This window comes from Patagioenas fasciata, chromosome 35 (assembly GCF_037038585.1).
Source record: "Patagioenas fasciata isolate bPatFas1 chromosome 35, bPatFas1.hap1, whole genome shotgun sequence".
NCBI classification, from domain to species: Eukaryota; Metazoa; Chordata; class Aves; order Columbiformes; family Columbidae; genus Patagioenas; species Patagioenas fasciata.
The window spans coordinates 3,064,287-3,165,821 of NC_092554.1; the positions used below are offsets into that span (position 1 = coordinate 3,064,287).

Sequence of the window (101,535 nt, forward strand, 5' to 3'; positions counted from 1 at the left end):
GGGGTTCAAAGTTGGAAATTTGGGGTGATTTGTTCCCAAAAAGGGGTGGAAATGGCGCACGGGGCGGTGGAGGAGGCGCCGTCCGGGGGGGGTCGGACAGACGGGGTTCTTGGGGACGTTGTGGGGCTGGGGAGAAAAGGGGGTGCATAGGGGGATAAAGGGGGGGATAAATGGGGTTAAAGATGGGGATAAATAGGGGGATAAAGGGGGAATAAATAGGGGGAATAAAGGGGAATAAAGGGGAGGAATAGAGGGGGATAAAGGGGGGGAATAGAGGGGGATAAGGGGGGATAAATAGGGGGAATAAAGCGGAATAAAGGGGGGAATAAAGGGGGGGAATAGAGGGGAATAAAGGGAGGGAATAGAGGGGGATAAAGGGGGAATAAATAGGGGGAATAAAGGGGGGAATAGAGGGGGATAAAGGGGGAAGAAATAGGGGGAATAAAAGAGAAGAAATAGGGGGAATAAATAGGGGGAATAAAGGGGGGAATAAAGGGGAATAAAGGGGAATAAAGGGGGGGAATAGAGGGGGATAAGGGGGGAATAAATAGGGGGAATAAAGGGGAATAAATAGGGGGAATAGAGGGGAATAAATAGGGGGAATAAAGGGGAATAAAGGGGGAAATAGAGGGGGATAAAGGGGGAATAAAGGGGAATAGAGGGGGATAAAGGGGAAATAAATATGGGGAATAAAGGGGAGGGAATAAATAGGGGGAATAAAGGGGGGGAATAAAGGGGGGAATAGAGGGGGATAAAGGGGAATAAAGGGGAATAAAGGGGGGGAATAGAGCGGGATAAAGGGGGAATAAATAGCGGGAATAAAGGGGAATAAATAGGGGGAATAGAGGGGAATAAATAGGGGGAATAAAGGGGGGAATAGAGGGGGATAAAGGGGGAATAAAGGGGGGAATAGAGGGGGATAAAGGGGGAATAAATATGGGGAATAAATAGGGGGAATAAAGGGGGGAATAGAGGGGGATAAAGGGGGGAATAGAGCGGGATAAAGGGGGAATAAAGGGGAATAAAGGGGGGAATAAAGGGGATAAAGGGGGAATAAAGGGGGGAATAGAGGGGGATAAAGGGGGAATAAATAGGGGGAATAAAGGGGGATAAATAGGGGGAATAAAGGGGAATAAATAGAGGTAATAAAGGGGGGAATAGAGGGGGATAAATAGGGGGAATAAATAGGGGGAATAAAGGGGGGGAATAGAGGGGGATAAAGGGGGAATAAATAGGGGGAATAAAGGGGAATAAAGGGGGGAATAAAGGGATAAATAGGGGGAATAAAGGGGGGAATAAAAGGGGGAGAAAAAGGGGGAGTAAACGGGGGAATAGAGGGGAATAAAGGGGGGAATAAAAGGGGAATAAAGGGGGGAATAAATAGGGGGGATAAAGAGGGTAATAAGGGGGGAATAAATAGGGGGAATAATAAGGGGGAATAAAGTGGGGGAATAAACGGGGGGGAATAAATAGGGGGGGATAAAGGGGGGGAATAAATAGAGGGGATAAAGGGGGAAAAAAGGGGGAATCAATGGGGGGAATAAATGGGGGGAATAAATAGGGGGAATAATAAGGGGGAGTAAAGGGGGGATAAATGGGGAAATAAATAGGGGAATAAAGGGGGGAATAAAGGGGGAGTAAATGGGGGAATAAATGGGGGGGAATAAGGGGGAAATAAAGGGGGAATAATAAGGGGGAATAAATAGGGGGAATAAATAGGGGGAGATAAAGGGGGGTATGATTGGGGGGATAAAGGGGGGAATATATAGGGGAGAATAAAGGAGGGGAATAAAAGGGGAGTAAATAGGGGGGAATAAAGAGGGAGTAAATGGGGGAATAAATAGGGGGGGAATAAAGGGGGCAATAATTGGGGGCTTCTCCCCAACCCCCCCAATCTCAACAACCCCCTGCTCCCCGCCCACCTCCCCGCACCCCCAAACCCTCCAGACCCCCCATTTTTGGGGTCACAAAGTGGATTCCTCCCCCCCCCCCCCCCCCATCCTTTGCCCGGCTCCAAGATGGCGGCGGCGCGGACTTCATTTCCCAGCAGCCCCCGCGCGGCCGGGCGGCGGTTGCGCGCGGGGCGGCGGGGGGCGTGGCGCGGAGGGGGCGTGGCTCGGAGAGGGGCGTGGCTCGGCGCGCGGAGCGGCCCAGTCGTTGCGCGGCGGCGGCGGCGGCACCGGACCCGTTTCCTCCCGCCCCGGCCCGGCCCGGCCCGGCCAGGCCCGGCCCGGCCCGCCCCGTCTCCTCCCCGCGCCCTTTCCCGGCAGGTGAGCGGGCACCGGGGGGCGGTAGCGGCGGGGCCGGGCCGGGCCGGTGGCGGCGCCTGCGCGGGGCGGGGCCTGGAGGGGCTTTGAGGGGACGAGGGGCGGGGCCTGGGCGGGAGGGCGAGCGCGGGCCGGCGGGGGCGGGGCCGAAAGGGGCTGGAGGGCGGGGACTGCAGGGGAGAGCCCGCCCATCGGGGGCGGGGCTTGATCGCGGTGGGGGCGTGGCCTGATGGGGACACCAGTCAGGCCACGCCCCCGGCACCCAGGCCACGCCCCCTCAGCGTTGCCAAGGTACTGGGGCCAATTCTCCCATAGCCGGCGAGACCGAGCCCCCCTCACCCAGGCCACGCCCCCCACACCCAGGCCACGCCCCCTCAGCGCTACCAGAGCACCAGTTGTCCAATAGCTGGCAAGGACACACCCCTTCCAGCCAGGTCACGCCCCTCCCAGCCAGGCCACGCCCCCTTATCGCTGCCAAGGCGCTAATTCTGCACTAGCCAGCGAGGCCACGCCCCCGTCACCCAGGCCACGCCCCCTCCACCTTACCAAAGCACCAATCGTCTATTCACTAGACAACGAGGCCACGCCCCTGTCACCCAGGCCACGCCCCCTCCACCCTACCAAAGCACCAATCGTGTCTTCACTAGACAACGAGGCCACGCCCCCGTCACCCAGGCCACGCCCCTTCAGCACCCCCAAGGTGCCAACTGCCCAATACCTGGCGAGGCCACGCCCCCCGCGGAAGCCACGCCCCCACACCCTGAGCTATTCCACGTGGCCAAGCCCGTCCCTGCTGGCGGATCTGAGGGTGTCACACTCAACCCACCCCCCAATTCTGTCCCCCCCAGGACCGCGACCATGGCAGGAGCAACCGCGACGGCTCCGGTCGCGCCGCGCGCCGGCGCCGAGCAGCCCTACGCCTGCCGGGAGTGCGGCAAAGCCTTCCGCTGGTCGTCCCGCCTGGCCCACCACCAGCGCAGCCACACGGGCGAGCGGCCCTACAAGTGCCCCGAGTGCCCCAAAGCCTTCAAAGGCTCCTCCGCCCTCCTCTACCACCAGCGCGGCCACACCGGCGAGCGCCCCTACGCCTGCCCGCAGTGCGGCAAAGCCTTCAAGCGCTCCTCGCTGCTCCAGACCCACCAGCGCGTCCACACCGGGCTCCGCGCCTTCCAGTGCGCCCAGTGCGGCCTCACCTTCAAGTGGGCGTCCCACTACCAATACCACCTACGGCAACACACCGGCGAGCGGCCGTACCGCTGTTCCTCCTGCCCCAAAGCCTTCAAGAACTCCTCCAGCCTCCGGCGCCACCGCCACACGCACACGGGCGAGCGCCCGCACGCCTGCGGCGTCTGCGGCAAAGCCTTCGCTCAGGCCACCAACCTGCGGCAGCACCAGCGCGTCCACACCGGCGAGCGCCCCTACGCCTGCCCCCAGTGCGGCAAGAGCTTCACGCACTCCTCCAACCTCCTCCTCCACCGCCGCACGCACGCCGCGCCGCGCCCGCACCAGTGCCCCGCTTGCGCCAAAACCTTCGCCTCCCCGGCCTGCCTGCAGCGCCACCTCCAGAGCCACGGCCCCCGCGCCGCCCCGACGCCGCCGCCGCAACCGCTTTGGCGCTGCCCGGCTTGCCCGCTCAGCTTCGCCACCCAGGACGAGCTGCTTGGCCACCAAAGCGCCCACGCGGCGCCGGCGCCCGCCCCGCACCGCTGCCCCACGTGCGACAAGACCTTCAAGAGCAGCTCGGCGCTTGCGCGGCACCGGCACGGCCACGCCGCCGAGCGCCCCTTCCCCTGCGCGGCGCCGGCGCCGCATCCCCCCGCCGCCTCGCCGCCGCCGCCGGAGCGGCCCTATCAGTGCACCGAGTGCGGCAAAGCCTTCAAGGGCTCCTCGGGGTTGCGCTACCACATGCGGGACCACACCGGCGAGCGCCCCTACGCCTGCCCGCAGTGCGGCAAAGCCTTCAAGCGCTCCTCGCTGCTCCAGATCCACCAGCGCGTCCACACCGGGCTCCGCGCCTTCCAGTGCGCCCAGTGCGGCCTCACCTTCAAGTGGGCGTCCCATTACCAATACCACCTACGGCAACACACCGGCGAGCGGCCGTACCGCTGCCCCGATTGCCCCAAAGCCTTCAAGAACACGTCGTGCCTTCGCCGGCACCGGCAGCTCCACACGGGCGAGCGCCCGCACGCCTGCGGCGTCTGCGGCAAAGCCTTCGCTCAGCCGTCCAACCTGCGGCAGCACCAGCGCGTCCACACCGGCGAGCGCCCCTACGCCTGCCCCCAGTGCGGCAAGAGCTTCACGCACTCCTCCAACCTCCGGCTGCACCGCCGCACGCACTCGGCCGCCCGCCCCTTCCGCTGCGCCCTCTGCCCCAAGGCGTTCGTCATGGCCGCCTACCTGCAGCGCCACCTCCGCACCCACGGCCCCCGCGCCGCCGCGCGCCGCCCCGCGCCGCCCCCCGCGCCCCAAACCTTCCTGCTGCACCTCGTGTCCCCCGTGTCACCGCGGCGCCTCCTGCTGCTGCCCGCCCCCCCGGCCGAGCCGCGCGGCGTCACCGTCGTCCCCGCCGAGCGGGCGGCGGGAGCGGGAGCCAGCGTCCTGGTCACGGGGGGTGGCAGTGTCATCGTGTTGCAGGGGACGCGGGCGCCCGAGGTGACGTTGCAGACAGGAGAGGTGGCGAATATCCAGCTCCAGGCTCTGCCGCACGGGCTGGATGTCACCAACATCCAGCTGAGAGCGGTGTCACAACCCTCGGATGTCACCAATGTGCAGATACAAGCAGTGTCACAACCCTCGGATGTCACCAACATCCAGCTGAGAGCGGTGTCACAACCCTCAGATGTCACCAACGTGCAGATACAAGCGGTGTCACAACCCTCGGATGTCACCAACATCCAATTGAGAGCGGTGTCACAACCCTCGGATGTCACCAACATCCAATTGAGAACAGTGTCACAACCCTCAGATGTCACCAACGTGCAGATACGAGCGGTGTCACAACCCTCGGATGTCACCAACGTCCAGCTTCAAGCCGGTGAGGTGACAAATGTCCAACTCCAAGCTGTGGTGCAACCTTTGGACGTCACCAACGTGCAGATACGAGCGGTGTCACAGCCCTCGGATGTCACCAACATCCAGTTGCGAGCGGTGTCACAACCCTCAGATGTCACCGACATCCAACTCCAAACCGGCGAGGTGACAAACGTCCAACTCCAAGCCCTGCCACGACCCTCGGATGTCACCAGTGTGCAGATACGAGCGGTGTCACAACCCTCAGATGTCACCAACATCCAACTGAGAGCCGTGTCACAACCCTCGGATGTCACCAACGTCCAGCTCCAAGCCGGTGAGGTGACAAATGTCCAACTCCAAGCCCTGCCACAACCCTTGGATGTCACCAACGTGCAGATAGGAACATTGTCACAACCCTCGGATGTCACCAATATCCAGTTACGAGCGGTATCGCAACCCTTGGATGTCACCAACATCCAATTGAGAGCGGTGTCACAACCCTCAGATGTCACCAACATCCACCTCCAAGCCGATGAGGTGACAAACATCCAACTCCAAGCCCTGACACAACCCTCAGATGTCACCAACGTCCAGCTCCGAGCCGGTGAGGTGACAAACGTCCATCTCCAAGCTGTGACACAACCCTTGGATGTCACCAACGTCCACCTCCAAGCCACCGAGGTGACAAATGTCCATCTCCAGGCCACGGAGGTCCCCGATGTCCAACTGGAGACCACAGAGGTGACAAATGTCCATCTCCAAGCCACCAAGGTACCCGACATCCACCTCCAGGCCACTGATGTCCCCAGTGTCCATCTGGAGGCCACCGAGGTGACCGATGTCGGTCACCAAAGCGTGGAGGTGCCCGATGTCCATCTCCAGGACACAGAGGTGGCCGCTGTCCATGTCCAGGCCACCGAGGTGCCCGGTGTCCATCTCCAGGTCACGGAGATGCCCGGTGTCCATCTCCAGACCACAGACATGACCGGAGTCCATCTCCAGGCCACTGAGGTGCCCAGCGCTTGTCACCAAATGACGGAGGTACCCAACATGCAGCTCAAAACCGTGGAGCTTCCCAGTGTCCAACTCAAGACCATGGAGGTGCCCAACGTCCAACTGAAGACCATGGAGGTACCCAGTGTCCAACTCAAGGCCATGGAGGTGCGCCATGTCCAACTGAAGACCGTGGAGATTCCCAGTGTCCAACTGAAGACCATGGAGGTGCCCAATGTCCAACTGAAGACCGTGGAGCTTCCCAGTGTCCAACTGAAGACCATGGAGGTGCCCAATGTCCAATTGAAGACCCGAGAGGTGCTCAACGTCCAACTGAAGACCACGGAGGTGCCCGACATCCAACTGAAGACCACAGAGGTGCCCAATGTCCAACTGAAGACCATGGAGGTGCCCAGTGTCCAACTGCAGACCGTGGAGGTGCCCGACATCCAACTGAAGACCATGGACATGCCCAAAGTCCAACTGAAGGCCATAGAGATGCCCAATGTCCAACTCAAGACCATGGGCATGCCCAAAGTCCAATTCAAGACCATAGAGATGCCCAATGTCCAACTGAAGATCACGGAGGTGCCCAGTGTCCAACGGAAGACCATGGAGGTGCCTGACATCCAACTGAAGACCATGGAGGTGCCCAATGTCCAACTCAAGACCATGGACGTGCCCAACATCCAACTCAAGACCATAGAGGTGCCCAATGTCCACCTGAGGACCATAGAGGTGCCCAGCATCCAACTCAAGACCATGGACGCGCCCAATGTCCAACTCAAGACCATGGAGGTGCCCAACACCCAACTCAAGACCATGGAGATGCCCAATGTCCAATTGAAGACCATAGAGGTGCCCAATGTCCAACTGAAGACCACGGAGGTGCCCGACATCCAACTGAAGACCACAGAGGTGCCCAATGTCCAACTCAAGACCATGGACGTGCCCAACATCCAGCTCAAGACCGTAGAGGTGCCCAATGTCCACCTGAGGACCATAGAGGTGCCCAGCATCCAACTCAAGACCATAGAGGTGCCCAATGTCCAACTCAAGACCATGGAGGTGCCCAACACCCAACTCAAGACCATGGAGGTGCCCAATGTCCAATTGAAGACCATAGAGGTGCCCAATGTCCAACTGAAGACCACGGAGGTGCCCGACATCCAACTGAAGACCACAGAGGTGCCCAATGTCCAACTCAAGACCATGGACGTGCCCAACGTCCAATTCAAGACCATGGAGGTGCCCAACATCCAACTCAAGACCATGGACGCGCCCAATGTCCAGCTCAAGACCATAAAGGTGCCCAATGTCCAGCTCAAGACCATGGAGGTACCCAACACCCAACTCAAGACCATGGGCATGCCCAATGTCCAACTCAAGACCATGGAGGTGCCCAACATCCAGCTGAAGACCATGGAGGTGCCCAATGTCCAACTCAAGACCATGGAGGTGCCCAACACCCAACTCAAGACCATAGAGGTGCCCAACGTCCAACTCAAGACCATAGAGGTGCCCAATGTGCAACTCAAGACCATGGAGGTGCCCAACACCCAACTCAAGACCATAGAGGTGCCCAACACCCAACTCAAGACCATGGAGGTGCCCAATGTCCAATTGAAGACCATAGAGGTGCCCAATGTCAAACTCAAGACCATGGAGGTGCCCAACACCCAACTCAAGACCATGGAGGTGCCCAATGTCCAATTGAAGACCATAGAGGTGCCCAACGTCCAACTCAAGACCGTGGAGCTTCCCAGTGTCCAACTCAAGACCCTGGAGGTGCCCAACACCCAACTCAAGACCATGGAGGTGCCCAACGTCCAACTCAAGACCATGGAGGTGCCCAACATCCAACTCAAGACCATGGAGGTGCCCAACGTCCAACTCAAGACCATGGAGGTGCCCAACGCCCAACTCAAGACCATGGAGGTACCCAGTGTCCAATTGAAGACCATAGAGGTGCCCGATGTCAAACTCAACACCATGGAGGTGCCCAACATCCAACTCAAGACCATGGAGGTGCCCAATGTCCAATTGAAGACCATAGAGGTGCCCAACGTCCAACTCAAGACCGTGGAGCTTCCCAGTGTCCAACTCAAGACCCTGGAGGTGCCCAACACCCAACTCAAGACCATGGAGGTGCCCAACGTCCAACTCAAGACCATGGAGGTGCCCAACGTCCAACTCAAGACCATGGAGGTGCCCAATGTCCAACTCAAGACCATGGAGGTGCCCAAGATCCAGCTCAAGACCATGGAGGTGCCCAAAGTCCAACTCAAGACCCCAGATGTTCCCCAGGCCCCTGCCGAGCCCCCCGAGGTGCTGGTGGCCGGAGGGGACGTCCCCGTCCCCGTGTCCCCATCCCTGGCGCTGCTGCCCCCGGTGCTGCTGCTGCGGGGGGGGATGGGACCCGGGGGGGTCCTACAGGCGCTGCCCCCCGCCGCCCCCTCCCGTGTCCTCGTGCTGCAGCCCCAGCCCCTCCCGGGGGGCGCAGGGGGGGGGACGTTGTCCCCAAACCCTTCCCATGGGGACACTGGGGGTGACAGCGCTGGGGGGGACACGGGGACGGGACCCCCCACCACAGAGGTGCCCAGTGTCCCCATGGTTCGCACCTTCTGAGGGGGGGAATGCACAGGGACCCCCGCCGGGTCACCCAAGAGCCCCCAGGGCTCCCTTGGAACCCCCCTGGGACACCCCAGGACCCCCATGGAACCCCTGGGACCCCCCCTGGGTCCCCCCAGGGCTCCCCTGGGACCCCCCCTGGGACACCCTAGGACCTCCATGGACCCCCTGGGACACCCCCGGGACACCACAGGACCCCCTGGGACACCCCAGGGCTCCCTTGGAAGCCCCCTGGGACACCCCAGGACCCCCATGGACCCCCTGGGACCCCCCCGGGTCCCCCCAGGACACCCCAGGGCTCCCCTGGCACCCTCCGTGGGACACCCTAGGACCCCCATGGACCCCCTGGGACACCCCAGGGCTCCCTTGGGACCCCCCCCGGGTCCCACAGGGCTCCCTTGGGACCCCCATGGACCCCTTGGGACCACCCCCAGGACCCCCTGGGACACCCCAGGACCCCCATGGACTCCTTGGGACCCCCCCCAGGTCCCACATGGCTTCCTTGTGACCTACATGGGACACCCCTGGGACACCCCAGGACCCCCATGGACCCCTTGGGACCCCCCCCGGGTCCCCCAGGACACCCCAAGGCTCCCTTGGGACCCCTCCAGCGCCCCCTGTGGAGCTGGAGCTGGGGGGGGGGTTGAATCACAGCCCCGGGGGGATGGGGGTTCGGGCCCCCGGACGCCTGGGTCCACTGTGGGCGTGGTCAATAAAAACTGCCATCCTCCCCCCCCCCCCAGACCCCCCCATCCTCTGCGGCTTTTGATCCCCAGCGGGGGGGAGCACCGGGGGGGGCGGGTCCTGTCGCTAGGGGCGGGGCCTGTGGCTATGGGCTCGACTATCACGATTGGCGAGGCCGGTTGCCAGGGGCGGGGCCAATCTTTAAGGGGCGGGACCGGTTGCTAAGTGGCGGCGCCGTTGCTAAGTGGCGTAGCCGTCGCTAAGTGGTGGGACCGTTGCTAAGGGGCGGTGCCTGTCTCTAAGTGGCGCCGCCGGTCTCTAAGTGGTGGGACCGTTGCTAAGGGGCGGTGCCTGTCTCTGAGTGGCGTTGTCGTTGCTAAGGGGCGGGGCCGTCGCCAGGCGGTTCCGACCGCGGTGGCCACGACGATGGGGCGTGGCCACGGCGAGGGGGCGTGGCCACCGGCAGCGCCTGCGCGGTGACGCGGCGGGGCCGTGGGCGGGACCATGAGCGGGGCGGGGGGGGCGGGAGGGTACATATGGAGCAATGGCGGGGGGGGTGGGCACAGGAATACCCCAAAACACCCCCCCCCCCCTAGCACCTGGAACCCCCCCCCAGTACAGACCAGTATGGCCCCACTGACCCCCAGCACTGGCCCCAGTTTCCCTCCAGTATGTCCCCAGTAGCCCCCAGTATGGCCCCAGTCTCCCCGCTCCCCGTATCCCCACACTGTATCCCAGTATCCCCCAGTTTTTCCGCAGTATCCCCCCAGTATGTCCCCAGTTTCCCCCCAATATGTCCCCAGTGTCCCCCCAGTATCCCCCCCAAGTATGTCCCCAGTTCCCCCCCCCATTATGATCCCAGTATCTCCCCAGTAACCCCCCCAGTTTCCTCCCAGTATCCCTCCCCCAATCCCCCTCCCAGTACCCCCAGTTTATCCCAGTATCCCCAGGCTCACGTGTCCCCGCACGTGTGGCCCCCCCTTCCCGCCCCCTCCCGGGTCCCCCCGGACGGACGGATGGACGGACGGACACACTGACTCATCCGCCCCCGCAGCACCAGTTGGGTCATGGGGCTGGGACTGGGGCTGCTGGTCCTGGGTGAGCCGGGGGGCACTGGGAGAACTGGGAGGGACTGGGAGAGAACTGGGAGTCACTGGGAGGGACTGGGAGAGAATTGGGAGGGCACTGGGAGACACTGGGAGGCACTGGGGAGGCACTGGGAGGCAATGGGAGGGCACTGGGAGGCACTGGGGGGGCACTGGGAGGCAATGGGAGGGCACTGGGAGGCACTGGGGGGGCACTGGGAGGCAATGGGGGGGCACTGGGAGGCAATGGGAGGGCACTGGGAGGCACTGGGGGGGCACTGGGAGGCACTGGGGGGGCACTGGGAGGCAATGGGAGGGAACTGGGGGGCACTGGGAGGGAACTGGGAGAGAACTGTGAGGGAACTGGGAGAGAATTGGGAGGGAACTGGGAGACACTGGGGGGGCACTGGGAGGCAATGGGAGGGAACTGGGAGGCACTGAGAGGGAACTGGGAGGGACTGGGAGGCACTGGAAGTGCACTGGGAGGTACTGGGATGGAACTGGGAGGGCACTGGGAGGCACTGGGAACTGGTCATGGGGTACTGGGAGTCACAGGGAAGGCACTGGGAGGAACTGGGAAGACACTGGGAGGCATTGAGAGGCACTGGGAGGTACTGGGAGTCACTGGGACTGGTCATGGGGCGCTGGGGGGCACTGGGAGGTACTGGGAGGGAACTGGCAACTGGTCACAGGGAACTGGGAGGCACTGGGAAGACGCTGGGATGGAACTGGGAGGCACTGGGAAGACACTGGGGGGCATTGAGAGGCACTGGGGGGCACTGGGAGGGCACTGGGAACTGGTCACAGGGCACTGAGAGGGAACTGGGGGACACTGGGAGCTACTGGGAGGCACTGGGAACTGGTAATGGGGAACTGGGAGGCACTGGGGGGCACTGGGAGGGACTGGGAACTGTGGGATGTACTGGGAACTGGGGACTGTGGGATGAACTGGGGACTGTGGGATGTACTGGGGATTGGGAACCGGGAACTGGGAGGGCACTGGGAACTGGTCACAGGGCACTGGGAGGGACTGGTCAGCACTGGTCCCACTGCTGGGTGCCCCATGGGCCCCCCCGAGCCCCGGACGCCTGGGTCCCCCCTCACCCTCTCCGCCCGTCTCCAGTGGGGCTGCTGGGACCTCCCAGTGCAGGTACTGGGGAGGGGGGGGCATGGCCCAGTGGCTCCCAGTGGGTCCCAGTCAGGGGGTCCCAAGGGGTCCGGGTGGGTGAGAAGGAGCCCAGTGGCTCCCAGTAGGTCCCAGTGGCTCCCAGTAGGTCCCAGTGGGTGCAGAAGGTCCCAGTAGCTCCCAGTAGGTCCAAGTGGGGGCAGAAGGTCCCAGTAGGTCCCAGTCACTCCCAGTATGTCCCAGTGGGTGCAGACGGTCCCAGTCACTCCCAGTAGGTCCCAGTCACTCCCAGTAGGTCCCAGTGGGTGCAGAAGGTCCCAGTGTCTCCCAATAGGTACCAATGGGTCTCAGTGGGTCCCAATGGGTGCAGAAGGTCCCTGTAGGTCCCATTCACTCCCAGTATGTTCCAGTGGGTCCAGAAGGTCCCAGGGTCTCCCAATAGGTACCAATGGGTCTCAGTGGGTCCCAATGGGTGCAGAAGCTCCCAGTAGGTCCCAGTATGTCCCAATGAGTGCAGAAGGTCCCAGTGTCTCCCAGTAAGTCCCAATGGGTGCAGAAGATCCCTGTAGGTCCCAATCACTCCCAATAGGTCCCAATGGGTGCAGATGGTCCCTGTGGATCTCAGTCACTCCCAGTACATCCCAGTGGGTGCAGAAGGTCCCAGGGTCTCCCAATAGGTACCAATGGGTCTCAGTGGGTCCCAATGGGTGCAGAAGCTCCCAGTAGGTCCCAGTATGTCCCAACGGGTACAGAAGGTCCCAGTGTCTCCCAATAGGTACCAATGGGTCTCAGTGGGTCCCAATGGGTGCAGAAGCTCCCAGTAGGTCCCAATAGGTCCCAGTATGTCCCAATGAGTGCAGAAGTTCCCAGTAGGTCCCAGTATGTCCCAATGGGTGCAGAAGGTCCCAGTGTCTCCCAATAGGTACCAATGGGTCTCAGTGGGTCCCAATGAGTGCAGAAGTTCCCAGTAGGTCCCAGTATGTCCCAATGGGTGCAGAAGGTCCCAGTGTCTCCCAATAGGTACCAATGGGTCTCAGTGGGTCCAGAAGGTCCCTATGGGTCCCATTCACTCCCAGTATGTACCAGTGGGTCCCAGTGGGTGCAGAAGGTCCCAGTGTCTCCCAGTAAGTCCCAATGCGTGCAGAAGATCCCTGTAGGTCCTAATCACTCCCAATAGGTCCCAATGGGTGCAGATGGTCCCTGTGGATCTCAGTCACTCCCAGTACATCCCAGTGGGTGCAGAAGGTCCCAGTGTCTCCCAATAGGTACCAATGGGTCTCAGTGGGTCCCAATGGGTGCAGAAGGTCCCTGTAGGTCCCACTCACTCCCAGTATGTCCCAGTGGGTGCAGAAGGTCCCAGGGTCTCCCAATAGGTACCAATGGGTCTCAGTGGGTCCCAATGGGTGCAGAAGCTCCCAGTAGGTCCCAATAGGTCCCAGTATGTCCCAATGAGTGCAGAAGTTCCCAGTAGGTCCCAGTATGTCCCAACGGGTGCAGAAGATCCCAGTGTCTCCCAATAGGTACCAATGGGTCTCAGTGGGTCCAGAAGGTCCCTATGGGTCCCATTCACTCCCAGTATGTACCAGTGGGTCTCAGTGGGTCCCAGTGGGTGCAGAAGGTCCCAGTGTCTCCCAGTAAGTCCCAATGGGTGCAGAAGGTCCCAATAGGTCCCAATCACTCCCAATAGGTCCCAATGGGTGCAGATGGTCCCTGTGGATCTCAGTCACTCCCAGTACATCCCAGTGGGTGCAGAAGGTCCCAGTGTCTCCCAATAGGTACCAATGGGTCTCAGTGGGTCCCACTGGGTGCAGAAGGTCCCTGTAGGTCCCATTCACTCCCAGTATGTTCCAATGGGTGCAGAAGGTCCCAGGGTCTCCCAATAGGTACCAATGGGTCTCAGTGGGTCCCAATGGGTGCAGAAGCTCCCAGTAGGTCCCAATAGGTCCCAGTATGTCCCAATGAGTGCAGAAGTTCCCAGTAGGTCCCAGTATGTCCCAATGGGTGCAGAAGGTCCCAGTGTCTCCCAATAGGTACCAATGGGTCTCAGTGGGTCCAGAAGGTCCCTATGGGTCCCATTCACTCCCAGTATGTACCAGTGGGTCTCAGTGGGTCCCAGTGGGTGCAGAAGGTCCCAGTGTCTCCCAGTAAGTCCCAATGCGTGCAGAAGATCCCTGTAGGTCCTGATCACTCCCAATAGGTCCCAATGGGTGCAGATGGTCCCTGTGGGTCTCAGTCACTCCCAGTACATCCCAGTGGGTGCAGAAGGTCCCAGGGTCTCCCAATAGGTACCAATGGGTCTCAGTGGGTCCCAATGGGTGCAGAAGCTCCCAGTAGGTCCCAGTAGGTCCCAGTATGTCCCAATGAGTGCAGAAGTTCCCAGTAGGTCCCAGTATGTCCCAATGGGTGCAGAAGGTCCCAGTGTCTCCCAATAGGTACCAATGGGTCTCAGTGGGTCCAGAAGGTCCCTATGGGTCCCATTCACTCCCAGTATGTACCAGTGGGTCTCAGTGGGTCCCAGTGGGTGCAGAAGGTCCCAGTGTCTCCCAGTAAGTCCCAATGCGTGCAGAAGATCCCTGTAGGTCCTAATCACTCCCAATAGGTCCCAATGGGTGCAGATGGTCCCTGTGGGTCTCAGTCACTCCCAGTACATCCCAGTGGGTGCAGAAGGTCCCTGTAGGTCCCAGGGTGGCCCAGTGGGTGCAGAAGGTCCCTGTGGGCCCCAATACATCCCAGTACAGCCATTCCGTCCCCAGCCCCGTTCCCGGTGCGGCTGTCGGGCGGCCCCGGGCGCTGCGCGGGACGCGTGGAGCTGCTGCACGCGGGGACGTGGGGGACGGTGTGCGACGACGGGTGGGACGCGCGGGACGCGGCGGTGACGTGCCGGCAGCTGGGCTGCGGGGCCGCGCTGGCCGCCCCCGGGGGCGCCTGGTTCGGCGAGGGGACGGGGCCGGTGTGGCTGAGCGAGCTGCGGTGCCGCGGCCACGAGGAGCGGCTGGAGCGGTGCCGGCACCGCGGGTGGCGCCCGCACGTCTGCGCGCACCGGGAGGACGCGGGGGTCGTGTGCCAGGGTGGGTTGGGGGGCGGTGTGGGGGGTGGGATGGGGTGGGGTGGGGTGGGGTGGGATGGATGCGATTGGATGGGATGGATGGGGTGGGTTCATGGGGTCTGATGGATGGGATGGTTGGGATGGGATGGAGATGGGATGGGATGGATGGATGGATGGAGATGGGATGGATGGAGATGGGATGGATGGAGATGGGATGGATGGAGATGGAATGGATGGAGATGGGATGGGATGGATGGATGGAGATGGGATGGGATGGAGATGGGATGGGATGGATGGATGGATGGAGATGGGATGGGATGGATGGATGGAGATGGGATGGGATGGGTGGATGGAGATGGGATGGGATGGGTGGATGGAGATGGGATGGGTGGGATGGGATGGATGGAGATGGGATGGGATGGAGATGGGATGGGATGGAGATGGGATGGATGGAGATGGGATGGATGGAGATGGGATGGATGGAGATGGGAGGGATGGATGGAGATGGGAGGGATGGATGGAGATGGGATGGATGGAGATGGGATGGGATGAAGATGGGATGGATGGATGGAGATGGGATGGGATGGCATGGATGGAGATGGGGTGGGTGGGATGGGATGGATGGAGATGGGATGGATGGGACGGGTGGGATGGGATGGATGGGGTGGGATGGATGGATGGGGTGGGATGGATGGAGATGGGATGGATGGAGATGGGATGGGATGGATGGATGGAGATGGGATGGGATGGTGATGGGATGGATGGATGGATGGAGATGGGATGGATGGAGATGGGATGGGATGGATGGATGGATGGAGATGGGATGGGATGGATGGATGGAGATGGGATGGATGGATGGAGATGGGATGGGATGGGTGGATGGAGATGGGATGGGTGGGATGGGATGGATGGAGATGGGATGGGTGGGATGGGATGGAGATGGGATGGATGGAGATGGGATGGATGGAGATGGGAGGGATGGATGGAGATGGGATGGATGGAGATGGGATGGGATGAAGATGGGATGGATGGATGGAGATGGGATGGGTGGGATGGGATGGATGGAGATGGGATGGATGGGACGGGTGGGATGGGATGGATGGGGTGGGATGGATGGATGGGGTGGGATGGATGGATGGGGTGGGATGGATGGAGATGGGATGGATGGAGATGGGATGGGATGGAGATGGGATGGGTGGGATGGGTGGAGATGGGATGGATGGATGGATAGAGATGGGATGGATGGATGGAGATGGGATGGATGGAGATGGGTGGGATGGATGGAGATGGGTGGGATGGATGGAGATGGGATGGGTGGGATGGAGATGGGTGGAATGGAGATGGGTGGGATGGAGATGGGATGGATGGAGATGGGATGGATGGATGGAGATGGGATGGAGGGAGATGGGATGGATGGATGGATGGATGGAGATGGGATGGATGGGATGGGTGGGATGGGATGGGTGGGATGGATGGAGATGGGATGGATGGATGGGGTGATGGATGGATGGATGGATGGATGGATGGATGGATGGATGGATGGAGATGGGATGGGATGGATGGATGGGGTGGATGGGATGGATGGAGATGGGATGGGATGGGATGGATGGATGGGGTGGATGGGATGGATGGAGATGGGATGGATGGAGATGGGATGGGATGGATGGAGATGGGATGGATGGAGATGGGATGGGATGAATGGGATGGGTGGGATGGGATGGATGGAGATGGGATGGATGGAGATGGGATGGATGGAGATGGGATGGGATGGGATGAATGGGATGGATGGACGGGCTGAGCGGTGTCCCCACCAGGTCAGCATTTCCAGCCCATCGATGACATCGAGAGCCTCTGGACGCCCACGGTGCCAACCAGGGTCACCACGGAGCCCGGGCCGGGGGGTAAGGAGGCGATGGGGACAGGGACGGGGGCACCGGGACCGGGGGACAGGGGACAGGGTGCATGGTCACTATGTGCACGGTCACTTTGCACAAGCACAATGTGCACGGTCAATATGTGCATGGTCACTGCGCACGGTCACTTTGCACAATTACAATGTGCACAATCACTTTGCACAGCCATTCTGTGCACAATCACTGTGCACAAGCACAATGTGCACAATTACAATGTGCACAAGCACAATGTGCACAAGCACAATGTGCACAATCACTGTGCACAATTACAATGTGCACAAGCACAATGTGCACAGTCACCGTGCACAATTACAAGGCGCATGGGTACAACGTGCACAATCACTGTGCACGGTCACCCTGTGCACAATCACCCTGCACAATTACAAGGCGCATGGGTACAACGTGCACAATCACTGTGCAGGGTCACACTGTGCACAATCACTGTGCACAAGCACAATGTGCACAATCACTATGCACGGTCACCCTGTGCACAATCACTGTGCACAAGCACAATGTGCACAGTCACCGTGCACAATTACAAGGTGCATGGGTACAATGTGCACAATCACTGTGCACAATCACCCTGTGCACAGTCACTGTGTGTGCTCCCTGTGCACAAGCACAATGTGCACAATCACTGAGCACAAGCACAGTGTGCACAGTCACTATGCACGATCACCCTGTGCACAAGCACAATGTGCACAATCACTGTGCACAATCACCCTGTGCACAATCACTGTGCACAAGTGCAATGTGCACAATCACTATGCACAGTCACCCTGTGCACAATCACTGTGCACAATTACAAGGTGCATGGGTACAATGTGCACAATCACTGTGCACGGTCACCCTGTGCACAATCACTGTGCACAAGCACAACGTTCACAATCACCGTGCACAATTACAAGGTGCATGGGTACAATGTGCACAATCACTATGCACGGTCACCCTGTGCACAATCACTGTGCACAAGCACAATGTGCACAGTCACCGTGCACAATTACAAGGTGCATGGGTACAATGTGCACAATCACTATGCACAATCACTGTGCACAATCACTGTGCACAGTCCCCCTGTGCACACCCCCTGTGCACAACCCCTCTTGCCCCCCACCCCCCTGACCCCCATTTCCCCCCCAGGTTCCCCCCTATTGCGCCTGGTTGGGGGTCCCGGTCGCTGCGCCGGGCGCCTGGAGCTGCAGCACGGGGGGCTGTGGGGCACGGTGTGCGACGACCTGTGGGGTCTGGCGGCCGCCAGGGTGGTCTGCGCCCAATTAGGCTGCGGGGACCCCATCGCCGCCCCCCGCGGAGCCTTTTTCGGGGAGGGGACGGGGCCCGTGTGGTTGGACGACGTGCGGTGCCGCGGGGACGAGGGGTCGCTCGTGGAGTGCGCGGCGGCGCCATGGGGGGTCAGCGACTGCGGGCACGGGGAGGACGCGGCCGTGGTGTGCGCGGGTATGGGGGCGTGGGGACACGGGGGGCTGGGCGGTGCATGGGGACGTGGGGGTGTGTGGGGACATGGGGGCTGTGCGGTGTATGGGGACGTGGGGGTGTGTGGGGACATTGGGTCCATGCAGTGCATGGGGACATGGGGACTGTGCAGTGCATGGGGACATGGGGGTGTGTGGGGACATTGGGTTCATGCAGTGCATGGGGACATGGGGGCTGTGCAGTGCATGGGGACATGGGGGTGTGTGGGGACATTGGGTTCATGCAGTGCATGGGGACATGGGGACTGTGCAGTGCATGGGGACATGGGGGTGTGTGGGGACATTGGGTTCATGCAGTGCATGGGGACATGGGGGCTGTGCAGTGCATGGGGACATGGCGACACTGTGCAGTGCATGGGGACACTGCAGTGCATGGGGACACTGGGTCCATGCAGTGAATGGGGACATGGAGGCTGTGCAGTGCATGGGGACATGGGGACACCGTGCAGTGCATGGGGACATGGGGCCTGTGCAGTGCGTGGGGACATGGGGACACCGTGCAGTGCATGGGGACACCGTGCAGTGCACGTGCAGTGCACGGGGACCCCGCAGTGCTCACACTGCTCCCCTCCCCTTGCAGATGAGCTGCTCCCCATTGACCCCCACCCCATGGATCCCCCTCCCCTCCCGCTGTGGGTGTCACCCCCCAACTGGATGTCACCCCCCACCCGGGTGTCCCCACCCCACACAGGTATGGGGGGGGGGTGGGGTGTCCCCACAACCCCCACATGGGACCCCAGAGCAGGTTTGGGGACACCCCCCTGCACCCCCCAACCTGCTCGGGTCTGTCCCCCCAGATGTGTCCCCAACGTCCCCAGGGGCCACCAGACCCAAGGTGGGACAGGAACCAGGTGACACCAAGAAGTTCGATGTGGGACAAGGTACAGGTGGTGGCACCAGACTCAAGACGGGACGAGATCCAGGTGACACCAGATCTAAAGTGGGACGAGATCCAGGTGACACCAGGTCCAAGATGGGACCAGATCCAGTTGACACCAGGTCCAAGATGGGACAAGATCCTGGTGGCACCAGGTCCAAGGTGGGACAAGATACAGGTGACAGCAGCTCCAAGATGGGACGAGATCCAGGTGACAGCAGGTCCAACATGGGACAAGATCCTGGTGGCACCAGGTCCAAGATGGGACAAGGTCCAGGTGACACCAGGTCCAAGATGGGACAAGATCCTGGTGACACCAGGTCCAAGATGGGACAAGGTCCAGGTGACACCAGGTCCAAGATGGGACAAGATCCTGGTGACACCAGATCTAAAGTGGGACGAGATCCAGGTGACACCAGGTCAAAGATGGGACAAGATCCAGTTGACACCAGATCTAAAGTGGGACGAGATCCAGGTGACACCAGATCCAAGATGGGACAAGATACAGGTGACACCAGATCTAAAGTGGGACAAGGTCCAGGTGACACCAGGTCCAAGATGGGACAAGATACAGGTGACACCAGATCTAAAGTGGGACAAGGTCCAGGTGACACCAGATCCAAGATGGGACAAGATCCAGGTGACACCAGGTCCAACATGGGACAAGATCCTGGTGGCACCAGGTCCAAGATGGGACAAGATCCCCGTGTCACAAGGTACAACATGCGACAAGATCCAGTTGGCACCAGGTCCAAGATGGGACAAGATCCTGGTGACACCAGATCTAAAGTGGGACGAGATCCAGGTGACACTAGGGCTAAGATGGGACGAGATCCAAGTGACACCAGATCTAAAGTGGGACAAGATCCAGGTGGCACCAGGTCCAACATGGGACAAGATCCACGTGTCGCCAGGTACAAGGTGGGACAAGATCCAGGTGACACCAGATCCAAGATGAGACAAGACCCAGTTGACACCAGGTCCAAGATGGGACAAGGTCCTGGTGGCACCAGGTCCAAGGTGGGACAAGGTCCTGGTGACACCAGATCCAAGGTGGGACAAGATCCAGGTGGCACCAGGTCCAAGGTGGGACAAGGTCCTGGTGACACCAGGTCCAAGGTGGGACAAGGTCCTGGTGACACCAGATCCAAGATGGGACAAGGTCCAGGTGACCCCACCAGGTCCAAGCCGGGACGGGCTCCAGTTGTCACCCCCCGTGTCGCCCGTCCCATTGCAGGACGGGGTCCCATGAACCCATCACGGACCACCCAGCCCAAGGCCGAGCGGGTCCTGGCAGCTGCCACCCAGAGCTCCAGGAAACCAATGGGACGGGGGGCGGTTGGGACCTTGTTGGCCAAGGTCAAGGCCAGGAGTGGTCCGGCCGGTGTCACCCAACGGGGTCCCAGTGGAGCTGCTCAGGCTGGGGTGGGACAGGAGGTGGTTGGGACCACCACCATGGCCACCACCATGGGGGTCCCAGGAGGTGGCGCCATGTGGGGTAACCAGAAGCTGGGAGAACATGGTCCAGAAGATTCCATGAGGAGCACAAGTTCTCCATCAGAACCAGGTCCAGAAGGTTCCATGATGATCACACATCCCACCACAGAACCAGGTCCAGAAGGTTCCATGGTGACCACACATCCCACCACAGAACCAGGTCCAGAAGGTTCCGTGATGAGCACAAGTTCTCCATCAGAACCAGGTCCAGAAGATTCCATGATGAGCACAAGTTCTCCATCAGAACCAGGTCCAGAAGGTTCCATGGTGACCACACGTCCCACAGCAGAACCAGGTCCAGAAGGTTCCATGATGAGCACAAGCTCTCCATCAGAACCAGGTCCAGAAGGTTCCATGATGAGCACAAGTTCTCCATCAGAACCAGGTTCAGAAGGTTTGATGATGACCACAGCAGAACCAGGTCCAGAAGGTTCCATGATGAGCACAAGTTCTCCATCAGAACCAGGTCCAGAAGGTTCCATGGTGACCACACGTCCCACAGCAGAACCAGGTCCAGAAGGTTCCATGATGAGCACAAGTTCTCCATCAGAACCAGGTCCAGAAGGTTCCATGGTGACCACACGTCCCACAGCAGAACCAGGTCCAGAAGGTTCCATGATGAGCACAAGTTCTCCATCAGAACCAGGTCCAGAAGGTTTGATGATGACCACAGCAGAACCAGGTCCAGAAGGTTCCATGATGAGCACAAGTTCTCCAGCAGAACCAGGTCCAGAAGGTTCCATGGTGACCACACATCCTCCATCAGAACCAGGTCCAGATGGTGCCACATGGGGCACACGTCCCACAGCAGAACCAGGTGCAGAAGATTCAACGATGAGCACACATCCTGAAGAACCAGGTCTAGATGGTGCCACATGGAGGACACATCTTGGAGATGAACCTGATCCAGAAGGTTCCACAATGAGCACACGTCCCACAGCAGAACCAGGTCCAGAAGGTTCCATGGTGACCACACGTCCCATATCAGAACCAGGTCCAGAAGGTCCCATGATGAGCACAAGTTCTCCATCAGAACCAGGTCCAGAAGGTCCCATGATGAGCACAAGTTCTCCATCAGAACCAGGTCCAGAAGGTCCCATGATGAGCACAAGTTCTCCATCAGAACCAGGTCCACAAGGTCCCATGATGAGCACAAGTTCTCCATTCGAACCAGGTCCAGAAGGTGCCACATGGAGTACATATCCCATAGAAGAACCAGGTCCAGAAGGTGCCACATTGAGGACACGTCTTGGAGAGGAACCTGATCCAGAAGGTTCCATGATGAGCACAAGTCCAACATCAGAACCTGGTCCAGAAGGGTCCATGGTGAGCACAAGTTCTCCATCAGAACCAGGTCCAGAAGGTTCTGTGATGACCACACGTCCCACAGCAGAACCAGGTCCAGAAGGACCCATGATGAGCACAAGTTCTCCATCAGAACCAGGTCCAGAAGGTTCTGTGATGACCACACGTCCCACAGCAGAACCAGGTCCAGAAGGACCCATGATGAGCACAAGTTCTCCATCAGAACCAGGTCCAGAAGGTTTGATGATGACCACAGCAGAACCAGGTCCAGAAGGTTCCATGATGAGCACAAGTTCTCCAGCAGAAGCAGGTCCAGAAGGTTCCATGGTGACCACACATCCTCCATCAGAACCAGGTCCAGATGGTGCCACATGGGGCACACGTCCCACAGCAGAACCAGGTGCAGAAGATTCAATGATGAGCACACATCCTGAAGAACCAGGTCTAGATGGTGCCACATGGAGGACACGTCTTGGAGAGGAACCTGATCCAGAAGGTTCCATGATGAGCACAAGTCCAACATCAGAACCTGGTCCAGAAGGGTCCGTGGTGAGCACAAGTTCTCCATCAGAACCAGGTCCAGAAGGTTCTGTGATGATCACACGTCCCACAGCAGAACCAGGTCCAGAAGGACCCATGATGAGCACAAGTTCTCCATCAGAACCAGGTCCAGAAGGTTCTGTGATGACCACACGTCCCACAGCAGAACCAGGTCCAGAAGGACCCATGATGAGCACAAGTTCTCCATCAGAACCTGGTCAGGATGGTGCCACATTGAGGACGCGTCTTGGAGATGAACCTGGTCCAGAAGGTTCCATGGTGACCACACGTCCCACGGCAGAACCAGGTCCAGAAGGTCCCATGATGAGCACAAGTTCTCCAGCAGAACCAGGTCCAGAAGGTGCCACATGGAGTACACATCCCATAGAAGAACCGGGTCCAGAAGGTTCCATGAGGAGCACAAGTTCTCCATTAGAACCTGATCAGGATGGTGCCACATTGAGGACACGTCTTGGAGATAAACCTGATCCAGAAGTTTCCATGATGACCACACGTCCCACATCAGAACCAGGTCCAGAAGGTTCCATGATGACCACACGTCCCATATCAGAACCAGGTCTAGATGGTGCCACATGGATCACACGTCCCACAGTAGAACCAGGTCCAGAAGCTTCCATGGTGACCACACATCCCACAGCAGAACCAGGTCCAGAAGGTCCCATGATGAGCACAAGCTCTCCATCAGAACCAGGTCCAGAAGGTTCCGTGATGACCACACCTCCCACAGCAGAACCCATTCCAGAAGGTTCCATGGTGACCACAGCAGAAACAGGTTCAGGAAGTTCCATGATGAGCACAAGTTCTCCAGCAGAAACAGGTCCAGAAGGTTCCACGACGACCAGAGCAGAACCAGGTCCAGAAGGTTCCTTGATGACCAGAACAGAACCAAGTCCAGAAGGTTCCATGATGAGCACAAGTTCTCCATCAGAACCAGGTCTAGAAGGTCCCATGATGAGCACAAGTTCTCCATCAGAACCAGGTCTAGAAGGTCCCATGATGAGCACAAGTTCTCCATCAGAACCAGGTCTAGAAGGTCCCATGATGAGCACAAGTTCTCCATCAGAACCAGGTTCAGAAGGTTTGATGATGACCACAGCAGAACCAGGTCCAGAAGGTCCCATGATGAGCACAAGTTCTCCGTCAGAACCAGGTCCAGAAGGTTCCATGATGACCACACATCCCACAGCAGAACCCGTTCCAGAAGGTTCCATGTTGACCACAGCAGAACCAGGTCCAGGAAGTTCCATGATGAACACAAGTTCTCCATCAGAACCAGGTCCAGAAGGTTCCACGATGAGCACACATTCTCCATCAGAACCTGGTCAGGATGGTGCCACATTGAGGACACGTCCCACAGCAGAACAAGGTCCAGAAGGCTCCATGATGACCACACGTCCCACAGCAGAACCAGGTCCAGAAGGTCCCATGATGAGCACAGGTTCTTCATCAGAACCAGGTCCAGAAGGTTCCATGATGAGCACACGTCCCACAGCAGATCTGGACGGTACTGAACAAGGAAGCGTTGGGAAGAAATTTGGATGGACAGACGGATGGATGAATGATGGATGGATGGATGGATGGACAGACAGATGGATGGATGGACTGATTGATGATGGATGGACAGATGGATGGGTGGATGGATGGATGGATGGACTGATTGATGATGGATGGATGGATGGACGGACTGATTGATGATGGATGGATGGATAAATGATGGATGGATGGACGGACGGCTGGATGGATGGACTGATTGATGATGAATGGACAGATGGATGGGTGGATGGATGGATGGACTGATTGATGATGGATGGATGGATGGACAGACTGATTGATGATGGGTGGATGGACGGACAGACTGATTGATGATGGATGGATGGATAAATGATGGATGGATGGATAAATGATGGATGATGGATGGATGGACGGACAGATGGATGGATGGACTGATTGATGATGAATGGACAGATGGATGGGTGGATGGATGGATGGACTGATTGATGATGGATGGATGGATGGACAGACTGATTGATGATGGGTGGATGGACGGACAGACTGATTGATGATGGATGGATGGATAAATGATGGATGATGGATGGATGGACGGACAGATGGATGGATGGACTGATTGATGATGGATGGACAGATGGATGGGTGGATGGATGGATGGATTGATGATGGATGGATAAATGATGGATGGATGATGGATGGATGGACAGATGGATGGATGGACTGATTGATGATGGATGGACAGATGGATGGGTGGATGGATGGATGGATTGATGATGGATGGATGGATGGACAGACTGATGATGGATGGATGGATGGACGGACTGATTGATGATGGATGGATGGATAAATGATGGATGGATGATGGATGGATGGACGGACAGATGGATGGATGGACTGATTGATGATGAATGGACAGATGGATGGGTGGATGGATGGATGGACATGGGTGCTGGGGAGCTCCTGGGGGGGTATTGGGGGGATATTGGGGTGATATTGGGGAGATTTTGGGGGGATATTGGGGAGATATTGGGGGGGGTATTGGGGCGATATTGGGGAGATATTGGGGGGGTATTGAGGGGATATTGGGGCGATATTGGGGGGATATTGGGGGCTATTGGGATACTGGGGGAATATTGGGGATATTGGGGGAATAGTTGGGATACTGGGGGGATTTTGGGGGGCTGTTTATATTTTTACTTATATTTGATATTTATATTTATTTTTCTCTTTTCATTTTTTAATTTTATTTTTTATTTTTTCTCTTATTTCTATTTATTTATGTATTTGTTTTATTTCTCTTTTCCTTTACTTTTTAATTTCGATTTTTTTCTTTTTCATTTCTATTTTATTTTTAATTCAATTTTTATTTCTATTTTATTTTATTTTTATTTTATTATTTTCATCCTTCCCTTCCCTTCCCTTCCCTTCCCTTCCCTTCCCTTCCCTTCCCTTCCCTTCCCTTCCCTTCCCTTCCCTTCCCTTCCCTTCCCTTCCCTTCCCTTCCCTTCCCTTCCCTTCCCTTCCCTTCCCTTCCCTTCCCTTCCCTTCCCTTCCCTTCCCTTCCCTTCCCTTCCCTTCCCTTCCCTTCCCTTCCCTTCCCTTCCCTTCCCTTCCCTTCCCTTCCCCTCCCCTCCCCTCCCCTCCCCTCCCCTCCCCTCCCCTCCCCTCCCCTCCCCTCCCCTCCCCTCCCCTCCCCTCCCCTCCCTTTCCCCTCCCTTTCCCCTCCCTTTCCCCTCCCTTTCCCCTCCCCTTCCCCTCCCCTTCCCCTCCCCTCCCCTTTTCCTCCCCATACTCCCCCAGGAACGTCGGGTTCCATTTCCGGTTCCGGTTTCCGGTTCCCGCGCCCCCTGCTGGCGCTGCTGCGGGAGCTGCGGGGGCTGCGGGGGGAGGTGCGCGCGCTCACGGCCGAGCTGCGTCACTTCCGGGGCGGGGCCTGGCCGCACGTGACCCCGCCCCCCAGAATTGAGTCGGGGGGTGGTGGGAGGGGTCGTGACCCCTGTGACCTCTGTGACCCCTGTGACCCCCTGAGCGAATAAATGGGGCTGGACCCCCAGATGGAGAGAATTGGGGGGAGGGGGGGGGGATTTTGGGGGGGTCCCAAATTGACCCCCTACATTGATCCCCCCATTGACTCCCCTACTGTCCCCCCCATATTGACCTCCACATTGACCCCCTCAATGTCCCCCTCCATTGTCCCCCCCCCGATAGGGGTCCCCCCATTGTCCCCCCCCATTGTCCCCCCCCATTGTCCCCCCCATAGGGACCCCCCCATTGTCCCCCCCACATTGACCTCCCATTGTTTCCCCCCCTCATTAACCCCCCATTGACCCCCTCAATGTCCCCCCATTGTCCCCCCCCATTGTCCCCCCCATTGTCCCCCCCTCATTGTCCCCCCTCATTGTCCCCCCCACCATTGTCCCCCACATTGACCCCCCCCATTGTTTCCCCCCCATTGTCCCCCTATTGACCCCCTCAATGTCCTCCCATTGTCCCCCCCATTGTCCCCCCCCATTGTCCCCCCCATTGTCCCCCCCATTGTCCCCCCCCATTGTCCCCCCCATTGTCCCCCCCACATTGACCTCTCATTGTTTCCCCCCCCTTTGTCCCCTCAATGTCCCCCCATTGACCCCCTCAATGTCCCCCCATTGTCCCCCACTTGCCCCCCCCATTGTCCCCCCCATTGTCCCCCCCCATTGTCCCCCATATTGACCCCCCCATTGTTTCCACCCCATATTAACCCCCATTGTCCCCCCATTGTGCCCCCATTGACCCCAAATTGTCCCCCCCAAAAGACCCCCCCATTGTCCCCCCCAAATGGGACCCTCCCATTGTCCCCCCCATATCGACACCCCATTGTCTCCCCCCATTGACCCCCATTGTCCCCCCCAAATTACCCCCCCATTGACCCCCATTGACCCTCTGACATTAACCCCCCCATTGACCCCCATTTTCCCCCCCATATTGTCCCCCCCATTGTCTCCCCCCTTTGTCCCCCCCAAATTAACCCCCCCATTGACCCTGTGTCCCCCCCACTGACCCCCTGCCCCCCCCAATCCCCTCCCCGTCCCCCTGCCCCCCCCCCCCAGGTTATTTCGGTGCCCCCGCAGCTGTTTGTCCCCCCCCCCGGTGCCAAAGTGACAGTGACGGTGACACCGCACCCCCCACATTCCACCCCGGTCACAACCCCCCCTTGACGTTCATTTCTTCTCTTTGGGGGGGTCGCACCCCCCCCAAATCCCACCCCATTATGGGGGGGGGGGGGGTGGGGACACCCCCTGAACCCCCATTTTTTTTGGGGGGGGGGGGGGACAGGGGGTGACACGGGGACACAAATGTGACCCCCCCCCCCCCACCCATTGGTGTTAATGGCCCTGTGGATGGGGGGGGTCAGGACCCGGAGCAGATGGGATGGGGGGGGCGGACAGATGGACGGACGGGCCCGGGACAGATGGACGGAGAGCGGCCCAGCCCCCACCTGTCTGTCTGTCTGTCCCCCCCCCCGGCATTTCCGTCTGTCCCCCGTCCCCATCCCATCCATCTGTCCCCCCGACCTGTCCGTCTGTCCCCAGTCCCCATCCATCTGTCCCCCCGACCTGTCCGTCTGTCCCCCGTGCTGTGTCCTGTCTGTCCCTGCAGCCCTGTCCCGTCCGTCTGTCCATCCCCTGTCCCCATCTCCAACCTGTCCATCTGTCCACCTGTCCCCAACCTGTCCGTCTGTCCCCCCAGCCTGTCCATCTGTCCCCTGTCCCCATTCCCAACCTACCTGTCCATCTGTCCCCCTGTCCCCATCCCCAACCTGTCCATCTGTCCCCCTGTCCCCAACCTGTCCGTCTGTCCCCGTCCCGTCCATCTGTCCCCCCATCCCCATCCCGTCCGTCTGTCTCCCTGTTCTCAGCTCCATCCCGTCCGTCTGTCCCCTGTGCAATGTCCTGTCTGTCCCCTCATCCTTGTCCCCTCCCCGAACTCCTGGGTCCCTCCCCGAACTCCTGGGTCCCTTGAACTCCTGGGTCCCTCCCAGAACTCCTGGGTCCCTTGAACTCCTGGGTCCCTCCCTGAACTCCTGGGTCCCTCCCGAACTCCTGGGTCCCCCTGAACTCCTGGGTCCCTCCCTGAACTCCTGGGTCCCTCCCCGAACTCCTGGGTCCCTTGAACTCCTGGGTCCCCCTGAACTCCTGGGTCCCTTGAACTCCTGGGTCCCCCTGAACTCCTGGGTCCCCCGAACTCCTGGGTCCCCCCTGAACTCCTGGGTCCCCCGAACTCCTGGGTCCCCCAAACTCCTGGGTCCCCCCCGAACTCCTGGGTCCCTTGAACTCCTGGGTCCCTTGAACTCCTGGGTCCCCCAAACTCCTGTGTCCCCCTGAACTCCTGGGTCCCCCCGAACTCCTGGGTCCCCCCCGAACTCCTGGGTCCCTTGAACTCCTGGGTTCCCCAAACTCCTGTGTCCCCCCAAACTCCTGTGTCCCCCCAAACTCCTGGGTCCCCCCGAACTCCTGGGTCCCCCAACCCCCTGGGTCACGTGGTGATTTTTGGGGGTTCACAGGGATGCATTTTGGGGTCCCCATCCCCAGCCCGTCCGTCTGTCCCCCCCTCTCCGTCCCATCCGTCCTTGGCCCGGGGCCGGCGCCGGAGCTGCCACATGTCCCCGTGTCCACATGTCCCCGTGTCCGCCTGTCCCCGAGATTAACGCGGGGACGGGAAAGTCTGAGTCACGGCCGAGGGGACACAGGTGGGGACATGGGGGGGGACACGGGGCCGGGGGACACCGAGGGACATCGAGGGGACACAGGTGGGGACGATGAGGGACATGGGGGGGACTCACGTGGTTCCCGTGGGGTTGGGGACATGGGGGGGACATGGGGTGGGGGGACAGTGAGGGACAGAGCGGGGGACATGGGGCTGGGGATGGAGCTGAGATGGGATGGACTGGGCTGAACTGGGATGGACTGGACTGGGATGGACTGGGCTAAACTGGACTGAACTGGGATGGACTGGACTGAATTGGGCTGGATTGAGATGGACTGAACTGGGATGGACTGGACTGAACTGGGATGGACTGGACTGGGATGGACTGGGCTAAACTGGACTGAACTGGGATGGACTGGACTGAATTGGGCTGGATTGAGATGGACTGAACTGGGATGGACTGGACTGAACTGGGATGGACTGGACTGGGATGGACTGGGCTAAACTGGACTGAACTGGGATGGACTGGACTGAATTGGGCTGGACTGAGATGGACTGAACTGGGATGGACTGGACTGGGATGGACTGGGCTAAACTGGACTGAACTGGGATGGACTGGACTGAGCTGGGCTGGACTGAACTGGACTGAACTGGGATGGACTGGACTGAACTGGGATGGACTGGGCTGGACTGGGATGCTTCAGAGCAGCCTGGTCTGGGGTCCATGAGACTGGTCTGGGCTAAACTGGACTGGGATGGACTGGGCTGGGCTGAACTGGACTGAACTGGGATGGACAGGGCTGGGCTGGGCTGGGCTAAACTGGGCTGAACTGGACTGAGATGGAGTGAACTGGGATGGACTGGACTGAACTGGGCTGGACTGGACTGAGCTGGACTGGGATGCTTTGGAGCAGCCTGGTCTGGGGTCCATGAGACTGGTCTGGGCTAAACTGGACCGGGATGGACTGGGCTGGGCTGAACTGGACTGAACTGGGATGGACAGGGCTGGGCTGGGCTGGGCTGAACTGGACTGGACTGGGCTGGGCTGGAATGGACTGGGCTGGACTGGGCTGCATTGGTCTGGACTGGGATGCTTTGGAGCAGGCTGGTCTGGGGTCCATGAGACTGGGCTGGACTGGGCTAAACTGGACTGAACTGGGATGGACTGGACTGGGCTGGGCTAAACTGGTCTGGGCTGAACTGGACTGAACTGGTCTGGACTGGGATGCTTCAGAGAAGGTCAGTCTGGGCTCCATGAGGTTGAACTGGGCTAAACTGGGCTAGACTGGGCTGGACTGGGATGGAGTGGGATAGAGTGGGATGGACTGGGCTGAACTGGACTAGGCTGAGCTGGACTGAACTGGGCTGGACTGGGATGCTTTAGAACAGGCTGGTCTGAGCTAAACTGGGCTGAACTGGACTGGACTGGGATGCTTCAGAGCAGGTTGACCTGAGTTCCACAAGGCTGAACTGGGCTGAACTGGGCTGAACTGGGAGCCATGGGGGACATGGAGGAAGATGAGGATGATGCCAATGCGGCGCTGCTGGAGGAGGATGATGATGAAGACCATGATGGTGATGAAGACCATGATGGTGATGAAGACCATGATGGTGATGATGACTATGATGCCAACCCTGTGATGCTGGAAGGGGATGATGAGGATGATGAAGAAGATGATGACGATGATGACGACCCTGACGATGATGATGATGATGATGGTGATGATGATAATGCCGATGACCCCGATGCCAACGTGGCGCTGCTGAAGGAGGATGATGAGGATTATGAAGAAGATGATGATGATGACCCTGATGATGATGATGATGATGATGATGACGCCAATGCCAACATGGCACTGCTGGAGGAGGATGATGACGATGATGATGACCCTGGTGATGATGATGATGACGATGATGATGACCCTGGTGATGATGATAATGCTGATGACCCCGATGCCAACATGGTGCTGCTGAAGGAGGATGGTGAGGATGGCGAAGATGACGATGATGATGACCGTGATGATGTCGATGATGCCGATGCCACCGAAGCCAACGCGGTGCTGCTGGAGGAGGATGATGAAGATGATGATGATGATGACCATGATGACGATGATGAAGATGCCGATGCTGCCAAAGCCAACGTAGCACTGCTGGAGGAGGATGGTGACGATAATGATGAAGATGAGGGTGATGATGACCATGATGATGATGAAGATGAGGGTGGTGATGACCGTGATGATGATGATGATGATTATGATGATGACCATGATGAGGTTGATGATGCCAATGCTGCTAAAGCCAACGCGGTACTGCTGAAGGAGGATGATGATGATAATGATGATGATGATGATGACCATGATGATGATGACCATGATGATGACCATGATGAAGATGATGCCGATGAAGAAGATGATGCTGTTGATGCCAAAGCCAACGTGGCGCTGTTGGAGAAGGATGATGATGATAATGAAGAAGATGATGATGACCATGATGACGATGATGATGACCATGATGATGACGATGACCACGATGCTGATGATGCCGATGATGAAGATGACGCCGATGATGCCGAAGCCAACGCGGCGCTGCTGGAGCGGCGGATGGCGCGGACGGGCCGGGCGCTGCTGCGGCGGGAGCTGGAGGACCACTGGGACATACTGGGAGAACTGGGACGCGGCTCCTACGGCCACGTGGTGCTGGTGGAACCGCGGGGCGGAGGTGAGAGGGGTGGGGGGACCCTCTGTGGGGCTGGGGTCCCTCCTATGGGTCTGGGGATCCTCCTATGGGGCGGGGGACCCTCTATGGGGCTGGGGACTCTCCTATGGGTTGGGGGACCCTACTAGGGAGTGGGGGACTCTCTATGGGGTTGGGGACCCTCCCATGGGCTGGGGAACCTCCCATGGGTCTGGGGATCCTTCTATGGGGCTGGGGACCCTTCTATGGGGCTGGGGACCCTCCCATGGGGTTGAGGACCCTCCTATGGATTGGGGAACCCTCTATGGGGCTGTGGACCCTCTATGGGTCTGGGGTCCCTCCTATGGGACTGGGGACCCTCCTATGAGGCTGGGGATCCTCCTATGGGTCTGGGGACCCTCCCATGGGCTGGGGACCCTCCTATGGGGCTGGGGATCCTCCTATGGGTCTGGGGACCCTCCCATGGGCTGGGGACCCTCCTATGGGTCTGAGGACTCTCCTATGGGGCTGGGGACCCTCTATGGGGTGGGGAACCCTCCTGTGGATAAATCGATGATCCCCAACCCAATGGATAATTAATGATCCCAATAACCCCAACCCAATGCATAATTAACGATCCCATTGCCCCCAACCCAATGGATAATTAATGAACCCATTGCCCCCAACCCAATGGATAATTAACGATCCCGTTGACCCCAATCCAATGGATAATTAACAATTCCGTTGCCCCCAATCGAATGGATAATTAACAATCCCATTGCCCCCAATCCAATGAATAATTAATGATCCTATTGCCCCCAACCCAATAGATAATTAATGATCCCGTTGTCCCCAACCCAATGGATAATTAACAATCCCGTTGCCCCCAATCCAATGGATAATTAACAATCCCATTGCCCCCAATCCAATGGATAATTAATGATCCTGTTGACCCCAATCCAATGGATAACGAACAATCCCATTGCCCCCAATCCAATGGATAATTAACGATCCCATTCCCCCCAACCCAATAGATAATTAATGATCCCGTTGTCCCCAACCCAATGGATAATTAACGATCCTATTGCCCCCAACCCAATGGATAATTAATGAACCCATTGCCCCCAACCCAATGGATAACGAACAATCCCATTGCCCCCAATCCAATGGATAATTAACGATCCCATTGCCCCCAATCCAATGAATAATTAATGATCCTATTGCCCCCAACCCAATGAATAATTAATGATCCTGTTGACCCCAATCCAATGGATAACGAACAATCCCATTGCCCCCAATCCAATGGATAATTAACGATCCCATTCCCCCCAACCCAATGGATAATTAACAATCCTGTTGACCCCAACCCAATGGATAATTAACGACCCCATTGCCCCCAATCCAATGAATAATTAATGATCCTATTGCCCCCAACCCAATAGATAATTAATGATCCCGTTGTCCCCAACCCAATGGATAATTAATGATCCTATTGCCCCCAACCCAATGGATAATTAATGAACCCATTGCCCCCAACCCAATGGATAACGAACAATCCCATTGCCCCCAATCCAATGGATAATTAACGATCCCATTGCCCCCAATCCAATGAATAATTAATGATCCTATTGCCCCCAACCCAATGAATAATTAATGATCCTGTTGACCCCAATCCAATGGATAACGAACAATCCCATTGCCCCCAATCCAATGGATAATTAATGATCCCATTCCCCCCAACCCAATGGATAATTAATGATCCTGTTGACCCCAATCCAATGGATAATTAACGATCCCGTTGTCCCCAACGCAACGGATGATTAACGATCCCATTGCCCACAACCCAATGGATAATTAATGATCCCATTGTCCCTAACCCAACGATCCCCGCAGGCCCCGCGGCGGTGCTGAAGGTGCTGCCGAAGTCGCGGACGTCGCGGCGCTCGTTCCTGCGGGAGTTCGTCATCGCGCGGCGCGTGTCCGGCCACCCCTGCTGCCTGCGGGCGCTGCCCCCGCCCTTCGAGGGACCCGGCTTCTTCGCCTTCGCGCTGGAGCTGGCGCCCGCGGGCGACCTGTGCGGGATCCTCACCCCCGGGGTGCGCGGGGACACGGGGGGGACACGGAGGGGGTGGCACCGGGGGTGGTGGCACCGTGGGGTGGGATGTAGCCGTGGGGTGGTGTCACCAGGGTGTGGGATGTACCCAGGGTGTGATGTCAGTTAAGCTCAGCTCAGTTAATCTCAGCTCAGTTAAGCTAGGCCCAGTTAAGCTCGGCCCAGTTAAGCTCGGCCCAGTTAAGCTCGGCCCAGTTAAGCTCGGCCCAGTTAAGCTCAGCCCAGTTAAGCTCAACTCAGTTAATCTCAGCTCAGCTAAGCTCGGCTCAGTTAAGCTCAGCTCAGCTCAGTTAGGCTCAGCTCAGTTAAGCTCGGCCCAGTTAAACTCTCCTCAGTTAAGCTCAGCCTGGTTAAACTCGCTTCAGTTAAGCTCAGCTCAGTTAAGCTCAGTCCAGTTAAACTTGGTTCAGTTAAGCTCAGCCCAGTTAAGCTGGGCTCAGTTAAGTTTGGCCCAGTTAAACTCAGCCCAGTTAAGCTTGGCCCAGTTAAACTCTCCTCAGTCAAGCTCAGCCTAGTTAAACTCACCTCAGTTAAGCTCAGCCCAGTGAACTCGGCTCAGTTAAACTCAGCCCAGTTAAACTCGGCTCAGTTAAACTCAGCCCAGTTAAGCTCAGCCCAGTTAAACTTGGCTCAGTTAAGCTCAGCCCAGTTAAGCTCAGCCCAGTTAAACCTGACTCAGTTAAGCTCAGCCCAGTTAAGCTGAGCTCATTTAAGTTGGACTCAGTTAAGCTCAGCCCAGTTAAGCTCAGCTAAGTTGGGCTCAGTTAAGCTCAGCCCAGTTAATCTCAGCCCAGTTAAACCTGACTCAGTTAAGCTCAGCCCAATTAAGCTGGGCTCCGCTAAGCTAGGCCCAGTTAAACTCGGCCCAGTTAAACTCGGCCCAGTTAAGCTCAGCCCAGTTAAGCTCGGCCCAGTTAAGCTCGGCCCAGTTAAGCTCGGCCCAGTTAAACTCAGCCCAGTTAAACTCAGCCCAGTTAAACTTGGCTCAGTTAAGCTCGGCCCAGTTAAGCTCAGCCCGGTTAAGCTCAGCCCAGTTAAACTTGGCTCAGTTAAGCTCGGCCCCGTTAAGCTCAGCCCAGTTAAACTTGGCTCAGTTAAGCTCGGCCCCGTTAGGCTCAGCCCAGTTAAGCTCGGCTCAGTTAAGTTGGGCTCAGATAAGCTCAGTCCAGCTAAACTCGGCCCAGTTAAGCTGGGCTCCGCTAAGCTCGGCCCAGGTAAACTCGGCCCAGTTAAACTCGGCCCAGTTAAGCTCAGCTCAGTTAAGCCGGGCCCAGCTAAGCTGCGCTCAGCTAAGCTCCCGCGCAGGAGGGGCTGCCGGAGGAGCTGGTGAAGCGCGTGGCGGCGCAGCTGGCGGGCGCCCTGGACTTCGTGCACGGGCGCTGGCTGGTTCACCGGGACGTGAAGCTGGACAACGTGCTCCTGTGGGACCGCGAGTGCCGGCGCGTGAAGCTGGGCGACTTCGGGCTGGCGCGGGCGCGGGGCTGCCCCGTGGGGCCCGCCGAGGGGGGGGCGCTTCCCTACGTGCCCCCCGAGCTGCGGCGGCTGCGGGGGGAGCAGACGGTGCCGCTGGAGCCCAGCGTGGACCTCTGGGCCTTCGGGGTCCTCATCTTCTGCCTCGGCACAGGGTGCTTCCCGTGGGCCGCGGCCACCGGGGGGGACCCACAGTTCCGGGAGTTCCTGGCCTGGCAGGGGGAGGGGGGGACATGGGGGGACACGGGGGTGCGGGGGGATATGGGGACACAGGGGGACACGGGGGTGCGGGGGGACATGGGGACGTGGGGGGACGTGGAGGTGCAAAAGGACACAGGGACGTGGGGGAATACGGGGACACAGGGGGACATTGGGACACGGGAGGACGTGGAGGTGCCAAAGGACACAGGGACACAGGGGGACACGGGGACATGGGGGGACATGAGGACAAGGGGGGATATGGGGACACAGGGGGACAGGGGGGCGCAGGGGGACATGGGGACATGGGGGGAAATGGGGACACAGGGACACAGGGGGACACGGGGGGACGTGGGGACACAAGGAGCAGTGGGGACACGGGGGGACGTGGGGACACGGGGGGACACAGGGACACGGGGGGACATGCGGACACAGGGACAGAGGAGGACCCCCAGTGGGGATGTGGGGACACAGGGGGACATGGGGACACGGGGGGACGTGAGGACACAGGGACACATGGGGACACAGGGACACTGTGGGACCCCCAGTGGGGACAAGGGGAGACGAGGGGACATGGGGACACGAGGGGACATGGGGACACGGGGACATGGGCCCCTCCCCCAGGGTTGGTCGGGGTTCACCCCCCCGGGGCTGCGGTTGCTGCGGGGGCTCCTGCGCTTGGAACCCGAGCGGCGTCACCCGGCCCGGGACGTCACCGCCTTCCTGGGGCTGCCCTGGGTCACCGTGGGGGACACCGAGGGACCGGGGGGCGTGGGGACGTTAGGGGACACCAGGACACCGGGGGGCGTGGGGACGTTGGGGGATACGGGGACATTGGGGGACATGGGGGACACCGGGACATTGGGGGACACCGGGACACCTGGGGACATGGGGTCACTGGGAGGAAGTGGGGACACGCGGGACTTGGGGGACACGGGGGACACCAAGGACAGTGGGGACACCAAGGACACTGGGGACACCAAGGACACTGGGGACATGGGGACATTGAGGGACACGGGGGATAGTGGGGATATAGGGACACTGAGGGATAGTGGGGACACCAAGGACAGTGGGGACATGGGGACACTGAGGGACAGTGGGGACACCAAGGACAGTGGGGACATGGGGACACTGAGGGACAGTGGAGACACCAAGGACAGTGGGGACACCAAGGACAGTGGGGATATTGGGGACGTGGGGACACTGAGGGACAGTGGGGATAATGGGGACACCAGGGACAGTGGGGACATGGGGACACTGAGGGACAGTGGGAGTAATGGGGACACAGGGGACACCAGAGACAGTGGGGACAGCGAGGATAATGGGGACAAGGACATGGGGACATCGGGGGATACTGGGGACAGTGGGGATAATGGGGATATAGGGACACTGAGGGACAGCAGGGACATCAAGGACAATGGGGACATGGGGACGCTGAGGGACCCGGGGGACAGTGGGGATGATGGAGCTGGGGACATGGGGACATCAGGGGACAGTGGGGAAGAGGACACGGGGACACCGGGGGACAATGGGGACAATGGAGATATGGGGGACAGTGGGGACATGGGGGATATGGGGGACATGGGATACAATGGGGACACCGGGGACAATGGGGTTATGGGGGACAATGGGGATATGGGGGACAGTGGGGACATGGGGGACAGTGGGGACCATGGGGATATGGGGGACAATGGGGACATGTGGGATATGGGGGACATGGGGTACAATGGGGATATGGGGGACAATGGGGACACAGGGGACAATGGGGACATTGAGGACATTGGGGCCAATAGGGACACTGGGGACACGGTTCCCACCCCCCCCGCTTAACTGGCTTGGGTGAGCCCCCCAAATTCCCCCATTTTCACGCGTTTTACGGCAAACGAACCAATTAAATGTGCCAATTAGTGCTTTTGTAACAAAGCCCAGCGGGTTTTTAACCGAAATCGGGTTTTTTAACAGAAAAACGACTCGGTTTTTAACCCAAATCGGCCGCCGCCGCTCGCACTTCCGGGTCCCCGGCGGAAGTTTGGGGCGGTTTCCATGGTGACGAGGCCGCTCTGGCCGCTCGTCTCGTTGGTGCGATGGCGGCCGCGCTGGAGCCGCTCCCGGTCACCGAGATTTTCGGTTCCATGGAGGACGGACCCGGAGCCGGGGGGGCGGGGGCGGCGGCGGAGGTGAGGGGGGACCCAGGAGTTCGGGAGGGACCCGGGAGTTCGGGGGGGACCCGGGAGTTCGGGAGGGTCCCGGGAGTTCGGGGGGGACCCGGGAGTTCGGGGGGGACCCAGGAGTTCGGGAGGGGACCCAGGAGTTCGGGAGGGACCCGGGAGTTCGGGGGGGACCCAGGAGTTCGGGGGGGACCCGGGAGTTCGGGGGGGACCCAGGAGTCTGGGAGGGGACCCAGGCGTCCGGAGGGACCCAGGAGTTCGGGAGGGACCCGGGAGTTCGGGGGGGACCCAGGAGTCTGGGAGGGGACCCAGGCGTCCGGAGGGACCCAGGAGTTCGGGGAGGGACCCAGGAGTTCGGGAGGGACCCAGGAGTTCGGGAGGGACCCAGGAGTTCGGGGGGGGACCCAGGAGTTCGGGGGGGACCCAGGAGTTCGGGAGGGACCCAGGAGTTCGGGAGGGACCCAGGAGTTCGGGGGGGACCCAGCAGTCTGGGAGGGGACCCAGGAATTCGGGAGGGACCCAGGAGTTCGGGGGGGGACCCAGGAGTTTGGAGGGACCCAGGAGTTCGGGGAGGGACCCAGGAGTTTGGGAGGGGACCCAGGAGTTCGGGGCGGACCCAGGAGTTCGGGGGGGGACCCAGGAGTCTGGGAGGGGACCCAGGAGTTCGGGGAGGGACCCAGGAGTTCGGGGCGGACCCAGGAGTCTGGGAGGGGACCCAGGAGTTCGGGAGGGACCCAGGAGTTCGGGGCGGACCCAGGCGTCCGGAGGGACCCAGGAGTTCGGGGAGGGACCCAGGAGTTCGGGGCGGACCCAGGAGTCTGGGAGGGGACCCAGGAGTTCGGGAGGGACCCAGGAGTTCGGGGGGGGACCCAGGAGTTCGGGGGGGACCCAGGCGTCTGGAGGGACCCAGGCGTCCGGCCCCCCAGGCCTGGTTCTCCTCCCACGGCCGATCCCTCGGTCACTTTGTGGCCGGGACGTGGCTGAAGGCGCCGGGCCGGGAGCCGCTTGAGTGCCGGGAGGCGGCAACGGGTACGGGTCAGGGGTCATGGGAGGGGTCACGGGGGGGTCAGGGGTCATGGAAGGGCTCACAGGGGTCGTGGGTCACGGGGGTCAGGGATCATGGGTCACGGGAGGGGTCACGGGTCATGGGAGGGGTCACAGGGGTCAGGGGTCAGGGGAGGGGTCATGGGAGGGGTCATGGGGGTCAGGGGTCATGGGAGTGGTCACAGGGGTCAGGGGTCACAGGAGGGGTCAGGGGGGTCAGGGGTCATGGGAGGGGTCATGGGGGTCAGGGGTCATGGGAGGGGTCACAGGGGTCAGGGGTCGCGGGGATCAGGGGTCATGGGAGTGTCAGGGGTCACAGGGGTCATGGGAGGGGTCAGGTGTCATGGGAGGTGTCACAGGGATTGGGGTCATAGGAGGGGGTCAGTGTCACAGGGGTCAGGGGTCACAGGGGTCATGGGAGGGGGTCACATGGGGGTCAGGGGTCACGGGAGGTGTCACGGGGGTCAGAGGTCACAGGGGTTCAGAGGTCACGGGAGGGGCCACAGGGGGTCAGGGGTCACGGGGGGGTCATGGGCATCAAGGGTCATGGGGGGTCAGGGGTCACGGGGGTCATGGGCATCAAGGGTCATGGGGGGTCAGGGGTCACAGGTGGGTCACTGGGGGTCAGGGGTCACAGGGGGTCATGGGAGGGGTCACATGGGGGTCATGGGGGGTGTCACGGGGGTCGGGGGTCACAGGTGGGTCACTGGGGTCAGGGGTCACAGGGGGTCATGGGAGGGGTCACATGGGGGGTCATGGGGGGTGTCACGGGGGTCGGGGGTCACAGGAGGTGTCACGGGGTATGGAGTCATGGAAGGAGTCACGAGAGGGGTCACAGGGGTCACGGGGGGGTCAGAGGTCACACTCCCCCTCCCCTCCCCCCCCAGGGCGGCCGTTGGTGACGGTTCCGCGGGGGGAGGGGCCGGACGTGGCGGTTGCCGTGGAGACGGCGGCGACGGCGGCGGCAAAATGGGGGGGGCTGGGGGGACCCCGGCGGGGGCGGAGCCTGGACAGGTGAGTCCCGCTGACCTTTGACCTCTGACCCCACCCCCCCGAGCTTCACGTGTGACCCCATGTGACCCCCCTGTCCCCAGGAGAGGACCCAGGAGTCTGGGAGGGACCCAGGAATTTGGGAGGGGACCCAGGAGTTCGGGGGGGACCCAGGAGTTCAGGGAGGGACCCAGGAGTTCGGGGGGGACCCAGGAGTCCGGGAGGGACCCAGGAGTTCGGGAGGGACCCAGGAGTTCGGGAGGGGACCCAGGAGTTTCCAGCAACCCCATGGGGACCCTGTTGTCCCCCCACCCCCCATATCCCCCATGTCCCCATTGTCCTCTCATAGTCCCCATTGTCTCCCCATGTCCTCATTGTCCTTCTGTCCCCCTGTCCCCCCATTGTCCCCATTGTCCCCTCATTGTCCCCATGTCCCCTGTCCCCATTGTCCCCTCGTTGTCCCTCTGTCCCCTCATTGTCCCCCTGTCCCCATTGTCCCCTCATTGTCCCCATGTCCCCATTGACCCCATGTCCCCATTGTCCCCTCATTGTCCCCCATGTCCGCTCATTGTCCCCATGTCCCCCTGTCCCCATTGTCCCCTCATTGTCCCCATGTCCCCCTATCCCCATTGTCCCCTCATTGTCCCCCATGTCCCCCATTGTCCCCTCATTGTCCCCATGTCCCCATTGTCCCCTCATTGTCCCCCATGTCCCCCATTGTCCCCTCGTTGTCTCCATGTTCCTCTGTCTCCCTGTCCCCTCATTGTCCCCCATTGTTCCTCATTGTCCCCTCATTGTCCCCCTGTCCCCATTGTCCCCCATGTCCCCCTGTCCCCTCATTGTCCCCCTGTCCCCATTGTCTGTCCCCATTGTCCCCCTGTCCCCTCATTGTCCCCAATGTCCCCAGGCTGGCCCAGGCCCTGGCGGCCGCAGCCCCACAACTGGGGGCGCTTTCCACCCTGGGAGGGGGGCGCCCCTTGGCCTTGACCTTGGGCAGCGACCTTGACCTTGGGCTGCGGCGCCTGCGGGCGGCGGGGGGAGGGGCGGCCCTGGGCCCCCCCGGCCTGAGCGACTGGAGCCCCCTGGGTGAGTGACCCTGACCTTGACCCCCATGACCACCCCTGACCCCTGTGACCCCTCCTTGACCCCCATGACCCCCCCAGGGGTGGTGGCTCTTGTCATCGAGGGGCCCTGTGACCTGGCGACGCTGCTGGGGACACTGGGAGCGATCCTGGCCATGGGTGAGCGGGGGACATGGGGGGACATTGGGGGATATGGGGGGACATTGGGGGATATGGGGGGACATTGGGGCTATGGGGGGATATGGGAACATTGGGGTTTATGGGGGATGGGGGTGACATGGGGGATATGAGGACATGGGGGGGACATTGGGGGATATGGGGGGATATGGGGACATGGGGATATGGGGGGACATTGGGGCATATGGGGATATGGGGGGGATATTGGGGGATATGGGGGGATATGGGAACATTGGGGTTTATGGGGGATGGGGGGGACATGGGGATGGGGGTGGCTTGGGGGATATGGGGACATGGGGATATGGGGGGGGAACACAGGGGGGATATGGGGGCGACATGTTGGACATGGGGGGACATGGGGATCCCAGTTTGGAGGGGTGTGACCCCCCCCATGACCCCTCATGTCCCCCCCAACCAGGGAACGCAGCGCTGCTCCTGCCCGACCCCCAGGGGGCGCTGTTGTCGTTGCGCGTTGCCGAGCTGGCGGTGGGCGGGGCCTCAGCGGCAGTGGGCGTGGCCTCGCGGTCGTGGGCGGGGCCGCTGCCCCCAGGGCTGCTGAACGTGGTGAGCGTGGCCCCGCCCCTCGGGCACGCGCTGCGGGGTCACCCCGAGGTCACGGCGGTCACGGTGCTGGGGGGGGCGCAGGTAACATGGGGGGGGTCCCTTTGTCACCATTGTCACCTTCGTGGGGGGGGAATCATAGATATGGGGGGGTCATGAGGGGGTCCCTTTGTCACTATTGTCACCTTTGGAAAGGGGGTCATAGATATGGGGGGGGGGTCCCATTGTCCCCATTGCCACCTTGGGGGGGTGGTCACAGATATGGGGGGGGTCACAGGGGGGGCCCATTGTCCCCTTTGGGGGGGTCATGGATATGGGGGGGATCATGGGGGGTCCCATTGTCCCCATTGCCACCTTGGGGGGGGTGGTCACAGATATGGGGGGGTCACAGGGGGGCCCACTGTCCCCTTTGGGGGGGTCATGGATATGGGGGGGTCATGGGGGGGTTCCCATTGTCCCCATTGCCACCTTTGAGGGGGGGGTCATGGATATGGGGGAGTCATGGGGGGTTCCATTGTCACCTTCACAGGGGGGGTCCCAGATATGGGGGGGTCCCATTGTCACCTTTGCGGGGGGTCATGGATATGGGGGGGTCATGGGGGGGTTCCCATTGTCCCCATTGCCGCCTTGGGGGGGTGGTCACAGATATGGGGGGGGATCATGGGGGGGTTCCCATTGTCCCCATTGCCACCTTTGAGGGGGGGGTCATGCATATGGGGGAGTCATGGGGGGTCCCATTGTCACCTTTGGGGGGGTCCCAGATGGGGGGGGGGGGTCCCAGAGTGTGTCCCATCCCCATAACTGGGGTGTCCCCCCCCAGGCCGCGCTCTGGGGGTCCCCGCGGGGGGTTCCCCGGGGGGTGTCCCCATGGGGGGGTCCCCGGGGGGTGTCCCCAGGCGGGGCTCGTGTGGCCGTCCTGGTTCTGGACTCTGCGGATCTGGACTCGGTGGCCGCTGCCCTGGCGGGGGGGCTGGGGGGGGCACAGGTGGGTCTGGGGTCCCATTCACCCCCCAGTTATGTTCCTAGGGGTGGTTTGGGGGTCCAGGGGGGATCTGGGGTTCTGGGAAGTCTGGGGTCCCCATGACCCCCCCAATTCAATTCTTGGGGGGGTTTGGGGGTCTGGGGGGGTCTGGGGTCCCATTGACCCCCCCCCAATTCAGTCCTGGGGGGTTTGGGGCTTCAGGGGGGATTTGGGGTTCTGGGGGGGTCTGGGGTCCCCATTGACCTCCCCCAATTCAATTTTTGGGGGGGTTTGGGAGTTCGGGGGGGTTGGGGGGCCTTGGGGGGGTCTGGGGTCCCATTGACCTCCCCCAATTCAATTCTTGGGGGGGTTTGGGAGTTTGGGGGGGGTTGGGGGGTCTTGGGGGATCTGGGGTCCCATTGACCCCCAATTCAATTCTTTGGGGGGGTTTGGGGTTCTGGGGGCTCTGGGGTCCCATTGACCCCTAATTCAATTCTAGGGGGGGGTGGGGCTTCAGGTGGGGTTTGGGGGTCTTGGGGGATCTGGGGTCCCATTGACCCCCAATTCAGTTCTGGGGGGGGTTGGGGTTCTGGGGTTGGGGGGGGTCGGGGGGATTTGGGGGTTCAATGGGGGCACAGGTGGGTCTGGGGTCCCATTGACCCCCCCAGTCCAATTCCTGGGGGGGGGGGGGAGTTGGGGGTTTTGTGGGGGATTTGGGGGGTCGGAGGGGGTTCAGGGGTGATTTGGGGGTTTAGGGGAGTTTGGGAGTTCAGGGGGGGTCAGGAGGAATTTGGGGGTGATTAATTTGGGGGTTGAGGGGGTTTTGGGGGGTCGGGGGGGCTTGGGGGGTGTCTGGGGGGCTCAGGGGGAACTTGGGGGGTTCAGGGGGGGTTTGCGGGGTGTCTGGGGGTGATTTGGGGGTCTGGGCTGTTTTGGGGTGATTTAGGGGCTCAGGGGGATTTTGGGGGTGACTTATTGAGGGGTTCAGGGGGCACTGAGGGGTCAGGGGGGTCTGGGTTGTTTAGGGGTGGTCTGGGGGTTCAGGGGGTCTGGGGGTGTCATGGGGGGTTCAGTGGGGTCCAGAGGGGTTTTGGGGTGTCCCCTGACCCCCCCCTGTTGCAGCTGCTGGTTGTGGCCCTGGAGGGGGCGCTGGGGGCGCTGGGGCGGCTCCTGCGGGTCCGCCTGGGGGCGCTGCGGCTCGGGGACCCCCTGGACCCCAAAACGGGGCTGGGGCCGCTGCCCCAACCCCCCCCCGGGACCCCCCACCCACAGGAGCTGCTGAGGGCGGCGCTGGAGGAGGGGGCTGAGGTGAGGGGGGGGCTGGGGGGGGTCCCGGACGCCTGGGTCCCTTCTGAAGCTCACCCGGACGCCTGGGTCCCTCTTGGGGGGGGTGGGGAGGTTCCCGGACGCCTGGGTCCCTTCTGAAGCTCACCCGGACGCCTGGGTCCCTCCTGGTGGGGTTGGGAGATTCCCGGATGCCTGGGTCCCTCTTGGGGGAGTTGGGGTGTTCCCGGATGCCTGGGTCCCTCTGGGAGAGCTGGGGGGGCTCCCGGATGCCTGGGTCCCTTTGAGGGGTTGAGGGGGCCACCCGGACGCCTGGGTCCCTCTGAAACCCACCCGGACGCCTGGGTCCCTTTGAGGGGTTGAGGGGGCCACCCGGACGCCTGGGTCCCTTTGAGGGGGCCACCCGGACGCCTGGGTCCCTCTGGGGGAGTTTTGGGCTCCCGAACGCCTGGGTCCCTTTGTGGGGCTGAGAGGGTTCCCGGACGCCTGGGTCCCCTCTGGAGCCCACCCGGACGCCTGGGTCCCTTCCCCCAGGTGTTCCAGCCACCGCTGCCTGGGGGGGGTCAGTTCTTCCCCCCCACCCTGATCACGGGGGTCACCCCAACATCGCGGTTGCTGCGGGAACCGGTGGGTCCGGGGGGGTCCTAAGGTCATGGGGGGGGACTTGGGGGGCCAGGGGGGCATTTGGGGTCCCTGATGTCCCCCCTGGGGAGGGGCAATGAGGGCAGGTTTGGGGGGGTGGGGGGGGAAGTCCCATTTTGGGGTGTCAGGGATGGTTCGGGGGGGGGGGGGGGGGGTCCCATTTTGGGGTGTCCCAGTTTTGGGGTGTCAGGGATGGTTTGAGGGGGGGGTCCCATTTTGGGGTGTCAGTAATGGGTCTTGCGGGGGGTCCCAGTTTCAGGGTGTCCCCCACCAGGTGGGAGATAGTTCTGAGGGGGGGGTCCCATTTTGGGGTGTCCCCCCAGTTTTGGGGTGTCCCATTTTGGGGTGTCAGACATGGTTCAGGGGGGTGCCCCATTTCAGGGTGTCCCCCCAGTTTTGGGGTATCCCCCCCCAGGCAATGGGATGGTTCTGGGGGGTGTCCCCTTTTTGGGGTGTCCCATTTTGGGGTGTCAGGGATGGTTCGGGGGTGCCCCATTTCAGGGTGTCCCCCCAGTTTTGGGGTGTCAGGGATGGTTCAGGGGGGTGCCCCATTTTGGGGTGTCCCATCTGGGGGTGTCCCCGCAGTTTTGGGGTCCCCTGCTGCCCCTCGTCCCCGTTCGCTCCCCCCAAGACGCCATCAGCGTCACTTTGGGTCTCGGTGTCACCGCCGCCTCCGTGTGGGCCCAGGACGTCCCGGCCGCGCTGGACGTGGCCGACAGGTGAACTTGACCTGACCGTGACCCCTGACCGTGACCCCTGCCCACGCCCCTTTATGACCTCTGACCTTTGACCCCTCAGGCTGCCCCTGGGTCGTGTCTGGATCAACGCGCTGGAGGCTCCAGAGGCACCGGGGGAGGCGCTGGAGGTGGGGACCCGGGAGATCGGGGGGGGACCCGGGAGATCGGGGGGGACCCAGGAGTTCGAGAGGGACCCAGGAGATCAGGAGGGGACCCAGGAGTTCGGGAGGGACCCAGGAGTTTGGGAAAGGGGCCCCAGGAGATCAGGGGGACCCAGGAGTTCGGGAGGGACCCAGGAGTTCGGGGAGGGGACCCAGAAGTTTGGGGAGGGGACCCAGGAGTTTGGGAGGGACCCAGGAGTTCGGGAAAGGGGACCCAGGAGATCGGGGGGACCCAGGAGTTCGGGAGGGACCCAGGAGTTCAGGAGGGGACCCAGGAGTTCGGGGGGCACCCAGAAGTTTGGGGAGGGGACCCAGGAGTTCGGGAGGGACCCAGGAGTTCGGGGAGGGACCCAGGAGTTCGGGGAGGGACCCAGGAGTTCGGGAGGGACCCAGGAGTTCGGGAGGGACCCAGGAGTTTGAGGGGAACCCAGGAGTTCAGGGAGGACCCAGAAGCCTGGGGAGGGGACCCAGGAGTTCGGGAGGGACCCAGGAGATCGGGGGGGACCCAGGAGGGGGATGTGGCACACAGAGAGGACATGGGGGGGTTTTGGGTGGTCCTGGGTGGATTTGGGGGGGGGTGTGGGTGACCCCAGGATAGGGGGGTGGGGGAGGGGTGTGTCCCGGTGCAGATGGGACCCCCCCTTCCCCTCACTCGCCACTTCCCCCCCACTCAGGCGATGCGAGAATTCGGGCGCCCCCCCTGGGACCCCCCCCCAGCACCAGGGACCCTCCCGGAGCAGGAGAGCAGGTGAAGCCCCTCCCCCCGCCCCTCCCCCCGCCCCTCCCCCCACTCCTCCCCCTCACCTTCCCCACAGTCGAGCACCCCAATCTCTGACCCCCCGTGTCTGCCCCCCCAGCCCGGAACCTGAGACCCCCCCAAATGACGCCGACGTGGCCACCGCCCTGCAGGAGGCGCGACGGGCGGGGTGAGGGGCGGGGCCCGGACGCCTGGGTCCCTCCCGGACGCCTGGGTCCCCCCACCAAACTCCTAGGTCCCTCCAAACTCCCGGGTCCCTCCCGAACTCCTGGGTCCCCTCCCGAACTCCTGGGTCCCTCCCCGAACTCCTGGGTCCCCTCCCGGACACCTGGGTCCCCTCCCGAACTCCTGGGTCCCCCCTGAACTCCTGGGTCCCTCCCGAACTCCTGGGTCCCTTCTGAACTCGTGGGTCCCCTCCCGAACTCCTGGGTCCCTCCCGAACTCCTGGGTCCCTCCCGAATTCCTGGGTCCCCTCCCGAACTCCTGGGTCCCCCTCCCCAAACTCCTGGGTCCCCTCCCCGAACTCCTGGGTCCCTCCCTGAACTCCTGGGTCCCCTCCCGAACTCCTGGGTCCCTTCTGAACTCCTGGGTGCCCCCTCCCCGAACTCCTGGGTCCCCTCCCAAACTCCTGGGTCCCTTCTGAACTCCTGGGTGCCCCCTCCCCGAACTCCTGGGTCCCTCCCGAACTCCTGGGTCCCCTCCCGAACTCCTGGGTCCCCTCCCCGAACTCCTGGGTCCCTCCCTGAACTCCTGGGTCCCTCCCTGAACTCCTGGGTCCCCTCCCAAACTCCTGGGTGCCCCCTCCCCGAACTCCTGGGTCCCCTCCCGAACTCCTGGGTCCCTCCCCGAACTCCTGGGTCCCCTGAACTCCTGGCCCCCCTCCTGGATGCCTGTGTCCCTCTTGGGGTATCCCCGGATGCCTGGGTCCCTCCTGAACGTCTGTGTCCCTGTTGGGGGATCCCCGGACGCCTGGGTCCCTCCCGGACACCTGGGTCCCCACAGGTGGGGGCGTGTCCCGGGCCCCGCCCGTGCTCAGGTGCTGCGGGGGGCAGCAGCGGCGCTGGGGGGTGACAGTGATGGTGACGATGGTGACAACGGTGACAACGGTGACACCGGGCGCCTGCAGGCGGCGCTGCTGCGCTGGGCGGCACGCATGGAGCTGATGGGTGGGGCCGTGCAGGTGGGTGGAGCCTGGGGTGGGCGGGGTCTCAAGTGGGCGGGGCCGGAGGGTGGGTGGAGCCTCAGGGTGTGGGAGGTCCTGAAGGGGTGGAGCCTGAGGGTGGGTAGGGTCATGCAGGTGGGCCTGAAGGGGGTGGAGCCTCATGGTGGGTGGAGCCAGGGTGGGTGGGGCATGCATGTGGGCGGGGTCTAAAGGGGTGGAGCCTGAGGGTGGGTGGAGCCCACGTGGGGTGGGGCCTGAAGGGGGTGGAGCCGGGGGGCCGCGGGGCGGGGCCAGACAGAAAGGGGCGTGGTCCTATGACTCGGTGGAGGAGGGGGCGTGGCCTTAGGCTGAGTGGGCGTGGTTTCCCCCTCGCAGGAAGTGGCCGGTGGGCGTGTCCTGCTGACTCGGCGGCCACTGGGTGTGGTGGGCGTGGCCTGGGGTGGGCCCCGCCCCCTGGCGCGCGCCCTGGAGCTCCTCCCCCCTGCGCTCGCGCTCGGCAACGCGCTCGTGCTGCTGGCGCCCCCTGGCGGGATCGGGCCCGCACTGCGGCTGCGGCAGGTGGGGCACCCCCCGGGACCCCCATGGAACCCCGAGACCCCCATGGATCCCCATGGAACCCTGAGACCCCTATGGACCCCCATGGAACCCCGAGACCCCCATTGAACCCCGGGACCCCCATGGACCCCTATGGACCCTCATTGAACCCCGAGACCCCCATTGAACCCCGGGACCCCCGTGGACCCTCATGGACCCCTGAGACCCCTATGGACCCCCATTGAACCCCGAGACCCCCATTGAACCCTGGGACCCCCATTGAAGCTGGGACCCTCATGGACCCCTGAGACCCCTATGGACCCCCATTGAACCCTGAGACCCCCATTGAACCCTGAGACCCCCATTGAAGCTGGGACCCTCATGGACCCCTAAGACCCCTATGGACCCCCATTGAAACCCAAGACCCCCATTGAACCCTGGGAACCCCCGGGACCCCCATCGAACCCCAGGACCTCCATGGACCCCTGAGACCCCCATGGACCCCCATTGAACCCCGGGACCCCACATGGAACCCCATTGAACCCTGGGACCCCACATGGAACCCCATTGAACCCTGGGACCCACATGGACCTCATGGACCCCCCGGGTCCCCCTGAGACCCACGTGGAACCCTGGGACCCCCATGTCCCCCCGTGACCCACATGGACCCCTGGGACCCCCCACAACCCCCATGATCCCCCATTGACTCCCAATGGACCCCCAGGTCCCCCATGGACCCCATATAGACCGCTGGGACCCCTATGGACCCCTGGGATGCCCTGAGACCCCCATGGACCCCCTGGGACCCCCCCATGACCCACATGGACCCTGTGACCCACATGGATCCGTGTAATCCCCCATGGACCCCCATGTCCCTCCATGACCCCCATGGACCCCTGGGACCCCAGTGTCCTGAACTCCTGGGTCCTCCCGAACTCCTGGGTCCCACCGAACTCCTGGGTCCACCTGAACCCCCATGGACCTCCAGGACCCCCGGGTCCCTGTGACCCCCATGACCCCCCCTCTTTTGTGTCCCCCCCAGGCCCTGGTGGGCGCTGGGCTCCCCCAGGGGGCGCTGTCGGTGCTGCCGGGGGGGGCCGGGGCGGTGACGACGCTGTCGCGACATCGACCGGATGGGCTGTGGATCTGCGGGGGGGGGCCGGTGAGTGCGGGGGGGTCCCCACTTTGGGTGTGACTCCACTATGTGGGGGTCCTCACTATGGGGGGGGGCTCCATTATAGAGATGTCCCCATTATAGGGGGGATCCCCACTACAGGGAGGTCCCCATTATGGGGGTGTCCCCATTATGGGGGTGTCCCCACTATGGGGGCATCCACACTATGGGGGAGTCCCCACTATGGAGGGATCCCCATTATGGGAGGGGGTGGGGTGTCCCCACTATGGGGGGATCCCCACTATGGGGGGTGTCCCCATTATAGGGGTGTCCCCATTATACAGGTGTCCCCACTATGGGGGGTCCCCGCTATGGGGGGGTCTCCATTATGGGGGGGGGGTCCTCATTATAGGGGTGTCCCCACTATGAGGGGGTCCCCATTATAGGGGTGTCCCCATTATATGGGGGTGTCTCCATTATATGGGTGTCCTCACTATGGGGGGGTCCTCACTATGGGGGTGTCTCCACTATGGGGGGGTCCCCACTATGGGAGGGTCCCCATTATAGGGGGGTTCCCACCGTGGGGATGTCCCTGCTATGGGGGGGTCCCAGCTATGGGGGTGACCCCAGTATGCAGGAATCCCCACTAGGGGGGTCCCCCTTGTCCACCCCCCCCCGACACCCCCTTTTTCTGTCCCCACCCCCAAAGGAGCCGGATTGGTCCTCGCTCGGGGGCGTCACCCACGTGTGGGTCCCAGGGGGGGTCCTGGGGGGGGGGCCGGGGCAGGACCCCGCCCCCCCCGGCTGTGACCTGGAGTTGGAGCTGCGGAGCAGCCGCCCCCGGAGCCTCTGGTTGCCTGGGGGGGGGTCCCAGTGACCCCCCCCGACCTGCGGCTGTGACCCCAATAAACGTGACCCCCCCACACACCCACGTTTGTGTCTCTGACTTGGGGGGGGGGGGTGGTCCCGGCGTTTTAGCCCCGCCCCCCCACGTGCCCGGACGCCTGGGTCCCTTCTTTGGCCTCGAGGCAGCTGGGGGAGGGAGCGGCGCGGGGGCGGAACCCGGACGCCTGGGTCCCCTCCCGAACGCCTGGGTCCCTGGGGGAGGGAGGAAGGGAGGGAGGCAGGGGGAGCCGGGACGCCTGGGTCCCTTTACGGGGTGAGGCGGCTACCGGACGCCTGGGTCCCCTCCTCGGGCGCCTGGGTCCATCGAGAAGCAGGCGGGGGGGGGGGGATAGGGCGGAGCCCGGACACCTGGGTCCCTGCGGGGTTGGGCGGGGAGGAAGGCTCCCGAACTCCTGGGTCCCTCCCTGAACTCCTGGGTCCCTCCCGAACTCCTGGGTCCCCTCCCGAACGCCTGGGTCCCTGAGGGAGGGATAGGGGAGCCGGGACGCCTGGGTCGGTTTGCGGGGTGGGGCGGCTCCCGAACGCCTGGGTCCCATCCTCGAACGCCTGGGTCCCCTTCCGGACTCCTGGGTCCATCGGGAAGCGGGAGGGGGAAGGCTCCCGAACGCCTGGGTCCCTAGGGGAGGGAGGGGAACACTGCCCGGGGAGCCGGGACGCCTGGGTCCCTTTGCGGGGTGGGGCGACTCCCGGACGCCTGGGTCCATCGGGCGGGGGGGGGGGGGACGGGTGGAGATTCCCGCACAGGGGCGGGGGGGGGCGGAGCCCGGACACCTGAGTCCCTGGAAGCGAGGGGGGTGTGGGAAGGCTCCCGAACGCCTGGGTCCCCTCCCCGAACGCCTGGGTCCCCTCCCCGGACGCGACTCCGGCGCCGCTTTCGCTTTCGGCGGCGGTTCCGGGGGGGGGTCCCGGGGGGGTCCCCGCTCTCTCCTCCTCCCCCCCCCGGTCCCACCATGGACCCCGCCCCCCCCGCCTCCTCTCTGGTAAGTGGGGACCCCCCCGCCCGCCCTCCCAGTCCGGTGCCCCCCCCCCCCCCCCCAGTGTCCCCCCGTGCCCCCCCCAGCCCGGTGCCCCCCCCAGGTTTCGCTGCTGCTGGTGCTGAGCGCGCCCCCCCCCGCCGGTTGCTGCTCGTTCCAGTTCAGCCCCGTCAGCAGCACCTTCCGCGCACACGTGGACGCGCTGGTGAGACCCCCCCCCCCCCCCCCAAATATATGCCCCCCCCCCCCCCAAAAAAAAAGTGCGGGACCTCCCCCAAATTTTGCCCCCCCCCCCCCCCGACCCCCAGGTTCCGTGGCTGCTCCAGGATTACCCGGTGCAGATGCCCAGCAACCTGGAGCGGGTGAGGGACCCCCCCGGGACCCCCCCAGGATGGGACCTGTGGGGGCTGCGCCCCCTGACCCGTGTGTGCCCCTATGTCCCCCCCCCATTTTCCCCCTATACCCCCCCCATGTTCCCCAATGTCCCCCGTATTTCCCCATGTCTCCCCATGTCCCCGGTGTCCCCCCAACATGTGTCCCCACATATCGTGTGTCCCCCACCCAGGACATGTTGTGTGGGGACCTGGGGGGCTGCACCCCCTGACCTGTGTCCCCCTATGTCCCCCATATCCCCCCCATGTCCCCATATTCTCCATATCCCCACGTCTCCCCCATGTCTCCCCCCATATCCCCGTGTCCCCCCATGTCCCCCATATCCCCCCCATGTCCCCATATCCCCCATGTCCCCCCTGACCCATGTCCCCCCATCTCCCCATGTCCCCCCATCTCCCCATGTTCCCCATATCCCCCATGTCCCCCCATATCCCCCTATATCCCCATGTCCCACCTGACCCATATCCCCCCATATTTCCCCATATCCCCCCCATGTCCCCATATCACCATGTCCCCCCATATGCCCACATGTCCCATGTCCCCATATCCCCCCACGCCCCCCCATGTCCCCATATCCCTATGTCCATGTCCCCCCATGTCCCCCCATATCCCCCCCATATCCCCATGTCCCCATATCCCCCCCATGTCTCCCCATATCCCCATGTCCCCCCATATCACCCCCACATCCCCCCCACATCCCCATGTCCCCCCATATCCCCCATATCCCCATGTCCCCCCCATGTCCCTATATCCCCCACATGTCCCCCCATGTCCCCCTGTCCCCCCATATCCCCCTGTCCCCCCATGTCCCTATATCCCCCCCATGTCCCCCCATATCCCCATGTCCCTCCATGTCCCCATATCCCCCATATCCCCCCCATGTTCCCCCATATCCCCATGTCCCCCCCATGTCCCTATATGCCCCCCATGTCCCCTCATATCCCCCCCATGTCCCCTCATATCCCCCATATCCCCATGTCCCCCCCATGTCCCCCCATATTCCCCCCATGTCCCCCCATATCCCCCATATCCCCCCCATGTCCCCATATCCCCATCTCCCCCTATGTCCCCCCATATCCCCGCTATGTCCCTATATCCCCATGTCCCCCATGTCCCCCCATATCCCCATATATCCCCCCATGTCCCCCCTATCCCCCATGTCCCCCCTATCCCCCATGTCCCCCCACATCCCCCATGTCCCCCATGTCCCCCCATCCCCCATGTCCCCCCCCATCCCCCATGTCCCCCCATGTCCCCCCACATCCCCCATGTCCCCCATGTCCCCCCACATCCCCCATGTCCCCCCATCCCCCATGTCCCCCCCCATCCCCCATGTCCCCCCATATCCCCATGTCCCCCCATATCCCCATGTCCCCCATGTCCCCCCATATCCCCATGTCCCCCCATTGTCCCCACATGTCCCCGTGTCCCCCCCAGGACGTGTCGTGCGGGGACCTGTGGGGGCTGCACTTCGGGCTGCGGGCGCTGCAGCACATGGGGGAGGTGGCGGGGGGGTCCCTGGCCCCCCGGGTTCAGCGCTTGGTCGCCCAGCTCAGCTTCGTCACAGACTGTCACATACAGGTGGGGGGGGGCGGCTTTGGGGGGGCCTGGGGGGGGTCTTGGGGAGGTTTGGGAGGGTCCAAGGTCATTCTGGGGGGGTCTTGGGGGGGTTTGGGAGGGTCCAAGGTCATTCTGGGGGGGTCTTGGGGGGGTTTGGGAGGGTCCAAGGTCATTCTGGGGGGGTCTTGGGGAGGTTTGGGAGGGTCCAAGGTCATTCTGGGGGGGTCTTGGGGGGGTTTGGGAGGGTCCAAGGTCATTCTGGGGGGGTCTCGGGGGGGCTTGGGAGGGTCCAAGGTCATTCTAGGGGGTTGTCAGGGGGGTTTGGGAGGGTTCAAGGTCATTCTGGGGGGGTCTCAGGGGGATTTGGGGGGTCCAAGGTAATTCGGGGGGGGGGGGGGCAGGGGGGTCCAAGGTATTTGGAGGGGGGTTGGGGGGCTGGGGATCCAGGGTAATTCTGGGGGGTCAGGGGGGATTTGGGGGGGGTCTCAAAGGGTTTTAAGGGGCTCTAGGACGGTCCAAAGTAATTTGGGGGAGGGGGTTCTGGGGGGGTCCCTGGGGGTTTTGGGGGCCTCAGGGGTTTTGGGGTGGTCTTTGTGGGTTTGGGGGGGGGTTTGGGGATTCTGGGGGTTTTGGGGATCCCAGGTGGGGTTTGGGGGTTCAGGGGGGATTGGGGGTCCCAGAGGGGGTCCCTGTGGGTTTGGGGGGGGCCTGGGGGGTTTGGGGCTTCTGGGGGTGTCCCTGTGGGCTTGGGGGAGTTTTGGGGGTTCTGGGGGAGTCCCTGTGGGTTTGGGGGGCTTTTAGGGGTTTGGGGGTCCCTGTGGGCTTGGGGGAGTTTTGGGGGTTCTGGGGGGGTCCCTGTGGGTTTGGGGAGGCTTGGGGGGTCCCTGTGGGTTTGGGGGGGGTTTGAGGGTCCCTGTGGGGTTTGGGGGGGCCGTGGTGACCCCCCCGTACCCCAGGACCCCCAGGGCTGCGTGCGGCTGCGCCCGGTGAACGTGTCGCGGGTGCTGGAGACGCTGGTGCAGCAGCTGGGGGGGCTGCGCCACCGACCCCCCCACTTCCCCACCTGTGCCCGCCTGCGCTGCCACACAGGTGACCCCCCCAGAGACCCCCCCGGACCCCCACCAGACACCCTGAGACCCCCCAATGGAGGGGAGACCCCCCCCCTCCCCCCCTGACCCTTCTATCACTCCCTGGCCCCATGAGACCCCCCCCCCCCCCAACAAAGTGAGGGGAGACCCCCCTGAACCCCCCCCCATGACCCCTAACCCCCCTTGACCCCCGGTGACCCCCAGACACCCTGAGACCTCCCTGACCCCCCCAATGAGGGGACACCCCCTGGACCCCCCCTGAACCACCATGACCCCCCTGGACCCCCCCAATTGAGGGGAGACCCCCTGAGCCCCTCATGACCCTGCTGGACCCCCTTGACACCCCACCCATGACCCCCCTGATACCCAGAGACCCCCCTGGCTCCCCCAATTGAGGGGACACCCCCCAGACCCCCCCCATGACCCCCCCTGACCGCCCCCAAGTGAAGGGAGACCCCTACCTGATCCCCCCCAATTGAGGGGTGACCCCCCCAATTGAGGGGAGACCCCATAACTCCCCTGAGACCCCCCCAATTGAGGAGAGACCCCTCTGACCCCCAAACCCCCCTGACCCCCCCAAGTGAAGGGAGACCCCCGCGGACCCCCCCATGACTCCCCCTGAACCTCCCCCCCACAATTGAGGGGTCCCCCCTCTGATCCCCACAATTTAGGGGAGACCCCCCTGACTCCCCATAGACCCCCTGAGACAACCCCCCCCCCAACTGAGGGGACCCCCCTGACCCCCCCGTTTCCCCACAGCCCCCCCTGTGAGCGCCCCTCCCCCCCCGCAGCGTTTGGGGGCTCCTCCCCCCCCCCTCGCCCCCCCCCCACGGGCTGCTGCTGCTGGGGGGGATCGGGGGGGCCCTGGGGGTCCTGGCGGCCGTGTGGGGCCTGAGGAGGCGCCTGCGAGCGCAGGTGGGAACTGGGGGGACTGGGAGCACTGGGGGGTACTGGGAGCACTGGGAGCAATGGGGGGGAGCTGGGGGGGGGGAACTGGGAGCACTGGGGGGGAACTGGTAGCAATGGGGGGCACTGGGAGCACTGGGGGGACACTGGGAGCAATGGGGGGTACTGGGGGGGAACTGGGATGGGGAACTGGGAGCAATGGAGGGAACTGGGGGAGGGTACGGGGAGCACTGGGTGGGGAACTGGGAGCACTGGGGAGGACACTGGGAGGAATGGGGGGTACTGGGGGGACACTGGGAGCAATGGAGGAAGTGGGGGGACTGGGGTGAAACTGGGGGTACTGGGAGCACTGGGGGGAACTGGGTGGGGGGAACTGGGAGCACTGAGTGGGGCACTGGGGGGACACTGGAAGCAATGAGGGGAACTAGGGGGGGAACTGGGAGCATTGAGGGGGGAACTGGGAGATTACTGGGAGCAATGGGGGGAACTGGGGCGGGGAGGAACTGGGAGCGCTGAGGGAGAACTGGGAGCACTGGGGGAGGACACTGGGAGCAATGGGGGGCACTGGGGGAGGAACTGGGAGCACTGGGAGGACCCAGGGACAGACTCAGGTCCGGGGGGGATGGGGCCACCCGGATGCCTGGGTCCTCATCCCACCCCCACCCCACCAGGCTGGCTGAGCTGCCGCAGGATCGGAGCCGTAGGACCCAACTGGTTTTTACTGGTTCTTACTGGGGGCTGTACCTGGCATGAACTGGACCAGACTGGAGCTGTGTTACCCAACTGGTCTTTACTGGTTCTTACTGGGGGCTGTAACTGGGATGAACTAGGCCAGACCGGAGCTGTGTTACCCCACTGGTGTACTGGTTGTTACTGGGGGGGCTGTAACTGGGCCAAACTGGTCTGTACTGGTGGTTACTGGGGGTCTGTAACTGGGATGAACTGGTCTGTACTGGCGGGCTGTACTGGGGTGAACTGGTCTGTACTGGTTCTCGCTGGAGGGGTGGTAACTGGGCTGAACTGGGGAGGCGGTAACTGGGCTGAACTGGTCTGTACTGGTTTGTACTGGGGGGTCTGTAACTGGGCTGAACTGGTCTGTACTGGTGGTAATTGGGTGGGCTGTAACTGGTCTGTACTGGTTGTTACTGGGGGGGCTGTAACTGGTCTGTACTGGTGGTTACTGGTGGTTACTGGGGGGGGCTGTAACTGGTCTGTACTGGGGGGCCTGTAACTGGGCTGAGCTGGTCTGTACTGGTGGTTACTGGGGGGGGCTGTAACTGGTCTGTACTGGTGGTTACTGGGGGGGTGGTAACTGAGCTGAACTGGTCTGTACTGGTGGTTACTGGGGGGCTGTAACTGGTCTGTACTGGGGGGCCTGTAACTGGCCTGAACTGGTCTGTACTGGTGGTTACTGGGGGGCGCTGTAACTGGTCTGTACTGGTGGTTACTGGGGGGCTGTAACTGGTCCATATTGCTGGTTACTGGGGGCTGTAACTGGGCTGAACTAGTCTGTACTGGTGGTTACTGGGGGGGTGGTAACTGAGCTGAACTGGTCTGTACTAGTCGTTACTGGGGGGCTGTAACTGGTCTGTACTGGTAGTTACTGGGGGGCTGTAACTGGGCTGAACTGGTCTGTACTGGTGGTTACTGGGGGGGCGCCCTGCGGGGGCCGGGCCGGGGGGGCAGGAGGCAGAGCAGGGACAGGGACAGGAGCAGCAGCAGGGACAGCAGGGACAGCACTGGGGACACTGGGGACACTGGGGATGGGGACGGTGGCCCTGGGGGTGGTGGCAGTGCCAGCAGCGCCCTCGGGGACGGTGACAGCAGCCGCGGGGATGGTGACAGTGCCAGGGGCCTGTGGGGGGACAGAGGGGACAGGAGCTGTGGGGACAGAGGGGACAAAGGGGACAGGGGGGACAGGAGCCATGGGGACAGGAGCTGTGGGGTGGAGCTGCCATCCTACCTGTGCCTGTCCCCTGCTGTCCCCTCCATGTCTCCTGCTGTCCCCTCTCTGTCCCCCACACTGTCCCCTGTCCCTGGCTGGAGCTGCGGGGAGGGGTTGCCAGGAGTGTCCCCCTGTCCCCATGTCCCCTTGTCCCCACATCCCCATACTCCCTGTCCCCATATCCCCCTGTCCCCCCTTGTCCCCATGTCCGCATGTCCCCTTGTCCCCACATCCCCATATCCCCCTTGTCCCCATGTTCCCCCTGTCCCTCCCTGTCCCCCTGTCCCTTGTCCCCTGTCCCATGTCCCCCCGTCCCTGTCCGTGTCCCCTCACCCCACACTCCTCGATCTCATCCCCCAACGGCTGCCCCAGGACGTTGTCACCTTTCCCGGGGGGGCCCCAGGGCCGCCTGTGTGAGGAACAGGAGCTTGAGGGGGGGGCACAATGTCCCCAGGTGTCCCCCATGTCCCCCATGTCCCCACTCACGTGTCCCATTTGTCCCTCATCTGTCCCAGCTGCTGCTGGAGCCGCGTCGTCTGCAGCCGCAGCTCCTGGGGGGGGAACACAGGGTTGGGGGGGGTGTCACCCCTTGTCACCCCCTGTGTCACCCCCCCATGTCACCCCATGGCCGGGGGGGTTGTGGGGAGCAGGGGACCCCCCCGTACCTGCAGCCCCTGCTCGTGCTCACCCAACTGGGTCCTCAGCTCCTGCTCACGCTGGGTGGCCTAGAGGGGTCAGGGGGGGTCTTGGGGGAGTTCATGGGAATCTGGGGGGGTCAGAGGGGTCTTGGGGGGGTCACGGGAGTCTTGGGGGGGTCATGGGGGTCTGGAGGGGTCAGAGCAGTTTAAGGGGAGTCTCGGGGGGGTCAGGGGGTGTCAGAGGGGTCTGGGGGGATCATGGGGGGCTGGGGAGGGTCAGGGGGGTCTGGGTTTGGTCAGAGGGGTCTGGGGGGATCATGGGGGGCTGGGGAGGGTCGGGGGAGGTCTGGGGTTGTTCGGGGGGGTCACAGGGGTCAGGGGAGGTCAGAGGGATTGGGAGGAGGTCCGAGGGGTCATGGGGGTCTGGAGGGGTCAGAGGGGCCTTGGGGGGTCATGGGGGGTTCAAGGGGAGTCTGGGGGGCTCAGAGGGGTCTGGGGGGATCAGAGGGGCCTTGGGGGGTCTCAGGGGGCTCTCCCCTCAATTGGTGGGGGTCTCAGGGGGTCCGGGGGAGTTGGGGGAAGGTCTCCCCTCAATTGGGGTGACCCCCCCATCCCACGCTCACCTGTGCCAGCCCCAGGTCATGTGCTGAGAGCTGCGCGGAGCAGGAACCGAGCTGGGCCTGGGGGGACACAGAGGGGACGGGGGGGGACATGGGGACACAGGGGGGGTCACCGGTGTCCCCAGGGGGTGCGGGGGGGTCGGGCCCCCCTCGTTAAGGAGCCGCGCTCACCTGCAGCCCGGTCAGCTCGGCCGCCAGCGCCCGCACCTGCGGCCGCAGCTGCTGCCCCTCGGCCACCAGCCGCTGGCTCTGGGACAGACGGACACGGTGACACTGGCCCCTGTGTCACCCCCATGTCACCCCCTGGGTCACCCCCTGGGTCACCTTCTGTCCCCCATGTCACTGCCTATGTCACCCCCTGGGTCACCCCATGTCACCCCCTGGGTCACCTCCTGCCCCTCGGCCACCAGCCGCTGGCTCTGGGACAGGCAGACGGACACGGTGACACTGGCCCCTGTGTCACCCCCATGTCACCCCCTGGGTCACCCCCTGGCTCACCTCCTGTCCTCCATGTCACCCCCTGTGTCACCCCCTGCCCCTGTGTCACCCCATGTCACCCCCCATGTCACCCCCTGGGTCACCTCCTGCCCCTCGGCCACCAGACACTGGTTCTGGGGACAGATGGGGGACACGGTGACACTGGCCCCTGGTCACCCCCTGTCCCCAGCATCACCCCTGTCCCCTGTGTCACCCTGTGTCCCCCCCATGTCACCCCCTGTGTCCCTCTCTGTCCCCAATGTCAACCCCACTGCCCCCGCAGTGTCCCCTCTGTCCCCCAGTGTCCCCATTGTCCCCTCACCTCCTCCTGCAGCTCATCCACCCGCCCCTGCAGGTTCTGCTGCTCCTTCTCCTGGTGGGGGGACACCAGGTGGGGTCACCATGCTCAGGGGTGTCCCCATGTCCCCGTGTCCCCATGTCCCCTCACCAGGTGTCGCAGGTGTCCCCGCAGCTCCTGCTCCTGCTCCTGCAGCCCCTTGACCACGGCCCTGAGCTCCTGCAGCTCCTCGGAGGTGACACGGGCCAGGGACAGCGCCTGCTGGCTGCTGGGGATAGGGACAGTGTCACCAGAGTCACCCCGTGTCCCCCCATGTCACTCCGTGTCCCCTCCGGCCAGGGATAGCACCTGCTGGCTGCTGGGGACAGGGACAGCATCACCAGAGTCACCCTGTGTCACCCTGTGTCCCCTCGGGCACAGGACAGGGCCTGGTGGCTGCTGGGGACAGTGACACCATGTCCCCGTGTCCCTCACCCCTGTGTCCCCATGGCCCCTGTCCCTCACCCTCTGAGCTGTCCCCATATTCCCTGTGCCCTCGTCCCCTGTCCCCCTGTCCCATGTCCCCCTGTCCCATGTCCCCCTGTCCCATGTCCCCCTGTCTCATGTTCCCATGTCCATGTCCCCATGTCCCATGTCCCTCACCCCCTGACCTGTCCATGTCCCCCTGTTCCCATGTCCCCCTGTCCCCATATCCTATGTCCCCCTGTCCCCATATCCTCATGTCCCCCAGTTCCCACATCCCCCTGTCCCATGTCCCCCTGTCTCATGTTCCCATGTCCCTGTCCCCATGTCCCCATGTCCCTCACCCCCGGAGGCGTCCCCTGTCCCCATGTTCCCATGTCCCTGTCCCCATGTCCCCCGTCCCTCACCCCCGCAAGTGTCCCCATGTCCCCTGTCCCTCACCCCCAGAGGTGTCCCCATGTCACCACGTCCCGATGTCCCTGTCCCCTGTCCCTCACCCTCACAGGTGTCCCCTATCCCTCACCCCCGCAGGTGTCCCCATGTCCCTGTCCCCTGTCCCTCACCCCCAGAGGTGTCCCCTGTCCCCATGTCCCTGTCCCCTGTCCCTCACCCGCGCAGGTGTCCCCGCAGCCGCTGTGTCTCGTGCTCCAGCCTGGCGTTGGTCTCCTCGGCCGCCTCCAGCTCCCGCTGCAGCTTCTGGTTGCGCTCGGCCAAGCGCTCGGCGCGGCTGCGCAGCCCCGCGGCCTCGCTGCACACGGACAGACGGACGGACAGACGGGGACATGGGGACAGGGACAGGTCAGGGGGTGAGGGACAGGGGACATGGGACAGGGACAGGTCAGGGGGTGAGGGACATGGAGACGGTGGGACAAGTAAGGAGGTGAGGGACTAGGGACATGGGACAGGGACAAGTCAGGGGGTGAGGGACAGGGGACATGGGACAGGGGATGGGGGACAGGAACAAGGGACATGGGACAGGGACAGGTCAGGGGGTGAAGGACAGGGGACATGGGGACAGGGGACATGGGACATGGGACAGCTCGCGGGGTGAGGGACATGGGGATAGGGACAGCTCAGGGGGTGAGGGACAAGGGACATGGGACAGGGAAGTGGGACGTGAGGACAAGGTGAGAGGGACAGGATGACAGGGACAGCTAAGGGGGTGAGGGACATGAGGACAGGGGCAGGGACAGGGTGACAGGGACGGGTCAGGGGATGAGGGGACATGGGGACAGGGATAGGCCAGGGGGTGAGGGACAAGGGACATGGGGACAAGGGACATGGGGACAGTGTGACAGGAACAAGTCAGGGGGTGAGGGACATGGGGACATGGGTAAGGGGACATGGGACAGCTCAGAGGGTGAGGGACAGAGGCCATGGGGACACAGGGGTGAGGGACACAGGGACATGGTGTCCCTGTCCCCAGCAGCCACCAGGCCGTGGCTGTGGCCCGAGGGGACACAGGGTGACACGGGGTGACTCTGGTGCCACCCGCTGTCCCCACGTGTCCCCTCCCGTGTCCCCTCCCAGCACTCACGCGCTGGCTGCGTCGTCGCTGTCACCGTCACCCTCGGGCTGCGCGGTGGCCGTGCGTCCTTCGCCGGCTGTGGGACGGACACAGGGGGGTTGGCGTCTGTCTGTCTGTCTGTGTGTGAGTCTGTGTGTCCGTCCATCCGGCGTGTCACCCACCTGCCAGCGCCAGGCCCAGGTCACCGGCCGCCACGTCGCGCTCCTCGGTGAGGCCACAGCCGCTGGGGACGGGACGGGGGTTGTGACACGGGAACCGTGGTGTTCCCATTGTCACCCAGCTGGCCCTGGTCCCTCGTCACCCGGACCCCCAGTACTGACCTGTCCCCCTATCCTATTCCTTGTCCCTGTCCTTCTGTCCCCCTTGTCCCTGTCCCCATGTCCCTGTCCCCCTGTCCTATCCCTTGTCCCTGTCCTCCCTGTCCCCCCCATCCCTGTCTCCCCTGTCCCCCTCGTCCCTGTCCCCCTGTCCTATCCCCTGTCGATGTCCCCCTTGTCCCTGTTCCCATGTCCCCCTTGTCCCTGTCCCTCTGTCCTGTTCCTGTCCCCCTGTCCCTGTTCCTCTGTCCTATCCCCTTGTCCCTGTCCCCCCGTCCCTGTCTCCCGTCCCTCTCATCCCTGTCCTATTCCCTGTCCATGTCCCCCTTGTCCCTGTTCCCATGTCCCACTTGTCCCTGTCCCTCTGTCCTGTCCTTGTCCCCCTGTCCTTGTCCCCCTGTCCTGTCCCTGTTGTCCTGTCCTGTCCCTGTCCCCCTGTCCCCCTGTCTGTCCCACTGTCTGTCCACCTGTCCGTCCTGCATGCCGTGATCCATTCCCTCATGACGTCCCTGAACCATGGCCAGTCCAGCCCTGTCCCCCTGTCTGTCCTGTCCCCCTGTCCTGTCCCACCTGTCCATCCTGCATGCCGCAATCCACTGGCTCATGACGTCCCTGAACCGTGGCCAGTCCAGCCCTGTCCCCCTGTCTGTCCTGTCCCCCTGTCTGTCCACCTGTCCGTCCCGCAGGCCGCGATCCATTCCCTCATGACGTCCGTGAACCATGGCCAGTCCAGCCCTGTCCCCCTGTCCTGTCCCCCCGTCTGTCCCCTGTCTGTCCACCTGTCCGTCCTGCAGGCCGCGATCCATTCCCTCATGACCTCCCTGAACCGTGGCCAGTCCAGCCCTGTCCCCCCGTCTGTCCCCCCGTCTGTCCCCCCGTCTGTCCCCCCGTCTGTCCACCTGTCTGTCCACCTGTCCGTCCCGCAGGCCGCGATCCATTCCCTCATGACATCCCTGAACCATGGCCAGTCCAGCCCTGTCCCCCTGTCCTGTCCCCCCGTCTGTCCCCTGTCTGTCCACCTGTCCGTCCTGCATGCCGCAATCCACTGGCTCATGACGTCCCTGAACCGTGGCCAGTCCAGCGCAGCCCCGGTGGCCGCGGGGTCCAGCATGCGGAGCAGCCCCCGCAGCTGCGCCGCCTCGCGCTGCCCGGTGAGCGCCCGCAGGTACCGGACCACGCGCTGGGCTGGCACCGTGCCTGGGGACAACAGGGGACAACAGGGGACATCAGGGACTGAACCACGCGCTGGGCCGGGACCGTGCCTGGGGACAACAGGGGACAACAGGGGACATCAGGGACTGAACCACGCGCTGGGCCGGGACCGTGCCTGGGGACAACGGGGGACATCAGGGGACCGAACCACACGGTGCGCTGGGACCACCCCTGGGGACAATGGGGGACATCAGGGACTGAACCATGCGGTGCGCTGGGACCATGCCTGGGGACAACAGGGGACATCAGGGATCGAACCACCCGGTGTGCTGGGACCACCCCTGGGGACAACAGGGGACATCAGGGACTGAACCATGCGCTGGGCTGGGACTGTGCCTGGGGACAACAGGGGACATCGGGGGACATCAGGGACCGAACCACCCGGTGTGCTGGGACCACCCCTGGGGACAACGGGGGACATCAGGGACTGAACCATGCGCTGGGCTGGGACTGTGCCTGGGGACAACAGGGGACATCAGGGGACATCAGGGACTGAACCACGCACTGGGCTGGGACCACCCCTGGGGACAACGGGGGACATCAGGGGACATCAGGGGACAACAGGGGACATCAGGAACCGAACCACGCGGTGCGCTGGGACCACCCCTGGGGACAACGGGGGACATCAGGGACCGAACCATGCGGTGCGCTGGGACCACCCCTGGGGACAATGGGGGACATCAGGGACCGAACCACGCACTGCACTGGGACCACCCCTGGGGACAACAGGGGACATCGGGGGACATCAGGGACTGAACCACGCACTGGGCTGGGACCACCCCTGGGGACAACGGGGGACATCAGGGGACATCAGGGGACAACAGGGGACATCAGGAACCGAACCACGCGGTGCGCTGGGACCACCCCTGGGGACAACGGGGGACATCAGGGACCGAACCATGCGGTGCGCTGGGACCACCCCTGGGGACAATGGGGGACATCAGGGACCGAACCACGCACTGCACTGGGACCACCCCTGGGGACAACAGGGGACATCGGGGGACATCAGGGACTGAACCACGTGCTGGGCTGGGACCACCCCTGGGGACAACAGGGGACATCAGGGGACAACAGGGGACATCAGGGGACAACAGGGGACATCAGGAACCGAACCACGTGGTGCGCTGGGACCACCCCTGGGGACAATGGGGGACATCAGGGACCGAACCACGCGGTGCGCTGGGACCACCCCTGGGGACAACAGGGGACACCGCAGGGGACACCACCATGGACACCCCATCAGGTACCGAACCATGTGCCGGGTGGGGAACAAACCGGGTGGGTCAGGATGTGGGGGACCCATGGACACCCCTATGGTCACCCTGTCCCTATAGGGGGGTCAGGGGGTGCCTGGTGACGCCCAAAGTCACCCTGTCCCTATAGGGGGTTCAGGGGATGGTTGAGGACCCCCATGGTCACTCTGTCCCTTTTGGGGGGTCAGGATGTGGTTGGGGAAACCCCCATAGTCACCCTGTCCCTATGGGGGGTCAAGATGTGCCTGGTGACCCCCCCATGGTCACCCTGTCCCTTTTGGGGGTCAGAATGTGGTTGGGCATCCCCATGGTCACCCCTTCCATATGGGGGGTCAGGAGGTGCCTGGGGACCCCAATAGTCACCTTGTCCCTCATGGTGACCCCCCCATCATCATCCTGTCCCTATAGGGGGGTCAGGGGGTGCCTGGGGACCCCCCCATGGTCAGTCTGTCCCTTTTGGGGGTCAGGATGTGGTTGGGGACCCTCATGGCCACCCTGTGTCTGTGGGGGGGTCAGGGGTTGCCTGGGGACCCCCATGGTCACCCCATCCCTATGGGGAGGTCAGGGGGTGCCTGGGGACCCCCCCATGGTCAGTCTGTCCCTTTTGGGGGTCAGGATGTGGTTGGGGACCCCCATGGCCACCCTGTGTCTGTGGGGGGGTCAGGGGGTGCCTGGGATCCCCCCAAAGTCACCCCATCCCTATGGGGGGGTCAGGGGGTGCCTGGTGACCCCCTATAGTCACCCTGTCCCTATGGGGGGGTCATGATGTGGTTGGGCACCCCCATGGCCACCCTGTGTCTGTGGGGAGGTCAGGGAGTGGCTGGGGTCCCCCCAAAGTCACCCCATCCCTATAGGGGGGTCAGGGGGTGCCTGGTGACCCCCCCATGGTCAGTCTGTCCCTTTTGGGGGTCAGGATGTGGTTGGGGACCCCCATGGTCACCCTGTCCCTACGGGAGGGGTCAGGGGATGCCTGGTGACCCTCCATAGTCACCCTGTCCCTATGGGGGGGTCACGATGTGGTTGGGGACCCCCATGGCCACTCTGTCCCTATGGGGGGGGTCGGGGGTAGTTGGGGACCCCCATGGTCACCCTGTGTCCGTGGGGGGGTCAGGGGGTGCCTGGGCCCCCCCAGTACCTGTTTGCTGGGGGTCGCAGGCAGCGAAGGTGCAGCTGAGCACAAACTCCTCGGTGGAGCCGCCCTGGGCTGGGGACAGTTTGGGGGTCACGGGGACAGTTTGGGGGTGACGGGAGGGTCCCTCATTCAACCCCCCCCACACCCGGTACCCACTGGGGGACGGCGGCTGTGGGGCCTCGGCCCCCTCGGGACTGTGGGGCTGCTGGGTGGACATGGGGGACACGGGGGGAGGGGACACGGGGGGATATGGAGGGGATACGGGGGTCACTGGGGAGACGGGGGGGATATGGGGGGACAGGGGGGGTCACGGGGGACACGGGGGGACCCGACGGGCCGCGGTCTCCTCACAGCGCCAGGGGGCGTGGCCGGCGGGAACGCTTCCCGCCCAAAACGGAAAAAAGGGGCGGGGCCAGGCGCGGGTCGTTCTCACCCAGAGAGGCGGAGGAAAGGGGCGGGGCCTGTCACGAACCATTCCCGTCCAGGGGAGGAGAAAAGAGGCGGGGAAAGGGGCGTGGCCTAGCGCGAGCCGCTCCCGCCTCCTATAAAAAGGGGCGGGGCGAGCGCCGCCTCACGCAGACGGAGGGGTCGGGGGCGGCGGGGCGCCGTCAGCGTCCCGCTCCGGTCAGTGTCCCCGTCCCGCTCCCGTCAGTGTCCCCATCCCAGTCCCGTCCCGGTTCGTGTTCCAGCCGCGTTTATTTCCCGGCAGCCACGGGAGATCAGACACTCGGGCCCCGGGTCCCCCCCGGCCCGTTCCCCCCTCACAGCCCCCGCAGCAGCTTCTCGTAGTCGGGGTCCAGGTTCCTGACCAGGAACATCGACACCAGCAGCAGGACCAGCTGGGGGACACGGTGAGACACGGGCCCGCACCCCCCACGGCCCCTCCAACCCTCACATAGACCCCCAGAGCCTCTCAAACCCCCTTCACGGCCCCCCAAATACCCCAGCCCAGCCAACCCCCCCATAGACCCCCATGGCCCCCTAAATCCCCTATAGCCTCCTAAAACCCCCATAGCCCCCCAGCCCCCCGTGTTCTCCCAAATCCCCTATAGCCCCCTCAAACCCTCAATAGACCCCCCAAATCCCCCATAGCCCCTCATACACCCCCATAGCCTCCCCAAATCCCCTATAGCCTCCCAATCCCCCCACAGACCCCTGTAGCCCCCACAACCCCTCCCATGGCCCCCCAATTCCCCTATAGTTCCCCCAACCCCTGCATGGACCCCCAAATCCCCTGTAGCCCCACAACCCCTCCCCCCCCCGTTCCCCAAATCCCCCCAGGGACCCCCATAGTCCCCCCAGCCCCAGGGGGACCCCCAAATCCCCCAATTTCCCCCATGTCCCCCCACCTCCATGAGGCCGATCCCCACACTGGCCCCCACCACGGTCACCAGGTTCTCGGCCAACCAGACCTGGACCCCTCCTGCACAGCCCTGGGGACAATGACAATGACAATGACCCCCATGTGTCACCCTGGGGGGACAGTGACAATGGGGTGACATTGACAATGACCCCCCCAACCCCCATGTGTCACCCTGGGGGGGACAGTGACAATGGGGTGACAGTGACCCCCTCCCCGACCCCCATGTGTCACCCTGGGGGGAGTCAGTGACCCCCCCCCGACCCCCCCCCAGCCACCCAAGTCCCACCCTGGGGGTCCCCAACACCCCCCAGCCCCCCAAGTCTCCCCCAGGGGGTCCCCTCAGCCCCCCCAAGTCTCACCCTGCTGAAGGCGTCCATGGGGGCAGCCGTGGGGCAGCGGCCGTGGGGCAGCAGTGGGGAGGCCCCGTGGGTGATGTTGCGGGGGGGCAGGCAGGAGCAGGCGATGCCCCCCACATTGTGCCCCCCATTGTCCCCCACATTGTCCCCCCCCATGCTGTTCCAGTCCTGGGGTCCGTTCCAGCCGCAGCAGCGGAGCTGGGGGGGTTAATTTGGGGATCAATGGGGGGGCCATGAAGTGGGGGGGACAGTGACAGCCCCCCCATAGACCCCCATAGACCCCAATACCCTCCATAGCCCCCCAAATCCCCCCAGGTCACCCTAAATCCCCTAGCCCCCCCAACTCTCCATAGACCCCCATAGCTCCCCACCCCCCCATGGCACCCCAAATCCTCTATAGCCCCCCCAAACTCCCATAGACCCCCATAGCCCCCCCAACTCCCCTATGTCACCCCAAATCCCCTATAGCCCCCGCAGTCCCCCCACAGACCCCCCCAACCCCCCCATGATCCCCCAAACCCCCCATAAACCCCCACAGCCCCCTCAACCCTCCCATACCCCACATAGCTCCCCCAACCCCCCATAGACCCCCATAGCCCCTGCAAACCCCCCTGGGGGTGTCACCTGCTGCTGGACGGCGTCCCAGGTCTCCTGGGGGGCCCCGAGCGGCCCCCCCAGCGGGTACCCCTGGATCAGCTCCTGCACGTACGTGGCCACCGCGCTGCCCAACTGGGGGGACAGCGGGGGCACCCCGGGGATGGGGGTCACCACTGTGTCACCCAGTGTCCCCCATGTCCCCCTGTGTCCCTCCTTGTCCCTCCTTGTCTCCCCATGTCCCATTGTACCCCCATATCCCCCTTGTCCCCCCATGCCCCCATACATATCCCCATGTCCCCCCTTGTCCCCCCTTGTCCCTCCATGTCCCCATGTCCTCCATATCGCCCCATAGCCTCCTTGTCCCCCCATGTCCCCATATCCCCCATGTCTCCACGTCCCCTCGTGTCCCCCAGTGTCCCCAATGTCCCCGTGTCCCCAATGTCCCTGTGTCCCCCCATGTCCCACATATCCCCCCGTGTCCCCCCATATGTCCCCAATGTCCCTGTGTCCCCACTCACCCTCACTCTCTGTGTATAAACCACGACCCCCAGCGTGATCTGGGCAGCAAAGAGCAGCAGCAGGACCCCGAAATACTGAGGGGGGGGGGGAGAGGAACATGAGGGTCACCCCCCCTCAGCCCCTCAACCCCCAAACCCTCAACCCCCCAACCCCCAAATACCCCAAACCCTCAGCCCCCCAACCCACAAACACCAAAACCCCGACCCCCCCAAACTCTCACCCCCAAACACCCCAAACCCTCAGCGCCCCAACCCACAAACACCAAAACTCCGACCCCCCCAAACCCTCAGCCCCCAAACACCCCAAACCTTCAGCTCCCCAACCTCTGGCCCCCCAAGCCCTCAGCCCCCCAACCCCTAAACACCAAAACCCTGACCCCCCCAAACCCTCACCCCCAAACCCTCAGCCCCCCAAACCCTCAGACCCCAACCTCCTGCCCCCCCAGCCCCCCAACTCCCCCCCCATCCCCTCACCACCAGCAGCAGCGCCCGGACCCCCCTGAGGGCCCCCAGGCCCCCCAGGAACCCCAAAACCATCATCGCCGTCCCCCCTGCTGCCAGCACATAGGTCCAGATGCGCAGCCCGGACACCGGCGACCCTGGGGGCACACGGGGGGGTCACCCAGGGCTCAGGGGTCACCCATGGGTGGGAGTGACCCCCCCGGCTCGGGGTCCCCCACGATTTGGGGTCCCCCATAATTTGGGGGGGGTCCTATACCCAGTGTGGCGGCGAAACTTTGCCGGTCGAACAGGACCCAGAGGCCGAAGCTGAGGAGGAGGATGCCCAGGGCCTGGGGGGGCGGGGGGGTCAGTGGGACCCCAAACAGCCCCCCCAAAAACAGAGCTGGACCCCAGCCCCCCCCCGTACCCCCAATGTCACCCTATGTCCCCCATGTCTCCCCCTTCCTCTTTTCCCCCAATGTTCCCCCCATGTCATCCTCATTTCCCCCCCATGTCCCCTCATTCCCCCCATGTCCCCCCATTTCCCCTCATGTCACCCCCATTTTCCCCCGTGTCCCCCCGTGTCACCTCCATATCCCCCCAGCCCCCCATGTTCCCCCCATTCCCCCCCATGTCACACCCATTTCCCCCCCGTGTTACCCCGTGTCACCCCATGTCCCCCCATATCCCCCCACCCCCCAAGTGCCCCCCAGCCCCCCATTTCCTCCCCATTTCCCCCCAGCCCCCCATTTCCCCCCTCACAAAGCAGAAGAGGTTGAACAGGAACAGGAAGCTCCTGGCGCAGCCCAGGCAGCTTTTGGGGTTCATGTCTGCACTGCGGGGGGGTACACGGGGTTAGGACCCCCCCAGGGGCCCCATCCTGCCCCCCCACTTCCTCCCACCCCTCCCCAGCACCCCGGGCCCCCCCCGGTTCCCCAGCACCTGCGGTTGCGTCTGTGGGGCAGGAAGCGCTGCGGGGGGAAGCGGAAGCTCCGCGGGGACGCGTCACCGGGGGCTGGTGACGATGGTGCCCCCGCCCCGGATTTTGGGAACATTTGGGGACATTTGATGTCCCCGGTGCCCCCCCAGTGTACCCCCAACCCCCCCCGTCTCCCTAAACCACCTCGTGACCCCCAAGACCCCTTATGTCCGCCCGAACCCCCTTGTGTCCCCACCTTCTGTGTCCCTCTGACCCCCACATGTCCCCCCGACCCTCCCTGTGTCCCCCTAAATCTCCTGTGTCCCCTCTCACCCCCAAGACCCCCCCATGTCTCCCCTTACCCCCCATGTCCCCCTAAACCTCCTGTGTCCCCCTAACCCCTCTGTATCCCCCCTGACCCCGCCATGTCCCACTAAATCCCCCTGTCCCCTGAGACCCCCCCCGTGTCCCCTTAAACCTCCTGTGTCCCCCCTGACTCTCAAGACCCCCCCATGTCCCCCCGACCCCCCCCGTGTCCCCCTAAACCCCCTGTGTCCCCCCCGACCCCCCCGTGTGTCCCCCTAAACCCCCCGTGTCCCCTGAGATCCCCCCACGGGAGAAGCACGGCGAGGCGCTCCGCTCTCCCATTGGCCGCACACCGAGTCGCTCCGCTCTCCCATTGGCCGCACGCCGAGTCGCTCCGTTCTCCCATTGGCAGCGCTGCCCACAGGTGGGAGAAGCGCCCATTGGTCCTGCGGGAGAGCTGGTGGGGGGGGTGGGCAGAGCCGAGTCCTGAGGGGGCGTGGCCAGGAGACGGGGGGCGTGGCGCCCCGCGCCGTGACGTTTCCCGCCCTCCTCGTGACGTGGCGCCGGCGCGCCCCGACCACGTGGTTGCGATGGCGGCGGCGGCGGCTGCGGCTCAGCGGGGCGGAGGTGGCGGCAGCGGCGACTCCGGGGGCGGCGGAGACCCCGACCCACCCCCGGGAGGGGGCGGCGGTGAGTGGGGAGACCCCCGGGGCGGGGGGCGGCTGCTTGTTCCGGGGGGTACGGCGGGTTCCTCCCGGGGGGTGCGGCCGGTTCGTTCCAGGAAGCCGCGGCCGGTTCTTCACGGGGAGAGGCTGTTCGTTCCCGGGGGGTGCGGCCGGTTCGTCCCGGGGATGCGGTCCGTTAGTCCGGGGGGTGCAGTCCGTTCATTCCGGGAAGCTGCGACCGGTTCGTCCCGGGGGTCGGGTCCCGTTACTTCCGGGAGGTGCGGCCGGTTACTCCCGGGGGGTGCGGCCGGTTAATCCCAGGGATGCGGCCCGTTCGTCCGGGGATCGAGTGCCGTTGCTTCCGGGGGGAGCGGCCGGTTCGTCCCGGGGGTCTGGTCCCGTTACTCCCGGGGGGTGCGGCCCGTTTGTTCCGGGAAGCCGCGGGCCGTTCGTCCCGGGGATCGGGTCCCGTTACTTCCGGGGGGAGCGGCCGGTTCGTCCGGGGGTCGGGTCCCGTTCGTCCCGGGGTTGGGTCCCGTTCATCCCGGGAAGCCGCGGCCTTTCCTGCCGCGTCCCCCCGGTGAACCGTCCCCCATCTCCACAGCGGACCAGATCCTGCAGACCGGGGCGATCCTGCTGCGGGGGTGAGTGCGGCTGGGGGGGCGGTTCCCGGGGTTTGAGGGAGGAGGGGGGGTCCCGGTTCCGCACCCACCGGCCCGGGGTGTGTGTGGTTCCCCGCAGGTTCATCCGGGAGCGCGCCGAGCGCTGCGGGGACCCGCGGGCGGTGGAGCTGGGCCGGGCGGAGCTGGGCCCCCCCCCCACTCACCCCGACACCAAGCGGCTGAGCGAGTGCCTGCGCAAGATCGGGGACGAGCTGGACCGCAACACGGAGCTGCAGAGGTGGGGGACGCTCACCCCCGGGTCACCTCCAGTGCCCCCCAGGTCATCCCCGTTGCCCCCCAGGTCATCCCCGTTGCCCCCCATGTCATCCCCATGTCACCCCCATTTCCCCCCAGGTCACCCCCTTTGCCTTCCCTTTCCCCCCATGTCATTCTCATTCCTCCCCACCCCTTATTTCCCTTATTTACTTCCCCCCCCCCGTCCCCCTTTATTTACCCCTCCTCCCCCCTTTATTTACCCCTCCTCCCCCCTTTATTTACCCCTCCCCCCCCTTTATTTACCCCTCCCCCCCCTTTATTTACCCCTCCCCCCCCCTTTATTTACCCCTCCCCCCCTTTATTTACCCCTCCTCCCCCCTTTATTTACCCCTCCTCCCCCCTTTATTTACCCCTCCCCCCCTTTATTTACCCCTCCCCCCCCTTTATTTGTTCCCCCCCCCCTTTATTTGTTCCCCCCCCCCTTTATTTGTTCCCCCCCCCTTTATTTGTTCCCCCCCCCTTTATTTATTCCCCCCCCCCTTTATTTATTCCCCCCCCCCTTTATTTATTCCCCCCCCCCTTTATTTATTCCCCCCCCCTTTATTTATTCCCCCCCCCTTTATTTATCTCTCTCCCCTCCCTTATTTATATCCCTCCTCCCTTATTTATATCTCCACCCCATTATTTATTTCCCTCCCCTTATTTATCCCCCCATTATTTCCCACCATGTCTCCCCCCATTCCTCTCCATGTGCCCCCCTCTCCCCCATGTCCCCCCCAGGCTGATCGAGCGCGTGGACTGTGGGTCCCCCGGCGGCTGTTTTACCCCATTCCCCCCCATTTTTGGGGTGCCCCCCAGGCTGATCGAGCACGTGGGCTCCGGATCCCCCAAGGGCTGTTTTACCCCATTCCCCCCCATTTTTGGGGTGCCCCCCAGGCTGATCGAGCGCATGGGCTGCGGGGCCCCCCGGGAGCTGTTTTACCCCATTCCCCCCCATTTTTGGGGTGCCCCCCAGGCTGATCGAGCGCGTGGGCTCCGGATCCCCCAAGGGCTGTTTTACCCCATTCCCCCCCATTTTTGGGGTGCCCCCCAGGCTGATCGAGCGCGTGGGCTCCGGATCCCCCAAGGGCTGTTTTACCCCATTCCCCCCCATTTTTGGGGTGCCCCCCCAGGCTGATTGAGCGCGTGGGCTGCGGGGCCCCCCGGGAGCTGTTTTTCCGCGTGGCCACCGAGATGTTTGCGGACGGGACCTTCAACTGGGGCCGCGTGGTCGCCCTGTTCTACTTCGCCTGTCGCCTCGTGCTCAAGGTGGGACCCCCCCGGACCCCCCTGTGACCTCCCCGATCTCCAGGACCTCCCCTGGGACCCCCCCTGACCCTGGGAACACCCCCAGAATCCCCTAACCCCCCCTGATTCCCCCTGACCCCTGGGACCCCCCCTGACTTTTGCTGAGTTACCTGACCCCCCTGTGTCCCCACTGACCCCTGGGACCCCCCCTGAGCCCCCCAGACCCCCCCGACCCCGGGGACACCCCCAGAATGCCCTGACCCCTCTTGGGACCCCCCATGACCCCTGTGTCCCTCCCAGACCCCTGGGACCCCCCCTGTGTCCTCCCCAGACCTCTGGGACCCCCCCTGACCCCCCCAACCCCTGGGACTCCCGTGTGCCCCCCAGACCCCCCCTTACCCTGAGGACACCCCCAGAACCTCTTGACCCCTCCTGGGACTCCCCATGACCTCAGAGAGCCCCTTGATCCCTAGGACACCCCCTGACTTCCGCTGAGCCACCTGACCCCCCCCCCCCCAACCCCTGGGAAACCCCCTGTGTACCCCCTGACCCCTGGGACCCCCCCTGACCCTTCCCGACCCTGGGGACACCCCCAGAACCCCTTGACCCCTCCTGGGACCCCCCCCATGACCCCAGGGAACCCCCTTATCCCCCCTCAGACCCCTGGAACCCTCCCAGACCCCCCTGACCCCTGAGACACCCCCTGGGACCCCCCCCTCAGACCCCTGGGATCCCCCTAGACCCTCCCTTGACCCCTGTGTCCCCCCCACTGACTGGTGCTCAAGGTGGGACCCCCCCAGGACCCCTGGGACCACCCTGTCTCCCCCAGACCCCAGGGACACCCCCAGAACCCCCTGACCCCTCCTGGGACCCCCCCTGACCCCTGGGACCCCCCAGTCCCCCCATGTCCCCCCCACCAGTTGGTGCTCAAGGTGGGACCCCCCTGGACCTCTGGGACCTCCCAGTCCGCCCATGTCCCCCCTACATCACCCTGTGTGTCCCTGTGTCCTCCCCTGGCCCCTCCTGACCCTTGGGACCCCCCCCCCCGGCCCCCCCTGACCCCCAAAACCCCCCATGTCCCCCCATTTTCCCCAGACCCTGTGCACTCAGCTCCCCGAACTGGTTCGCACCATCCTGGGTTGGGACCCCCCAAAAACCCCCAGGAACCCCCCGGGGCCCCCCCAAACACCCTTCCCCTGACCCCCCCTGACTCCCCCAGACCCCCCCAACCCCCCACACCCCCATGGACCCCCAAAACCCCCGTGTCCCCCCGTTTTGCAGGGGCTGTGCAGGCAGCTCCCCGAGCTGGTTCGCACCACCCTGGGCTGGACGCTGGACCCCCAGGACCCCCGGAAACCCCCCAGACCCCCCAAAACCCCCCGGGACCCCCCCAAACACCCTCCCCAGGACCCCCCCTAACCCCCCCCAACCCCCCAGACCCCCATGGACCCCCAAAACCCCCGTGTCCCCCCGTTTTGCAGGCGCTGTGCAGGCAGCTCCCCGAGCTGGTTCGCACCACCCTGGGTTGGGATCCCCCAAAAACCCCCAGGAACCCCCCAAAACCTCACAGGACCCCCCCAAACACCCTCCCCAGGACCCCCCCTAACCCCTCCCAACCCCCCAGACCCCCATGGACCCCCAAAACCCCCGTGTCCCCCCATTTTGCAGGCGCTGTGCAGGCAGCTCCCCGAGCTTGTTCACACCATCCTGGGTTGGGATCCCCCAAAAAACCCCGGGAACCCCCCAAAACCTCACAGGACCCCCCCAAACACCCTCCCCAGGACCCCCCCAACCCCCCCCAACCCCCCAGACCCCCATGGACCCCCAAAACCCCCCATGTCCCCCCATTTTCCCCCAGGCCCTGCGCACTCAGCTCCCCGAACTGGTTCGCACCATCCTGGCTTGGGCCCCCCAAAAACCCCCCAGGAACCCCCCAAAACCTCACAGGACCCCCCCAAACACCCTCCCCAGGACCCCCCCTAATCCCCCCCAACCCCCCAGACCCCCATGGAGCCCCAAAACCCCCGTGTCCCCCCGTTTTGCAGGCGCTGTGCAGGCAGCTCCCCGAGCTGGTTCGCACCATCCTGGGCTGGACGCTGGAGTTCCTGCGGGAGCGCGTGCTGGGCTGGATCCAGGCACAGGGCGGATGGGTGAGCACCCCAAAACCGCCCCAAAATAACCCCCAAAACACCCCAATACCACCCCAAAATAACCCTCTTTGTGACCCCAAAACCACCCCAAAAAACCCCCTTTGTAATCCCCAAAACACCCCCAAAAGAACCCCTTTCCTGACCCCTAAACAGCCCTTTGTCCCCCTCATGTCCCTCCACGTCCCCCCATGTCCCTGTATCTGTGTCCCCCCCACATCCCCCCCATGTCCCCATATCTGTGTCCCCCCCCATCCCACCCCGCCTGTATGTCCCCCCCCATGTCCCCCCCCATGGTCCCATATCTGTGTCCCCCCCTACTTGTCCATATCTCTGTGTCCCCCCACACCATGTCCCCATATCTCTCTGTCCCCCCCATGCCCCCCCCGCCATGGCCCCATATCTCCATACCCCCCCAACATGGCCCCCCACCCCCCCACTGTTCCCCCCCATATCTCCCCCTATGTCCCCCCCCATATGCCCCCATATCCCTCCCATATCCCTGTGTCCCTTCCCATGTCCCCCTGTCCCCCATAACCCCCCATATCCCCTCCCCATGTCCCCATATCTCCTGATGTCCCCCCATATCCCCCTGGTCTCCCCCCCCCCCATCTCCCCCACTGTTCCCCCCCCATCCCCATGTCCCCCCCATATCTCCCCCTATGTCCCCCTCTATATGCCCCCCATATCCCTGTGTCCACCCCCATTCCCCCCATGTCCCCCCTGTCCCCATTCCCCCTCATGTCCCCATTCCCCCCCCATCTCCCCCTGTCCCCCATTCCCCCCCGTCCACCCCATTTCCCCCCCCATCCCCATGTGCCCTCCATGTCCCCCCCAGTCCCCCCATGTCCTCCCGTCCCCATGTCCCCATTTCCCCCCATGTCCCCCCTATGTCCCCCTTCCCCCCCGTCCCCCCATGTCCTCCCGTCCCCATGTCCCCATTCCCCCCCATGTCCCCATTCCCCACCATGTCCCCATGTCCCCATTCCCCCCAGTCCCCCCATGTCCTCCCCGTCCCCATGTCCCTATTCCCCCCATGTCCCCCCTATGTCCCCATTCCCCCCCGTCCCCCCATGTCCTCCCGTCCCCATGTCCCCATTTCCCCCCATGTCCCCATTCCCCCCCGTCCCCCCATGTCCCCGTGTCCCCATTCCCCCCCGTCCCCCCATGTCCTCCCTGTCCCCATGTCCCCATTCCCCCCCATGTCCCCATTCCCCACCATGTCCCCCCATGTCCCCATCCCCCCCATGTCCCCCCATGTCCCCATTCCCCCCCATCCCCCCCATTTCCCCCCATGTCCCCATTCCCCCCCATCCCCCCCATTTCCCCCCATCCCCCCCATTTCCCCCCATCCCCCCCATTTCCCCCCATGTCCCCATTTCCCCCCATGTCCCCATTCCCCCCCATCCCCCCCATGTCCCCCCATGTCCCCATTCCCCCCCATCCCCCCCATGTCCCCCCATGTCCCCATTCCCCCCCGTCCCCCCCTGTCCTCCCCGTCCCCATGTCCCTATTTCCCCCCATGTCCCCCCTATGTCCCCATGTCCCCCCCCATGTTCCCCCCCATATCCCCCCCCATGTCCCCCTGTCCCCGTTCCCGGGGTCTCACTGTGTCCCCCCCCAGGACGGGCTCCTCTCCTCCGTGTCCCCCCCCACCTGGCAGACCGTCTCCATTTTCGCCGCGGGGGTGCTCACCGCCTCGCTCACCATCTGGAAGATGTCCTGACCCCCCCAAATCGCGCATCCGACCCCCCCAAAATGTGTCACACCCCCCCCCCCCCCAAAAAAAACCGCCGGCAGGGACGGCGCTGCCCCCTCCCCCACCAAAAAAATACATTGCGGGGGGGGTTTTAACCACCTTGGACTTTATGGGGGGGGGACACGCACCCCCCCAGCAATGTGGTGCTTTGGGGGGGTGGTGTGACCCCTTAACCCCTCCAAATGGGGGTGACCCCCAAAACGGAGTGGAGGGAGGGGTGTGAAGGGGTCATGTGACTTATGACCACCCCCCCAGAGATATTGGGGGGGTCATGTGACCCCTTACCACCCCCCTCCCCACCTCCCCCCCAAGATGGGGGTGGGGGGGTCATGTGACTTGTGTTCATGCACCCCGATATTGGAGGGGGGGGGGTGTCATGTGACCCTTGAGATATTGGGGGGGGGCAGGGGGGAGGTCGTGTGACCCTTGAGATATTGGGGGGGGGGGGTCATGTGACCCCTGAGATTTGGGGGGGGCGGGGGTGGGGGGCACAACCATCGGGTATTTATTGGGACCCCCCCCCATGTGGTGACCCCCCCCATTGTGTGTGGGGGGGTGGGAATGGGGTTCCCCCCCCCCTCGGTGCTTCTCAGTGACGTCATGATGACGTCACGGGATGGGGGGGCCACTGCCTTCCCCCCTCTCTTTTTTCTTAATTTTCTATGTTTTTGGTTATTTCCTCTTTTTTGTATCTTTTTTATCTCGGGGGGGGCGGGGGGGGGGGTCGAATCTGGAAATAAAATTGGAAACAAAACTGAGCCTCTGGTGTCACTTTTGGGACCCCCCCCGTGTCCCCCCCCCACCCCAAAACCCCTCAGGGACCCCAAAGTGGGGCCAGTTTGGGGCGGTCCCTATTTTGGGCAGGGTCATTTTTGGGGGGGGGGTATTTTGGGGTCCCTTTCGGGGGGGTCCCTTTGGGGGGGTCCTTTTGGGGGGGGTCACTTTGGGGTCTCCATTTATGTTGCCCCTATTTTGGGGGAGGATTTGGGGGATCCCTGTGATTTGATTTGGGGGGGGACGCCTGCGTCCCTTTTCTGAGGAGGAAGGGGAGGGTTTGCCCGAACTCCTGGGTCCCTTTTTTAAGGGGTGGGGGGGTCTACCCGGACGCCTGGGTCCCCTATTGATGGGGGTGTGGCGGGGGGGGATGCCCGAACTCCTGGGTCCCTTTTTTGGGCGATGGGTGCCCGGACGCCTGGGTCCCCTATTGATGGGAAAGGGGGGGAATACCCGAACTCCTGGGTCCCTTTCTGAGGGGGTGGGGGGGGTCTACCCGAACGCCTGGGTCCCCTATTGATGGGGGTGTGGGGGGGGTGCCCGAACTCCTGGGTCCCTTTTTTGGGGCGATGGGTGCCCGGACGCCTGGGTCCCTTATTGATGGAAAGAGGGGGGGGATGCCCGAACTCCTGGGTCCCTTTTTTAAGGGGTGGGGGTGGTCTACCCGGACACCTGGGTCCCCTATTGATGGGGTGGGGGGGGAATATCCGAACTCCTGGGTCCCTTTTTAAGGGGTGGGGGTGGTCTACCCGGACGCCTGGGTCCCCTATTGATGGGGGTGGGCGGGGGATGCCCGAACTCCTGGGTCCCTTTTTTGGGGTGATGGCTGCCCGGACGCCTGGGTCCCTTATTGATGGAAAGAGGGGGGGGATGCCCGAACTCCTGGGTCCCTTTTTAAGGGGTGGGGGGGTCTACCCGGACGCCTGGGTCCCCTATTGATGGGGGTGGGCGGGGGATGCCCGAACTCCTGGGTCCCTTTTTTAAGGGGTGGGGGGGTCTACCCGAACGCCTGGGTCCCCTATTGATGGGGGTGTGGGGGGGATGCCCGAACTCCTGGGTCCCTTTTTTAAGGGGTGGGGGGGGGTCTACCCGGACGCCTGGGTCCCCTATTGATGGGGGTGTGGGGGGTTGCCCGAACTCCTGGGTCCCTTTTTAAGGGGTGGGGGGGTCTACCCGAACGCCTGGGTCCCCCATTGATGGAAAGGCGAGGGGGATGCCCGAACTCCTGGGTCCCTTTTTTGGGGCGATGGGTGCCCGGATGCCTGGGTCCCCTATTGATGGGAAAGGGGGGGAATACCCGAACTCCTGGGTCCCTTTCTGAGGGGGTGGGGGGGGTCTACCCGAACGCCTGGGTCCCCTATTGATGGAAAGGCGGGGGGGGATGCCCGAACTCCTGGGTCCCTTTCTTTGAGGTGATGGCTGCCCGGACGCCTGGGTCCCTTATTGATGGAAAGAGGGGGGGGGATGCCCGAACTCCTGGGTCCCTTTTTTAAGGGGTGGGGGGGTCTACCCGGACGCCTGGGTCCCCTATTGATGGGGGTGGGCGGGGGATGCCCGAACTCCTGGGTCCCTTTTTAAGGGGTGGGGGGGGTCTACCCGGACGCCTGGGTCCCCTAGTGATGGGGATGTGGGGGGGATGCCCGAACTCCTGGGTCCCTTTTTTTGGGGTGATGGGTGCCCGGACGCCTGGGTCCCCTATTGATGGGGGTGTGGGGGGTTGCCCGAACTCCTGGGTCCCTTTTTAAGGGGTGGGGGGGTCTACCCGGACGCCTGGGTCCCCTATTGATGGGGGTGTGGGGGGGGGGGATGCCCGAACTCCTGGGTCCCTTTTTTAAGGGGTGGGGGTGGTCTACCCGGACGCCTGGGTCCCCTATTGATGGGGGTGTGGGGGGGGATGCCCGAACTCCTGGGTCCCTTTTTTGGGTGATGGGTGCCCGGACGCCTGGGTCCCCTATTGATGGGGGGAGGGGGGATCGCGCACGGCCCCTTTAAGAGCGGCCGCCCCGGTGACATCACGGTGGCCGCGGGGGGGGGGGAGGGGCCGAAGGGGGGGGGGGGGTGCCCATCCCCCACCCCCCCCTCCCCCACCCCCCTCCCCTCCCCCCCGGCCGAGGCCGCCGCGCTCTGTGCGTCCGTCCGTCTGTCCGTCCGTCCTCCAGCGCAGCCGCCGCCGCCTCCGTCCGTCTGTCCGGTGCCCCCCCTCCTCCCCCCTCCCCCCGCGTCCGTCTGTCCTGCAGCATCTTGTCCGTCCCGCTCCCCCCCCCAACCCCCTCCCCCCGTGTCTGTCCGTCCGTCCGGCATCCCCCCCTCCCCCCACCCTGCATCCCGCGTCCGTCTGTCCTTCAGCCCCATCCTCCGTCCGTCTGTCCTTCAGCCCGACCCCCCCGCGTCCGTCTGTCCTTCATCCCCCATCCTCTGTCCGCCTGTCCCGCATCTCCATCCTCCGTCTGTCCGTCTGTCCTTCATCCCCTCCCCGCACCACCCCCCACCATCCCGTGTCCGTCTGTCCCGCATCCCCTCCCCCCCCGCGTCCGTTTGTCCCCACGTCGTGTCCGTTTGTCCCCCGGCGCGTCCGTCCCCTCCCCCCAACCCGCATCCCGTGTCCGTCTGCCCCGCGTCCGTTTGTCCCACATTCCCCCCCCCCCCCCAAAACGCGTCCGTCTGTCCTCCCGTGTCCGTTTGTCCTGCATTACCCCAGTGCGTCCATCTGTCCCTTGTCCCACTCCCCCCCCCCCCGCCACCCCGTGTCCGTCTGTTCCCCCCCACTACCCCTCCGTGTCCGTCTGTCCCCCCCCCCATCCCTCCGTGTCCGTCTGTCCGTCCGTCCCCGATGGCTCCGCGGGGCCCAGCGACGCCGTGAGCGGGTGAGGGGGGAGGGGGTGGGGGGGGTGGGGGCACACGCGTGTGCGAGGTCACGTTGTGGGGGGGGGGGGAGGGGGGAGGAAGGGGTCAGGGGTCACGCGCGCGTGTGCGGGGTCACGTGTGTGTGTGGGGTCACACGCGTGTGCAAAGGGCCATGCATGTGTGATTGCACACGTGTGTGTAAATGGGGGGGGGGGTGATGTGCACACGCATTTCCCCCCCCCATTATGGTCCCTGTGTCCCTAAAATCCCCCCCCCAAACACCCCCCTCCCCATGTCGCCCCTGCACCCCCTTATTCCCCCCCAAGTACCCCCCCAAATCCCCCCATTATCCCCAATACCCCCTTTATTCCCCTGTATGCCCCAAAACCCCAGCAACCCCCCAAACCCCCCCATAGTGACCCCCATGTCCCCCTTGATCCTTCTCCATCCTCCCCAAGACCCCCAGGACCCCCCACTCCATCCCCTGTATCCCCCCAAACCACCCTCAAAACCCCAATAACCCCCCCATAATGATCCCCCATGTCCCCCTTGTACCCCCCTTATCCTTCTCCATCCCCCTCCAAGACCCCCCCACTCCATACCCTGTATCCCCCCAAAACCCCAATAACCCCCCCATAATGACCCCCCATGTCCCCCTTGTACCCCCCTTATCCTTCTCCATCCCCCCCAAGACCCCCCCACTCCATACCCTGTATCCCCCCAAAACCCCAATAACCCCCCCATAGTGACCCTCCATGTCCCCCTTGTACCCCCCTTATCCTTCTCCATCCCCCCCAAGACCCCCCACTCCATACCCTGTATCCCCCCAAAACCCCAATAACCCCCCCATAGTGACCCTCCATGTCCCCCTTGTACCCCCCTTATCCTTCTCCATCCCCCCCAAGACCCCCCACTCCATACCCTGTATCCCCCCAAAACCCCAATAACCCCCCCATAGTGACCCTCCATGTCCCCCTTGTACCCCCCTTATCCTTCTCCATCCCCCCCAAGACCCCCCACTCCATACCCTGTATCCCCCCAAAACCCCAATAACCCCACCATAGTGACCATGTCCCCCCTGCATCCTTCTCCACCCCCCCACTCCATCCCCTGCATCCCCCCAAAACCACCCAAAAACCCCAATAGCCCCCCCATAGTGACCCTCATGTCCCCCCTGTATCCTTCTCCATCCCCCCAGGACCCCCCACTCCATCCCCTGTATCCCCCTCCATCACCCCCAATACCCCTAACACCCCCCACTCCATCCCCTGCATCCCTCTCCATCACCCCAATACCCCCAACTCCATCCCCTGTATCCCCCTAAGGCCCCCCAAGAACCCCAATAGCCCCCCCATAGCGACCCCCATGTCCCCTCCATATCCTTCTCCATCCCCCCAGGACCCCCCACTCCATCCCCTGTACCCCCCTCCATCACCCCAATACCCCCAACTCCATCCCCTGTATCCCTCTCCATCACCCCAATACCCCCTTTATTCCCCCTCTATCCCCCCAAAACCCCATGAAACCCCCCCAAAACCCCATGAAAACCCCCCATAAACCCCCCCATAGTGACCCCCATGTCCCCCCCGTATCCTTCTCCATCCCCCCAGGACCCCCCACTCCATCCCCTGTATCCCTCTCCATCACCCCAATACCCCCTTTATTCCCCCTGTATCCCCCCAAAACCCCATGAAAACCCCCCATAAACCCCCCCATAGTGACCCCCATGTCCCCCCCATATCCTTCTCCATCCCCCCAGGACCCCCCACTCCATCCCCTGTACCCCCCTCCATCACCCCGATACCCCCAACACCCCCCAACTCCATCCCCTGTATCCCTCTCCATCACCCCAATACCCCCTTTATTCCCCCTGTATCCCCCCAAGACCCCATGAAACCCCCCAAAACCCCATGAAAACCCCCCATAAACCCCCCCATAGTGACCCCCATGTCCCCCCCATATCCTTCTCCATCCCCCCAGGACCCCCAACTCCATCCCCTGTATCCCCCTCCATTACCCCCAATACCCCCAACACCCTTCACTCCATCCCCTGTATCCCTCTCCATCACCCCCAATACCCCCAACAGCCCCCACTCCATCCCCTGTATCCCTCTCCATCACCCCAATACCCCCAACTCCATCCCCTGTATCCCCCCAAAACCCCCCAAAAACCCCAATAGCCCCCCCATAGCGACCCCCATGTCCCCTCCATATCCTTCTCCATCCCCCCAGGATCCCCCACTCCATCCCCTGTATCCCTCTCCATCACCCTCAATACCCCCAACACCCCCCAACTCCATCCCCTGTATCCCTCTCCATCACCCCCAATACCCCCAACAGCCCCCACTCCATCCCCTGTATCCCTCTCCATCACCCCCAATACCCCCAACACCCCCCACTCCATCCCCTGTATCCCTCTCCATCACCCCAATACCCCCAACTCCATCCCCTGTATCCCCCTAAGGCCCCCCAAGAACCCCAATAGCCCCCCCATAGCGACCCCCATGTCCCCTCCATATCCTTCTCCATCCCCCCAGGACCCCCCACTCCATCCCCCGTATCCCTCTCCATCACCCCCAATACCCCCAACTCCATGCCCTGTATCCCTCTCCATCACCCCTGTATCCCCCCAAACCCCCACGAAACCCCCCCAAAGCCCCACGAAACCCCCCCAAAGCCCCCCCCACCCCCCCGTGACGCCCGTTCCCGTTGCAGGGAGCAGGATGAGCTCGTGCAGCTCGCGGGCGCTGACGCTGCTGAGCAGCGTGTTCGGGGCCTGCGGGCTGCTGCTGGTGGGCATCGCCGTCAGCACCGACTACTGGCTCTACATGGAGGAGGGGGTGGTGCTGCCGCAGAACCAGAGCACGCAGGTGCGCATGGCGCTGCACGCCGGGCTCTGGCGCGTCTGCTTCTTCGCTGGTACGTACCCCAAAACACAGCCCTGGGACCCAAACCCCGTCCCTGTATCCCAACATCCATCACTGGCACCCAAAACCCTGTCCCTGTATCCCAGAATCCATCACTGGTACCCAAACTCCATCACTGGTACCCAAAACCCCATCCCTGTATCCCAAACTCCATCACTGGTACCCAAAACCCCATCCCTGTATCCCAACATCCATCACTGGTACCCAAAACCCTGTCCCTGTATCCCAAACTCCATCACTGGTACCCAAAACCCTGTCCCTGTATCCCAACATCCATCACTGGTACCCAAAATCCCATCCCTGTATCCCAACATCCATCACTGGTACCCAAAACCCTGTCCCTGTATCCCAACATCCATCACTGGTACCCAAAATCCCATCCCTGTATCCCAACATCCATCACTGGCACCCAAAACCCCAGCCCTGTATCCCAACATCCATCACTGGCACCCAAAATCCCATCCCTGTATCCCAACATCCATCACTGGTACCCAAAATCCCAGCCCTGATACCCAAACCCCATCATTGGTACCCAAAACCCCATCCCTGTATCCCAAACCCCATCCCTGGTACCCAAAACCCTGTCCCTGTATCCCAACATCCATCACTGGTACCCAAATCCCATCCCTGTATCCCAACATCCATCACTGGTACCCAAAATCCCAGCCCTGATACCCAAACCCCATCATTGGTACCCAAAACCCCATCCCTGTATCCCAAACCCCATCCCTGGTACCCAAAACCCTGTCCCTGTATCCCAACATCCATCACTGGTACCCAAATCCCCATCCCTGTATCCCCAACCCCATCCCTGTATCCCAATCCATCCCATGGCGCTGCACGCCGGGCTCTGGCGCGTCTGCTTCTTCGCTGGTACGTCCCCCAAATCACAGCCCTGGGACCCAAACCCCGTCCCTGTATCCCAACATCCATCACTGGTACCCAAATCCCCATCCCTGACCTGGTACCCAAACACCATCACTGGTACCCAAAATCCCATCCCTGATACCCAAACCCCATCACTGGTACCCAAAACCCCATCCCTGTAACCCAGATTCCATCACTGGTACCCAAATCCCCATCCCTGTATCCCCAACCCCATCCCTGTATCCCAATCCATCCCATGGCGCTGCACGCCGGGCTCTGACGCGTCTGCTTCTTCGCTGGTACGTCCCCCAAATCACAGCCCTGGGACCCAAAACCCCAGCCCTGTATCCCAACATCCATCACTGGCACCCAAAACCCCATCCCTGTATCCCAGAATCCATCACTGGTACCCAAAACCCCATCCCTGTATCCCAACATCCATCACTGGCACCCAAAACCCCATCCCTGTATCCCAGAATCCATCACTGGTACCCAAAACCCCATCCCTGTATCCCAACATCCATCACTGGTACCCAAATCCCCATCCCTGTATCCCAGAATCCATCACTGGTACCCAAAACCCCGTTCCTGTAGCCCGACATCCATCACTGGTACCCAAAACCCCATCCCTGTATCCCAACATCCATCACTGGTACCCAAATCCCCATCCCTGTATCCCAGAATCCATCACTGGTACCCAAAACCCCGTTCCTGTAGCCCGACATCCATCACTGGTACCCAAAACCCCATCCCTGTATCCCAACATCCATCACTGGTACCCAAATCCCCATCCCTGTATCCCAGAATCCATCACTGGTACCCAAATCCCCATCCCTGACCTGGTACCCAAACCCCATCACTGGTACCCAAATCCCCATCCCTGTATCCCAACATCCATCACTGGTACCCAAAACCCCATCCCTGTATCCCTGAATCCATCACTGGTACCCAAAACCCCGTTCCTGTATCCCAACATCCATCACTGGTACCCAAATCCCCATCCCTGACCTGGTACCCAAACCCCATCACTGGTACCCAAAACCCCATCCCTGTATCCCAGAATCCATCACTGGTACCCAAATCCCCATCCCTGTATCCCAACATCCATCACTGGTACCCAAATCCCCATCCCTGACCTGGTACCCAAACCCCATCACTGGTGCCCAAATCCCATCCTTGTATCCCAAATCCCAATCTCAGTACCGTAAAAACCCATCCCTGTATCCCAAAATCCATCCCCGGTACCCAAATCCCCATCCCTGTATCCCAAAATCCATCACTGGTACTCAAATCCAATCACTGTATCCCAAAGTCCATCCCTGGTACCCAAAGCCCCGTCCCTGTATCCCAAAATTCATCACTGGTAACCAAAAAACCCATCCCTGGTACCCAAATCCCCATCCCTATATCCCAAATGTCATCCCTGTATCCCAAACCCCATCACTGGTACCCAAATCCCCATCCCTGTATCCCAGAATCCATCCCTGTATCCCAAAATCCATCCCTGGTACCCAAAACCCCATCCATGTATCCCAAATTCCAATCTCTGTACCGTAAAAACCCATCCCTGCATCCCAAATCCTATACCTGGTACCCAAATCCCTGTCCTTGTATCCCAAAACCCACCCCTGTATCCTAAAATCCTTCACTGGTACCCAAAACTCCATCCCTGGTACCCAAATCCCATCCTTGTATCCCAAAATCTATCCCTGCTACCCAAACCCCATCCCTGTATCCCAAAATCCATCACTGGTACCCAAAACTCCATCCCTGGTACCCAAATCCCATCCTTGTATCCCAAAATCTATCCCTGCTACCCAAACCCCATCCCTGTATCCCAAAATCCATCACTGGTACCCAAAACTCCATCCCTGGTACCCAAACCCCATCCCTGCATCCCAAACCTCATCACTGGTACCCAGAACCCCATCCCTGTATCCCAAAATCCATCCCCAGTATCCAAACCCCATCCCTGCATCCCAAACCCCATCACTGGTACTTAAATCCCCATCCCTGTATCCCAAATCCTATACCCGGTACCCACATTCCATCCCTGGTACCCAAATCCCTGTCCTTGTATCCCAAAACCCACCCCTGTATCCCAAACTCCATTCCTGGTACCCAAATCCCCATCCCTGACCTGGTACCTAAATCTCATCCTTGGTACCCAAATCCCATCCCCGTATCCCAAAATCCATCCCTGGTACCCAAACCCCATTCCTGTATCCCAAAATCCATCCCTGCATCCCAAAATCCATCCCTGGTACCCAAATCCTTATCCCTGTATCCCAAACCCCATCCCTGGTACCCAAATCCCCATCCCTGATCTGGTACCCAAATCCCATCCCTGTATCCCAAAATCCATCCCTGGTACCCAAACCCCTTCCCTGTATCCCAATCCCCATCCCTGTATCCCAAAATCCATCCCTGGTACCCAAATCCCCATCCCTGTATCCCAAACCCCATCCCTGGTACCCAAATCCCATCCCTGTATCCCAAAATCCATCCCTGGTACCCAAACCCCTTCCCTGTATCCCAATTCCCATTCCTGCATCCCAAAATCCCATCCCTGTATCCCAAAATCCATCCCTGATACCCAAACCCCTTCCCTGTATCCCAATCCCCATCCCTGTATCCCAAAATCCATCCTTGGTACCCAAACCCCATCCCTGTATCCCAAACCCCATCCCTGTACCCCAAAATCCATCCTTGGTACCCAAACCCCATCCCTGCATCCCAAAACCCATCCCGGTTTAGAATCTATAGATTCTATACATTTCCAGGCTGTGAGAAGGGTCTCTATAGGGTCCTACCTATAGATTCTACACAGTTCCAGGCCATGGGAAGTGTTTCTGCAGGGTCCTACCTATAGATTGTATATATTTCCAGGCCATGAGAAGGGTCTCTGTGGGTCTCAATGGGTCTCTACAAGGTCCTACCTATAGATTCTATACATTTCCAGGCCGTGAGAAGGGTCTCTATAGGGTCCTACCTATAGATTCTATACATTCCAGGCCGTGAGAAGGGTCTCTGTGGGTCTCAATGGGTCTCTACAAGGTCCTACCTATAGATTCTATACATTTCCAGGCCGTGAGAAGGGTCTCTATAGGGTCCTACCTATAGATTCTATACATTCCAGGCCGTGAGAAGGGTCGCTGCGTTGCCTCCGAGTATTTCCTGGAGCCCGAGATCAACCTGGTGACCGAGAACACCGAGAACATCCTCAGTGCGTCACCTATGGGGGCCATAGGGGACACGGGGGCTACGGGGCTTCTAGGGGGGCTATGGGCGTCATAGGGGTTCTATAGGGGCTATGGGGGCTCCAGGGCTTCTGTGGGGGTGGTGAGATGGTGTGGAGGGGTTCTGTAGAGTTCTATAGGGATCCATAGGGGTCTATAGGGTCCCCTCTGTGCAGAGACGGTGCGGAGGGCCATTCTGTTCCCCATGGTCAGCCTGTTCCTATAGGGGTCTATAGGGTTCCATAGGGGTCTGTAGGGATCCATAGGTGTCTATAGGGATCCATAGAGGTCTATAGATGTCTCCAGGGTTCTATAGGGATCCATAGAGGTCTATAGGTGTCTCTAGGGTTCTATAGGGATCCATAGGGGTCTATAGGGTTCCCTCCGTGCAGAGACGGTGCGGACGGCCACCTCGTTCCGCGTGGTCAGCCTGTTCCTATAGGGGTCTATAGGGTTCCATAGGGGTCTATAGAGTTCAGTGGGGTTCCATAGGTGTCTATAGAGTTCCATAGGGGTCTATAGGGACGCACAGGATTCCATAGGGTTCTGTGGGGTTCTATAGGGATCCATAGGGGTCTATAGGGTCCCCTCCATGCAGAGACGGTGTGGAAAGCCACCCCGTTCCCCATGGTCAGCCTGTTCCTATAGGGGTCTATAGGTGTCTATCGGGTTCCATAGGAGTCTACAGGGTTCCATAGGGGTCTATAGGGTTCAGTGAGGTTCCATACGTGTCTACAGGGGTCTATAGGGTCCCCTCCGTGCAGAGACGGTGTGGACGGCCACCCCGTTCCCCATGGTCAGCCTGTTCCTATAGGGGTCTATAGGTGTCTATCGGGTTCCATAGGAGTCTACAGGGTTCCATAGGGGTCTCTAGGGTTCAGTGAGGTTCCATAGGTGTCCATAGGGGTCTATAGGGTCCCCTCCGTGCAGAGACGGTGCGGACGGCCACCCCGTTCCCCATGGTCAGCCTGTTCCTATCGGGGTCTATAGGTGTCTATCGGGTTCCATAGGGGTCTATCGGGTTCCATAGGGGTCTCTAGGGTTCAGTGAGGTTCCATAGGTGTCTATAGGGGTCTATAGGGTCCCCTCCGTGCAGAGACGGTGCGGACGGCCACCCCGTTCCCCATGGTCAGCCTGTTCCTATAGGGGTCTATAGGTGTCTACTGGGTTCCATAGGGGTCTATCGGGTTCCATAGGGCTCTATAGGGTTCAGCGAGGTTCCATAGGTGTCTATAGGGGTCTATAGGGTCCCCTCCGTGCAGAGACGGTGCGGACGGCCACCCCGTTCCCCATGGTCAGCCTGTTCCTATCGGGGTCTATAGGTGTCTATCGGGTTCCATAGGGGTCTATAGGGTTCCATAGGGGTCTCTAGGGTTCAGCGAGGTTCCATAGGTGTCTATAGGGGTCTATAGGGTCCCCTCCGTGCAGAGACGGTGCGGACGGCCACCCCGTTCCCCATGGTCAGCCTGTTCCTCGTCTTCACGGCCTTCGTCATCAGCAACGTGGGCCACATCCGGCCCCAGCGCACGCTGCTGGCCTTCGTCTCCGGCATCTTCTTCATCCTCTCCGGTGAGAGACCCCCCACAGCCCCCTATAGACCCCCCCAAAACCCCCTATGAACCCCCCAAACCGGGCACCCCCATAGCACCCCCCAGGGACCCCAAAAACTGCCCCAAAATGACCCCCAAGCCCCCATTCCCCAGCACACGTTGCAGCATCTTCATCATCCTCTCCCATGGGAGACGCCCAAAAACCACCTATAGACCCCCCAAAAACCCCTACAGACCCCCCAAAAAACTCCTCTAGACCCCCCAAACACCCCTATAGACCTCCCCAAAACACCCCCAAACCAGGTACCCCCATAGCACCCCCCAGGGACCCCAAAAACTGCCCCAAAATGACCCCCAAGCCCCCATTCCCCAGCACACGCTGCAGCAGCATCATCATCCTCTCCCATGGGAGACCCGCGAAAACCACCTATAGACCCCCCAAAAACCCCTATAGACCCCCCAAAAAACTCCTCTAGACCCCCCAAACACCCCTATAGACCCCCCAAAACACCCCCAAACCAGGTACCCCCATAGCGCCCCCCAGGGACCCCAAAAACTGCCCCAAAATGACCCCCAAGCCCCCATTCCCCAGCACACACTGCAGCATCTTCATCATCCTCTCCCATGGGAGACGCCCAAAAACCACCTATAGACCCCCCAAAACCACTCATAGACCCCCCATAAACCCCTATGGACCCCCCAAAACACCCTATAGAGCCCCCCAAACTGGGTACCCCCAAAGTGCCCCCCAGGGACCCCAAAAACTGACCCAAACCCCCCAAATTCCCATCACACGCTGCTGCTCTTCATCTGCAGCATCTTCATCATCCTCTCCCACGGGAGACCCCCAAAACACCCCCTATAGACCCCCCAAATCACCCCCAAACCAGACACCCCCATAATGCCCCCCAGGGACCTCAGAAACGCCCCCAAAACTGCCCCAGAGCCCCCAGATCTGACCCCAGAAAACCCCAGATCTGCCCCTGGGACCCCCCTAAACCCCCAGAACTGACCCAGGGGGTGGTTTTGGGGTCCCCCCATGCCCATGGGGGTGTTTTGGGGTCCCAGGGCTGTCTCTGGTGGTGGGGCTGGTTCTCTCCAGCACCCCCAGGTCCGCCCCAGGGATCCCCCAAATCTGCTCCTGGGGGTGTTTTGGGGTCCCCTCATGCCCATAGGGGTTGTTTTGGGGTCCCCCCATGCCCATGGGGGTTGTTTTGGGGTGCCAGGGCTGTCCCTGGTGGTGGGGCTGGTGCTGTACATCTCCAGCTCTCCCAGGGGGTGTTTTGGGGTCCCCCCGGTTACCAGGGGTGTTTTGGGGTCCCCCCAATGACCAGGGGTGTTTTGGGGTGCCAGGGCTGTCCCTGGTGGTGGGGCTGGTGCTGTACATCTGCAGCTCCCCCAGGGGGTGTTTTGGGGTCCCCCCGGTTACCAGGGGTGTTTTGGGGTCCCCCCATGCCCATGGGGGTGTTTTGGGGTGCCAGGGCTGTCCCTGGTGGTGGGGCTGGTGCTGTACATCTCCAGCTCTCCCAGGGGGTGTTTTGGGGTCCCCCCGGTTACCAGGGGTGTTTTGGGGTCCCCCCATGCCCATGGGGGTGTTTTGGGGTGCCAGGGCTGTCCCTGGTGGTGGGGCTGGTGCTGTACATCTCCAGCTCTCCCAGGGGGTGTTTTGGGGTCCCCCCGGTTACCAGGGGTGTTTTGGGGTCCCCCCGTGCCCATGGGGGTGTTTTGGGGTCCCCCCATGCCCATGGGGTTGTTTTGGGGTGCCAGGGCTGTCCCTGGTGGTGGGGCTGGTGCTGTACACCTGCAGCTCCCCCAGGGGGGGTTTTGGGGTCCCCCCAGTTACCAGGGGTGTTTTGGGGTCCCCCCATGCCCATGGGGGTGTTTTGGGGTGCCAGGGCTGTCCCTGGTGGTGGGGCTGGTGCTGTACATCTGCAGCTCCCCCAGGGGGTGTTTTGGGGTCCCCCCGGTTACCAGGGGTGTTTTGGGGTCCCCCCATGCCCATGGCTTGTTTTGGGGTGCCAGGGCTGTCCCTGGTGGTGGGGCTGGTGCTGTACATCTGCAGCTCCCCCAGGGGGTGTTTTGGGGTCTCCCCAGTTACCAGGGATGTTTTGGGGTCCCCCCGGTTACCAGGGGTGTTTTGGGGTCCCCCCGGTTACCAGGGGTGTTTTGGGGTCCCCCGTGCCCATGGGGTTGTTTTGGGGTCCCCCCAGTTACCAGGGGTGTTTTTGGGGTCCCCCCAATGACCGGGGTTGTTTTGGGGTGCCAGGGCTGTCCCTGGTGGTGGGGCTGGTGCTGTACATCTCCAGCTCCCCCAGGGGGTGTTTTGGGGTCCCCCCGGTTACCAGGGGTGTTTTGGGGTCCCCCCATGCCCATGGGGGTGTTTTGGGGTGCCAGGGCTGTCCCTGGTTGTGGGGCTGGTGCTGTACATCTGCAGCTCCCCCAGGGGGTGTTTTGGGGTCCCCCCGGTTACCAGGGATGTTTTGGGGTCCCCTGTGCCCATGGGGTTGTTTTGGGGTGCCAGGGCTGTCCCTGGTGGTGGGGCTGGTGCTGTACATCTGCAGCTCCCCCAGGGGGTGTTTTGGGGTCCCCCCGGTTACCAGGGGTGTTTTGGGGTCCCCCCATCCCCATGGGGGTGTTTTTGGGGTCCCCCGTGCCCATGGGGTTGTTTTGGGGTCCCCCCAGTTACCAGGGGTGTTTTGGGGTCCCCCCAATGACCGGGCTTGTTTTGGGGTGCCAGGGCTGTCCCTGGTGGTGGGGCTGGTGCTGTACATCTGCAGCTCCCCCAGGGGGTGTTTTGGGGTCCCCCCGGTTACCAGGGGTGTTTTGGGGTCCCCCCGTGCCCATGGGGGTGTTTTGGGGTCCCCCCATGCCCATGGGGTTGTTTTGGGGTGCCAGGGCTGTCCCTGGTGGTGGGGCTGGTGCTGTACATCTCCAGCATCAACGACGAGGTGATGAACCGGCCCAGTGGCTCGGACCAGTACTTCCAGTACCGCTACGGCTGGAGCTTCGCCTTCGCCGCCTCCTCCTTCCTGCTCAAAGAGGTGACGCGGCACACCCGGCCACGCGCGTTGCACGCTCATTGCACACTCATTGCACACCCGGCCACGCTCGTTGCACACTCATTGCACACCCGGCCACGCTCGTTGCACGCTCATTGCACACCCGGCCACGCTCGTTGCACGCTCATTGCACACCCGGCCACGCTCGTTGCACACTCATTGCACACCCTGCCACGCTCGTTGCACACCCTGGCACACTCATTGCACGCTTATTGCACGCTCATTGCACACCCTGCCACGCTCAGTGCACGCTCATTGCACGCTCATTGCACACTCATTGCACACCCTGCCACGCTCATTGCACGCTCACTGCACACCCTGCCACACTCATTGCATGCTCATTGCACGCTCATTGCACGCTCATTGCACACCCTGGCACGCTCATTGCATGCTCATTGCACACCCTGGCACACTCATTGCACGCTCATTGCACACCCTGCCACGCTCATTGCACGCTCATTGCACACCCTGCCATGCTCATTGCACGCTCATTGCACATCCTGCCACGCTCATTGCACGCTCGTTGCACGCTCATTGCACACCCTGCCACGCTCATTGCACACCCTGCCATGCTCATTGCACACCCTGCCACGCTCATTGCACGCTCACTGCACACCCTGCCACGCTCATTGCACGCTCATTGCACACCATTGCACCATTGGACACCATTGCACACCATTGCAAACCCTTGCATACCATTGCAAACCCTTGTACTCCTTGCAAACCCTTGCAAGCTGTTGCACACCATTGCACACCATTGCACACCCTTGCAAACCCTTGCACTCTATTGCAAACCCTTGCAATCCCTTGCACACCATTGTAAACCATTGCAAGCCATTGCACACCATTGCAAATCCTTGCACTCCTTTGCAAACCCTTGCACACCCTTGCAAACCCTTGCAAGCTGTTGCACACCATTGCACACCCTTGCACTCTATTGCAAACCCTTGCAAGCTGTTGCACACCATTGCACACCATTGTAAACCCTTGCACTCCATTGCAAACCCTTGCAAGCTGTTGCACACCATTGCACACCATTGCAATCCCTTGCAAACCCTTGCACACCTTGCAAAACCTTGCAAACCTTTGCACACCATCGCAAACCCTTGCAAGCTGTTGCACACCATTGCAATCCCTTGCACACCATTGCAAACCCTTGCACTCCTTGCAAACCCTTGCAAACTTTTGCACACCATTGCAAACCAATGCAAGCGCTTGCACTCCTTGCACACCTTGCAAACCATTGCAAGCTGTTGCACACCATTGCAAACCCTTGCACCCCTTGCACACCCTTGCAAGCTGCTGCACACCATTGCACACCATTGCAAACCCTTGCACTCCTTGCAAACCCTTGCACACCATTGCACACCATTGCAAACCCTTGCACTCCTTGCAAACCCTTGCACACCATTGCACACCATTGCACACCATTGCAAACCCTTGCACTCCTTGCAAACCCTCGCACGCTGTTGCACGCCGTTGCACGCGGGTTTCGCGGTGCGGGCGGTGCCGGTGACCCGTGTCCCGTGTCCCATGTCCCGTGTCCCGTGTCCCCGCAGGGCGCGGGGGTGATGTCCGTGTACCTGTTCACCACTGCACACCATTGCAAACCCTTGCACACCATTGCAAACCCTTGCAAACCTTTGCACTCTATTGCACACCATTGCAAATGCTTGCAAACCATTGTAAACCCTTGCACTCTATTGCAAACCCTTGCAAGCTGTTGCACACCATTGCACACCATTGCAAATGCTTGCACACCATTGTAAACCCTTGCACTCCTTGCAAACCCTTGCACACTCTTGTAAACCCTTGCAAGCTGCTGCACACCATTGCAAACCTTTGCACTCCATTGGAAACCCTTGCAAGCTGTTGCACATCATTGCAATCCCTTGCACACCATTGCAAACCCTTGCACTCCTTGCAAACTCTTGCACACCTTGCAAACCATTGCAAGCTGTTGCACACCATTGCACACCATTGCAAACCATTGCAAGCGCTTGCACTCCTTGCACACCTTGCAAACCATTGCAAGCTGTTGCACACCATTGCAAACCCTTGCACCCCTTGCACACCCTTGCAAGCTGCTGCACACCATTGCACACCATTGCAAACCCTTGCACTCCTTGCAAACCCTTGCACACCATTGCACACCATTGCAAACCCTTGCACTCCTTGCAAACCCTTGCACACCATTGCACACCATTGCACACCATTGCAAACCCTTGCACTCCTTGCAAACCCTTGCACACCATTGCACACCATTGCACACCATTGCAAACCCTTGCACTCCTTGCAAACCCTTGCACGCTGTTGCACGCCGTTGCACGCGGGTTTCGCGGTGCGGGCGGTGCCGGTGACCCGTGTCCCGTGTCCCGTGTCCCGTGTCCCCGCAGGGCGCGGGGGTGATGTCCGTGTACCTGTTCACCAAGCGCTACGCGGAGGAGGAGCTGTACCGGGCCCCCCCGGGGCTGCTGCGCCCCCGGCTCAGCGCCTGCTCGGGGCTGTCGGGCCAGTTCCTGCAGCCCCGCGCCTGGCCCCGCCCCCGCAGCGCGTCCGACGCCTCGTCCGAGCTGTCAATCAGGATGACGCAGAGCTACCCCCCCGCCATCCAGTACCCGCGGGGGGGGCACCTGTCCACGTCACCCTGCTAGGGGACAGGGGACATGGGGGGACATCGGGGACATGGGGGTGATGGGGACATTGGGGTGAGGGGGACATGGGGGGGCATCGGGGTGATGGGGACATCAGGGAGCCCGAGCTGTCAATCATCAGGGTGACACAGCCACGCCCCCGCCATCCAGTACCCGCGGGGGGGGCACCTGTCCACGTCACCCTGCTAGGGGACAGGGGACATGGGGGGACATCGGGGACACGGGGGTGATGGGGACATCGGGGTGATGGGGACATGGGGGGGCATCGGGGTGATGGGGACATCAGGGAGCCCGAGCTGTCAATCATCAGGGTGACACAGCTACCCCCCCGCCATCCAGTACCCGCGGGGGGGGCACCTGTCCACGTCACCCTGCTAGGGGACAGGGGACATGGGGGGACATCGGGGACATGGGGGTGATGGGGACATGGGGGGGCATCGGGGTTATGGGGACATCGGGGTGATGGGTGACACAACCACCCCCCCCCGCCATCCAGTACCCGCGGGGGGGGCACCTGTCCACGTCACCCTGCTAGGGGACAGGGGACATGGGGGGACATCGGGGACATGGGGGTGATGGGGACATTGGGGTGAGGGGGACATGGGGGGGCATCGGGGTGATGGGGACATCAGGGAGCCCGAGCTGTCAATCATCAGGGTGACACAGCTAACCCCCGCCATCCAGTACCCGCGGGGGGGGCACCTGTCCACGTCACCCTGCTAGGGGACAGGGGACATGGGGGGACATCGGGGACATGGGGGTGATGGGGACATGGGGGGACATGGGGGGGCATCGGGGTTATGGGGACATCGGGGTGATGGGGACATCAGGGACATGGGGGTCATGGGGACATCGGGGTGATGGGGACATTGGGGTGATGGGTGACACAACCACCCCCCCCCGCCATCCAATACCCGCGGGGGGGGCACCTGTCCACGTCACCCTGCTAGGGGACAGGGGACATGGGGGGACATCGGGGACATGGGGGGACATCGGGGTCATGGGGGTGATGGGGTCATGGGGACACCATGGGGACATTGGGACCTTGAGCTGTCAATCAAGGTGACACAGAGCGGCCACCCCCCACCATCCAGCACCCACAGGGGGGGCACCTGTCAATGTCACCCTGCTAGGGGACATGGGGACATGGGGGGACATGGGACATCATGGGGATGTGGGGGTGATGGGGACAGGGGGACATCATAGGGGGACATGGGGGACATTGGGGACACCAGGGACATGGGAGACATGGGGACATTGGGGGGACATGGGGACACAGGGGACATTGGGGACATCATGGGGACATGGGGATATTGGGGGGACATGGGGACATTGGGGACACAGGGAACATGGGGACATCATGGGAGGACATGGGGTGTTCTGGGGCCACCATGGGTGGGCCATCAGGGGTTGGGGACACCGTGGCCACCAGGACCCTTCTGGGGACGAGGCCACCGCCGGGGCCACCACGGGCCTGTCCTGGCCACCAGCGGCCATCTTGGCACCTCGATGGTGGCCAGCGTGGCTCGGCGGCCATCTTGGCCAGTGATGGTGGCCAATGGGGTCAGGGGACATTGGCGGCCATCTTGGCCAGTGATGGTGGCCAATGGGGTCGGGGGACATTGGTGGCCATCTTGTCCTGTCACCATGGCCAATGGGGTCAGGGGACATTGGTGGCCATCTTGGCCAGTGATGGTGGCCAATGGGGTCGGGGGACATTGGTGGCCATCTTGTCCTGTCACCATGGCCAATGGGGTCGGGGGACATTGGTGGCCATCTTGGCCAGTGATGGTGGCCAATGGGGTCGGGGGACATTGGTGGCCATCTTGTCCTGTCACCATGGCCAATGGGGTCAGGGGACATTGGTGGCCATCTTGTCCTGTCACCATGGCCAATGGGGTTGGGTGACATTGGTGGCCATCTTGTCCTGTCACCATGGCCAATGGGGTCAGGGGACATTGGTGGCCATCTTGTCCTGTCACCCTGGCCAGTGGGTGTCAGGAGGACCCTTGGCGGCCATTTTGTGTGACCACAGCCAATGACGGACAGGAGGGACCTTGGCGGTCATTTTCTCTTGCCACCATGGCCATTGATGGTCAGGAAGAACCATGGCGGCCATCTTCTCCTGTTGCCGTGGCCAATGGTGGTCAAGATGAGCCATGGCGGCCATTTTCTCTTGCCACCTTGGCCAATGATGGTCAGGAGAGACCATGGCGGCCATCTTCTGTCACCCTGGCCAATGAGGGACAGGAGGAACCTTGGCGGCCATCTTCTCCCGTCACTGCGGCCAATCGTGGCCAACATGAGCCTTGTCGGCCATTTTCTCTCGCCACCACGGCCAATGATGAACAGGATGAGCTCTGGCGGCCATTTTCTCTTCCCACCATGGCCATTGGTTGATGGCAGGGACCATGGCGGCCATTTTCTGTCACCGTGACCATGGGGGTCAGGAGGAACCTTGGCGGCCATTTTCTCTTGCCACCTTGGCCAATGGTGGACAGGAAGAGCCATGGCGGCCATTTTCTGTCACCATGACCAATGAGGGGCAGGATGAACCTTGTCGGCCATCTTGTCCTGTCACCATGGCCAATGGTGGAGAGGAGGGACCTTGTCGGCCATCTTTGCCAGCCACAGTGGCCAACACGGCTTGTCGGCCATCTTCTCCTCTCACCGTGGCCAATGATGGCCAGGAAGAACCTCGACGGCCATTTTGTCTCGCCCCTTTGGCCAATGATGGAGAGGAGGGACCTTGTCGGCCATCTTCTCCTGTCACCGCAGCCAATGGTAGTCAAGATGAGCCTCGGCGGCCATTTTCTCCTGTCACCATGTCTAATGGCGGACAGGAAGACCCTTGTCGGCCATCTTGTGCCACCACAGCCAATGACGGCCGGGCTATGACCCGGCAGCCATCTTGTTCCGCCATCCACGGCCGACGCAGTTCGGCGGCGATCTTGTCCCCGGACAACGCCCAACGCCGGACAGGAAGCGGCTCGGCCGCCATCTTGATTGCGTCCCCATTGGCCCCGGGGTCCCAGGAAAGGACCCTGAGTGTGATGGGGGGGGACAGACCAGGCCCAGCCCCCCCAGGGGCCTCCGCTGCTTTCGAGCCCCTTTGGCTTTAGTGATGCTTTGCCCCCCTCTCCCCAATTTAAAGGGTCTTCCCCTGACCTTTGACCTCTGCCCCTTGCCCCCCGCCTGGCTGGTCCACGGTGGGGTCGGCCCCATTAGCACAAATTGGGGGGCGAGGGGGGGTCCCGGACGCCTGGGTCCTTTTTGGTGGGGGCGTGGTCCTAGAGCAATGGGGAGGGCCCCGGACGCCTGGGTCCTTTTGGAGTGGGGCAGCTTTGGGGTGGGGGGGTAAAGGGGGAGCCCGGACGCCTGGGTTCCCCAGTTGGGGGGGTGGATGGGGAGGACCCCCCCCCCCCCCAATTTCTGTGGCAATAAACGGCTTCAATATGTAGCTTCCCCCCCCCCAAATAAAATAGAGGGGGGGGCAGGGGGGGTGGGTTAAACACCCCAAAGTGGGGGCAGCAGGGGGGGACCCCTGGGGGGGACATGGGGCTGAGGGGGGGTCGGGGGGCCCCCCCACTCTTCGCCCGCCCCCCCCCCCGCTGTACGATATGTAAATAGGGAGCGACGCGACCTCAATAAAGGATTTAAATTACACCCCCTGTGTGATGCCCCCCCTCCCCAAAAATACCCCCGAGACCCCCAAAATAGTGCATAGGGGTGGGGGGGAATTAGGGGTTGGAGGGGTAACTAGGGTGGGAGGGCAATGGGGGGCTGATGTGGACAATTAAGGGCTGGGGAGTAATGGGGGGGTATGGGGGCAATTAGGGGCTGGGGAGCAGTTATGGGGTTGGGGGCAATGGGGGGTGATGGGGTAATTAGGGACTAGGGGCCAATTAGGGGCTGGGGGGCCAATTAGGGGCTGGGGGGGCAATTAGGGGCTGGGGGCAAGGGGGGTGATGGGGACAATGGGGCATTTAGGGGCTGGGGGGGGCAATTAGGGGCTGAGGGCCAAGTAGGGGCTGGGGGGGCAATTTTGGGGGTGATGGGACAATTAGGGGCACAATGGGGTGGTGATGGGTATGATGGGGTAATTAGGGTCTGGGGGCCAATTAGCGGCTGGGGGGCCAATTAGGACCTGGGGGGTCAATGGGAGGGGGTCCAAACCCCCCCATTCCCGCCCCCCCCCCTCCAGGGGGGCGTGTCCTCCCCGTTGCCAGGGCCCGCCCCCTCCGCATCCCCGTCTCCATGGCAACCCCGCCCACTCCCTTAACCCCGCCCTTCGCTGACGTCACCTGAGAAGCTCCTCCCTTCTCCCCCTCACCCCCCCTTTTTTTCCCCGGCCCGGGGGGGCCCCGCCCCCTCTCCCCCCCCCCCCCCCCCTTGCTCCCCCCTCCCCCCCCCGCCCGCGCTCCCGTCGCAGCCGCAACCGGAACCGGCACCGGGACCGGGACCCCCCAAAAAACCCCCCGGGAACCCCCAAACCCCCCCCCCGGGTATCGACACCCCCCCCCCAGGAACCGAGACCCCCAAAAGCGGCACCGAGACCCCCAAAAGCGGCACCGGGACCCCAAAAAGCGGCACCGGGACCCCAAAAACCCCCCCGGACACCCACACCTTCCCCAGGAACCGAGACCCCCAAAACCAGCACCGGGACCCCCCCAAAACCGCCCCCGAACCCCCCCCCGGACCCCCCGCACCCCAAAACCGGCGCTGAGAAGGTAACGGGGAAATGGGGGGGGGGCGGAATTTGGGGGTGGTTCGAGGGGGATTTGGGGGGACCCTGAGGGGCTTTGGGGGGGGCTGACGGATTTGGGGGATCTGCGGGTATTTGGGGGGGGTCCTGGGGGGGACTAATGGATTTTGGGGTGTTCTGGGGGTCTTTGGGGGTGTCCGGGGGGGCTGATGGATTTTGGGGGTCTGGGGGTCTTGGGGGGGGTCCCGAGGGGGCTTGAGGTCCAAGGTGGGGGGTCCTGGGGTGGCTGGAGGATTCTGGGGGGGCTCTGGGGTTCTTGGGGGGGTCTGGGGGGGTCTGGAGGTTTTGGGGGGGCCCTGGGGGATATTGGGGCTTTTGGGGGGCCCTGGGGGATATTGGGGGGGGTTCTGAAGATTTTGGGGGGGCCCTGGGGGATATTTGGGTTTGGGGGGATCCTGGGGGGACCCTGAGGCTTTGGGGGGGGCCCTGGAGAGATCTTGGATGGGGGGGGAAGGATTTTGGGGGGGTCTGGGGGACTCAGTGGGTTTTAGGGGGACCCTGAGGGGTGTTGGGGTCCAGGGGGGTCTTGGGGGGCCTGGAGGATTTTGGGGGGGCCCTGGGGGTTATTGGAAGCTTTGGGGGGGGTCCTGGAGGAATTGGGGTGTCTGGGGGGGTCTGGAGGTTTGGGGGGGCCCTTGGAGTTTGGGGGGGGGGGGTGGGGGTTTTGGGGGGCCCTGGGGGGAGAGCAAGAGATTTGGGGGGGTCCTGGTTAGGGGTCAGGGGGAGGACCCAGGCGTCCGGGGGGGCCCTGCGCACACGCGTGTGCAAAGAGGTGACCCCGCACACATGTGTGCACAGAGATCACGCGCGTGTGTGTGTTCCCGTGTCCCCGTGCTCGCTCTCACACACGTGTGCACGCCCCAACACGCTTGTGCATGCTCCAACAGGCTTGTGCACGCTCCCACACGCTTGTGCACGCTCCCACACGCTTGTGCATGCTCCCACATGCTTGTGCATGCTCCAACATGCTTGTGCACGCTCCAACAGGCTTGTGCACGCTCCAACACGCTTGTGCATGCTTCCATACGCTTGTGCATGCTCCAACACGCTTGTGCACCCTCCAACACACTTGTGCATGCTCCCACACGCTTGTGCACGCTCCAACAGTCTTGTGCATGCTCCCACACACTTGTGCACTCTCCCACACGCTTGTGCATGCTCCCACACGCTTGTGCATGCTCCAACACGCTTGTGCATGCTCCAACATGCTTGTGCATGCTCCAACATTCTTGTGCACGCTCCAACATTCTTGTGCATGCTCCAACATGCTTGTGCATGCTCCAACAGGCTTGTGCACGCTCCAACACGCTTGTGCATGCTTCCATACGCTTGTGCATGCTCCAACACGCTTGTGCACCCTCCAACACACTTGTGCATGCTCCCACACGCTTGTGGACACTCCAACATTCTTGTGCATGCTCCAACACGCTTGTGCATGCTCCCACACGCTTGTGCACGCTCCAACATGCTTGTGCATGCTCCAACATGCTTGTGCACGCTCCAACACGCTTGTGCATGCTTCCACACGCTTGTGCACGCTCCAACAGTCTTGTGCATGCTCCCACACACTTGTGCATGCTCCCACACGCTTGTGCATGCTCTCACACGCTTGTGCATGCTCCCACATCCTTGTGCATGCTCCCACACGCTTGTGCATGCTCCAACATTCTTGTGCATGCTCCCACACACTTGTGCATGCTCCCACACACTTGTGCATGCTCCCACACGCTTGTGCACGCTCCAACATTCTTGTGCATGCTCCAACATGCTTGTGCATGCTCTAACACGCTTGTGCATTCTCCCAAACACTTGTGCATGCTCCCACACACTTGTGCACGCTCCAACATTCTTGTGCACACTCCAACATGCTTGTGCATGTTCCCACACACTTGTGCATGCTCCAACACACTTGTGCATGCTCCCACACGCTTGTGCATGCTCTAACACGCTTGTGCATTCTCCCAAACACTTGTGCATGCTCCAACATGCTTGTGCATGATCCCACATGCTTGTGCACCCTCCAACAAGCGTGTGCACTCTCCCGCCTCCCCGTGCACGCTCCCGCACCAACCAGCCCCATGCACGAGGGCCCGCGCAGCTGGCGCGGGGGTGGACACCTCGGTGCACGAGGCCCCTCGTGCAAGGCCCTCGTGCAAAACCCTCGTGCAAGCCCCTCCCCCTGTGTCTCTGCAGCTCTTGGGCCGTCACGGAGGAGCCGCCAGCTCCCGGCGTGCGAGGTCACAGCCGAGGTCAAGGTCACGGTCACGGTCACGGCCACGTCCCCCCCCCATGGACCTCGCCCCCCCCCGGGGCCCTGACACGTGCTGGGGGGGCAACCCCGGACGCCTGGGTCCCTTCAGCCCCCGGACGCCTGGGTCCCTTGCCCGCAGCACGGGCAGGTGGGGGGGTGTAGGGGGGCCCGGACGCCTGGGTCCCCGAGCAGCTACGGGGTTGTAGGTGGCAAATTTGGGGTTCCTGAGCCACCCGGACGCCTGGGTCCCCCCTCCTACACCCCAGCAGCCCCTCCCCTCCTGAACGCCTGGGTCCCCACCCGGACGCCTGGGTCCCTCTCTATACACCGGGGGGATCTAGCGTCCAAATTTGGAGTCCCTGACCCACCCGGACGCCTGGGTCCCTCCCGAGCTCCCTTGGGGGCGTCCATCCCCATCCCCCCGAACTCCTGGGTCCCTCCCAAGCTCCTGGGTCCTAGGGCAGGCAGGGGGGTCTAGGATCCCAATTTAGGCTCCCTGCCCCACCCGAACGCCTGGGTCCCTCTCGAGCTCCCTTGGGGGTGTCCATCCCCACCTCCCCGTCCCCCTAGGTCCCTCCCGAACTCCTGGGTCCCTCCCGAGCTCCTGGGTCCCTCCCGAACTCCTGGGTCCCTCCTGAACTCCTGGGTCCTAGGGCAGGCAGGGGGGTCTAGGATCCCAATTTAGGCTCCCTGCCCCACCCGAACGCCTGGGTCCCTCCCGAGCTCCTGGGTCCCTCCCGAACTCCTGGGTCCCTCCTGAACTCCTGGGTCCTAGGGCAGGCAGGGGGGTCTAGGATCCCAATTTAGGCTCCCTGCCCCACCCGAACGCCTGGGTCCCTCCCGAGCTCCTGGGTCCCTCCCGAACTCCTGGGTCCCTCCCGAACTCCTGGGTCCCTTCCGAACTCCTGGGTCCCTCCTGAACTCCTGGGTCCTAGGGCAGGCAGGGGGGTCTAGGATCCCAATTTAGGCTCCCTACCCCACCCGAACGCCTGGGTCCCTCCCGAGCTCCTGGGTCCCTCCCGAACTCCTGGGTCCCTCCCGAACTCCTGGGTCCCTTCCGAACTCCTGGGTCCCTCCTGAACTCCTGGGTCCCTCCCGAACTCCTGGGTCCCTCCCGAACTCCTGGGTCCTAGGGCAGGCAGGGGGGGTCTAG

At 62.5% G+C, this 101,535-nt stretch overlaps 9 protein-coding genes across 31 annotated transcripts in view; 7 read left to right on the top strand and 2 right to left on the bottom strand.

Annotated features, from left to right (window-relative positions):
- LOC136114303 (CD5 antigen-like) overlaps positions 1-126 on the bottom strand; it is a 10,739-nt gene extending 10,613 nt beyond the window's left edge. Inside the window, exon 1 of the mRNA XM_065859649.2 lies at positions 1-126. This exon is cut by the window's left edge and continues 203 nt beyond it. The gene's annotated coding sequence lies outside the window, so the exon portion shown is untranslated.
- Positions 127-2,157: 2,031 nt separating this feature from the next.
- LOC136114307 (uncharacterized) lies at positions 2,158-9,639 on the top strand. 9 transcript variants are annotated; one of them, XM_071801120.1, is made up of 5 exons: positions 2,158-2,270; positions 3,116-7,490; positions 7,701-8,150; positions 8,331-8,450; positions 8,511-9,639. In XM_071801120.1, the coding sequence occupies exons 2-5, from the start codon at positions 3,126-3,128 to the stop codon at positions 8,898-8,900; spliced, it is 5,325 nt and encodes a 1,774-aa protein (XP_071657221.1). In that variant the 5' UTR covers positions 2,158-2,270; positions 3,116-3,125; the 3' UTR covers positions 8,901-9,639. The 9 variants fall into 9 exon arrangements, with proteins under 9 accessions (XP_071657221.1, XP_071657222.1, XP_071657223.1 ...); XM_071801121.1 differs by having other exon boundaries at positions 7,701-7,940; positions 8,001-8,150; positions 8,331-9,639; XM_071801122.1 differs by having other exon boundaries at positions 7,701-7,880; positions 7,941-8,150; positions 8,331-9,639.
- Positions 9,640-10,474: 835 nt separating this feature from the next.
- LOC136114322 (uncharacterized) lies at positions 10,475-26,049 on the top strand. 11 transcript variants are annotated; one of them, XM_065859675.2, is made up of 8 exons: positions 10,475-10,685; positions 11,796-11,822; positions 14,552-14,866; positions 16,659-16,745; positions 17,898-18,212; positions 18,828-18,938; positions 19,045-23,991; positions 25,797-26,049. In XM_065859675.2, the coding sequence occupies exons 1-8, from the start codon at positions 10,655-10,657 to the stop codon at positions 26,030-26,032; spliced, it is 6,069 nt and encodes a 2,022-aa protein (XP_065715747.1). In that variant the 5' UTR covers positions 10,475-10,654; the 3' UTR covers positions 26,033-26,049. The 11 variants fall into 11 exon arrangements, with proteins under 11 accessions (XP_065715747.1, XP_071657218.1, XP_071657213.1 ...); XM_071801112.1 differs by lacking the exon at positions 10,475-10,685 and having other exon boundaries at positions 11,274-11,822; positions 19,045-23,556; positions 23,593-23,991; XM_071801113.1 differs by lacking the exon at positions 10,475-10,685 and having other exon boundaries at positions 11,274-11,822; positions 19,045-22,773; positions 22,819-23,991.
- LOC139826109 (uncharacterized) lies at positions 25,801-37,183 on the top strand. Its single transcript, XM_071801059.1, has 5 exons — positions 25,801-25,885; positions 30,119-31,397; positions 33,246-33,448; positions 34,771-35,276; positions 37,096-37,183. The coding sequence occupies exons 2-5, from the start codon at positions 30,179-30,181 to the stop codon at positions 37,181-37,183; spliced, it is 2,016 nt and encodes a 671-aa protein (XP_071657160.1). The 5' UTR covers positions 25,801-25,885; positions 30,119-30,178.
- LOC139826145 (aldehyde dehydrogenase family 16 member A1-like) lies at positions 37,080-49,432 on the top strand. Of its 3 annotated transcripts, XM_071801134.1 has the most exons (17): positions 37,087-37,310; positions 38,228-38,330; positions 39,233-39,359; positions 40,243-40,421; positions 40,499-40,576; positions 41,013-41,239; positions 41,976-42,140; positions 43,239-43,424; positions 43,935-44,027; positions 44,628-44,761; positions 44,841-44,907; positions 45,615-45,688; positions 45,798-45,866; positions 46,700-46,877; positions 47,235-47,417; positions 48,436-48,555; positions 49,217-49,432. In XM_071801134.1, exons 1-17 carry the CDS (start codon positions 37,218-37,220, stop codon positions 49,382-49,384), a joined length of 2,244 nt encoding a protein of 747 aa, XP_071657235.1. In that variant the 5' UTR covers positions 37,087-37,217; the 3' UTR covers positions 49,385-49,432. The 3 variants fall into 3 exon arrangements, with proteins under 3 accessions (XP_071657236.1, XP_071657235.1, XP_071657237.1); XM_071801135.1 differs by lacking the exon at positions 43,935-44,027 and having other exon boundaries at positions 37,080-37,310; XM_071801136.1 differs by lacking the exons at positions 39,233-39,359; positions 40,243-40,421; positions 40,499-40,576.
- Positions 49,433-49,754: 322 nt separating this feature from the next.
- FLT3LG (fms related receptor tyrosine kinase 3 ligand) lies at positions 49,755-55,613 on the top strand. Of its 3 annotated transcripts, XM_071801146.1 has the most exons (7): positions 49,757-50,393; positions 50,491-50,592; positions 50,696-50,749; positions 52,218-52,361; positions 53,297-53,429; positions 54,188-54,343; positions 55,006-55,604. In XM_071801146.1, the coding sequence occupies exons 1-7, from the start codon at positions 50,364-50,366 to the stop codon at positions 55,563-55,565; spliced, it is 1,179 nt and encodes a 392-aa protein (XP_071657247.1). In that variant the 5' UTR covers positions 49,757-50,363; the 3' UTR covers positions 55,566-55,604. The 3 variants fall into 3 exon arrangements, with proteins under 3 accessions (XP_071657248.1, XP_071657249.1, XP_071657247.1); XM_071801147.1 differs by lacking the exon at positions 50,696-50,749 and having other exon boundaries at positions 49,755-50,393; positions 55,006-55,613; XM_071801148.1 differs by lacking the exons at positions 50,491-50,592; positions 50,696-50,749 and having other exon boundaries at positions 49,756-50,393; positions 55,006-55,609.
- Positions 55,614-55,708: 95 nt separating this feature from the next.
- KASH5 (KASH domain containing 5) lies at positions 55,709-68,573 on the bottom strand. The gene is made up of 25 exons (XM_071801060.1): positions 68,434-68,573; positions 68,254-68,321; positions 67,769-67,841; positions 67,525-67,649; positions 67,051-67,125; positions 66,560-66,664; positions 65,939-66,133; positions 65,566-65,649; positions 64,907-65,055; positions 64,689-64,758; positions 64,373-64,486; positions 64,220-64,288; positions 61,639-61,816; positions 60,464-60,525; positions 60,312-60,378; positions 59,385-59,522; positions 58,463-58,580; positions 58,337-58,387; positions 57,709-57,786; positions 57,541-57,597; positions 56,945-57,004; positions 56,766-56,830; positions 56,613-56,688; positions 56,298-56,380; positions 55,709-56,189 (listed from the first exon to the last, which is right to left on the bottom strand). Exons 1-25 carry the CDS (start codon positions 68,544-68,546, stop codon positions 55,979-55,981), a joined length of 2,484 nt encoding a protein of 827 aa, XP_071657161.1. The 5' UTR covers positions 68,547-68,573; the 3' UTR covers positions 55,709-55,978.
- A 687-nt stretch (positions 68,574-69,260) lies between these two features.
- Positions 69,261-75,452, top strand: BAX (BCL2 associated X, apoptosis regulator). Its single transcript, XM_071801153.1, has 6 exons — positions 69,261-69,406; positions 69,986-70,025; positions 70,123-70,281; positions 71,432-71,567; positions 73,592-73,696; positions 75,318-75,452. The coding sequence occupies exons 1-6, from the start codon at positions 69,307-69,309 to the stop codon at positions 75,417-75,419; spliced, it is 642 nt and encodes a 213-aa protein (XP_071657254.1). The 5' UTR covers positions 69,261-69,306; the 3' UTR covers positions 75,420-75,452.
- A 2,866-nt stretch (positions 75,453-78,318) lies between these two features.
- CACNG7 (calcium voltage-gated channel auxiliary subunit gamma 7) lies at positions 78,319-93,396 on the top strand. Its single transcript, XM_071801152.1, has 6 exons — positions 78,319-79,090; positions 81,786-81,989; positions 86,004-86,090; positions 87,532-87,672; positions 90,549-90,694; positions 93,109-93,396. The coding sequence occupies exons 2-6, from the start codon at positions 81,794-81,796 to the stop codon at positions 93,364-93,366; spliced, it is 828 nt and encodes a 275-aa protein (XP_071657253.1). The 5' UTR covers positions 78,319-79,090; positions 81,786-81,793; the 3' UTR covers positions 93,367-93,396.
- The last annotated feature ends 8,139 nt before the right edge of the window (positions 93,397-101,535 follow it).

Bases quoted from the DNA above. Each gene is read 5' to 3' on its own strand.
- FLT3LG (XM_071801146.1), top strand. From the start codon at position 50,364: ATGGACCCCGCCCCCCCCGCCTCCTCTCTG. The intron at 50,394-50,490 runs GTAAGTGGGGAC...TGCCCCCCCCAG, and splicing joins CCCCCCCCGCCTCCTCTCTG to GTTTCGCTGCTGCTGGTGCT. The intron at 53,430-54,187 runs GTGACCCCCCCA...GTTTCCCCACAG, and splicing joins CCGCCTGCGCTGCCACACAG to CCCCCCCTGTGAGCGCCCCT.
- BAX (XM_071801153.1), top strand. From the start codon at position 69,307: ATGGCGGCGGCGGCGGCTGCGGCTCAGCGGGGCGGAGGTGGCGGCAGC. The intron at 70,026-70,122 runs GTGAGTGCGGCT...GGTTCCCCGCAG, and splicing joins GGGGCGATCCTGCTGCGGGG to GTTCATCCGGGAGCGCGCCG. The intron at 73,697-75,317 runs GTGAGCACCCCA...GTCCCCCCCCAG, and splicing joins TCCAGGCACAGGGCGGATGG to GACGGGCTCCTCTCCTCCGT.
- CACNG7 (XM_071801152.1), top strand. From the start codon at position 81,794: ATGAGCTCGTGCAGCTCGCGGGCGCTGACGCTGCTGAGCAGCGTGTTC. The intron at 87,673-90,548 runs GTGAGAGACCCC...TTGGGGTGCCAG, and splicing joins CATCTTCTTCATCCTCTCCG to GGCTGTCCCTGGTGGTGGGG. The intron at 90,695-93,108 runs GTGACGCGGCAC...GTGTCCCCGCAG, and splicing joins CCTCCTTCCTGCTCAAAGAG to GGCGCGGGGGTGATGTCCGT.
- LOC136114322 (XM_071801110.1), top strand. From the start codon at position 11,309: ATGGGGCGCTGGGGGGCACTGGGAGGTACTGGGAGGGAACTGGCAACT. The intron at 11,823-14,551 runs GTACTGGGGAGG...TTCCGTCCCCAG, and splicing joins GCTGGGACCTCCCAGTGCAG to CCCCGTTCCCGGTGCGGCTG. The intron at 18,213-18,827 runs GTATGGGGGCGT...CTCCCCTTGCAG, and splicing joins CGCGGCCGTGGTGTGCGCGG to ATGAGCTGCTCCCCATTGAC.
- KASH5 (XM_071801060.1), bottom strand. From the start codon at position 68,546: ATGTTCCCAAAATCCGGGGCGGGGGCACCATCGTCACCAGCCCCCGGT. The intron at 65,056-65,565 runs GTGGGGGGACAT...CGTGTCCCCCAG, and splicing joins TGGGGATCGGCCTCATGGAG to CTGGTCCTGCTGCTGGTGTC. The intron at 64,487-64,688 runs GTTCGTGACAGG...CCGTCTCCCCAG, and splicing joins TCCTCCCCTGGACGGGAATG to TGACCCCCGTATCCCCTCCA.
- LOC139826145 (XM_071801134.1), top strand. From the start codon at position 37,218: ATGGCGGCCGCGCTGGAGCCGCTCCCGGTCACCGAGATTTTCGGTTCC. The intron at 44,762-44,840 runs GTGAACTTGACC...TTGACCCCTCAG, and splicing joins GCGCTGGACGTGGCCGACAG to GCTGCCCCTGGGTCGTGTCT. The intron at 45,867-46,699 runs GTGAGGGGCGGG...GGGTCCCCACAG, and splicing joins CAGGAGGCGCGACGGGCGGG to GTGGGGGCGTGTCCCGGGCC.
- LOC136114307 (XM_065859612.2), top strand. From the start codon at position 3,126: ATGGCAGGAGCAACCGCGACGGCTCCGGTCGCGCCGCGCGCCGGCGCC. The intron at 7,491-7,700 runs GTGCCCAACGTC...AAGACCATGGAG, and splicing joins TCCAACTCAAGACCATGGAC to GTGCCCAATGTCCAACTCAA. The intron at 8,151-8,330 runs GTGCCCAACGTC...AAGACCATAGAG, and splicing joins TCCAACTCAAGACCATGGAG to GTGCCCAACGTCCAACTCAA.
- LOC139826109 (XM_071801059.1), top strand. From the start codon at position 30,179: ATGGGGGACATGGAGGAAGATGAGGATGATGCCAATGCGGCGCTGCTG. The intron at 31,398-33,245 runs GTGAGAGGGGTG...CGATCCCCGCAG, and splicing joins GGTGGAACCGCGGGGCGGAG to GCCCCGCGGCGGTGCTGAAG. The intron at 33,449-34,770 runs GTGCGCGGGGAC...GCTCCCGCGCAG, and splicing joins GCGGGATCCTCACCCCCGGG to GAGGGGCTGCCGGAGGAGCT.